Below are 144179 nucleotides of genomic sequence, written 5' to 3'. Positions count from 1 at the left end.
CCATCTGGTCCGCATCCATGGGAAGATGGATAGCACGGCCTACCTGGAGATTTTGGCCAAGAACCTCCGCTCCTCCATCAAGGATCTTAAGATGGGTCGTCATTTCATCTTCCAATAAGACAACGACCCAAAGCACACAGCCAAGAAAACCAAGGCCTGCTTCAAGAGGGGAAAAATCAAGGTGTTGCAGTGGCCTAGTCAGTCTCCTGACCTTAACCCAATTGAAAACTTGTGGAAGGAGCTCAAGATTAAAGTCCACATGAGACACCCAAAGAACCTAGATAACTTGGAGAAGATCTGCATGGAGGAGTGGGCCAAGATAACTCCAGAGACCTGTGCCGGCCTGATCAGGTCTTATAAAAGACGATTATTAGCTGTAATTGCAAACAAGGGTTATTCCACAAAATATTAAACCTAGGGGTTGAATAATAATTGACCCACACTTTTATGTTGAAAATTTATTTAAATTTAACTGAGCAACATAACTTGTTGGCTTGTAAGATTTATGCATCTGTTAATAAATCCTGCTCTTGTTTGAAGTTTGCAGGCTCTAACTTATTTGCATCTTATCAAACCTGCTAAATCTGCAGGGGGTTGAATACTACTTGTAGGCACTGTATCTCAGTAATGCCCCTGATATACTTGTACATTGTAATGAAATCACCCCATAGCCTTTGTTTCCAAAATAACCAAACACTTGCTAACCTGTCCTCCTATTGCCGTCCTTCCATTCCTTTAACCCCTTCAGCCCCGTGGCAATTTCCGTTTTTGCGTTTTTGTTTTTTGCTCCCCTTCTTCCGAGAGCCGTAACTTTTTTATTTTTCCCTCAATCTTGCCATATGAGGGCTTGTTTTTTGCGAGACAAGTTGTACTTTTAAATTAAACCATAAGTTTTACCATACGGTGTACTGGAAAACAGCAAAAAAATTCCAAATGTGGAAAAATTGCAAAAAAAAAGTGTGATGGCACAATAGTTTTTGGGATGTTTTATTCACTGTGTTCACTATATGGTAAAACTGATGTGTGGGAATGATGCCTGAGGTCGGTGCGAGTTTGTAGACACCAAACATGTATAGGTTTACTTGTATCTAAGGGGTTAAAAAAAATTCACAAGTTCGTCCAATAGAAGTGGCGCACGTTTTGCGCCATTTTCCGAAACGCGTAGCATTCTTATTTTTTGGGATCTATGGCTCAGTAACTGCTTATTTTTTGCGTCTCGAGCTGACGTTTCTAATGGTACCATTTTTGCGCAGATGCTACGCTTTGATCGCTTGTTATTGCATTTTGCGTAAAACTTGCGGCGAACATAAAACGTAATTTTGGCGTTTGGAATTTTTTTGCCACTACGCTGTTTACCAATTAGATTAATTGATTTTATATTTTGATAGATCGGGCATTTCTGAACACGGCGATACCAAATATGTGTATATTTATTTATTTTTTAACCCTTTAATTTTCAATGGGGGGAAAGGGTGGTGATTTGAACTTTTAGGTTTTTTTTATTATTATTTTACTAGTCCCCATAGGGGGCTATAGCGATCAGCAATCCGATTGCTGATCGCTATCTGCTGATCACAGCTATACAGCAGAAAACAGCAGAAATAGTCACTTTCTTTTTCCCTCTGCTCCCGGCCGAGGAAAAACAAAACTGAAACTTCGTAGCTGCAGGCGTCATCACATGACCCTGTGCTACGATGGCAACCACCGATAGTCACGTGATCACGCACGTGACTTCCGGTGGGGGCAGCGGTAAGTAAAAAACATGGCCGCGCGCATTTAGATCTTGCTGCCAGACTTTGGCAGCAAGATTTAAGGGGTTAATGGCCGCGGGTGGAAGCGATTCCACCCGCAGCTAGCAGGCACACATGTCAGCTGTTGAAAACAGCTGATATGTGTGCCGACCGCCGCTGCCTGCCCGCGGCAGGGGGCGGGGCTTAACGGGACACGCTCCATGACGGATATATCCGTCCATGGTAATGAAGGGGTTAATGGTCGCTCTTCTCTGCACCCGCTCTAGTTCAGTTATGTCCTCCTCATTCACTGGAGCCCGAAATTGTGCAGAATATTGTAAGTGTGGCCGAACTAGTGACTTGTATAGAGGCAAAACTGTTCTTGTCCGGAGCATCTGTGCCTCATTCACTGCATCCTATTATGTTATCTGCCTTGGCAGCAGCTTCCTGGCACTGGTTGGTTTTCTCGTCCAGCCACGTCTTTTTTAGTGTCAATTTTCTACAGTATTTTTGAGACAGTTTAAAAACATTGCAGTCTAAGAGTCAGACGAAAAAATCTGAGAAGCTAAAACCCTGCAAACATACAAAAAACCCAACAGGCGAATACTTATAAAATAGTCACGTGCCATACATGTGGAGTAAAACCCACTTCTCAATATTATTGAATCAAGAATCTTAATTTCGGTTCCCGCAGCCCAAAACCATGAATTGTCTTCTTCTTCATGTCATACATGTTAGTGTTATTTCTGCGGCCAGTGATCGGATATAAAGTCTCCAATAATTATATTACTATACAGGATTCGTTATGAAGTTACATCGTCATCTTCTCCCCATTCAGGTCCCTACAATATCGGATCCTCTCAGTGGAGATCTTCTATATAAGAGAATTCTCCTGATTGCCCCATCAAGGATGGATATGGACAGGGACAAGATGGCGGAGAGGATATTACACCTCACCCTAGAGATCCTCTTCCGGCTTACTGGAGAGGTGAGAGATTCTGATGACGTCACATTACATCATTCTTATCTATGGGAATAACAGATGGACAGAACTGGAGAGGTGAGGACTCTGGAAATGTCTGGAGTGAGATTTCTTACTGTGTCTCTCCATAACCAGGATTACACAGTAGTGAAGAAGACCTCTAGTGAGCGCTGTCAGGCCCCGGTGTCTGAGGGATGGGGAATACCCCTGAGCCCAATCACGGGGCCTCCACCTCACCCCTCGATACATGAGGACATCAATGACCATAAGATCCTAGAACTCACCTACAAGATGATTGAGCTGCTGACTGGAGAGGTGACACTGCTGGGAATGCTGGGACATTATACAGTAACGCTATGAAGGGATCGGGGGTGACGGTATCATTGTATGTGTCAGGTTCCTATAAGGTGTCAGGACGTCACCGTCTATTTCTCCATGGAGGAGTGGGAGTATTTAGAAGGACACAAAGATCTGTACAAGGACGTCATGATGGAGGATCCCCAGCCCCTCACATCACCAGGTAATACAGGACTAAATACACACGGCCTATAATTATCTGTATGTAAGGAATGAATTCAGTCCCTGTATGTGTCTCCTCCAGGTCTATCCAGTAAGAGGACAACACCAGAGAGATGTCCCCGTCCTCTTCTCCCACAGGACTGTAACCAAGAAGATCCCGATGTTCCTCAGGACCATCAGGTAGATGGAGAGAAGGAGCCATGAAATCTCCCTATGATGTGTAGACGGCTGTGAAGGTCTTGTGCTCAGTCTTGTTTTAACCTCCAGTATTATATGTGTTATACTTGTGTAATGAGAGCGGTGGAGATGGCAGGATTAGAGCTGATCATAGATGGGACTTCTCCATCTGTCTGTGACTTTTACAATATTTGTTTCAGGGGGAAGATCTGACCCATATTAATACTACAGAGACATATGTGAGGGGTGATGAGCGGAGTAAAGAGGAGATTCCTACATATGACCGCCCAGGTGAGTAGTGACCACTAAATGCAGAGAAGTCACAGATTCTTCTAAGTCACCGGCTGTGGCTGCTTTATCAGGGTTGTAGTACGGCCATATCAAATGGTCACCATTCTGCTGCTAGACCACCACATGCTCCTCCACCCAAAAGTATCTTCATTATTTTGGGCATTGGACGCCCTTCTGTTGGAGTGAGATCTGTATCAGCCAGATCTTACAGGTAGGATCCATCCTATCCCCTGAAATAGAAGATGTTGACTCTTCAACCCGCTTTACATGTTACAATATATATTACGATGTGTCGGCGGGGTCACGTCGCAAGTGACGCACATCCGGCATCGTAAGTTACATTGTAGCGTGTAACAGCTACGTGCGATTGCGATTGAAAGGTAAAACGTTCATCGCATGCACGTCGTTCAATTCCTAAAAATTGAACGTCAGGTTGTTCATCGTACCCGGGGCAGCACACATCGCTGTGTGTGACACTCCGGGAACGATGAACAGCAGCTTACCTGCGTCCCGCGGCTCCCGGCCGGCTATGCGGAAGGAAGAAGGTGGGCGGGATGTTTACGTCCCGCTCATCTCCGCTTCTATTGGCCGGCTGCCGCGTGATGTCGCTGTGACGCCGAACGTCCCTCCCACTCCAGGAAATGGATGTTCGCCGCCCACATCGAGGTCGTATGGACGGGTAAGTACGTGTGACGGGAAATAATCGTTTGTGCGACACGTTCAACAAATTGAACGTGCCGCACATAATGATGGGGGCGGTTACGATCACATACGACATCGTATGCTTAATCGTAACGTGTAAAGCAGGCTTTAGCTGCCCAGATTTCTAATCTGCAAAGAAAAATCTAATTAGTATGGTGGACCCCTAAGAGAAAGCGGAGGGTAATTATGCTGATGACGTCCTAGATTCTTAGTTTGGTGCCGTGTTCACCAGGTGAATAAAGATTGATTGCTCTCAGTGGGAGAAACAGAATAATAATCTTGTAGTTGATGAAGAGTCCTCAGTATCTGGAAAGCTTGCTTTGTAACATCATTTATTTTATTTTTGTTCTTCATTAATAAGTATCATAACTACAAGATTCTTATTCTTTCTCCACTGAGAGCAATGAATCCATCTTCCTAGAATCTCGGCCTCTTATTGATGGATCTTCCTTCTCTCCCTTCTGATGAATGTGCTGATAGGGGCGTTTATATCCAGAGTTTGGCACAGGGTAACTGTAACATATGAGGGAGGTTAGAATTACCCCACAGTGGGTACATGGAGGCCGGGCAGCCCACCCACAGGATTTCCAAGATATAATTAGAAAAAAAAGGAAAGTAATAACACACAAAGATCTGATATTTTTACCTTGAAGAGCCTGAAAGATATTTTCTCTGAATTCTACAAATGTCCATTATATAAGAACTTGTGCTGGAGCCGTCCATTGTGGAGTCCGAGAGGCAGAAAGTTAATGTCTAATATTTCTTCAAGAAACTCATCTGACAGAAGATATTGGCCCCTACAATAGTTTGGATTGCCGAGAGCCCCCGAGCCACATACTGTAATTACTCCAGATGTGTCACCTCTAGTTACTAAATCACTGACGGTGAAGGCTGTCGGGGGGAGGGCGGTCATTTTAGTAGATGTGTTATTGTCTATAGTCACAGTTTCTCTATAGTAGTTAGTACCAAAGCCGCTCTTATTTCATGGCTTTCCACTGCAGCCAGTTTTCTGCTCCTCTCCAGGCCCCATTTCTCCAATCTGACATCTGTCACTTTACATGATAACACCTTTGTAATGCTGAATCTGTTCCCAGTGTTTCTGAGACCTTTTTTCTGTGGCGTATTCTACTTTCTTAGCTGTAATGTAAGGTTGATGTGTTTTCCATTTATTTAAAAAAATATAAAAACTGAAATTCGACAAAACATTTAAAGAATTAAAAGTGGTCAAATACCACAACATACAGTCAGTAAATAGCATTTACTGTTTTCTTCTTTAGTGTAAATGACTACTTTTGACTCCACAGACAGTCTCAGTAAATTAGCAAGAAGTGGATGATGTAGACTGAAAATTGTATTAATGGCATTTTAGTGCAGAATATACAGTACCCATCTCTTGCTCCACGAGACACGCAATCTGTAAATTTTTATGTGGTTTCTTGCAATGCCAAACATGTAGATACTAACAGTGTTTGAGCCACTACAAGGCTGAGAAACATCGAGGACATTTGTCTTTGGGATTTTGCTGTATTGGATGATGAAGCCATATCTCTTTATAATCAAGAGTCTTTCAGCTACCACAATTGTGGAACCCTCCATTACTCCACTGACAAAGTAGCAGTTTGGTATAATTTTGGCCAACAAAACACTATCTAATGGCTTATTATTCCAGTATAGAGGAGGCAAAATGAACAAAGAGGGTTGAACATCATGGTCTACTGGTAGATTCTGCAGGTCCGGCAGACACAGCTGGTACAGATAGATAGATGCAGCAGGTACAGCTGGCACAGCGGATAATAGGTTCCATACATGTTTGTGTACCGCCCCGGTGTTGGTCGGGCTGCTTGGTTCCAGGATCAGGGGGGGGTCTCCGGACCCGGTTTGGCGGACACTTGAATCTTTTTTTAAAAGTGGGATATTTACAGGGGAAGAGTTTGTGACGCCATCTGTGGGTTGCGGTAATGGGAGTACCGCCGCTGCTGTGGGGAGCACTGGGGCAGATGGAGTTAAGGAGCCAGTTGTTAGTCCCTCCACAGGTAGGGATGGCCCCGGGCTCAGGGTTGTTGGTACGATAGGGAGGACAGGGTGCAGGGTCAGAGTGCTCACTGTGATTGCTGTGGTGTTGGATGAGGATTATAAAGCAGACGCACACACTGTAGTAAACCAAGGTCTCTGTGTACCACTGCCGCTGCGGGGAGCCCGTCCAGGTAATACTCCTACCGGTGTCACTTGATAGTCCGGACCCTGCCTCCGTGCACAATTTTAGTTGTCTGTTGTGGCCCTTTGGCTTGAAGCTGTCAGGGCCCTCGTCCCTATGTGTAGTGGAGCTGTGCTCTTGCTGGCTGGCACGTAGGATTTCAGTAAATTGCTTTGTCTGGAAAGCCCTATCCCTCTGGTTGTGCTGATGCCTTCAATCTCTGAGCTCTTAGAAAAGTTCATAAAGACACTCTCCCTCCAGGTTAATTATCAGGTCGTTGAATCTGTTCCTGACTTAGGGTCCTGTACCCCGTTGTGCTCGGTACCGTTCCGTTTATTGTACTCTCTGATGCCGACAGTCCTTCACGACTATGTCCGTCGCACCCTTTTTCCAATGTCACTGCTACCGGTCCCCGACTCTTGGGGACCACTGCCTGCGACCCAACCTTGGTCTCGCTCCCCGGGAGCTACTACTCCCCAGCTCCTCACTCTTTGAGGGCTCTCACTGAACTCCCTCTCTTCTTGCTCCCCTGGAGCACACACTCTGTCTCCTCCCACCAGTCTGCCTGACCCCTACGTGAGTGGCCCTTTTCCAGCTAGACCAACCCACTGGTGTGTCTGACAGGTCATGATGTGAGATGTGATTTGGAATTTGTGGTGCTAGTGGATGTGACACTAGTTTTCAGGTACCTGGAACCATGGGAGGTGGGCCCTGCACCAGAAAAGAGAAGGTGCAGTTCCCTGCAGCACCCTGATATAGTCATAGGCACTACATTTGCACAGACAGCATACAACTCAGAAAGTTTAATGGGACCTGACAACTACCGTGTTTTTCCAAAAATAAGACACTGTCTTATATTTTTTTGCTCCCCAAAAAAGAACTAGGGCTTATTTTTGGAGGAGGTCTTATTCTTGGAGAAACAAGGTTGGGGGTAAGTTTACCCCCCAAAAAAGCAGACGCCCACTTCCCAGGAGACTCATACTCACCAGACCAGGACGTCTGCGTGGTTCCAAGGTCCTCCTGTGATCTCCGGTGGGTGCTGCACGCCGTCCTACCCTGCTGCTAGCTGACACACATAGCAGATCGCTGACACACACAGCAGATCGCTGACACACACAGCAGATCGCTGACACACACAGCAGATCGCTGACACACACAGCAGATCGCTGACACACACAGCAGATCGCTGGCACACACAGCAGATCGCTGGCACACACAGCAGATCGCTGGCACACACAGCAGATCGCTGGCACACACAGCAGATCGCTGGCACACACAGCAGATCGCTGGCACACACAGCAGATCGCTGGCACACACAGCAGATCGCTGGCACACACACACACAGCAGATCGCAGATATTCACAGCCGATCGCAGGCACACGCAGCCGATCGCAGGCACACGCAGCCGATCGCAGGCACACGCAGCCGATCGCAGGCACACGCAGCCGATCGCAGGCACACACACAGCCGATTGCAGACACAGCAGATCTCACACACACACACACACACACACACACACACACTCACATCACATCCAGCACTTACGGCAGCAGGGAATGAGACAAGTCACGTGTCCCGCCGCAGGTCCTGTTCAGTGCGCTCCACTGCACTGCCTCCCAGGATTCTCCCGGCGAGAAGAGATCGGTGTCGCTGGATGAGGTGAGTGTGTATGCGATCCGATGTGTGTGTGTGTGTGCGATCCGATGTTTGTGTGTGTGTGTGATTTGATGTTTGCGTGTGATCCAATGTTTGTGTGTGCGATCTGCTTATGTGTGCGATTTGACTGTGTGTGCGATCCGATGTGCTCAGGCACCTATCATAGAGGGAGGATAAATTCAAAAACGGAAATAGAGATCCATATTTTATAAATGCATATCTACCAAACCAAACATATTAACTCTACATTAGACCTGCATCTTAGTACAAGTATAATCAAAGAAGCAAGATAAATCCAAAAATTGATTACATCTTTATTAACATGATACAAAAAACATCATAAATTTATCACATAATCAGAGATGGGTATCAAAACACACACAGTTAAAAAATAATCCCTTAAAAACAGAAAAAATCCTGGAGCAGTGTGGTTATTAGCTATTTCATAAGGGTGGTCAGAAGAGAGAATAATGCAATCAATTAAATATACCAAACATGATACTACAAACTGACAATCTGGCAGTTTTAAAGGCGAACTTATTCACCCATAATGGTGTTTCAATTTTAAAGTGACGATGCCTTAGAGGTACATGATATACAGGAGCATCACTGCAACCTTACACATATATACATAAAATAGTATGGCACAATGTTATTATAGAATTCCCCATATATGCAAAATGCCCACATTCAATTCAATGTACCCCCATATATGATCATATAACCCTGTAGAGCAAGGGAGAGAAGGGGAACATCAGAGCATCAGGCTGCCAGAAGACAATTTGAAAAGTTGGAGACCACTACCTGAAGAACCACACTGCCCAGCACCTCTACGCGCGTTTCACACTCGCTTCGTCAGGAGGTGCTGTGACAGGGGAATGGTCACCATTATATAGCGTTAGATTCACCTGAGGCCTATTAGTGGTGCGCACCGCTTGGCGGCGGCCATGCCGCCCACTCCAGCTGGCGTCCCGGAAGGTACGATGCACATGCGCGCTAAACGCTTCACTCATTGGGCGCCAACCGGAGGGGAGGGACAGAAACCAGCACACAGAGTGCGCACAGGCATCAGCGCGTCCAGCGCCATCTTAGGTGAGGGCAGCAGTACTGGCAACCCACCATAAACGGGAAAGTTTATGAAAAATATATACAGTACCAATGATCTGAGACAACGACATTATTGTGCACATAAGAAAATACACAGATTGGGTACAAATCAATCATTATTTCAATTCAGTTAAATCCATACAGGAAAACAAAGAGGATATGGCAATATAGCACATAAGGGTTCCAAGGGACACCCATTCACCCATATAGGTTATAAAAAAAAAACATTAATTATCCCAAGATAAGATTGTGCGCCACATAGCCATAACCAGATAATGCATATGAACCAAATCCAAGTATATTATCATACAAAAATACATATTACAATACAACAGTTTAATTAATTCATTCAGGTACAATTCCCTCATAGATGTAGAGCACATATTCACATATGGTAGTTTTCTTTGTCGCTCCATTGGGAGACCCAGACAATTGGGTGTATAGCTTCTGCCTCTGGAGGCCACACAAAGTATTACACATAAAAAAGTGTAACCCCCTCCCCTCTCCCTATACACCCTCCCGTGGATCACGGGCTCCTCAGTTTTATGCTTTGTGTGGAAGGAGGCACACATCCACTCATGAATTCTCAGACTTAGTTATGTCGGTTGGAAGAAAGGAGGACCCCCACGGGGTCCCCGGCATGTTCCCTTCTCACCCCACTATGTTGGCGGTGTTGCTAAGGTTGAGGTACCCATTGCGGGTACAGACGCTGGAGCCACATGCCGTCTCCTTCACCATCCCTTATGCGGCTCTGGGAGAAGTGGGATCCTGAGCGGTCTTCCATTTACCGGGACCGTGCTCCATCCGCAGCCCCTGAGGGAACCTGCCGGACCGGAGCCTCTTCAACCCCAGGGACCGGGCCCTGCAACTTAAAGGTACTCTGTGTCCCCGTAGGGGATCGTGCAGAGAGCGCACCTTCTTCCCGGAAGCCGCGGTAGTTGTAAAACTGAGGAGGCCGGTGGACTTCCGCGCCGACCGTGCCTGCTTGTCAGGCGCGGCCTCAAATTTAGTCCCCGGCTTCACCGCGGCCTAGTCGCAAAAATCCCGCCCCCGGGCCTGCCTGTCAGGGGTAAGGGCGGGTTCTCCGACATGACGTCGGATGTGAGGGCTGGAGCATCCTGCATGTCTTCCTCCCCCCTCACTGTCCACTGTGGGGACCCCAGATTCCCGCTCTTTGCTGGCGCCTCCCTCGGCCCCACTCCTCCCCTGAGAGCTCCGGCGGCCATTTTCTGGCATTCTGCCGGTGGATGCTTCTCAGTGAACACAGCTCAGCAGCTCCGGGGGATCCAAGGCAGGGAATCTGGAGGACACACTCTGCTCGTTAGCGGTCGGTAAGCCACACCGGTCACCCGGTGCTGGCCCCCCTGGGGTGCCGGAATAGATACATATATATATATATAATATATATATATAATAGATATATATATCTGTTCGGTCAGTCCGTATACTTTTTTCCCCATATACCCTCAGTGGTCACTCTCCTAGGAGACAACAGCATGTCGTCCACAAGGAGCAAAGCTGCTAAGGCACAGGTTTTTTTCGCGGCCTGTACCTCTTGTGGGGCTATGTTGCCTGTGGCATCCACGTACCCTCACTGTGAGCAGTGCTCGACTCCTGCCACGCTTGCTCAGCCGGAGCCTCGGGCACTGGTGGACCCCTCGGCTCAGGGAGACCCCCCTGATCCCCCTGAGCAGGCTGCAGGGACAGAGTCACCGGTGTTGGCCTCTTTCGCTGAGAAACTCTCTGTCTCTTTCTCAATCCATGGCACAGTCTTTGGACAAATGGTCTTCTAGGCTCCTGGAGGCATTGCAGTCCAGACCGGACCCTTCACAGGCCCCGGCTCCTGTTAGCTTGTCTCCTCCAGGCCCCTCTCGGTCCGCGCCGCAGCGCGCTCCCAGGTTGGCCCCTAGGTCTCAGGCGGAGGACTCCTGCCCGGACCGCAGTCCCAGACCGGCTAAGCGGTCTCGCTGGGACTCTTCCCCGTCTTCCTCACGCTGCTCGGAGGATTCTCAGGAAGACGAGGCGGATGTGGGAGCTCAGGGCTCTGACCCTGACTTCGCCCTTAACCTTGATACACCTGAGGGGGATGCCTTAGTAAATGATCTTATTTCATCCATCAACCAGGTGTTGGATCTCTCTCCCCCGCCTCCTCCCGTGGAGGAGTCGGCTTCTCAGCAGGAGAAACACCAGTTTCGGTTCCCCAAGCGTACACGCAATACGTTTTTTGATCACTCTAACTTCAGGGATGCTGTCCAGAAACCCAGAGCGGTCCCGGACAAGCGCTTTGCTAAACGGCATACTGACACGCGTTATCCCTTTCCATCTGAAGTTGTTAAGGGCTGGACTCACTCTCCCAAGGTGGATCCTCCAGTCTCCAAATTGGCTGCTAGGTCCGTTGTGTCTGTTGCAGATGGCTCATCCCTGAAGGATGCCACTGACAGACAGACAGAGCTCTTGGTGAAGTCCATCTATGAGGCCACGGGCGCGTCTTTCGCCCCGGCCTTTGCCGCCGTGTGGGCTCTCCAAGCGATCTCGGCTTGTCTGGGTGAGATTAATGCTGTCACACGGAATTCTGCTCCGCATGTTGCGTCTTTGACCTCCCAGGCATCTGTCTTTTCGTCCTACGCCATGAACGTCGTCCTGGACTCCACTAGCCGTACGGCTGTAGCATCTGCTAACTCCGTGGCAGTCCGCAGGGCCATGTGGCTGCGCGAATGGAAAGCAGACTCTGCTTCCAAAAGGTTCTTAACTGGTCTGCCTTTTTCTGGCGACCGTTTATTTGGCGAACGATTGGATGAGATTATTAAGGAATCCAAGGGAAAGGAATCCTCCTTACCCCAGTCCAGAACTAAGAAGCCTCAGCAACGTAAAATACAATCAAGGTCTCGGTCCTTTCGTCCCTCCGCCAAGCCCCAATCCTCCTCGTCCAACAGGCCGGAGAAAGGCCAGAGGAACTTCTATGCGTGGCGGTCCAAGTCACGCCCCCAAAAGGTCGCAGGAGGCACTGCCTCCAAGACGGCCTCCTCATGACTCTCGGCCTCCCCTAACCGCATCCTCGGTCGGTGGCAGGCTCTCCCGCTTTGGAGACGCCTGGTGGCCACATGTTCAAGACCGATGGGTGAGAGACATTCTGTCTCAGGGTTACAGGATAGAGTTCAGCTCGCGTCCTGCGGCTCGTTTCTTCAGAACCTCCCCGCCCCCCGCTCAGGCCGACGCACTTTTTCAGGCAGTGGACGCTCTAAGGACAGAAGGTGTTGTGATCCCCGTTCCCCTTCAGGAACGTGGTCGCGGCTTTTACTCCAACTTGTTCGTAGTGCCAAAAAAGGACGGGTCATTCCGTCCCGTTCTGGACCTCAAGCTACTCAACAGACATGTGAGAACCAGACGGTTTCGGATGGAATCTCTCCGCTCGGTCATCGCCTCGTTGTCACAAGGAGACTTCCTGGCATCGATCGACATCAAGGATGCTTATCTCCATGTGCCGATCGCACCCGAACATCAACGTTTCCTACGTTTCGCCATCGGGGACGAACACCTTCAGTTCGTCGCATTGCCCTTTGGCCTGGCGACAGCCCCACGGGTTTTCACCAAGGTCATGGCGTCCGTCGTGGCGGTCCTCCACTCTCAGGGCCACTCGGTGATCCCCTACTTAGACGATCTCCTAGTAAGGGCCCCTTCTCGGGTGGCGTGTCAACAAAGCTTTACCGTCGCTCTGGCGACTCTCCAGCAGTTCGGGTGGATCATCAACTTCCCGAAATCCAAGTTGACCCCAACCCAATCACTGACTTACCTCGGGATGGAGTTTCACACACAGCCAGCGTTAGTCAAGCTACCGCGGGACAAACAGCTTTCGCTGCAGGCAGGGGTGCAATCACTTCTTCGGAGTCAGTCACACCCCTTAAGGCGCCTCATGCACTTCCTGGGGAAGATGGTGGCAGCTATGGAGGCAGTGCCGTTTGCACAATTTCATCCATGGCCACTCCAATGGGATATTCTTCGCAAATGGGACAAGAGTGCGGCTTCCCTCGACAAGAACGTCTCTTTCCCTTGCGACCAAAACATCTCTTCAGTGGTGGCTCCTACCCACATCTCTGTCGGGGGGGAAGATAATTCCTACCCCCAACTTGGGCTGTGGTCACCACGGACGCGAGCCTGTCAGGTTGGGGAGCGGTGTTTCTCCACCACAGGGCTCAAGGAACCTGGACTCCGATAGAATCGTCCCTTCAGATCAATATTCTGGAGATAAGGGCAGTATATCTAGCCCTATTGGCTTTCCATCGGTGGCTGGAGGGCAGGCAGATCCGTATCCAGTCGGATAACGTCACTGCCGTCGCCTACATCAATCACCAAGGCGGCACTCGCAGTCGTCTAGCCTTCCAGGAAGTCCGGCGGATTCTGCAGTGGGTGGAAGACACAGGCTCCACCATCTCCGCAGTTCACATCCCGGGCGTAGAAAACTGGGAAGCAGATTTTCTCAGTCGTCAGGGCATGGATGCGGGGGAATGGTCTCTGCACCCAGACGTGTTTCGAGAGATCTGTCACCGCTGGGGAACGCCGGACGTCGATCTCATGGCGTCACGGCACAACAACAAGGTCCCGGCCTTCATGGCACGGTCTCAGGATCACAGAGCTCTGGCGGCGGACGCGTTAGTCCAGGATTGGTCGCAGTTCCGACTGCCGTATGTATTTCCCCCTCTGGCAATGCTGCCCAGAGTACTACGCAAGATCAGGTCCGACTGCCGTCGCGCCATTCTCGTCGCTCCAGACTGGCCGAGGCGGTCGTGGTATCCGGATCTGTGGCATCTCACGGTGGGTCAACCGTGGGCACTTCCAGACCGCCCAGACTTGCTGTCACAAGGCCCGTTTTTTCCATCTGAATTCTGTGGCCCTCAACCTGACTGTGTGGCCATTGAGTCCTGGCTCCTAGCGTCTTCAGGGTTATCTCAGGATGTCATTGCCACCATGAGACAGGCCAGGAAGCCAACATCCGCCAAGATCTATTATAGGTCTTGGCAAATCTTCCTGTCCTGGTGCGCTGATAACGGTTTTTCTCCATGGCCGTTGGCCTTACCCACTTTTCTTTCATTCCTCCAATCTGGAATGGACAAGGGTTTGTCCCTCGGCTCTATCAAGGGCCAAGTGTCGGCGCTCTCCGTGTTTTTTCAAAAGCGTCTAGCCAGGCTCCCGCAGGTCCGCACGTTCCTGCAGGGGGTCTGCCACATAGTCACACCTTACAAACGTCCGTTGGAACCTTGGCACCTTAACAGGGTCCTGATGGCTCTTCAAAAGCCGCCTTTTGAGCCGCTGCGGGATGTCTCTCTCTCCCGTCTTTCGCAGAAGGTGGCCTTCTTGGTGGCAGTCACGTCACTTCGGAGAGTGTCTGAGCTTGCAGCGCTGTCATGCAAAGCTCCCTTCCTGCTTTTTCACCAGGATAAGGTGGTTCTGCGTCCTGTCCCGGAATTTCTCCCTAAGGTGGTATCCCCTTTTCATCTAAATCAGGATATCTCCTTGCCTTCCTTTTGCCCTAATCCAATTCACCAGTGTGAAAAGGATTTGCACTCTTTGGATCTAGTGAGAGCACTCCGGTTCTACCTGTCTCGCACGGCGCCCCTGCGCCGTTCAGATGCGCTCTTTGTCCTTGTCGCTGGCCAGCGTAAGGGCTCTCAGGCCTCCAAGTCAACCTTGGCTCGGTGGATCAAGGAACCGATTCTCGAGGCCTACCGTTCTTCTGGGCTTCCACTTCCTTCAGGGTTGAAAGCCCATTCTACCAGAGCCGTAGGTGCGTCCTGGGCTTTGCGGCACCGGGCGACGGCTCAGCAGGTGTGTCAGGCAGCTACGTGGTCTAGTCTGCACACTTTCACGAAGCACTATCAAGTGCATACCTATGCTTCGGCAGACGCCAGTCTAGGTAGGCGAGTCCTTCAGGCGGCGGTTGCCCACCTGTAAGAGGGGGCCGTTTTTCGGCTCTTTCGATTGAGGTATTCTTTTACCCACCCAGGGACTGCTCTTGGACGTCCCAATTGTCTGGGTCTCCCAATGGAGCGACAAAGAAAAAGGGAATTTTGTTTACTTACCGTAAATTCCTTTTCTTCTAGCTCCTATTGGGAGACCCAGCACCCGCCCCTGTGCCCTTTGGGCTAGTTGTTCTTTTGTGTACACATGTTGTTCATGTTGAATTGTTCTTATGGTTCATGGTCTTCAGTTCTCCGAACATCCTTCGGATTGAATTTACCCTAGACCAATTTATAAGTTTTCTCCTTCCTGCTTTTGCACCAAAACTGAGGAGCCCGTGATCCACGGGAGGGTGTATAGGCAGAGGGGAGGGGTTACACTTTTTTATGTGTAATACTTTGTGTGGCCTCCAGAGGCAGAAGCTATACACCCAATTGTCTGGGTCTCCCAATAGGAGCTAGAAGAAAAGGAATTTACGGTAAGTAAACAAAATTCCCTTTTTTCTTAAACGGCTGCTCCCACCAAACGATGTACAAAATAGGACAACATAAAATAAAAATAAAAAATTAAAATAATGACCATAAAAATCAAACAGAGAGTGAAGAATTGGTGGGGGCCACTCAGGCCAAGGGCTCAAATAGCAGATAACGTGCAGAACATGAATTAGTCAAGAGAACGTACAACAAACGCACGAGGACATAGATCAAAATTCAATTAGTATTTTAAAGGGAAGATGATCACAGGAAAGGCTTAAAAGACACCAGATCATTCAAACCCTGTGGTTTCACAGGTTCCAGCATGGTGATCCACTTTACCTCCTTCTGGTCCAAAACCCTCCTGTGATCACCTCCCCTTGTACCAAAATAAACTCTATCCCTCTAAACTTGAGGAGGCGCCAGTTACAGCTATGTTTTTCCCTAAAATGTTTAGGTATATTGTTAAGGGCCTCAAAGTCTTCTGGTTTCTCAACCTTTGCCGTTTTTTTTATATCCCTAATGTGATAAGGACCCCAACCCTAAATTCCCAGGAGATCAATCCTACATATATAAGTCCACAAGGACACTTTGCCCAGTAGACTACAAAAGTTGTCCTACAATTGATGTTATGCACAATTTTTTAGGACTTAGTATTGGAGGAATCAAGCAAATTGATAAAGCAGCGAGTCTCGGAGACGTAATTATTATGGGGGACTTTAACTATCCTGATATAAATTAGGTTACAGAAACTTTGCAGTTCCAGCAAAGGAAATAGATTTTTGATAACAATGAAAGATAATTACCTTTCACAAATGGTACAGGACCCCACAAGAGGGGGAGCACTACTAGACCTTGTACTAACCAATAGGCCAGACCGCATATCAAATATACAAGTTGGGGGTTACTTGGGGAATAGTAATCACAAAATAATAAGTTTTCATGTATTCTTTAGTAAGATGTCTAGTAGAGGGGCTACAAGGACACTAAACTTCAGGAAAGCAAATTTTAAATGGTTGAGAGATGATCTTAGTGCAATAAACTGGAATGATGTACTAAGTAATAAAAGTACACAAAGCAAATGGGAGACATTTATGAGCATCCTGAATAGGGCTTGTGCAGAAAATATACCCTATGGGAACAAACATGCTAGAAATAGGAGGAAACCCCTATGGCTAAATAGAGCTGTAAGGGAAGTATTAAAAGAAAAACAGAAAGCCTTAAAAGAATTAAAGAGGGTAGGTAGTGATGAGGCATTATATAATTATAGAAAATTTAAATAAAATATGTAAAAAGCAAATTAAGTTAACTAAGTTTGAGACAGAGAGACTCATTGCGAGAGAAAGTAAAAATAATCCTAAAATATTTTTTAACTACATGAACAGTAAAAAAGTGAAAAGCGATAGTGTTGGCCCCCTTAAAAATAGTCTTGGTGGAGGGGGATGAGGGTAAAGCCAACCTGCTGAATGACTTTTTTTCTACGGTTTTTATACAAGAAAATGCCATGGCAGATGACATGACCAGTGATACCATAAATTCACCCTTGAATATTACCTGCTTAACCCAGCAGGAAGTACGCCGCCGCCTCAAAATCACTAAGGTTGACAAATCTCCGGGCCCGGATGGCATGCACCCCAGAGTACTACAGGAATTGAGTTCTGTGATAGATAGACCATTATTTTTAATCTTCACAGATTCCTTAATAACAGGGTCGGTACCGCAGGACTGGCGCATAGCAAATGTGGTGCCAATATTCAAAAAGGGGACAAAAACTGAGCCGGGAAATTATAGGCCGGTAAGTTTAACCTCTACGGTTGGTAAAATCCTTGAGGGTTTCTTGAGAGATGCTATACTGGAGTATCTCAAGAAAAATAACCTTATGACAGAGTATCAACATGGGGTTTTCAGGGATCGATCCTGTCAAACTAATTTGATCAGCTTCTATGAAGTGGTAAGTTCAAGCCTGGACCAGGGAAATGCAGTGGATGTTGTGTATATGGACTTTTCAAAAGCTTTTGATACGGTGCCACACAAAAGGTTGGTACATAAAATGAGAATAATGGGGATAGGGGAAAATATGTGTAACTGGGTTAAAAACTGTCTCAGTGATAGGAAACAAAGGGTGGTTATTAACCCCTTCACGACCGGCCGATTTTTCGCTTTCCGTATTTTTTTTTCGCTATTCTTTTTCTGAGAGACGTAACTTTTTTTATTTTTCAGTCAATATGGTCATGTGAGGGCTCATTTTTTGCGGAACGAGCTATACTTTTAAATGAAACCATCAGTTTTACCATATAGTGTACTGGAAAATGGAAAAAAAATTCCAAATGCAGAAAAATTGCAAAAAAAGTGCGATAGCACTATGGTTTCTGAGATTTTTTATTCACTGTGTTCACTATATGGTAAAACTGATGTGTGGGTGTGATGCCTCAGGTCAGTGCGAGTTCGTAGACACCAAACATGTATAGGTTTACTTTTTTATATAAGGGGTTAAAAAAAATCGGAAGTTTGTCCGAAAAAAGTGGCGCACGTTTTACGCCATATTCCGTGACCCGTAGCGTTCTCATTTTTCGGGATCTATGGCTCAGTGACTGCTTATTTTTTGCGTCTCGAGCTGACGTTTTTAACGGTACCATTTTTGCGCAGATGCTACGTTTTGATCGCCTCTTATTGCATTTTGCGCAAAAGTAGTGGCGACAAAAAAACGTTTTGGCGTTTGGAATTTTTTTGCCGCTACGCCGTATACTGATCAGATTAATTGATTTTATATTTTGATAGATCGGGCGTTTCTGAACGCAGCGATACCAAATGTGTGTATTTTTTATTTTTTTAACCCTTTAATTTTCAATGGGGCGAATGGGGGGTGATTTCAACTTTTAGGTTTTTTTGTTTGTTTTTTTTAATTTTTTAAAACTTTTTTTAACTTTTATTTTTATTTTACTAGTCCCCCTAGGGGGCTATTGCGATCAGCAATCCGATCGCTCTGCACTATCTGCTGATCATAGCTACCTAGCTGTAAACAGCAGATACGCTCACTGTCTTTTTCACTGTGCAGCGGGCACAGCGAAAGTGAAAGCAAGTCATGTGTAGTACAGGGGTCATCACATGACCCTGTGCTACCATGACAACTATCGGAAGTCACGTGATCGCGTCACGTGACTTCCGGTATCGGGCGGTAAGTATAAAAGTTTTACCACGATCGCGCTTATAATGGCGCTGTCACATATTGACAGCGCCATATAAGGGGTTAAACGGCACGAGCAGATAACGATTCTGCTCGTGCCTAGCAGGCACACATCTCAGCTGTGAAAATCAGCTGAGATGTGTGCCGATCGCAGCATGCTGCTGCAAGCAGACCGCGGACAGTAACGTTATGACCGCTAGGACGTAATTTTACTGCCCACGGTCGTTAAGGGGTTAATGGTACGTACTCGGACTGGGTCTCAGTTCATAGTGGAAGCAAGAATGCCTGCGGAGACACCATCACGTTTCTCAACGCTGGCAGGAAACTAGCCAGGTCTTTCACCGGGAAGGAACAACCACGACTGTCTGTGGATGGATACCATGTTTGGCATAGGTGGTCTCCTTGACTGGAGACTGCCCTTCCCGTGGTTGTTCCTTCCCGGTGAAAGACCTGGCTAGTTTCCTGCCAGCGTTGAGAAACGTGATGGTGTCTCCGCAGGCATTCTTGCTTTGAATATTTCCCAGGGGGCATTGCTCTAGAATCACTGCGTTGAGAAACACGTGATGGTGTCTCCGCAGTAGTGGATGTTGATCTCCCTAAGGTCAACCATCCTTGCTCACATAGTCTTTTACTAGGCAATGTCCCACTAGCCAGATTCCTACTCCACACTGATGAGGGGCAAATACCCCGAAACGGCTGTCTGTGGATGGATACCATGTTTGGCATAGGTGGTCTCCTTGACTGGAGACTGCCCTTCCCGTGGTTGTTCCTTCCCGGTGAAAGACCTGGCTAGTTTCCTGCCAGCGTTGAGAAACGTGATGGTGTCTCCGCAGGCATTCTTGCTTTGAATATTTCCCAGGGGGCATTGCTCTAGAATCACTGCGTTGAGAAACACGTGATGGTGTCTCCGCAGTGGTGGATGTTGATCTCCCTAAGGTCAACCATCCTTGCTCACTCAGTTCATAGTGGGGTACCACAGGGGTCAGTATTGGGCCCGCTTCTTTTCAACATATTTATAAATGACCTTGTTGGGGGCATGCGGAGTAGAATTTCAATATTTGCAGATGATACTAAACTCTGCAGGGTAATCAATACAGAGGAGGATAATTTTATATTACAGGGAGATTTATGTAAATTGGAGGATTGGGCTGAGAAGTGGCAATTGAAGTTTAATGTAGATATATGTAAGGTCATGCACTTGGGTAGAGGAAATAATATTTATGATTATGTACTTAATTGTAGAACACTGGGTAAAACAGACACAGAAAAAGACTTGGGTGTATGGGTGGATGGTAAACTTCACTTTAGTGGACAGTGTCAGGCAACTGCTGCCAGGGCTAATAAAATAATGGGATGTATTAAAAGAGGTATAAGTGTTCATGAAAAAAATATAGTTCTACCTCTGTACAAGTCACTAGTGCGACCGCACTTAGAATACTGTGTACAATTCTGGTCACCGATATATAAGAAGGACATAGCTGAACTGGAGAGGGTGCAGAGAAGAGCGACCAAGATTATTAGAGGAATGGGTGGGCTGCAATACGAAGACAGGTTATTAAACTTGGGGTTATTTAGTTTGGAAAAACGAAGGCTTAGGGGGGATCTAATCACAATGTATAAACATATGAGGGGACAGTACAGAGACCTTTCCAAAGATCTTTTTACACCTAGGCCTGCGACTGGAACACGGGGGCATCCGCTACATCTTGAGGAAAGAAGGTTTAATCATAATCACAGACGAGGATTCTTTACTGTACGAGCAGTGAGACTATGGAACTCTCTGCCGCATGATGTTGTAATGAGTGATTCACTACTAACATTTAGGCAGAGCCTGGACGCCTTTCTTGAAAAATTTAATATTACCAGTTATGTATATTAGATTTTATGACGGTGTTGATCCAGGGAACTAGTCTGACTGCCGTATGTGGAGTCAGGAAGGAATTTTTTTTCCCCATTGGAGCTTGTTTGCCACATTGATTTTTGTTTTGCCTTCCTCTGGATCAACATGTTAGGCTACGGGTTGAACTAGATGCACTTAGGCGGGCTTTGCACATTACGACATCGCAAGCCGATGCAATGTCGAGTGTGATAGTCCCCGCCCCCGTCGCAGCTGCGATATCCTCGTGATAGCTGCCGTAGCGAATATTATCGCTACGGCAGCTTCACATGGACTCACCTGTCCTGGGATGTCGCTCTGGCCGGCGACCCGCCTCCTTATTAAGGGGGTGGATCGTACGGCGTCACTGCGACGGCAGGCGGCCAGGAGGGGCGGAGATGAGCGGGATGAAAACATCCCACCCACCTTCTCCCTTCCGCATATCCTACGGGAGCCGCGGTGACACCGGTAGGAGATATTCCTCGCTCCTGCGGCTTCACACACAGTGATGTGTGCTGCCGCAGGAGCGAGGAACAACATCGGACCATCGCGTCAGCGTAATTATGGATTACGCCGACGCTACACCGATGATACGATTACGACGCTTTTGCGCTCGTTAATCGTATCATCTAGGCTTTACACACTACGATGTCGCCTGCGATGCCGGAAGTGCGTCACTTTCAATTTGACCCCAACGACATCGCACCTGCGATGTCGTAGTGTGCAAAGTACCCCTTAGAGTTTCCCTTCAACCTTAAAAACTATGAAACTATGAAACCTTTCCATTTGGGAACAAGCCCCACAGTCTCCAAAAGAATATGAACCCCATCTGGGTCCTTTTGACACACCCAGAAACGTAGAGGGGGGTGGGACATGGTGACTTCTCACTATCATGTCCCTAAGGGTCCTTGACCTTTGTGGTGTTATTGATGGTTTATCCGAATTGACTTTTGCTAGATCACCATCAGATAGGAGTATCGGCCAATAGCGTGCAACAACTTCATTCATTTTCCTCCACTGAGAATGATAGGCCGTAATAAATCTGACTTGATTATCCTATTTTTTGATGTTAGATTTAAGCAAGTTATCCGTCGGTGTATTTCTTGCCCTCTCATAGCCAGATAGGTTGATTCAATCACTATAGTGGCGGGACTTAAACCGTCTCTTAAGATCCCTCGCCTGCCCCTCAAATAACTCAATGTCTGACCATACCCTGCGGGCTCTTAAAAACTGACCTGTTGGTATAGAATTTATAACTTGTGGTGGATGAGATGATTTTGCACTAAGAAGGGAGTTTACAGCTGTTCCTTTTCTAACGATATCCGTCACAACGGAACCATCCGCTCCCTTCTTTATTCTGATGTCCAGAAACTCTGTTGAGTCAGTGCTGTAATAAGTTAGTTTTATATTAGAATCATTTACATTCAATGAGCACATAAACCCAGTGGCGTAACTAGAGTTGGATGGGCCCCGGTGCAAAGTTCAGACCTGCTCCCCCCCTCCACATACACCGACACTTGGGGTAGGGGATAATGACACTGACACTTGGGGTACAGGATAATGACGCTGACACTTGGCTCTCGCCCACAGCACCCTGAAATCCCTCTATCAGCACCCAGCTTTCCCATATCAGAGCATGAGAAAGCTGAGTGCTGAGAGATGTATAGCAGAGCATGGGAAAGCTGGGTGCTGAGGGAAAGAGCCTTTTTCACTCAGCACAAAACGTTCCTATCCCCTGATTGTATCTTTGTCCCCCTTGTATAAAGTTCTCTAAATACAATAATGGCCCCCGCAAAGCCCTCCATACAATATAAAGGGTCCCACATAACCCTTCATATTAGAATGCAGCTCCATAGTCCTCCATCTATTATAATGCATTTCCCATAGTTCTCCATGTATTATAATTCATCCCATAGTACTCCATATATTATCCTGCACCACATAGTCCTCCGTGTTTTATAATGCACCCCCATAGTCCATGTATAAGGTAGGCTCCATAGTCCTCCATATATTATAATGTATCCCCCATAGACCTATATGTATTATAACGCAACCCCATAAAACTTCACATTGTATTATGCAGCCCCATACTCCTCCATGTATAATGCACCCCTTTATTCCACGTAAAAGGTGTCCTTCATTTTGTATTATGCAGCCCTATAGACCTCCATGTATAATGCAGCCCTATAGACCTCCAGTATAATGCAGCCTCATAGACCTCTATGTATAATACACCCCTATAGTCCATGTATAAGGTGTCCTTCATGTTTATTATGCAGCCCCCCCAGGCCTCCACATATGATAATGCAGCCAACCTCTCCAGGCCTCCATGTATAATATACCAGCTAGCCTCCCCAGGCCTCCATGTATAATATAGCAGCCAGCCTCTCCAGGCCTCCATGTATAATATACCAGCTAGCCTTCCCAGGCCTCCATGTATAATATAGCAGCCAGCCTCTCAAGGCCTCCATGTATAATAATGCAGCCAGCCTCTCTCGATGTATACTAATGCAGCCAGCCTCTCCAGGCCTCCATGTATACTAATGCAGCCAGCCTCTCCAGTCCTCCATGTATAATGTAGCAGCCAGCCTCTCCAGGCCTCCATGTATACTAATGCAGCCAGCCTCTCCAGGCCTCCATGTATACTAATGCAGCCTGCCTCTCCAGGCCTCCATGTATACTAATGCAGCCAGCCTCTCCAGGCCTCCATGTATACTAATGCAGACAGCCTCTCCAGGCCTCCATGTATACTAATGCAGCCAGCCTCTCCAGGCCTCCATGTATACTAATGCAGCCAGCCTCTCCAGGCCTCCATGTATACTAATGCAGCCAGCCTCTCCAGGCCTCCATGTATACTAAAAGAAAATAGGACCTAGCATCACCAATTAAACAGGTGCTCTGGGAAAAACCGTAGACAAGAAAAAATATGAACCCCGGCACACTGTATGGTATCCCACGAGAGAAACGGACACAAGTTCAATAATCTTGATCTATTTTTTCTTTTATTGTGAGAAAAAAATTCACATAGTAGAAAGTCCACCTCAAGACAACGTTTCGGCTTTCAAGCCTTCATCTGGTCGGACAATCTGACTTTAATACATTTTACATGTGGAAAAAATATACAGAGAAAAAAATATATGAAAATCATAAAGGACATACAGAATGTGAAAAACAACATTAATAATACATACGACCTAATTTTCATGTGTAAAAACAAGGCATAGAGATCAATATCACATTGAATAGAGTAATTCTAGATACTTATCGATGAGGGATTAGAAAACCGTCTGTGAAAATTATTATGCTATATGGAGTCTAGAATTAGGGGGATAAGATGCTCACCCATCTACGCCAGCATCCAATTAGACAAAGATGATGAAAATTTGATGAAAATTTGAAAAAGGGTGTTGGCCTATGAGAAAAGGGAAAGAAAGGAAAGGGGAACACAATAAGGGATCACGTCTTGGTGTGATCTTGGGTTTAACATAGGAGAAGGAGAGGAGGGAGGGGGAGGAGGAAAAAAGAGGAAGGAAGTAGGAGGGAGATCCGAGCCTACCTGCAAAGAACAGAATCTACTGCACATAAATCGCTGTGAGGATTATGAAATATGTAGGGTGATCCTATGAATGACATAAAATAGATCAGTGAAAATCCGTGGTACAGCAATTTATGTAAAAGACGGTAATTCTATCTGGACCAATGAACATACCTGCGGACAGGGTTATGGCCAAGGCCCTGATAACGGGTATGAGGACCCAGTGGTCAATGTGTCTGACTTTGACTATAATGGACTCTAGAAGAAAAATGTATATAGTAAAGAAGTGGTTACAAATCGATGTATACCATCAGAGAAAGGTAAGGTACGTGGGAGCATATATACTACAAAAGGGCCTCACCAGGCGCAGTAGTATGTTGATGTGAATGCAGGTGGTATAATATAATAGTATTTCGGGTATTATCTCTGTAAGGGAAATGAAAATTAAGATTGATATAATGGTGTATGGAAACACTGGCCATAGTGGATAATCAGGAGGACATACCTGTGGATCAAATGTTTGCTACAAACGTAGTGACGGGTATAGGAACCCCTTGGTGGGATGTATCAAACTCAAGTCATTTTTAGGATCTGAAAGGAAAGTATATAAGTGTTGAATAAGATCTGTCGTCTAGAAGAAAAATAAGGCATGTTAAGGCACACGTACCATTAAGTAACGTCACCAGGTGTAGCAGTCAGTTAATGTCAGCACAGATGATGCAGTAATGCTCCAGGTGTTATCACTACATTGGAAACAAGGGTATAGTTAGGATGAAATAATTAGGTTGCTGGTAATACCAAGTAATGAGATTTACCTCAATGCGAGCTGTACTATAGTGAGGGATTAGTATGTGTTCCTGGTAATAATAGGGCCAGGTTCAGTCTGTAATTAGAGATGGAATATAGTAAAATAGGTATCCTCTCACATAGGGGGTTAATAGTGAAATATTACCATAATACAGGGGAGACTGGGTTGAATTTCAGGATCTGGATGTAGGAGCCTCGGATATAAGGTATCTGAGCAGGGTGGCCTTGCAAGGTAGGGAGAAATAGAGAGAAGGAAAAAACACATGAACGAACAAAGATAAGGTCACGAAATAGGGATGCCAGAGTGTCCGGGCGAGCCACTTACCCTCCTTGTGTGGGTGATCATGCAATCTGTGCGTCTCGTGCTGTGAGCGCTGCAGCGTCTGGGTTTAAATGGACGGTGCGGTCAGGGGCGTAACTTCCGGTGGTTAGAGGGCGAAAGTGATGCGTGTCGGCGTGAGCCGCACGCCGCGCATGCGCAGACAGCAAGGACGTTTGTTATGCAGCGGATCATGGGAGCGGCGCGTCATATCCGGTATTTGGAATACAAGGAAGAATGGGCGGTGGAACGCATACCGCGCATGCCTATTGGATTCGATATACTCCAGTGAGAAAAGGTGCTGGGTAAAGTGCTGTGCCGCTCCAATATGATGGGATACAATCGCCGGTATCTCAAGTGAGGTGGGGCACTGGTAGAAAATAGTGGTGGTGCCTATGGACGGGACGAATAATTCTGTGAACAAAATGAAAAAGGAATTAGGGTTTTATCTAATGTACAATAACACATACCAAAAACGGGTTCATCAAATCAGCATAACGTAAGGACTATAGATCTCCAAGAGGGAGATCCCAGTAACACACGTCTACACAGCACAAGGCCGTATCATAACATATCTGAATAAGGTAATTAAGTGGAAAACCATTGCAGAAATTTTTAGAGACCTGATTCATAATATAAGGACTATAAATCTCTAAGAGGGAGATCCTTGTAACACACGTCTACACAGCACAAGGCCGTGTCATAACATATCTAAATAAGATAATTCGGTGGAACACCATTGCAGAAATGTTTAGAGACCTGATTCATATTTTCTATTGAGCCCATGGGGTTCCATGGTGCCCAAGGTATGTATCCATCTCGCTTCTAATTCCAGGAGGCGCTTAATTCTATTGCCCCCTCTGCGATTCATACAGACCTGATCAATTACTTGATACCTAAGTTGAGAGACATTATGTGCCGCTATTTGAAAGTGATGGGGGATGGGTAGTAAAGTACGTCCGCAACGAATGTCGGATTTATGTTTGTTTATGCGGTCTCGGACATGTTGGGTGGTCTCCCCAACATATCCGAGACCGCACGGACATTTGATGAAGTAGATCACGTATGAACTATCACACGTGAAAAAACTCTTGATGTGAAAAACTTTACCGGTTCGAGGATGTGTAAATGTGTTACCTCTGGTAACGTTGGAACATTGCGCGCAGCTCAGGCACGGGAAGGTCCCGAACTGAGGATTACCAATGAACCGTTGCCGGGAAGAGGTTATGGCGGAACCTATGTCCGCTCGAATGAGCTTGTTTTTCAAATTTGGAGATCTTTTGTAACAGATCAGTGGTGGATTATGAAATTCCTTGATGTGAGGATAAGACATTCCTAAAAGTGGCCAATGTTTGAGAATAATGTTCTTGAGTAGAGGAGAGAAAGGATGATAAGTATTTATGAAATAAATACGATTCTTAGTGTCATCTGCTTTCACTGAGGATGTTGTGGTTTTCTCAGCTATTTCCTGGGGATACCCCCTCTGGATAAACTTGCCACTCATCTCTTGGTGTCTGCTGATTCTGGTCTCATTATCACTAACCAATCTATCCACTCTTGTGTGTTGTGAAATGGGTAGAGACCGCTTGGTATGTCTTGGATGATTACTGGTGTAGTGGAGAAGACTATTACGGTCTGTGGGCTTGATGTAAATGTCGGTGGACAGTAGGCCTGTGATGTCTTTGATGACTAAACAGTCCAGGAAATTGATCCTGTAGGGATCATGATGTATAGAGAATGATAGACCCGGTAAGAAACTGTTGATATCCATATGAAAGGTAAGTAAAGACTCAAGATCACCATTCCAAATCATAAATATATCATCTATATAGCGACGCCATAGGAGTGCGTGCTGAATGATGAGTGGGTGGTTATGTACATATTTTTCCTCAAAACGCGTCATGAATATGTTAGCGTAGGGGGGTGCAACATTAGAGCCCATTGCAGTCCCCCTACGCTGGACATAAAATTGATCCTGGAACAGAAAGTAATTCTGCTCCAAGATGATGGTAAGCATATCGATGCAGAAAGATCTGTTATCAGCTGGTAGGGTGGTATACTGTTCCAAAAACCATTTAACTGCCGAGAGTCCTGTGTCATGGTCTATACTGGTGTATAGACTATTGACGTCCATTGTTACCAAAAGGGATAATGGTGGTATCCGGTTTAAGTCTGTAAGGATTTCAAGGAAATGGGAAGTGTCTTTGATATATGATTGAGTGAGTGGAATGAAAGGGGATAGGATTCTCTCAATAGTCTTGGCCACCGGTGAAAAAACGGAATCAGTGGAGGCTACGATAGGTCTCCCGGGTGGGTGAGTGAGGTGTTTATGAATTTTAGGGAGAGTATAAAACACAGGAGTGACGGGGTGTGGATTATGGAGATAGTCTCTGAGTTTCTGATCAATGGTACCTGAATCATAATAACGTTTTGCGACAGATGTAATTAGTGAAGCAATTCTGAGAGTGGGGTCACTGCCAATGGGTTCATACGTCAAATGGTCTGACAACTGTCCCTGTATCTCAGAAATGTAATACGCCCGATCAAGGATGACGATAGCGCCACCCTTGTCGGCCGGTTTAATGACGATGGAAGAATTATTTTGAAGAGAGTTCACCCTACATATTTCATAATCTTCACAGCGATTTATGTGCAGTAGATTCTGTTCTTTGCAGGTAGGCTCGGATCTCCCTCCTACTTCCTTCCTCTTTTTTCCTCCTCCCCCTCCCTCCTCTCCTTCTCCTATGTTAAACCCAAGATCACACCAAGACGTGATCCCTTATTGTGTTCCCCTTTCCTTTCTTTCCCTTTTCTCATAGGCCAACACCCTTTTTCAAATTTTCATCAAATTTTCATCATCTTTGTCTAATTGGATGCTGGCGTAGATGGGTGAGCATCTTATCCCCCTAATTCTAGACTCCATATAGCATAATAATTTTCACAGACGGTTTTCTAATCCCTCATCGATAAGTATCTAGAATTACTCTATTCAATGTGATATTGATCTCTATGCCTTGTTTTTACACATGAAAATTAGGTCGTATGTATTATTAATGTTGTTTTTCACATTCTGTATGTCCTTTATGATTTTCATATATTTTTTTCTCTGTATATTTTTTCCACATGTAAAATGTATTAAAGTCAGATTGTCCGACCAGATGAAGGCTTGAAAGCCGAAACGTTGTCTTGAGGTGGACTTTCTACTATGTGAATTTTTTTCTCACAATAAAAGAAAAAATAGATCAAGATTATTGAACTTGTGTCCGTTTCTCTCGTGGGATACCATACAGTGTGCCGGGGTTCATATTTTTTCTTGTCCATGTATACTAATGCAGCCAGCCTCTCCAGGCCTCCATGTATACTAATGCAGCCAGCCTCTCCAGGCCTCCATGTATACTAATGCAGCCAGCCTCTCCAGGCCTCCATGTATACTAATGCAGCCAGCCTCTCCAGGCCTCCATGTATACTAATGCAGCCAGCCTCTCCAGGCCTCCATGTATACTAATGCAGCCAGCCTCTCCAGGCCTCCATGTATACTAATGCAGCCAGCCTCTCCAGGCCTCCATGTATACTAATGCAGCCAGCCTCTCCAGGCCTCCATGTATACTAATGCAGCCAGCCTCTCCAGGCCTCCATGTATAATGTAGCAGCCAGCCTCTCCAGGCCTCCATGTATAATGTAGCAGCCAGCCTCTCCAGGCCTCCATGTATAATAATGCAGCCAGCCTCTCCAGGCCTCCATGTATAATGTAGCAGCCAGCCTCTCCAGGCCTCCATGTATAATGTAGCAGCCAGCCTCTCCAGGCCTCCATGTATAATAATGCAGCCAGCCTCTCCAGGCCTCCATGTATACTAATGCAGCCAGCCTCTCCAGGCCTCCATGTATAGTAATGCAGCCAGCCTCTCTAGGCCTCCATGTGTAATGTAGCAGCCAGCCTCTCCAGGCCTCCATGTATACTAATGCAGCCAGCCTCTCCAGGCCTCCATGTATAATAATGCAGCCAGCCTCTCCAGGCCTCCATGTATACTAATGCAGCCAGCCTCTCCAGGCCTCCATGTATACTAATGCAGCCAGCCTCTCCAGGCCTCCATGTATACTAATGCAGCCAGCCTCTCCAGGCCTCCATGTATACTAATGCAGCCAGCCTCTCCAGGCCTCCATGTATAATGTAGCAGCCAGCCTCTCCAGGCCTCCATGTATAATGTAGCAGCCAGCCTCTCCAGGCCTCCATGTATACTAATGCAGCCAGCCTCTCCAGGCCTCCATGTATAATGTAGCAGCCAGCCTCTCCAGGCCTCCATGTATAATGTAGCAGCCAGCCTCTCCAGGCCTCCATGTATAATAATGCAGCCAGCCTCTCCAGGCCTCCATGTATACTAATGCAGCCAGCCTCTCCAGGCCTCCATGTATAGTAATGCAGCCAGCCTCTCTAGGCCTCCATGTGTAATGTAGCAGCCAGCCTCTCCAGGCCTCCATGTATACTAATGCAGCCAGCCTCTCCAGGCCTCCATGTATAATAATGCAGCCAGCCTCTCCAGGCCTCCATGTATACTAATGCAGACAGCCTCTCCAGGCCTCCATGTATACTAATGCAGACAGCCTCTCCAGGCCTCCATGTATACTAATGCAGACGGCCTCTCCAGGCCTCCATGTATACTAATGCAGACGGCCTCTCCAGGCCTCCATGTATACTAATGCAGACGGCCTCTCCAGGCCTCCATGTATACTAATGCAGACGGCCTCTCCAGGCCTCCATGTATACTAATGCAGACGGCCTCTCCAGGCCTCCATGTATACTAATGCAGACGGCCTCTCCAGGCCTCCATGTATACTAATGCAGACGGCCTCTCCAGGCCTCCATGTATACTAATGCAGACGGCTTCTCCAGGCCTCCATGTATACTAATGCAGACGGCCTCTCCAGGCCTCCATGTATACTAATGCAGACGGCCTCTCCAGGCCTCCATGTATACTAATGCAGACGGCCTCTCCAGGCCTCCATGTATACTAATGCAGACGGCCTCTCCAGGCCTCCATGTAAACTAATGCAGACAGCCTCTCCAGGCCTCCATGTATACTAATGCAGACAGCCTCTCCAGGCCTCCATGTATAATGAGCCTCCTCAGGCCTCTGGCCACCGTGTATTCACTAATTTATATATATATATATATATATAAGTACTCACCCTTTCTCTTCCTGCTCTGTCTTCACATCTCCTCATGGCACTGCTTCTCGTCCTCACTGCTCCCCTCATTCCCCAGCCGCTGCTCGTCCTCACTGCTCCCCTCATTCCCCAGCCGCTGTTGTGTCCTGACCGCCCTCCTCTTCCACCGCTGCTCGTCTTCCCCCCTTCTCGTTCTCCCGGTGCTCCGGTCGGCATCCTCCCGTCCTGCGCTCTGTGCGCTCTGCACACTGAGTACAGCAGTCGCACAGGAGTGACGTCACCGTGCAGGCACAGGGGGGGAGGGGAATGATAATGCATAGAGTGCCGCCGGCAGCTCTATGCTTCAACATTACTGTGCGCGGTGACGGGGGAGGGGGCCCCGCTGCCGCCGCTGACACCAGGCAGGGGGGGCCGATGTCGGCGGTAGCCGGTCATGTAGCCGCCACGTGGTTTGTGACAGATCAGCGCAGCTCCTCCCTCACTGACAGGAGCTGGCTGCTGAACTTCCGGGCGGCCGCCGGGCCCCTAAGCTCCCGGGCCTGGTTGCAATGACGACCGCGGTAGTTACGCCCCTGCATAAACCCCTTTAGCTCCTCCTGCCCACCCTGCCAAACGCATCATCTATATACTTTACCCACAACAAGACTGAACCATTATCACTGTCAGGATATTGAATGGAGCGCTCCCAATAGCCCAAGAAGAGGCACGCATGCGAGGGCGCACAAGACGCCCCTATGGCAGTGCCCCTCTCCTGGAGATAGTAGCGCCCCTTAAACAGGAAGAAGTTGTGGGTGAGGATAAATTTCAGCAGGGTGAGCAGGAGAGAAACAAGATCACTATCCAGAGAGGTAGTGCCCAAATAGAATTCAACAGCCCTTAACCCATCAGAGTGTGCAATAGAGGTATATAATGATTTTACATCAGCAGTCATCATTATAAGATCATCATCCAGATGTAAAGCGATTAGCGCGCATGCGCATCATACCTTCCGGGACGCCAGCTGAAGTGGGCGGCATGGCCGCCGCCATGCAGTGCATGCCACTAATGGGCCTCAGGTGAGTCTAGCGCTATATAATGGTGACCATTCCCCTGTCACAGCACCTCCTGACGAAGCGAGTGTGAAACACGCGTAGAGGTGCTGAGCAGTGTGGTTCTTCAGGTAGAGGTCTCTAACTTTTCAAATTGTCTTCTGGCAGCCTGATGTTCCCCTTCTCTTGGCTGCTCTGCAGGATTGATGATGATGATATATGGAGGTATATTGAATTGAATGTGGGCATTTTGCATATATGGGGAATTCTATAATAACATTGTGCCATACTATTTTATGTATATATGTGTAAGGTTGCAGTGATGCTCCTGTATATCATGTACCTCTAAGGCATCGTCACTTTAAAATTGAAACCCCATTATGGGTGAATAAGTTCGCCTTTAAAACTGCCAGATTGTCAGTTTGTAGTATCATGTTTGGTATATTTAATTGATTGCATTATTCTCTCTTCTGACCACCCTTATGAAATAGCTAATAACCACACTGCTCCAGGATTTTTTCTGTTTTTAAGGGGTTATTTTTTAACTGTGTGTGTTTTGATACCCATCTCTGATTATGTGATAAATTTATGATGTTTTTTGTATCATGTTAATAAAGATGTAATTAGTTTTTGGATTTATTTTGCTTCTTTGATATACTTGTACTAAGATGCAGGTCTAATGTAGGTTTAACATAGAGGGAGGATGCCTTAACTATCTGGTGCCTCTCAGCCCTAGGCTAAGATGCTGTTCCAGGTTATGGTACGCTAGCCCTTTAAGAATACATCTGTGCAAACTCACAGGAGACCTGCTTGGTGTGCGCAAGCCCTGGGAGATGGAAACCATTATAAGCGGCCAGGATAGTAAGTGTGCCGGTGTCTCTACCTAGGAAAGGGGGCAGGACAGTAAGGGGATGCTGGTTACGGTGTTACAAGCTATTTTATAAATTATATCCTTAAATTTGTATATATTATTAAAAATTATTTTTATTCTTGGCAGATGACTACACCAGGAGATTAGAGGCACAACTGACATCTTCAGTTTTTAAATCAGATGACCCTAATATGCCACAAGATATAACTGAAGCAAATCCCACTATTCAATATCCCTTCACAGCAAAGATCTATCATCTGATTCTTTTAAACAAGTCTTACCTTTTGATTCATCACATACTATTAACAGAAACAAAAGAGGCATTAAAAATCAAAATGCTCATATTTCAAAGAAGCCATTTTCAACTTCAGAATATCGAAAAATCCATAAAAAAATGCACACAGGGGAGAAACAATTTTCTTCAGACTCTGTTAGTTACCAGAGAAATCACATAGGGGAGAAGGCATATTCATGTTCAGAATGTGGGAAATGTTTTAACAAAAAATCAGAGCTTGTTATACACCAGAGAATTCACACGGGGGAGAAGCCATATTCATGTTCAGAATGTAGTAAATGTTTTGCACATAAATCACATTTAGTTACACATATGAAAATTCACACTGGAGACAAGCCATATTCATGTTTAGAATGTGGGAAACATTTTACACAAAAAGCAAATCTTGTTATACACCAGAGAACTCACACAGGGGAGAAGCCATTCTCATGTTCAGAATGTGGGAAATGTTTTGCATTTAAAACATATCTTGTTATACACCAGAGAATTCACACAGGGGAGAAGCCATTCTCATGTTCAGAATGTGGGAAATGTTGTGCATTTAAAACAAATCTTGTTATACACCAGAGAATTCACACAGGGGCAAAGCCATTCTCATGTTCAGAATGTGGGAAATATTTTAACTATAAATCCGATCTTGTTAAACACCAGAGAACTCACACTGGGGAGAAGCCATATTCATGTTCAGAATGTGAGAAATGTTTTGCATTTAAAACATGTCTTGTTAAACACCAGAGAATTCACATGGGGGAGAAGCCATTCTCATGTTCAGAATAAGGGAAACGTTTTATTCAAAAATCAGATCTTGTTGTGCATCAAAGATGTCACATTGGGGAGAAGCCATTTTCATGTTCAGAATGTGGGAAATGTTTTAACAAAAAACCTGATCTTGCTAGACACCAGAGAACTCACACGGGGGAGAAGCCATATTCATGTTCAGAATGTGGGAAATGTTTTAACAATAAATCAGTTCTTGTTACACACCAGAGAACTCACACTGGGGAGAAGCCATATTCATGTTCAGAATGTGGGAAATGTTTTGCACACAAATCACTTTTTGTTATACATCAAAGAACTCACACAGGAGAGAAGCCATTCTCATGTTCAGAATGTGGGAAATGTTTTGCACAGAAATCAAATTTTGTTACACATCAAAGAACTCACACGGGGGAGAAGCCTTATTCATGTTCAGAATGTGGGAAATGTTTTAACAAAAAACCTGATCTTGTTACACACCAGAGAACTCACACGGGGGAGAAGCCATATTCATGTTCAGAATGTGGGAAATGTTTTAGAACAAAAACTAATGTTGTTATGCACCAGAGAACTCACACAGGGGAGAAGCCTTTTTCATGTTTAGAATGTGGGAAATGTTTTGTACAGAAATCATATCTTGTTATACACCAGAGAACTCACACAGGGGAGAAGCCATTCTCATGTTTAGAATGTGGGAAATGTTTTGCATCTAAAACATGTGTTGTTAAACACGAGATAATTCACACGGGGGAGAAGCCATATTCATGTTCAGAATGTGGGAAATGTTTTAACAAAAAATCTAATCTTTCTAAACACCAAAGAATTCACACAAGGGAGAAACCCTTGACATGTTTAGAATGAGGTAAATATTTTACACACAAAGGTGATCTTTTTAAACATCACAAAACTCACAAGGGCAGAAGCCATTATCATACCTAGAAGATGACAAATGTGTTACTTAAATTTTAATTTGATGACCACTAAGAAAATTCACATGAGAAGAAACTATATATTTGACAAACTGAACAAGAAAACACAAGAGATAGTGTAAAAAAAAAAAGCAAGTGAACTAGAAAGGGAAAGCTTGCTAGAAGTTACATTAGTATTATAATATATACAGTTACTAATAGATGTCTGTTTTCTAAAAATCAAAGTAATATTCCATGTACATTGAACATTTCACATTGTTATATATTCACTATATGGACAAGAGTATTGTAACCCTCCCCCAAAAATACCCAACATTCCTCCTCCCTCTTCTTGTTTCAAAGATTATACCATATTGCTCAGGTATCTACCATAGAGGGAGGATGCCTTAACTATCTAGTGCCTCTCAGCCCTTGGCTGAGATGTTATTCCAGGTTAGGGCATGCTGGCCCTTTAAGAATCCTTTTTGCTTGTACTGTATATCGCAGCGTTTTGGACGCAGCTGAAATATGCTGCACCCAAAACGCTGCCAACAGTGATCATTGTCACACAGCCTAATAAGAGGGAAGTGAGGAAAGGTGAGGAGAATGGGTTTTTTGGTGTATTACTAAAGGATGGGCACAATAGTACAGGGTACAAGGATGAGCACAATACTACAAGGATGAGCACAAGGATGGACACAATACTACAAGGATGGGTACAATGCTACAGGACACAAGGATGTACACAATACTACAGGACACAAGGATGTACACAATACTACAAGGATGGGCACAATACTACAAGGATGGGAACAATACAGGGCGTAAGGATGGGCACAATACTACAAGGATGGGCACAAGGATGAGCACAATACTACTGGGCAAAAGGATGGACACAATTCTACTGGGCACAAGTATTGGCACAATACTACAAGGATTGGGGACATTACTACAGGGCACAAGGATGGGCACAATACTATAGGGCACAAGATTGGATACAATACTACAGGGCACAAGGATGGATGGAATACTACAGGGCACAAGAATGGACAATACTATAGGGCACAAGGATGATCACAATACTAAAGGGCACAAGGATGGACAATACTATTGGGTACAAAACTTCAGGGCATAAGGATGGGCACAATACTATAGGGCACAAGGATGAGCACATTACTACAGGGCACAAGGATGGACACAATACTACAGGGCACAAAAATAATCAATACTACAGGGCACAAGGATGGGCACAATACTACAAGGATGGGGGACATTACTAAAAGATGTTAGCTAAGATTACTGTATGATGTTGTTAATTGTAAAACAATATTACAAGAAGGGGATAAAATGTAAAAAAAAAACAACAAAATAGAGCACAAATTTTTTTTGGCATTAAAATGTTTTTTTATATATAAACTTAACTAAACAAAAAAGTGCTGGTTTGTCATGTCATAAGAAACAAGCAAAATGTTAAAAAAAGTGATCCAAAGGTGTATAGACAAAAACATGGAATAATTAAAAATGTCACTTTGACCTGCAAAGTATGCGTCCCCTCTCATTTTTTTTTTCTATGAGTTTGAGACCCCTGCTCTAAGGGGGCTTTGATTATAAATACTTACTAAATTGTCCCAATAACCTGTCACTCAAAACATTTTTTCCAATAAAGTCTGAGTATCTAAACTAATGTTCTTCATTTCTTCTTCCTTCATTTCTTTTTGCTGGAGCAGAGGTCGCCCAACCTGTTCCCTCATTATGGCAGTAAATGTCTTGGATACAATACTCTTATTACTGCAATTTCTCACTAACAAAGCTTTAACTGTTTGTTAATTGTTCCAAAAGTATTACCATTATTCCTCTGTAAGGCCTGACGTAACAATTTAACCCTATACTCTTGGCCTTTTTAACACAATATGAACTCCTCGTTCTTTTCCTTCCTTTCCTCGGCTATTTACTTCTCCACACGAGGTCCTTGATTACATTTTCTATTATTTTAAATACTTTTTTAAATTCCAAATTTAGCTTTGAGCACACAACAAAAATGGGGAAAAGAAGTATTCTTTTCCTTTCGTCACGACAGCACCCACGAGAGAGGGATCCGCCCCCTTCAGGACAGGAAACCTACAGATAAAAAGGGGCGGTCCCCCTCCCTCATCAGTTGGTTTCCTGTCCTGCAGGGATCGGAACCTACAGTTCCTGGGTCCAGTTGAGTCCGTGCGGTCTCCAAGGGAACGGCGGAGCTCAGGATCCGGAAGCACGGTCGGTGGAGCTCCCCTCGTGGACTCCGTCCTCCGGTGCACCTCGTCTCTTTCTCCTGGTCCGGCTTTGCCTCCAGGGATATGACGCCTGCAGCAGAGCGTGCTTCTACCGGTACGTGTGCGCGGCGGGGGAGGCCCTGCCGCGTCAGCGCACGCTCCCTGCTGCAGTGACCCGGAAGTATGCAGGAGCGCTTCCGGGGGAGCGGCCGGGAAGGTTCCTGGTGAAGCCCGTGGTCCCCTCCATCCTGGCCGGACGCTGCGGTGCTGGTGAGTTGCTATGGCGGTCGGGCCGGAGCCTCTCCCTGACGCGTGCCTGCGTCTTCACCGCTGCACGGCGTGTGCACGCGGGAAGGGGTGTCCTGGGCCTGCCGCGTCCGCGTTCTGTCTCCGCGACGGTGGCCCGGCTGTGCTCCTGCTTCTGCGGATCGGGGGGGCTCGGCTGTGGATCTCTGCCAGCCCTTCCCCCTGCCCTTCTGTCCGGGGTTAGTCCCCTTCTGGGACGGTCCCTCTGCCGTCAGCGTCCCTCATGCTGTGCTGTGGCAGGCATCCTGGTGGTGTCTGCACTGGGGTGTGCGCTGGGGTGCCCTCTTGGTCTGTGCTCGGTGGCCTCTGTGCCCTCCTGCCTCTGAGCTCCTGGGCCCCTGTGGACTCCTGGCCCCTGTGGCCTGGCCTCGGTGGAACCTGGCCCCTGTGGCCTTCTGGCCCCTGTGGACTCCTGGCCTCTGTGGCCTCTGGGCCTCTGTGGACTCCTGGCCCCTGTGGACTCCTGGCCTCTGTGTCCTCCTGGCTTCTGTGTCCTCCTGGCCTCTGTGGCCTCCGGGCCGCTTGCCTTCTGTGGCCTCCGGGCCTCTTAGCTTCTGTGGCCTCCGGGCCTCTTGGCTTCTGTGGCCTTCGGGCCTCTTGGCTTCTGTGGCCTCCGGACCCCCTGGCTTCTGTGGTCTCTGGGCCTTTTTGGCTTCTGTGGCCTCTGGGCTTCTGTGGCTTCTGGGCCTCTTGGCTTCTGTGGCTTCGGGGCCTCTTGGCTTCTGTGCCCTCTGGGCCTCTTGGCTTCTGTGGCCTCTGGGCTTCTGTGGCCTCTGGCCTCCTGGCTTCCTGGCTTCTGTGGCCTCCTGGCTTCTGTGGCCTATGGGCCTCCTTGCTTCTGTGGCCTCTGGGCCTCCGGGCTTCTGTGGCCTCTGTGCCGGTTGGCCTCTGTGCCTGTTGGCCTCTGTGCCTGTTGGCCTCTGTGCCTGTTGGCCTCTGTGCCGCTTGACCTCTGTGCCGCTTGACCTCTGTGCCGCTTGACCTCTGTGCCGCTTGACCTCTGTGCCGCTTGGCCTCTGCCGCTTGGCCTCTGTGCCGCTTGGCCTCTGTGCCGCTTGGCCTCGGTACATCCGGGCTTCTGTGCTTCGGGGCCTCGGTCCTCTGTGCCTCGGGGCCTCGGTCCTCTGTGCCTCCTGGCCTCGTGCTTCTTGGCCTCGTGCTTCTTGGTCTCGTGCTTCCTGGCCTCGTGCTTCTTGGCCTCGTGCTCCGGGCCTCGTGATTCCTGGCCTTGTGCTTCTTGGCCTCGTGCTTCTTGGCCTCGTGCTCCGGGCCTCGTGATTCCTGGCCTTGTGCTTCCTGGCCTCGTGCCTCTGTCCCTCTGTGCCTCCGGGCCTGGGGCCTCTGTGTCTCCTGGCCTCGGGCCTCTGTGCCTCCTGGCCTCGGGCCTCTGTGCCTCCTGGCCTTGGGCTTCTCTCCCTCCTGGCCTTGGTGCCTCCTGGCCTCGGTGCCTCCTGCCTCGGTGCCTCCTGGCCTCGGGCCTCTGTGCCTTGTGCTTCATGGCCGCGTGCCTCTGTTGCCTCCTGGTCTCTTGTCTCCGGCCTCTGTGCTTCCGGGTCTTGTGCTTCCTGGCCTCTGTGCTTCCGGGCCTCCTGGCCTCTGTGCTTCCTTGCCTCCGGCCTTCCTGGTCTCTGGGCCTCCTGGCCTTTGTGGCCTCTGTGGCTTCTTGACCTCTGTGGCTTCCTGGCCTCTGGACCTCCCGGCCTTGGGCCTCCGGGCCCTGTGCCTCTGTGCCTCCTGCTTCTGTGCCTCCTGGCCTCAGGCCTCTGTGCCTCCTGCCCTCTGTGTTTCCTGGCCTCCTGCCCTCTGTGTTTCCTGGCCTCCTGCCCTCTGTGCCTTCTGCCCTCTGTGCCTCTTGGCCTCTGTACCGCTTGGCCTCTGTGTCTCTTGGCCTCTGTGCCTCTAGGCCTCTGCGTCTCCTGCAGCTGGGCCTCTGGGCCTCTGGGCCTCTTGGCCTCCTGGCCTCTTGGCCTCTGGCCGTCTGGGCCTCTGGGCTTCTGTGCCTCTGGGCTTCTGTGCGTCTGGCCCTCTGTGCCTCTGGCCCTCTGTGCCTCTGGCCCTCTGTGCCTCTGGGCCTCTGTGCCTCTGGGCCTCTGTGCCTCTGGGCCTCTGTGCCTCTGGGCCTCTTGGCCTCTGGGCCTCTTGGCCTTTGGACCGCGGGGGCCTGTGTTCTGGTCTTCCGCCTCTGCCGCCTTGCGCCTCCTTGGCCTTGTGCCGGGCCTGGCGCCTTGGGCTTCTTGCTTCGCTTCTGGTGTTCCTTGCTGCTCCCATCTGGCCCTGCCGTCCCTGGTTCTCTCTCCTGAGTGCCGTGCTTGTTCGGGCGCCCCTAGGTTCTTCCGTCCCGGCCAGCCCTCCTGTCACGGAGTCCCTTCCTTCCCCCCGCGTCACAGGACTCCCCTTGCCGGTGTGTTTTTTGTCGGGGCGTTGCTGCCTTCCCGTCCTTGCTGCGTTGTAGGCCGCCAGTCCGCACCCAACCTTGTGGTCGGCTGTGGATGCTCATCCTGCCCTCCCTTCCTCCCTCCTCATCTGCTGTCTTCCGTTGTCCTCTGTTCTGCCATTCTCCTGTCAGGAAGGGTTATGGGTCTCTCGGTCGGTCCCCTCCGGGTGACTTTCTGCCCTGGGCGCCCTGTTTACATCCCGTCTTGCGGGTTCTGAGGGGTTGTGCGCTTCCTTCCGGCTGGGGGCCGCTGCCAGCCGGTCCGTCTACCGGCTCTCCTCCCTGGGGTCTTGCTCTGGGGTTGGGCGCCCTACCCTTTGCGCCCTTCTAGCCCCTCTCTGTCATGTGCTCTTTCTCCCTTCCTTCTTTTCGCGTCCTTGATTGGGGGGGCGCTGTCCCCACCCCCCCTTCTGGGTCGCTCGGCGGCCCCTTGGCGGCTGGATGGGTCTTTTGTTTTTTGTCTTTCAGGGTTCCGGCTGTGCTCCTCTGGTGTCGTGCTGTCCCTTGCCCCGATGGCTGTGGACTACTGTTTCCCTCGCGTCTGTGGTCCAGCCTGTTCTCCTGTCCTCCTCGGTGACGGATCGTTCTCCTGCGAGGTGGCCTCCTACTTGGTGACTGTGGCGGATGTCTCCTCGACGGTTTTGTAAGGCTGTGACCTGGTCTTCTTCCACTTTTCCGGGCTCTGCCGGCTGGCCTTTGGTTCTTCCACTAACCTTCCGTTTGGCAGCTTGGCTCTTCCCGTGGTTATCCCGCCCTTAGTGTGTCTTCTCTCTAAGTCTCTCGTGGGTGCTGTCGTGACGAAAGGAAAAGACTATATTACGTACCGGTAATGGGATTTTCCTGAGTCCACGACAGCACCCTTTACACCCCTGCCCTTTCTTTGTTTGTTTTTTCTCACGCTTCGGTGTCCTGGGATTGGTCTGTGTTATTTCCTAATTCTTTGGCGGTTCCTCTCCCGGTCTCTGCAACCAACTGATGAGGGAGGGGGACCGCCCCTTTTTATCTGTAGGTTTCCTGTCCTGAAGGGGGCGGATCCCTCTCTCGTGGGTGCTGTCGTGGACTCAGGAAAATCCCATTACCGGTACGTAATATAGTCTTTTTTTCCTATTTAGATCATTCTATTTTTTTTTTAAGAGAAATGATAATAAAATGCCCCTCCCCCTCCCCTTCCACCTTTTCCCAATCCGGAATGCTGGTGTAGGTTTATCTATACAGAGACGTCATGTACAGAAATATTAGGGCTACAGCGACATCACATATGTTATACAGAAGAGTAGTGCTGTCTCCATAGTTCTTTATACATTGACTTATAGATCAGACAAGCTCCTCATATTTAGGCAGTTTCTATTTTACTCAATCCATCTAAATGTTATCAATTTATGTGTAAGAAACAATAATCGTCCTACCGCAGATTTCCCACTTGTTTCCAGTGTCAGTTCTTCTATATTCCCTTATGTAAAAACTTGGTGTCTCCGACCAAACCTGCTGATTAGGATTTTACAATCGTAATAACTTTACTCCAAAAAAGTATTTATACTCCGCAGCCTGTGTATAAGATCTGCAGCTTCCGCTCAGCACTTCCCACCTTTGTCCTCTGTACGTATGGCCGACCTTGTGGAGGAACAGAGGGTCATATATCTCTTATAGATGATTTATAGATCTGACAGTCTACAATGTCCACTGGGGATACAGATCTAAGCTTTTCAGGGATCCTTGTGTGTCAGTAACGACCAAATGTTCCTTTCCCATTTACACATAATAGCAGGAGCATAATTTTCCGCATATTTCGATAGCGGCACTTGATAAAATCCAGAAATTTCGCCAGACGTTCTCCATGAATTAGATATTGGGCTCAACATCAAGTCTGACCGCAGTCCAAGTTCTTTAAGCAAGAGTTTGATGGGCCCCGATGCAAAGTTTGTACCTCGCACCCCCAACCATACACCAACACTTGGGGTATGGGATAATAACGCTGACATTCGGGGTACAGGATAGTGTGGCTGATACTGGGCTCTTTTCCTTCAGCACCCAGGTTTCCCATGATCTGAAATTCCTTTTTTATCAGCACCCAGCTTTCCTATGTTCTGATATCTTGTCCTCAGCATCCACCTTCCCCATGCTCTGCTATACATTTTGCCTCAGTACCCAGCTTTCCCATATCAGAGCATGGGAAACCTGGGTGCTGAGGGAAAGAGCCTCAAAACCTCATCCCATGCTTGTATCTTTGTCCTCCCTCGTATATAGCACTCCAAGTACTATAATAGCCCCCCACATACCATTCCATATAGTATAATGGGTCCCACATAATCCTTCATATATTTGAATGCACCCCATAGTCCTCCATATGTTATACTGCACCCCATAGTCCCCCAGATATTATAATGCAGCCCCCATAGTCCCCCATGTATTATAATGCATCCCATAGTCCTTCATGTATCATACTGCACCCCATAGTCCTCCATATGTTATACTGCACCACACAGTCCTCCATGTATTATAATTCACCCTGCTGTTTTCCATATGTTATGATGCAGCCCCTATAGTGCTCGATATATTATAATCCTGTAGACTGTGAGCCCTCGCGGGCAGGGTCCTCTCTCCTCCTATACCAGTCTCTCTTGTACTGTTAATGATTGTTGTACGTATACCCTCTTTTACTTGTAAAGCGCCATGGAATAAATGGCGCTATAATAATAAATAATAATAATAATAATCCTGTAGACTGTGAGCCCTTGCAGGCAGGGTCCTCTCTCCTCCTATACCAGTCTGTCTTGTACTGTTAATGATTGTTGTACGTATACCCTCTTTCACTTGTAAAGCGCCATGGAATAAATGGCGCTATAATAATAAATAATAATAATAATAATAATGCAGCCCCCATAGAGCTTCATATTGTATTCTGCAGCCCACATACAATTTAATGCACACACCTAGTCCTCCATATATTATAATGCAGCTCCATAGTCCTGAATGTTTTATAATGCACCCCATAGTCCTTCATTTTGTAGTATGCAGCCCCCGTACCATTTAATGCACTCCATAGGCCTCCATGTATTATAATGCACATTCATAGGCCTCCATATATTATAATGCAGCCCCATAGTCCTTCATATTATATTATGCAGCCCTCATACTATTTAATGCACCCCATATACCTCCATGTGTTATAATGCATCCCCAAAGTATATATAAGGTGTCTTTCATATTGTATTATACAGTCCTCATACCATTTAATGCACCCCCATAGGCCTCCATATATTATAATGCACCCCCCAAAGTATGCATAATTTGTCTTTTGATACTGTATTATGCAGCCCCCATACCGTTTAATGCACCCCCATAGCCCTTTGGCCACCGTATACTCACTGATTAAAAAAAAAAATAATAAATAATAATAAACAAATCCTCCAGGGGCGGACGCGGACACGGAGAGCAAAGAGCCCCTGTGTAAGAATTGACCATGCCCCCCCTCCCGAACCCCTCCCAAACCCCTCCCTCTGCCTCTTGGGGTTTTCCAATTTACCATTTTAAGTTTTGTTGTGCTCATCATCTTGCACTTGGAAAAAATAATAAAATGAGAGTTACTCATTCTCACCTGGTCCAGTGATGTCTCTCTGCTGCTCCGTCTATGTTTACAGGCTGCAGTAATAATGTCACACATGACCACTTTAGATAATCACAGGGCTCCGCAACTGACACCATCTACCTCGGCGTGACGGCTGAGCTCAGTGATTGGCTCCAGCAGTCACATGTTTTAGTCATCACATCACAGCTGCAAACATAGACCAGAGCAGCCGCAAAGAGGAATTGCTGGTTCAGAGGAGGATAAATACACAGTCATGCACGCACACATATACAGACACACACATATACACATTATTTATGCACAGAAGTACATATACTATACATACACATACTATTTATGCACAGAGATATCTACTGTATGCACACATGCACCTTCACTTATATATACATTCACATACATATATAGACAGACACATGCACAATTATATACAGTACAAGCAACATAGGTATGTATGTAAAAGCAAATAGCCAGACCCAATCAGTATATACTCACATCTCTGTTTCTTCACAAGTTGCTGATGACCTGTCTGACGTATCAATAAAGGTGAACCATGGTCTAATAGAGCGCTAACGAGGCCACAAAATCGTTTAGTAAGTTTTGTTTTATCAAAGCCACAACGCGTTTCGATATACACAATATCTTCGTCAGGTGGATATAAAAAACGAAGCGTGGAGAGTATCATTTAAAGGGGCAGGTGTAACATCATTGGCCAGTGATAAGGATAACTGTGGAAAAAAAAGGCGCAAAATAGGGTCTTACCCGGTATGACACGTGGGGGCAAGTGTGGGTTAGTACACTCACCTGAAGGGGTTGTGCAAGTCACAACCCCTATGAAGGCACGTAGTAACTGTGGAAGGCAGCAGTCCCGCAGTATAGATGTAGTATTATACTATTAAGTCTTTCTTTGTACTTTGTCCTGATGATGAGGACGGATATGTCCTCGAAACGCGTAGACCTGTGAAAAAATAAATAAAGAAAGAATTTACTGACAAGCATCTGGACTCTTTGTGGTCTGGCGCGGATTTTGAAACCTGCTTTCTTCTCTACCTTTTTGGAATACATCATTGGCCAGTGACATTCCAAACCGTTAACCCTTGGTGTGTCACACTGAAGACTCTAACATTTGTGTTATGGAAACAGTTTAAAAGTTTTATATAAGGAGAACAAGATTAAAAGAAAAACCGTCAATATTGGTATTAATATAATCATAAAATTATACTCATATTAAAATTATATATATATACACCTTCTTATCTTAAAATTTTTAATTTTTTTTTTTTTTAGTATACAGAAACATAAGAACAAAAGATTAATAAAAATTCAAAGTGGAAGAGATATATAAAAGGATAAAATTAAAACCGGTATATATGGAGTAAGGGTATATTCAGAGAAAAATCAATATATGTGAAATAGTATATGCAGAGGAAAAAATGAAATTCATTTATTTTGATAATACCTAATGGTGAATTCGAGTGATCACCACACATTAAAACCAAATAGACTGGTCAGCACAATAGGTGCTGTGATTCCCTTGGAAAAAATGAGGAAAAAATCTTTCAATATTTAACCACATTTTCAATTGTCAAATTAAGGCCCTCAGGGTTTTTTCCTCTGAATATACTCCTATTTCACATATACTGATTATTCTCTGAATATACCCTTACTCCATATATACCGGTTTTAATTTTATCCTTTTATATATCTCTTCCACTGTGAATTTTTATTAAAAAATAAAAATTTTAAGATAAGAAGGTATGTGTGTGTATATATATATATATATATATATAATTTTAATATGAGTATAATTTTATGATTATATTAATACCAATATTGATGTTTTTTCTTTTAATCTTGCTCTCATTATATATAACTTTTAAACTATTTCCATAACACAAATGTTAGAGTTTTCAGTGTAACACACCAAGGGTTAACGGTTTGGAATGTCGCTGGCCAATGATATTACACCTGCCCCTTTAAATGATACTCTCCACACTTCGTTTTTTATATCCACATGACGAAGATATTGTGTATATCGAAACGCGTTGTGGCTTTGATAAAACAAATAAAACTTACTAAATGATTTTGTGGCCTCCTTAGCGCTCTATTAGACCATGGTTCACCTTTATTGATACCTATTTCCCTCTTTGGGGGTCCATGGCAAGAGCTGCTTGAACGGAGGCTTCATCAAAACCAGGACCTTTTGGACGCCTATTCCCTCCACTAACCCGCGGCTGGATCAGGCTTACAGGAATCTGTCTCCCTGGAAGGATCTCAAGGATTTCACGGATAATCCTCCTGACAGCGGAATAATACACTCCTGTCTAACACCGTGGTTGTGCGAGGGCTGCACAACCACTCCAGGTGAGCAGTTTTAATTACCGGTCTCACAGTTACTCCTGTCCTGAGACTCTTCACATGCGCTCCCTGTTTTTACTTTTTATTCAGACCCCTGTCTGACAGGGACGTAGCGGCCGTGTGGTACGCTACAGAACAGCTCAACCACAGAGAGGAACCGGCTGGTTCTCTGCAGGCCGGGCCCCTAACCCTGCGGGCCCGGTCACAATGGCGACCTCTGCGATTGCGGTAATTACTCCCCTGTCTTTAATTGTATTTTGTGTATTAAAATCTAGTTACTGGATGAGACCTGAATATATCGATAACAACATCTATGAGGAGGTTAAATTCTTCTAATTGCTGAAACGAGCAGAAATCATTATTGGACAATAGGCGGCTGATTCTCGTAATACCTGATGAAATCCATTTCTCACCCATCTAGATGTAGGAATTCAGGAAGGGTCTGATTGTTCCCCACAGATGTATAAAAAGTGCGGCCTTTATCTCCTCAGGGTTTTATTTTACATCACAATTACACACAATTTCTATCACACAATGATTTTTTCTTTACACTTTTGTAACGACCATTGCAGGTTCAAGTCTCCAAAGGAAAAGGAGGCAGAATAAATATCTCAGAAGGTATAAATATATGGAATACAAATATATCATACAAAGGTTAGCGTGTAACACAAGGTCTGTATGAAGAAGAGATGGGGACAGGCAAACATCAGAGTAATAATATCTACCATGGGACAAAGCTATATAGACCCATCATAATATGCACATATATACACCCAGAATAAATGAAGGAAAGGTAGAAGCATAGTGCAATATATACAGCAGTAATAGGATGCAAGTTATGGAGACATATATGTGTATAAGTATCCACTAAGTATTAGGGGCCCTTTGCACACTACGACATCGCAGGTGCGATATCGGTGGGGTCAAGTCGAGAAGTGACGCACATCCGGCGTCGCTCTCGACATCATAGTGTGTAAATCATTTTAACTACGATTACCGGGCGCAAAAGCGTCGTTATCGTATGATCGGTGTAGTGTCGGTCATTTTCGTTATTTTGGCTGCAGCGACGGTACGATGTTGTTCCTCGTTGCTGCGGCAGCACACATCACTGTGTATGAAGTCGCAGGAGCGAGGAACATCTCCTACCTGCGTCCTGTCTGCAATGCGGAAGGAAAGAGGTGGGCGGGATTTTTACGTTCCGCTCATCTCCACCCCTCCGCTTCTATTGGCCGCCTGCCATGTGACGTCGCTTTGACGCCACACGACCCGCCCCCTTAGGAAGGAGGCGGGTCGCCGGCCAGAGCGACGTCGCAGAGCAGGTAAGTGCATGTGAAGCTGCCGTAGCGATAATATTCGCTACGGCAGCAATCACAAGATATCGCAGCTGCGACGGGGGCGGGGACTATTGCGCTCGGCATAGCAGCATCGGCTTGCGATGTCGTAGTGTGCAAAGGGCCCCTAAAAGTATGTATAGAGTATCCAGGAGGAATAGAGAGGAACATACAATATACTAATGTAAAGAGTACATAGAAGAAGATATAACCATACATTGCACCAAAGAACATGGACAGATCCAGTTCTTATTTTCTAAAAAAATATTTGCCGGTATGCATCTCTGGGTGGGAGGGGGGGTGCTGTCATGCGCCACCGGCCGGTGCCAGTGGAGAGAGTGGACGATCATGTGAGCACAAGTGAGAGATTTGTTTACTTCTGGCCACATTTGGGTTTGATGTGTCCAGCCTCAGTCAATTCATTTTCATTGAGCATGTCTGTTCAGCACGTGACCACATGTATGTAAATCGCATACTTGCAGCTTCGTAACCTCCCACTCTCACTGCCGGCACCAGAGAATTCTGACAGCATGCAGTGTGCGCACTGTGTGAACTCAGAAGGCTGCAGTCACAGAGTGATACATGGAGTGACTGCAGACTCATCACAAATTTGAACACCTTTAATGCTCCTAACAACATAAATAAAAACATAGTAACCCTTAACTTGTCAGACAGCACAAGACTTTATTAAAAAGATTGTCCACTACTTTAACATTAATGACCTTTCCTTAGGATAGGTCACCAATGTCTGACTGGTCAGGGTCCGGCACCTCTCAACCCCGCCAATTCCCTACTCTAGGTGTCGGTGGTGGCAGGTGGCCAGAAGTGCTCAGTTCTGCTCTGTCTTCTGATAGTGGCAGCAGTCTCCTATTAAAATCAATGAGGCGGATGTGCAGTACCCGGCCGCGGACACCATCAGAGGACAGAGCAGATCCAGAAATAAGCATTTCCGGCCACCTGCACCATAATCAGCTGATCAGTGGGGGTTCCATTGCGTTCACATAAGAAGCAATGCGCAAGTGGGACCAAGGCCTAATGATAAGACATTGTCAGTATCACAAATAAATATTTACATTCAGGTACCTTATAGATGATGTTATCTCTAGTCATTTCTTTCTATTCTTCATCTTGTCCTGACGCCATGATTACTTTTCACATTCACATCTCGTCTCTGCAGATGTCCATCTTCTCCGGTCTTCTGCAACACATCCCAACACGATGCCCCTAAAAGTAGCAGAATGATTATAATACTTTTACTTAATAATATCTGCCTTACACTGTGCCCCAGAATAAATAATGGCCCCTCACAGTATTCTCTGCACAAAATATGATCCACACTGTCCCTCTTATGATACATGCCCTCCATATTGCCTCTCTTTCCAAACTGAGCCTACTGTTTACAGTGTCCTTTACACTGTGTCCCCTTATACTGCCCAGTCTTTATACTGTGCCTTCATCACACTCCCCCTCCTTGCTATAACCTCACACTGTCCTCCCATTCTTCCCCCTCTCCATACCACCCCCCTCCACTACCCAGTCTTTATTCTGTGCCCCTCACATTATTCTCACTCCTTACTGTCTCCTCACTACCTCCTGTGTGTCCATATACTTTTCCACCTCACTCCCCATCCTGCCCACTTGCTCCTCATACCATGTCACTCTTTATTCTGTGTCTTCAAAAATTCTTTCCAGTTCGCTCCACATCCTCTCTGTCCCCATGCATCACCCCTCATCCTCTGTCCCCATGCATCACGCCTCATACTCTCTGTCCCCATGCATCACCCCTCATCCTCTCTCTCCCCATGCATGAACCCTCATCCTCTCTCTCACCATGCATGAAACCTCATCCTCTCTCTCCCCATACTGTGTCCAAAGATACTTCCCCATCCCCATTCTCTCTTCCCACCATACTCTGTCCACAGTTCTCTCCCCCACCCCCTCATACTGTGTATATAGATATTGCCCCCTCCCCACCCTCTGTCCCCCCAAAGTGTGTCCACAGATGGTTCCCCACCCTCTGTCCCCCCCATAGTGTGTCCACAGATAGTTCCCTCCCCAACCCTCTCTCCCCCATTCTGTTTCATAAATACTCCCCTCTCACTCCATAATGTTCCTCCTCCATGTCTTCACCTCCACAGTGGATCACTTATCAGCGTTTCTCTGCCGCCTCCGCGCTGCAGCGCTGGCTTCCGGGTCAGCAGTGTGATTAGCTGACCTGATCACATGAAAGCCGTCTCTGACCCGGAAGTCAGCTCCGGCATCACCGCTCCAATTGTCCTCATGTCTGCCAGATACAAGGACAATTGAGCAGTGGGAGCCGCTGAAGATTCTATGAGTGCGGCTGACAGCGTGACAGCTGCGCTCAGAGAATAGCGGCTCCCACCCAGGCAAACTTCCACACCGCCGCATCAGGCAGCCCGACAGCGCCACGCTTCCTTCTAGATACGCCTCTGGCTTGTGCCTCCGCTCCACACATGGCACTGCACTATATGGGGTCATAGTAATAATCCCTATAGTGCAGAGTAGAAAGGCAATTTCCAGCACAATCTGTACGGTAATAAATCCAAAAGTTTATTCCAGGGATTAAAATTTATGCAGGATCCATTTTAAAGCCGACATGTTTCGGGCAAGGTGCATCCTTACTCATAGCAGACCAGAAAATGGAAGGAATTCATTTATACAGTGTTTCCACCCATATCCTGTCCACCACCATTAACTTGAGAATGGCGGCAGCTATAGGCATAGAAGTGGTGTCTAGGTATAGTAAAGTAGCGCTACGCAATTAAACCACCTATAACGCTACCTGGTGGAAAACAACGTAGTTAGCATTTTTATTTTGAAAACGGAACGAGATAGAGAAAAAAAGTGATTTACAAAATTGTAGGGCATCAATTTAATACGAATCGACACCATGCATACAGAAATGCTATGATTAGAACGTGTAAAACTCACAAGGCTGCGGACGTGAAGCGATACCTCATGGAGACCTTCCTACAAGTCATTGGGTATGGTGACTGCGTGGAGTAGTCTCCACGCTCACCTGACCTGACCCCATTGGACTTATGTCACGGGGTCCTTCTCCCATATCACACAATCAACAGAGCGAGAGATGGCCGTACAATCCAAAGAGCATTTATTCCAAGGAAATCAAAATGGTCCATAAGATAATCCACCATATAGAGGTAAAATAGTGCAGCAACATAAATATAGTCCGGTAAGCGATAAATAAATGTCCAGTTTCTCTCTGAGAATCCACAGCTTCCCTCAGAGGTTCAATCTTCTTCCTTCTCTCTTGAGGTTCCACACAGACTAACTAATCTCCCAGGTAAGCAAAGGGTCCACAGTAGGTGGATCTCCCGCCCCCTCCCCCAACTTAGGAACAAAAGGCTGGCAGGGGAGGAATTAAACCTGCAAATGGGACAATGTACACATAAGCAGTACAAATAAGACAGTGAACCACGCCCAAACATTAACCCACACAAAATGGTACATGACCCACAATATCCCACCATCACAACCTGTCCCTCATTTTTAATAAGTGAGTATGCCATGAGGTCTACACAGACCTCTGGCCATCTCACTTAAGTCCATGTTGCTCAGCTGTGAATAGTCTCTTGTATAGCGGTAGGGTTGGAAGGACAAGCTTCCCTTTGTGTCCTCCTTCACTCAAACTGTGTTTCCTGTACCCACAAATCGACATTGTAGATCTCCCACATCATTTCCTACGAGAATATCTGCAGGCAGGCCGCTCATCACTCCAACCACATATTGCTTGATCCCAAAGCCAAAGTCCCGCAAAGGGTCCACAGTAGGTGGATCTCCCGCCCCCTCCCCCAACTTAGGAACAAAAGGCTGGCAGGGGAGGAATTAAACCTGCAAATGGGACAATGTACACATAGGCAGTACAAATAAGACAGTGAACAACTCCCAAACATTAACCCACACAAAATGGTACAGGACCCACAATATCCCACCATCACACTTGTTTCTGTGAGGTCACATCAAACAGCAGGTGTATGTGTGTCGCCCAGGGATAGGGGGTACTCAGAGCCGGGCGAATGGGGTCGCTTCCTAGAGGTATCACGGTGGCGTGACCCGGTCTGTGATCCCAGGCTCCACAACAAAAGGGGAATATATAAAGGGGGATTGTCTGTGACGCTATCCGTGGGTTGCGGTGATGAGATGGTGGCACCGCCGCTGCCTCTGGGGACCGTGCCCGGGACTGATGGTGTGGGGCAGCAAGGTGGGATCCCCTCCACGGGTAGGGAAGTTGTAGTTTCGGGGCCCAATTGGGAGTTGTGGTGGTGGCAGGGATTGCAGGGAGAAGGAAACTCACAGTTCGGTTGTCTTGGTGTTGGATTAAGCTAGGCTGATGTGTGGTCAGAAAACAGAGTCCTTTGTAAACCAACTTACCAAATGGCCGGTCACCGTTAGCGGGTGTCTTCGGGTCCCACACCCAGATGTGCAGCCAGGGGCCCTTCCTTCCATACTCTGTCTCTCTCTTGTCTGGACTAGTCCGTTTGAATGGCCTCCAGATTGGGTCCCTCTCCCGGCACCAGCTGGCTACAACTTTGTCCCGGTCGCCTCAGGTTCCCCCGCTACCGGATCTCCGTCGCCTGTGGCCCTCACAGCCACCTAGTCCAGTAGTCCAGGGCTCCAACCCCGGCTACCACTTTCTCCCGGGAGCTGCAAGCCTCCCCTGTCAGCTTTCCACTGACTACAGCACAACTGAACTAAATTCTGCTCTGTCACTTCCTTAACTCCCCTCGCCCCCTCCCTTTTTCTTGGGAGGGGGTGAGTAGGGCCTGATTGGCTGCTGTACATCTGTGTGGGGATTGTGTAGTGCCAATGAGGATTAACTCTTTCTGTGACTACCTGGTTTTACCAGGGCGTCACACATGCGACCCCTCCACCAACATTGCAGGACCTACGACGACATATCACAGATGCTTGTGCAAACGTGTCACCTACCATATTGCACAACATGCAGCAAAATACAGTATGCTGTCCAGAGTCCAGATGTGCATTGCAGCTGACGGTGGCCACTTTGAGCATCAAAGTTAAATGAGCGCCATATGCGGGACTAGCATTCAATATTTTGGAGGGGAATTAATGGGTTTCATATCATAGCATTTCTGAATGCAAGGTGTCGATTCGTATTGAATTGATGATGCCCTACAACTTTGCAATTAACTTTTTTTCCTCTATCTCGCTCCGTTTTTGAGATAAAAATGCTAACTCCGTTGTTTTCCACCAGGTGGTGCTATAGGTGGTTTCATGGTTTCATTGCGTAGCGCATGGCTACTTTACTATAGCTAGACACCACTGTTATGCATATAGCTGCCAGCGTTCTCAAGTTAATGGCGGTGGACACACTGTATACAAATATATTAAGTGTCAAAAAAGCACAAACGGCGGTCAGAAAAAAGGGAATAGCACCCCCCATCATCAGAAAATCTCTGGGATTTCAGCTGAAACCCTGGAATTCATGATTCCAGCCAGTTTTTCCGGTCCCCGGTCACATGATCACTGGTACACACCGTGTAACCGTGATGACGTGACAGTAAATGGCGGTGCAGGTAAAAAATGATTTATCTCCCACCTGGCATGATCACACATCTCAGATGGGAGATAGATCTCCTCCTCCGGTCCCCCAGTGTCGCCAAAGTGCCCCCCCAACCCCCACCCCCTCCCGATAATCCAAGATGGCGGCACGCATTCTAGCACGCTTGCCGCATTCACCCTCTTCCTCTGATTTCTGTCCCATGTGCCATTACACATGCGACAGAAAACTCCTTCCTGGGTCCAGCTATGTCACGCCCTATAACCTCCTCGGTGTTCCGTGGCGTTCCCGATACCTGGCGCAGCATTGATCCCTCCTCCTTCTCAATGGACACTGGCTGCATGCGCAGAGAGCGGCTGTCACCTCAGCTTCCTGCTTTCAGAAACGCTGTGCTGGCAGCATGCGCACTACTGCTGTGGACCAGGGGAGAGTGGGTGCAGTATCTTTGCACCCACATTCCCCACATGGAGGGTCTGCCCTTCAAGAAAATGGGGGATACGTTCCCTGAGCGTACCGCCCCATTCTGGAAGGTTTAGCGTTGTCATGGAACCCCCTTATTGGATTACTGTGGACCGTTTTTTTTTCCTTTACAATAAATTGGTGAAAAAGGGAATGTTTTGGGGAGTATTTTTTCAAATAAATTTTTTTTCGGCTTTTTTTATTATTATTACTGACAGTTCGATGTCAGGTATATGATAGATACCGTGATGTCACTAACTGCTGGTTTTGATGCCAGTTGACATTACACAGCTGGTGCCACGAGATGAGCCGTGACGAAGCGCCAGGATTGGCGCATCTAATGGATGCGCCACTTCTGGGGTGGCTGCGGCCTGCTATTTTTAGGCTAGGAAGGGCCAATAACTATGGACTTTCCCACCTTGAGAATACTGGACCACAGCTGTCTGCTTTACCTTGGCTGGTGATTCAATTTGGTGGGACCCCATGGTTTTTTTTTATTAGTTATTTATAAATAATTATAAAAAAGAGCCTGGGACAACACTAAGGTGGTATTATACTCCACAAAAACTTAATACATTCTTCCCCAAGGTCTCAGATCGTTGTTGTGACGGACTGTGGAGGTAGGGGTTCACTACTGCATATATTATGGGATTGTCCAAAGATACACCCAATCTGGACATCGATGTTTAATCTTTTGTCCTCAGTTATGGGAAAGGAGATTCACCCCTCACCGGCATTAGCGTTATTGCTGTTAAATACTCATGCGAACCTACCTAAAAATAGAGCATTAATAGCACATTTTGTCACAACGACCAAACTAGCTATAACGAGACACTGGAAGAGCTCAACATTACCAACATTAGATGACATAAAAGCAGACATAAATTCTACTTGCTCTTTTGAAAAAATGTTTGCATACACAAACAACTTGATCCCCTCATATCTTCAGATTTGGGGTCCCTGGCTTGACAATCCGCTGAATCTGATATCGATTTAGAAGTCCGCAGGGCATAGGTTTTCGTAGGTCACAGGAATGCTGCTCTTCTTTTTCTCTTCTTTTCTTTCTATTTTCCTTTCTTTACTTGTCTTCTACTCCTATTGTTTAGTTGTTTCATGTTATTGAAAAATTGTTTACATGATCAACCATGTAATGGCGAGATGGGAATATTACTTTTGCTTTATGGTTGTAAACTTAAAACTTTCTTGAATAAAAATTGCATTGTTTAAAAAAAAAAAGAGCCTGGGATGCTCTCCAAATTGGATCACCAATCAAGGTGAAGCTGCCAGCTGTGGTTTGTTATCTACAGCTGTCTGCTTTACCCTAACTGGCTATCAAAAATGGGGGGACCCCACATCGTTTTTTATTATTTATTTTAAGGGCTAAATAAAAGGCTAGGCACCCTTTAGTGCCATATGAAAGTCACTAAAGGGTGCCAACTTACAATATGCAGGGGGTGGGACATTATATATGTGTTTGACGTCTGTCTGTCTATCCATCCAACCTAACTTTTTAGGCTGCGTGCCCGCGATTAGGGTTTCAAGCATTTTGGATGCTGTGTTTTCGCTGCGTCCAGCTGTACAGTACAAGCGCAGTGGAAGGATTTTTAGAAATCTCCTACCCACTGTGCCTATTTTCTCCACAGCATAAACTGACATCCGGCGCTGCAGAATGTCATTATTGTACCCCAGGGGCCCTGCAAATGCGACATGGTACCTGCAATCTATTTCAGCTTTTCCAAAATTCACATGGTGCTCCTTCCATTCCAAGCCCGCCCGTTTGTCCAAACAGAGGTTTTTGGCCACATATGGGGTATCCCTGTGCTCATAAGAAATTGTATAACAAACTGTGGTGTCAACTTTTTGGTGTTTCCTCTTGAAAAAGTGAGAAATTTGGTGCTAAAGCAACAGTTTTGTGAAAAAAATGAAAATTTTCAATAGGACGACCTAAGGTTATCAAATTCTATGAAGTACCTGTGGGTTCAAATTGCTCACTATACCACTGGATAAAATTCCTGAGGGGTCTAGTTTCCAGAATGGCGTCACTTGTTGGGGAGCTCCACTGTTTAGGCACTTCAGGAGCTTTCCAAACGTGACATGGTGTTTGATAATGATTCTAGACAATTTTGCAGTCAAATGGAGCTCCTTCCCTTCCAAGCCCTGCCATGCACTTAAACAGTTGATTTCCAGCACATAGGAGATATCGGGAAACTCAGGAGGGGTCTAATTGCTAAACTGGGGTCACTTGTGGGGGGGGGTTCTGCTGTCTTGGTACATTACGGGTCCTACAAATTAAACATGGTACCCGCAATATTTTTTAGCTAAATTTGCTTTCCAAAATTCAAATATTGCTCCTTCTGTGTCACGCCCTCCCATTTGTCCAAACGGAGGTTTCTGACTACATGTGGGGTATCACCGCGCTCATAAGAAAGTGGGTAACAAAATGTGAAAAATTTGGTGCTAAATAACATTTTTGGGGAAAAAAATGAAAATTTTCAATATAATGGCCTAATGTTACCAAATTCTGTGAAGTACCTGTGGGTTCAAAATGCTCACTATACCCCTAGAAAAAAATCCTTGAGGGATCTAGTTTCCAAAATGAGGTCACTTATGGGGGGTTTCTGCTGTTTAGGTTCCTTAGGGGATCTGGAAATGGAACATGGTACCCACAATCTATTTCAGCCAAATTCGTGTTCTAAAATTCAAATATTGCTCCTTCTGTTCCGGCTCCTCCCATTTTCCCAAACAGAGGTTTCTGACCACATGTGAGGTATCACCACACTCAGGAGAAACCGAGGAACACATTTTGGGGTCCGTTTTGTTGTATTATTTTTTCTAAAAGGGAATACATTGGGACTAGAGCAACATTTTTAGATAAAATATATATTTTCATTCCACATTGCTTTAGTTCCTGTGAGGCACCTGAAGGGTTAATACATTTCTTGGATGTAGTTTTGAGCACTTTGAGGGGTGCGGTTTTTAGAATGGTGTCACTTTTGCATATTTTCTGTCATCTAGATCTCTCAAAGCCACTTCAAATGTGATGTGGTCCCTAAAAAAGACTAAATGACTTACCGGTAATGGCATTTTCCAGAGTCCACGACAGCACCCACGAGAGAGAGGGATCCGCCCCCTTCAGGACAGGAAACCTACAGATAAAAAGGGGCGGTCCCCCTCCCCCATCAGTTGGTTGCAGAGAACGTGAGAGGAACCGCCATGGATTAGTAAACAATTAAAGAAAACACCAAGGACACCGAAGGGTGTAAAGAAAAAAAAGGAGGGTAGGGGTGTAAAGGGTGCTGTCGTGGACTCTGGAAAATCCCATTACCGGTAAGTAATTTAGTCTTTTCTTTTCGCCACGACAGCACCCACGAGAGACTTAGAGAGAATATACACCCAGGGAGGGACAACCGTTTGAAGAAACGATCTACCGAATGCAAGGTCAGAGGAAGAAGAGAGGTCCAGCCGGTAGTGTTTGTAAAAGGTAGAAGGAGAGGACCAGGTCGCAGCCTTACAAATACTGTAAATGGAGACATCCGCCATGGCAGCCCAAGAGGAGGCCATTGCCCTAGTAGAGTGAGCCTGTACAGGGGAAGGCAGAGATTCTTGCTTCACCGTATATGCCATGGAAATAGCATCTCTCATCCATCGGGCTAAAGTATGCTTCGTCACCTGGCGACCTCGCCTGGAACCCTGAAAGGCAATAAACAAAGCCCTATCCTGTCTCCAAGGGGCTGTCCTAGCGATATAGGTGAGAACGGTTTCCCTGATGTCTAGGGTGTGAAAACGACTTTCTTCCGGTGTGGCAGGGGCCGGAAAGAATGAAGGGAGGATGATCTCTTGACTGTGGTGAAACTGGGACGCCACCTTAGGTAAATAAGCCGGATCTGTCTTGAGAACGATCCGATCCGGAAATATTCTAAGGAAGGGAGGATGTACAGACAGGGCCTGAAGGTCGCTAACACGCCGGGCAGAAGTAAGGGTGACTAAGAGGCAGGTCTTTAGGGATAGGAATTTATCGGACGCTGAGGAGAGGGGCTCGAAGGGTGCAAGGGTCAGGGCATCCAGAACCAGAGTAAGATCCCAGGGAGGTGTGCTGGTTATATGGACCGGCTGGTTGCGGTCACATGCTTTAATGAAACGTATGACCCACCGATAACCTGCAATATTGGAATTGTAGAGGGCGCCCAGGGCAGAAACATGAACCTTGAGGGTACTGACCGAGAGACCCATATCTCGTCCAGACTGGAGAAACTCCAGAATAGAGGAGATCGGGACCACAGCAGGTGAGGAACCAGGAAAGGAGGCAAGGAAGAGTTTCCATATCCGACCATACTGTCGGGTGGTGACCGGTTTTCTACTCTGCAGCAGGGTATCGATAAGACAACTGGAAAAAACGTGAGATGCTAGTAACGCCCTTTCAAATTCCATGCCGTCAAGTGGAGTCCCTTGACGTAGGGATGAAGGAAAGGACCCTGTGACAGGAGGTCTGGCCGGGACGGGAGAACCCAGGGGTCTGTGACGACATGTGACTCAGGAAGGAGAACCAGGGACGTCTGGGCCAGAAGGGAGTTATAAGGATTATCCGAGCCCGTTCGTCCCTGATCTTCCGGAGGACCGCAGGCAGGAGAATCAGAGGAGGAAAGGCATAGGCTAGACTGTACTGCCAAGCGACCTGAAGGGCATCGAGGACCGTCGGCCGATCTGTCCTGTTCAGGGACCCAAATTGTTTCAACTGTCTGTTGTCTCTGGTAGCAAATAAGTCTATAACCGGTAGACCCCAGCACTGGACTATCTGAGTGAAAACCTCCAGATGTAAAACCCATTCCCCTTGACGGGAGAGTGTGACGGCTGAGAAAGTCTGCCTTCACGTTGTCCACCCCCCGGATGTGCACGGCAGAGAGGGACAAAAGATGCGTTTCGGCGAGTTCCAGGACTTGAACCGCCGTCTTCATGAGGGAACATGACCGCGTCCCCCCTTGATTGATGTAGGCGACCACTGTCCGATTGTCCGTACAGAGCCGTACATCGGTGCCCCTGAGGAGGGGAAAGAAGGACATCAGGGCTCGACTGACCGCCATGAGTTCTTTCAGGTTGGAGGAGGCTCTCGTCTCCTGACCGGACCGGAGATCTTGGGCCATAGAGTCCCCCAAGTGAGCCCCACACCCCCAGGGGCTGGCGTTGGTCGTGATGAGACTGGTGGGGTGAACATGCCACTCCTTCCCACAGGTCAGGTTCGTATCCGACAGCCACTAGTTGAGGGAAGCACGGGTGGCGTTTGTCAAGGTCAGAGGACAATCGAGCGACCCGTGATGGGACCTCGCAGCCGCCAGGACCTCCCACTGTAGTTGTCTGGTGTGAAGCTGGGCCCACTGTACAGCGGGGATACAGGAAGTCAGTGACCCTAGCAGAGACATGGCAGTCTGGAGAGAAAGTGAGCTGTGACTTTGCACGTTGTCATGATGTATTTTACCTTCTCACTGTATTTGCTGTAATACTATGTCTTGGGATGTAAGTAACCATACCTTCCCCCCCCATCTCCTGTGTCTCTGGGCCCATAATGCAATTATCTCTTGTCCACACAGCCAGGGGAACTTCTCATTGTTTCGTAAGCAGTGGATAACGCCAACTACACAAACCTGTAGACATCTCGGAGCCAACCTTCTAGAATCTTCTAGTGGGCCCAACCATTGCATAGACCCCTACCCTTGAGGGGCGGGCCCACGAGCTCAGACAATTCACTCCTGTTTCTAAATGCAGTTGGGAGCTGAGTTTTGAAGAGGAAGGGAGCGAGATCTGATTCTGCGGACAGATCTCGCCGTCCACTGGATTGTGTGGGATTTCTGGGACTCTGAAGAGGACTATTTCGTCGTGATCTGGCACTTTGGATTATCGGGAGGTGCCCCCGAATCTGTTTTATTTGGACTTGTCGTGTGCTGTTCCTGTATTCCTGTTAGTAAACCTGTTGGATCATCCTCGGCCTGTTGTCTCTCTTTGCTCTGATGTACACCCCGTCACAACGTGACGTATGACCATCTGAATCTTCGCCACTTTGTCTGGCGGAAGAAAACAACACTGTCATCGGGAATCCAGGAGCATGCCTAGGAAAGACTGAAAGGTGGAAGGCGTGAGTCTAGACTTCTGCAGATACAATAGCCACCCAAGACGTCCCAGGGTCGATACAGCATGACTGAGGCGGAGTGAACATTGCACTGCCGTGCTACTTACAACCAGCAGGTCATCTAAATATGGGACGATGAAGGTCTGGTGTTCACGAAGGTGAGCCGTGACCTCAGCAATGACCTTGGTGAAAACAAGCGTGGCGAGGGAAACGCCGAAGGGCATGGCCGTGAATTGAAAATGGTGAACGGAGTTGTGAATCACAAGTGCCACACGGAGGTATTGCTGATAATGTCGGTGGACCGGGATGTGGTAATACGCATCTTTCAGATCGAGGACCTCCATGTAACAATCGGGAAAGAGCAGTTTCATAGTGGACAGGAGGGATTCCATTTTGAACGGCCGGTATTTCAGGAAGAGGTTTAGTTTCTTCAGATTAATAATGGTCCTGAAGGACCCATCCGGTTTGGGGACCAAGGAACTAGAACCCTTGGCCTCTCTGATGTAACGGAACTGGCATCAGGACCTGCTTATCCACGAGAGTGAGAACTTCTGACACCAATGCGTGATGTTATGCCGCCGATCTCCTGGTGGGTGTAACGCAAAAAAATGGAGGAGGGAGGGACGTGAATTCCAGTCGGAGACCCTGCGAGAGTAGGTCCAGAATAAAAGAGCTAGAAGTGATGGACTGCCATACGTCCCCGAAAAAACGGAGTCTGCCTCCAACTGGAAAAACCTTATTACTGTTTGGGGTACTTCCGACGGAAGGAAGGGTTGCCAAACAGGGCTCCCTTGGACCCTGAAGCGGGATTGTCAGACCTGTCCCTGCGGTCTGGCCTGGTGGGCTAGAAGCGGCGTTTGCGAAATGGGTGCCTAGAGGGAGGAGGAAACGCGTTAGGGGACCCTTTTTTACTATTTCCAGCCTTGGTGAGGATGTCATCCAGCTGGGGCTCAAACAGGAACTCACCCTGACAGGGAAGTGCACACAGCCTAGATTTTGAGGAAGTGTCCCCCTTCCACGATTTTAGCCAGAGGGCTCTCCGGGCCGCATTAGAGGACCCTGCTGACCGGACCGCCAGACGGACAGAATCGGCTGACGAGTCCGCCAGGTAATTACCCGCATCCTTGAGCAGAGGAAGAGATTAAATGATTTTATCCTGTTTCTCCAGGTGGTCTAGCCAGACTGAAAGGGACCTGTCTGTGCATGTGGCAGAAATGGCTGGTTTCAGTGCCCCTGCAGAGGCCTCCCAGGTTTTCCGCAGGAAGGCATCTGATTTGCGGTCCAGAGGATCTCTCAGGAATTCCACATCCTCAAAGGGGAGTGCAGACTTCTTTGAAGATTTCGCCATGGCTACATTCACCTTCGGTACTTTGCACCATTGTGAGAGGTCCTCGTCATCAAAGGGATATCGCCGTTTTGAAGAAGATGGAAGGAACCCATGTTGATCTTGCTTCTGCCATTCCTTACGCACAAGGGATTTAAGGGCCTCATTCACAGGGAAGGATTTCCGCTTCTTCTGAGTGAGACCAGCGAACAGGGTATGATACGCAGACTTGGGGGTTTTCTCTTCTGCTATTCCCATGGTCGAGCGAACGGCTTTTACTAAGCCGTCCATTCCGTCCAAGGAAAAGCATGCTTTCCCCGCCTCGTCAGAAGAAGACGATGAAGAAGAAGCTGAAGAGGAGTCACTGTGGCTACAGTCCGACTCAGACAACAGGGGAGAATCAGGCTGTTGACGAGCTTTCTTGTGCTTCTTAGACCCCTGAAGGGACTTAAGAGAGGCCTGAATCTCCGAGCGGAACAGTTCCCGTAGATCCGGAGGGGGTGTAGTTGAAGCCGGAGCTTCCCCTCGAATAGCCTGGATGCAGGGCCCACAAAGGCGCTGTTTGTAATCTTTTGAGAGGGGACAGGCGCACAGGGGGCATTCTTTATTATTCAATTTAGCAGCGCATTTCCTAGGGGCCTAGAACAGAACCGGAAGGGAACATCAGTATGGGGGGACATTCACGTAGTTCACTCACCCATACCAGGAAAAGAAGGATACCGGCTTTGGAGGTGGAGACGAGGACTTTGTCAGGCGACCCTTAGAGGATGCAGAGTCGGTGCGGTCCTCCTTCCTCTTGCGAGCTGCAGAACCTCTGGAGTCGCTGGAGTCCTTGTGTCCAGTATCCCTGGACAGAGAAGGGTCCCGGGATGGAGAGGTGCGAGGGCTTCCCATTATGGAGAGGGCTGGAGCACCCTCCTGCAGGCTCCGCTCTACGTTTTGTAGTGTCCATGCTCCAGTCACCTCCTCCTCCTCCCCTCCCCGGAAGGGCTCCTGTGCACTTCCGGGTACCGCAGCGGGGACGAGCTCTGATGCGGCAGGCCCCTGACACGCCCCCTCCTGCACGCACACGCCATGCGACCCGGAAGTTGCAGGCACATGGCACAGAGAGGGCCTCCGGCCCCACCACGCGCAGCGGCTCCTGCCAGAGCCCGCATTCTCAGTCAGGAGGGAGGGGTCCACGGGCTTCTCCAGGGCACCTTCCCCGGTCCGTTACCCCCGGAAGTGTTCCTTTGCACTTCCGGGTCACTGCAGTGCAGAACGTGCGCTGACGCGGCAGGCCCCGGACACGCCCCCCCCCGTGCGCACACACCATGCAACCCGGAAGAAGCAGGCACATGACACAGGGAGAGCCTCCGACCCCACCACGTACAGCATACTCACCAGCGCTTTCCTGCAGGCGTCATTTCCCTGGCGGCAAGCCGGACCGAGCGAAAGAGGACGAGTTGCACCAGGAGGATGGAGTCCACGAGGGGAGCTCCACCGACCGTGCTTCTGGATCCTGAGCTCCGCCGTTCTCCCGGAACCCGCACGGACGCTACTGGACCCAGGTACTGTAGGTTCCGATCCGTTCACGACAGGAAACCAACTGATGGGGGAGGGGGACCGCTCCTTTTTATCTGTAGGTTTCCTGTCCTGAAGGGGGCGGATCCCTCTCTCTCGTGGGTGCTGTCGTGGCGAAAGGAAAAAATGGTTTTGTAAATTTTGTTGAAAAAATGGGAAATTGCTGATGAACTTTGAACCCTTTTAACTTCCTAACCCCAAAACATTTTGTTTCAAACAATGCGCTGAAGTAAAGTAACATGTGGAAAATGTAAACTATTATTCGAGATATTTATTAACTATTTTGTGTGACATAACTCTCTGGTTTAAAGGCATAAAAATTAAAAGTTTGAAAATTGCTAAATTTTCGTCAAATTTTCGATTTTTTTCACAAATAAACACAAAATATATCATCCCAAATTTATAATTGTCTTGAACTACAATATGTCACAAAAAACAGTCTCAGAATCACCGGGATCTGCTGAAGCATTCCAGAGTTATAACCTGTGAAAGTAACACTGGTCAGAATTGCAAAAAAATGGCCTGGGGATTAAGTACAAAATTGGCTTCGTCCTTAAGAGGTTAATGCAATATCTACATAGGTGTATAGAGGCCCATTTCCAACAACCACTACTCCAGTGTTCTAATGGTACATTGTGTTTGCTAACTGTGTTAGAAGGCTAATTGACGTTTAGAAATCCCTTGAAACCCTTGTGCAAGTATGTTAGCACAGCTGAAAACAGTTTTGCTGATTAGAGAAGCTATAAAACTGACCTTTCTTTGAGCTAGTTGAGAATCTGTGTTTCAATAATTTTTATTATTTGCTAGGCAAAGTAAAGTATGGAACAACAGTTGTGAGAATTTCTGAATAAGAATTTGTTAATCCATATAGTATAACATTTGAACTAAGCATGAAGATTAACAATACCTTGGAGGGGGGGAGGAAAGATAGGGTGGAAAAATTAAGGAAAAGGTTTTTTATTTGGGGAACAAGGGAACAGGGAAGGAGAAGTGGGAAGGAGAAAGGATAAGGAAGAACAATCACCTACTAATTACAGTGCATAAGTTTCTCAAATAAGTATCTAATTAATATTGGTGATTTAACCTTATTATAAATAACAGGAAATAACTGTAAACTAATCTAGGTATAATATTGAAAGAAAAGAGAGAAAGAAATAGAACAAAAAAAGAGAGAAGGAAATAAAAAAAAAAGAAACACCAGGGGAGGAGGGAAGGGAATGGATGTATGTAAGGGGTGGGAGGGAGGTATGTCTGGAGAGGAGGTAGAGCTGGTACATAATCAATATTTTCTATGGATTATTGCTTTTTATAAAGAGATTCCAGCTATTCCACCTTCTATGGTATGAAGGGAACAAGTTATTGATTATCGCATGCCGTTTCTCATAATCATGATGGATAGATACCAGATAAATTACATCAGAGATGTTGGGAACATGTTCTGTTTTCCATTTGGACAAAATGAGTTGCTTAGTTGTTAGAAAGATGTGAATCACAACTGAGATATGTGAGAAACTTATATCTTGTAGGTCTAGTGATAACAAAGCCATCTGAGGTAAGAGTTTTATTTTAGAGTGAGTGATCTCATTTATTAGTTTTGAAACTTCTTCCCAGAGAGCTTTAACCTTCGGGCATTCCCATAGGATATGGAGTAGGGTGCCTTTTTTATTACAATTCCGCCAACACAAAGCTGACTGTCCTGCATTTATTCTGTTTAGTTTAGAGGGCGTAAAGTACCATTTTGTTACTACTTCATAATAGGATTCATGCAAGACAGCAGAGGAGACTGAGGAGTATGTAATTTTTAGGCTTGACTGACAGTTTTCTACTGAGAAACTCTTTTGGAGGTCTTTTCCCCACGACAACATATAGCTTTGGGTAACTGGGTCCATATCATCATTTATGGCATCATACAGTGCTGGCCAAAAGTATTGGCACCCCTGCAATTCTGTCAGATAATACTCAGTTTCTTCTTTAAAATGATTGCAATCACAAATTCTTTGGTATTATTATCTTCATTTCATTTGTCTTCAATGAAAAGAAAAAAAAATTGTCATAAAGCCAAATTGGATATAATTCCACACCAAACATAAAAAGGGGGTGGACAAAAGTGTTGGCACTGTTTGAAAAATCATGTGATGCTTCTCTAATTTGTGTAATTAACAGCACCTGTAACTTACCTGTGGCACCTAACAGGTGTTGGCAATAACTAAATCACACTTGCAGCCAGTTGACATGGATTAAAGTTGACTCAACTGCTGTCCTGTGTCCTTGTGTGTACCACATTGAGCATAGAGAAAAGAAAGAAGACCAAAGATCTGTCTGAGGACTTGAGAATCCAAATTGTGAGGAAGCATGAGCAATCTCAAGGCTACAAGTCCATCTCCAAAGACCTGACAGTTCTTGTGTCTACGGTGCGCAGTGTCATCAAGAAGTTTAAAGCCCATGGCACTGTGACTAACCTCCCTAGATGTGGAAGGAAAAGAAAAATTGATGAGAGATTTCAACGCAAGATTGTGCGGATGGTGGATAAAGAACCTCGACTAACATCCAAACAAGTTCAAGCTGCCCTGCAGTCCGAGGGTACAACAGTGTCAACCCGTACTATCTGTCGGTGTCTGAATGAAAAGGGACTGTATGGTAGGATACCCAGGGAAAAGCCATCAACATAGAGTTTACAGGAAAAAAAAGAGGCATTCAAAGAAAAGAACACGGTCCCTACAGTCAAACATGGCGGAGGTTCCCTGATGTTTTGGGGTTGCTTTGATGCCTCTGGCAATGGACTGCTTGACCGTGTGCATGGCATTATGAAGTCTGAAAACTACCAACAAATTTTGCAGCATAATGTAGGGCCCAGTGTGAAAGCTGAGTCTTCCTCAAAGGTCATGGGTCTTCCAGCAGGACAATGACCCAAAGCACACTTCAAAAATCACTAGAAAATGGTTTGATAGAAAGCACTGGAGACTACTAAAGTGGCCAGCAATGAGTCTAGACCTGAATCCCATAGAACACCTGTGGAGAGATCTCAAAATGGCAGTTTGGAGAAGGCACCTTCAAATCTCAGGGACCTGGAGCAGTTTGCCAAAGAAGAATGGTCTAAAATTCCAGCAGAGCATTGTAAGAAACTCATTGATGGTTACCAGAAGCGGTTGTTCACAGTTATTTTGGCTAAAGGTTGTGCAACAAAGTATTAGGCTAAGGGTGCCAATACTTTTCTATGGCCCATTTTTGGAGTTTTTTGTGATATGATCAATGATTTTATTTTTGTTTCATTCTCTTTTGTGTTTTTTCATTGCAAGCAAAATAAATGAAGATAATAATAACAAAGAATTTGTGATTGCAATCATTTTCAAGAAGAAACTGAGTATTATCTGACAGAATTGCAGGGGTGCCAATACTTTTGTCCAGCACTGTAAATGTTTTTAGTTTTCCAGATGGTGTTCTTGTTGGTATTGCAGATAAGAAGGCATACGGTTTCAGGGATAGAGATATTGATGGCTAAAAATTTGTGAAGGGAAGTTCTTAGGGAAATGAGTAGCGTAAAATCTGAGTCATTAATTTTATGTCTTATCTTTAAATCTAAGAAAGGGATGTAATCGTGGCCAGTATGTATATCACCTATACATCTGAGGCCTAAGTCATGCCAATTGGAGGGAATGTTTTCTTTAGAAATATGTGCGACACAAAGCTTCTCATAGCCAGATCAGACACCCCATACTTTGCAATGACGAGGGGCAAGCACCCCGAAACACCGTGTCTGCAAATTGGGATTCTGATCTGGCATATATATCCTAAGTTATATTGAAAGGATTGTTAAAAATCCACATTTAACTTTTAGGATCACTACTTCCAATAGGTGGCGCTGCGCTAGAGTTTGTCTCCTGTCCTGGAGAGAAAATTTGAATATTTTGCAGAGGAGCATGGCAGCTATAAGTCCCCTTACTAGCATCCAGTCAGACTGGCTTGCAAAGTCTCCATAAGGAGAATAGTGTTCCCCCGTGGTCCCACAAAGCTTCTCATAGCCAGATCAGACAACCCATACTTTGCACTGACGAGGGGCAAGCACCCCGAAACACCGTGTCTGCAAATTGGGATTCTGATCTGGCATATATATCCTAAGTTATATTGAAAGGATTGTTAAAAATCCACATTTATCTTTTAGGATCGCTACTTCTAATAGGTGGCGCTGCGCTAGAGTTTGTCTCCTGTCCTGGAGAGAAAATTTGAAATATGTGCGAGTAATTTTAGTGGATAATTTTTAATTTGTTGGAATGTCGGGGTTTTTGTTTTTTTCTGCACACATTTTTCCATTCCAATATGGTAGAAGCCAAAGTGGAGAACTTAGGTAGGGGTAGTTTAGGATTGAGAATATAAAGTAAAATGAGTGATTTGAGGGAAGAATAATTGTTTGCTGCAAGTTCAAGATCTACCCAAGGTAAATAATGGTTGTTCTGTAGCCAATTAAGGCTCTGTTTAATGATAGTAGTCTTGTAATAGCATTCTAAATTCGGCAGACTATACCCTCCACTCGTTTTTCGCTTCATTAGGATGGATTTGGATACTCTAGGCCTCTTGTGATCTCAGACAAAGCCATTTAGAATGTTTTGGAGTTTGTTTAGACATAGCGGGGGTATAGTGAGTGGAATAGCTCAAAAAAGTAGAGTATCTTAGGTAGAATGATCATTTTATAGGATAGTAATCTGCCAAGCCATGTAATATTTTTTTTGAACAGGGAGGCTGTTTCTTTACTTGTAATTTCTAGGAGGTTTTCCATATTTAATTTCACTAAAGTATGTAGGTTGTTTGTTATTTGAATTCCCAGATATATTATTGAGTTCTCTGCCCAGGAAAAAGATGACAATTTTTTTATGGTTTGGATGGTTGAGTGATTAAGGAAAAATAGGAGAATTTTTGATTTATCCATGTTTAGTTTGTAATAGGGAGCAATGGAGAATTCATGGAGTATAGATTGAGCGTTTTGGATGGAGTTTACAGGATCAGACAATGAGAGAATTACATCATCCGCAAAAAGGCCTATCTTATGGTGATAATTCTTTGTTTTAATGCCCCGAATGTCCGAATTTTCTCTGATTAAAACCGCCATGGGTTCGATGGCTAATACAAAAAGAAGCGGTGACAAGGGGCAACCCTGCCTTGTACCATTTGTAATTTCAAATGGTTGTGATAAGTGATTATTTGCGAATACCCTGGCTGAGGGACATGCATAGAGGGCCATGATGGATTTTATAATTTGGTTTGTGAAGCCGAATCTAGATAGGGTGGATTCAAGGTATTGCCAGCTTACCCTATCGAAGGCCTTTTCTGCATCGAGTGCAATCAGTAAAAAGGGTTTTTTCTTAGTATTAATATGTGAGATGAGGTTTAACACTCTCCTAACACCATCTGAGGTTTGACGTCCTTCGATGAAGCCCATCTCATCAAAATTGATAAGTTTTGGAAGGATTGCTTTAAGCCTAGTGGCAATTGCTTTAGCATAAATTTTTATGTTAGTATTTATGAGTGATATAGGTTTATAGTTCTTGACCAGATCAGTATCTTTTGTTTTAGGGATCACTATGAAAACCGCTTCAAGCATCTCTTTCGGGAAGGAACCCATCAGAGATGCGTTACTGAAGACCTCAACCAGATGAGGTGTCAAGATTGAGGAAAAAGCCTTATAATATTCACCACTGAAGCCATCTGGGCCTGGGGCTTTTCCATTTTTTAGACCAGAAATTATTTTTAATATCTCTGGTTCTGAAAAGGGTACGCTTAGTGTTTCCAATTGGGAATGGGACAATTGCGGGAGGTTGACTTTGTTTAAAAATCCTTTAATTATGGCTTCAGTGGGTTGAGGGGTCAGAGGATCATTTTTCAAATTATAAATTTTTATGTAAAACTCGGCAAATGAGTCAACTATGTCTCTTGGGTGTATGGCTAGGGAACCATCTGTCTTTTTTATTTGGTGAATACGTTTTTTGATTCTCATTTGTTTGATTCTTTTGGCCATGAGGGAGGTAGGTTTATTAATTAGGGAGTAGAAATTAGCATTCATGTTGTTAGTGAATTGTTCATACTCTTTAAGAATGTGGGCTTTTAAATCTAATCTAAGTCATAGGATTTCCTTATGGAGTTCAGGGGATGGAGTTGGTAATTCTTGTTGTATTATTTCTTTTCCTCTAATGTCTGATTGTATCTTTTCAAGTTTTTTCTTTTGTAGTTTTTTATGGGTCGCTGCTAGCTGGATTAAGTTACCTCTTAAAACGGCTTTATGCGCGTTCCAAAGAATAAACGGTGAGATATCTTCGGTGATATTTTCCTTAAAATAGATTTCAATTGTCTTTTGGATTTGTTTATTATATTTAGGGGAGTTGATTAAATAGGAATTATTTTTCCATAGGGGTCTGCTCTGAGTTGGGAAGCCTAATGCCAATTCGCAGAGGATAGGGGAATGGTCTGAAAATGTTTGTTGGTTTATTTCGATCTTTTTAAATTTAGATATCGATAGTGAATTGGTTAGTGCCAGATCGATATGTGAATAGGTGTGGTAGATGTCTGAATAGTAAGAATATTCCTGTGAGGAGTTATTTAGACATCTAAATATGTCAAAATATTCCTGATTAATCAGCCATTGTTTCAGGGTATGTCTATAAGTTCTAATAGGAGCCTTCATGTCCAGGAATTTGTCAGGAATCAAATTGAAATCTCCCAGGAAATCAGGTCTCCACGTTGATTTTCATGGATATCACAACATACCATGTTTAGAAATCTAATCTGGCCCCAATTGGGTGCATGCAGATTAACAATTGTACAAGGACAATTGTTTATAAGGCATGATATGATGATGATATATCGTCCTTTATTGTCCTTTGTTTCTGATACTAGTTCAAAAGAAATCGAGTTTCTAAACATAATAATCACACCAGTTTTTTTCCTTTCATTGAGAGAGCTAAAAATATGGGGAAAGTTTTTGTGTTCAAATTTGGGATGATTTTTACTAGCCAATTTGGTTTCCTGTAGGCAAACAACATCTGCATTGAAGTTTCTTACCTCTTTCCAGAGTTGGAACCTCCTTCCAGGTGAGTTCAGACCTCTCACATTGTATGATAAAAATTTGATGGACATAGTGGTTTATTGATAAAAAAAAGGGTCACGGGCGAATATTTAAAAGTTTAGGAGAAGAAGGAAATTTTTGAAGGCAAAAAAGTAAAGGGAGAGACTGAAGGTTAGGATGGGGGAAAAGACGAAGAAAGAGAGAAAAGAGAGGGAGAAAAAAAAACCCTACTAAAGTAATTTCCTTATTATTAATTCTAACTAATTCCTAATTAATTAACCAACAAACTAACTAATAAAGTAACTATGATATTATAGGTTAAACTTTAAAGCAATGTGTACCAGTGAATACAAGTTATTAAGCATTATATTACTAGTATTCTAATGTATAGCAGAAAAAATAAAGAGATAATCTGAAACCAAATTAAACAAATATAAATGCTATACCGAAAGAAAACAGTTAGCTCTCCTGGAGGAATTATAGTCCCAGATTACCAACTTGGGAAACAATGTATTCCTCCTCTTGGGGCAAAAGTTTGTGACTAGACACGGAAAGTTCCAGACACGGTCCTCCGTATCTAGCTGAAGATTTTGAAGAGTACAGCAGAAGTCAATTGTTGGTCAAACTCTCATCCTGAATAAGTAATGTAAGGGAATGAAAAAGTTTTAAAGTCTGTAAGTAATTTATCCTGAAACGACAAAAAACCTTTTACTTGATATTTATAATCCAATGGAGACATAGTTGTGCCATTATCTTGGGTGAAGTCTGATGACATAAATTCATGTTTTAGTTTTTGAGTCCGGTCCCAGATCAAAATTTTTATTTAATAAAGAAACATATCTTAAGCCATCCTTCGGAGTTGCCAGGGGAATCAATTTATCATTGTTCCATACCAATAATTTGGTGGGGAAGCCCCAACGGTAATTGATCCCCCAGTCTTGTAGTTGTTTTCTCGTTTGGGAAAAAGCCTTCCTTGCAGAAACAGTGTCTTTAGAAAGGTCTATGAAGATCTTGATGTTTTTATATGGGTCTGGTAATGTTTTATTATTTCTCATGAATTTCAAGAGGAGTTCTTTGGTGCGATAGAAGTGGAACTTTAGAATGGTATCTCTCGGTAAATCTGTTGTCAGGTTTCGGCGATGCGGTAGTCGATGTGTCCGATCTATGGTAATGTCAAGATCTGTAAGAGAAGGCAATGCCTTTGTGAGAATATTTTTGACATATTTTTCCAAGTCTCTAGCAGGTATGGATTCTGGGATGCCTCTTAGCTTCATATTGTTCCTGCGATTTCTGTCCTCAAGATCTGCTAATTTTCTCTTTAAAGCAGTTAGTTGGTCTTGTTGATCATTATGTTCTCTAACAAGGGTGGTGGTTGTTTCTTCAATTTTAATAATCTTCCTCTCATTGGTCTCCATTTTTTTGTTCAAGGAGTCAAAAGTTTCCTGGATTTTTATCGTTTGCTTTTCAAAGGCCTCATTAATATTAAGATTGATGCTTTTGACGAGGTTATTTAAAAACAATTCCATATCAAATTTGTTGGAGCTTTGCCAATTTTCCTTAACCATGAGAACCTTCGGATCGATGGATGGCATATCAGCAACAGTATGATCAAATCTAGGTCTGTGTCTGTCTGGACTTGAGAGATCTGAATCCTTACTGACTCCGTCAATAGGACTTGAAGGGGTGGATTGAAACATATCTCTGTTTTCCTGTTTGTTTAGACTTTTACGTTTATTGGTGCCTTGACTTGTGTCCGTATCAGAAAATTCCGGCAGGCCATCTTGTCCGTAGTTAAATCTGTTTAAAATTGCAGGTTAGAAAGCCATGGAACCCATAGGGTGGAGGGGCGACATGACTAGAGGGAAGGGAAGGAGTGATGGGGTTAATGGAAACAGGAATGGTTTGTTTATAAGGCAGAATAGAGGGATTGGTGGGTAGGAGGAGTTCCCTGGAGGAAGAGGTGGGACAGTTGAGGGGTGTAAGTAAAGGACCTTGACTTACCCCCCCTCTCTCTTGACTTCCGGATATGGAACGATCTGACTGGAGAGGTTCCTATAAGGTGTCAGGACGTCACCTTCTATTTCTCCATGGAGGAGTGGGAGTATTTAGAAGGACACAAAGATCTGTACAAGGACGTCATGATGGAGGTTCCCCAGCCCCTCACATCACCAGACTTCCGGATATGGAACGATCCGGACGTGCGACAGGATGGCTGCTATCCGGGACCAGCGGATTCATCATGGCAGTGCACGGGCCCCTGGCAGCGCGGTCCCACGTCTTGGCTGCTGGGGGTTAACCTGTTGGCACTTTCCCCTCGCTCCCCTGTCAGCTGCGGGCGGCGTCCCCCCCCCTCCCTCATCTCTCAGGTACTGGCCGTGTGCGGGGGGAGCGAGGAGGAGATGCGAGAGCCCCTTCGGGGACCCTCCGCGGTAGTGACGTGGGGCAGGGCAGTACTTAGCTGCTGCTCCGGCCGCGGGAGGAATCTCCGTCCGGGCCGCGGCAACCGGGAAGGGGGCGTGGCTAGTCTGCGGCCTACTTCCGGTCCGAGACGCGGCCTGGATTGCTGGATGCGGCGGCTCCCGGACGGGGAGAGCGCCCGGCTGTGACAGAGGCCAGCTTTACCCCTCGCGGACGGCGGGGGGGGCCGCGGAGCTGCAGCCAGTGGTGGGTCCGGCACCAGGGCAGGCGGGCCTGGTGCGACGGGTGCCCAGGAGGCGGCGGTGAGTGGGGTGACAGCAGGGGCCCTGCAGTTTCTGCTTGGTCACCCAGATCAGGGTGCAGCTCCCGGCCGCGGCGGTCTCCCCCAGGAGGGGGAGGGCCCAGCGGACAGAGGCTTTCACGGGCCCAGGAGGGCTGGATGCGGCGGCTCCTGGCCAGGAGAGCGCCCGGCGAGGACGGAGGCCAGCGTTATCCCCCCCCCGCGAGTGGAGGGGGGGGGCCGGGGGGCTGCAGCCAGCAGGGGGTCCGGCACCAGGGCAGGCGAGCCTGGTGCGACGGATGCCCGGGAGGCGTCGGTACGTGGGGGTGACGACGGGGGCCCTGCGGTCCCTGCCTGGTCACCCAGAGCAGGCGTGCAGCTCCCGGCAGCGGCGGTCTCCCCCAGGGGGGGGAGGGCCCGGCGGACGGATGCCTTCTGGGCCCAGGAGGGCAGAAGGCTGGCGGCTCTGGATGGGAGTCTGCTGGCAGCGGGTCGGGCCACAGGTACCCCCCCGTCCTTGCAGGCAGCGGGGGGGGGTCGGGCCAGAAGATGAGGCCCGCGCTGGCAGCCCGTGGGACGGGACGGTTTCCGGGGTTGTCGCCGCGGGACAGAAGATGGAGCTTGGAGGATGGTGCCCACGCGGCGTACCAGGAGGACGGCCGTGGTGGTGGCAGCGCTTCGGCGGCGTCTGCGTTACATGAGCCAGAGGCGGTTGGCTCCAGCGAGGAGGAGGAGGAAGCAGCGACGGAAGAATCAGATGTCCGGATGGCGTGACTTTTATTCCAGGATACGCCGGGTCGCAGTCGGGTGAGACGGCCGTGGATTCGGCAGGGTTGGGGCGCAGTTGGTGGGGGGGCGGCTGCGGACACGGCAGCGCCGAGTGGGTTTTTGTGTTTTGATCAGGCATGGGGTATTTTACTGCAGTGGTATATACGGTTGTGGAGAGTGCGCATGCACCGCCGGGGGCATGGACGGGATCGGTGGTTAGTGGGCGCAGGTGCGGCAAGCAGAGTGAGGGCGCATGAGGCGGCAGGGGAGCATTTTCGGGCAGAGGCGGCAAGGGCTGTGACAGAGTGAGTGGTGAGGAAAGAAGAGGGGGTGAGGTGGTGCGTCTGGATGACAGTGGCCAAGTGTGAGAGGTATGGGTACTTCGAAGGCCCGTTGGGGGGGGGCTCACCTGCTGGAGGATGTGAGGGTTAAGATTTGAATGGGGGAAAGTGTAGAAATAATTTCGCTGCTCCCCCTGGAACAGTGGCACCTGGATTAGGTTAAGCCAAGTGATTCCGGGAAGGATAAGTAGAGGGGGGGGGAGCGCCGGTGGAGGCTCACCCCTCGTACATTTGCAACGTGGCTGCGGGCATTTGCGTTTTTGGCAAGGGTATCAGGGGAAGGAATTGGGTAATTGGTTCGGCATGGTTTGATTATATGGATCCATTTGGGGTGGCGTGTTAGGTCATATGGCGGTTTAGTCTGGCTTCAGTACGCCGAGTAATTTCAGCAAGGGAAGGTGTTGCGTGCCGGTATGCGGTAGGATCATACGGGCACATCCTTAGGGCTGCAGTGGATGGCGGCTCCTAGTCAGCCCCTTTTGGGGGGCAGTTGGCGGTTCGGGGCTTGGAACCCCGGCGACACGGACAATGAGGGTTGTTTGGGGGGCATAGAATGATGGGTGGTGCAGATTTGGCGCGGACGGTTGTCTTAAGCATAAGTGTTGGGTGGTGGTAAAGATCATAGTAATTCTGTGTCTTTCTATTTGTATTGGTGGATCTTCGCCTCCTTATTGGAAGTTTGTGCTGGGCTAGGGGACGCCTGGTGGTTGTCGGTGGAAATAGGGGTCAGGAAGTGGCTTTGGGCAGGATGGGTGGGCCATTCGGGGCCCTCCTTGTCATGATTGGGTTTCTCTGTTGGGGGGGCAGTGCCGGAAAGGAGCCGTATGTATGTATGTATATATATATGTGTGTGTATATATATATATATATATATATATATATATATATATATATATATATATATATATATATATATATATATATATGTATATGTGTGTGTGTGTGTATATATATATATATATATGTATATATATATATATGTATATATATATAATATTTCGGCTTGTTCAAAACGTATCTTATCTGGAGGAGTCATCGGTGTATGCCTGCTTGGCTCCAGAATTGTCGGCGGTTTATTATGTGTCGTTTGACAGAGGGTGGGATTTGGTAAAGGCGGTGAGCCGTGGAGCATTGATGGCAAAGGCGGTTTTGGAGGTGGCATTAGGTTGTTACTGGTCTACCCTGCTAGCTAGCAGTTCGGGTGCTGCGGGGGGGAGGGGAGTTATTATTATGTTGATCGGTGGGGGCTAATGGGTTTTGTCCCATTTTATGTTCCTTTGGAGGCGGTTATTCCTTGGTGGAGTGTTTGGTGCGTGGTGTGTCCAAGCTTACACCTCTCATTCATTATAGGTTGATTCTCTTTCCATCGGGTTGGCGGGTTGATGATTCGTTTGGGTTGATTGTTTCATTGCAGATGGTGGTGGATACTCTTTTTTTTTTTTTGGGCCGGTTGGCGCAGGCGAAGACTGAGGGTCCAACGCCTGTGATACGGTTTGTGGGGGATAAAGTTTGATGTTATGGTCAGAGAGGTAGGCTTCGTGGGTAATGGGGTGGTCCTATGGGCTGTGATAGAGGCAGTTAGGCCAGCTAAGACGGTGTGGTTTCAGGCGGTGCAGTCTTTGCTGGGGCGGTCGAACCACGGGTGCAGAGTTACGCCGCTGGGGCGAGTGTCTGCTGGACGGCTGGCGATGGCTGCGCCGAGGGTGCAGCCATCGGATCATTTGTGTGGGTCACGAGGGAGATCAATGATGATCTGATGGTGTAGGAGGTTTTTTGTTTTTCTTACGGCGATTTAGTGGCCGCGGATTCTGGCTGGGTAAGGTGGTACCTGATGGAACGTGGCTGTGGTACTCGGTTGCAGCGGGTCCAGTTGTTTTCGGGTTGGGCATCGTGGGTAGCACTTCCAATCGGTGGTAGGGGTCGAGTTGTGGAGGTTGGTAGTTTTTTCCGAAAGGAAGGTGTGCTGTCATTCTGACTATCAGTTGGTGGAGAATTAGATTAATAGTTGGGCCAAGGGTGGCGTACTTGTGGCAGTTGGTTTCTCAATTGTATGCGTTTTTAAAAAAAAAAAAAAAAATTTTATGCGTGGTGCAACCAGTACTGGGGGTTCGCCAAGGGTATAGCAGCTGCTTTGTTTCCTTCCAGTTCTGCAGGTTTCAGGAGTTGAGGCCGGGTAGCAGACGAGGTGGGCACGGTGTGTCCGGAGGGCTTGTGGAGTCTGGTGTGGCTGTGTTGGGGAGCGGCTCGGAGCTCAGTGACTGAGGTTATTTGGTGCTGATATCTAGAAGTGTGGGGGGCGCGGATAACGTGGTTTGGGGCCATGTGTGAGGAAAGCCTGGTGGAGTATTTGGTGGCGGCGTTGGCAGTGGTGAGTAACGGTTTTCAGGTTGCTAGGCCGGCGTCGGCAGTGGAGCAGAGGGTGGCGGCTGTGGCTGTCTTGTTGAGGATTAGATGTGGAGAGATGTTTTCACAGGATCTTAGTGCGCGGCAGGCCTTGAAGGGGTTTTGTCGTACAGGTGTGAGGGAGCGGGACACAAGGGTCCGTCTCCGTTGTTTTGTGGCAGCGTTTGGTGAGTGTTTTGTGGTTGCTATGTTCATCTGAGCACGAGCGGGTTTTGTTTCCTCTTGTCCACAATGGTTCGTGTTAGCCTTTTGGGGGGCTTTGAGATTGTGGGGTTGGTCAGCCCATCTACGGTTAAGAGCGGAGGTTGAATGTTGGAGGATGTGTCCGCGGTGGTGCAGTGGGTTGAGCGCCGGCTTCGTCGCTCACCGAATCAGGTTAGGCGGATGGTGAAGGTTGGTGTTGTTGTATGCAGTCCCGGGTGCGGAATTATGTTCTGAGGACGCCCAGGGTTATTGTTGTGTCACGTTAGTTAAGGTACCATTTTGTGGCAGTGCTGCAGACTTGATTGCAAGTGGCGGGGGTGGGCGCCCGGAATACTACGGGTCGTATTCCTTCTGGATTGGGCTGCCACGGAGGCCCCTCGGTGGTCTCAGAAAAGGGGTTGTGAAAAGTATTGGGAGGTGGGAGTCCTCCCGTTTGTCGGCGTTACGTTTGGCCTCAGTTGTTATCGGGTTAAGGCCAATGGGGGCGTTTGAGTAATTTTGGGAGTGGAATGGGTTGGTGTAACAGGTTGGTGTTATCTGTGGGTTTATAACCTCTGGGTTTTGTGGTGAGGGTGTGCCTCATTTGGATATTTGGGCATTCGTTGGTTCTCGGGGCCTCGGGGGTCTGAGGCTCGCCCGAATTTTGCCAGTTGGGTCTGGATGGGTCGATGGTACTGGTCCAGTAAGTGGGAGGCAGCGATTTGGTACCTCGAGAAGTTATTTATGAATGTTTAAAAAAAAAAAAATTGTTGTTGGTTTGTTGCATTGTGGAAGACATACCCGGGCTTAAGCGTGGGGTAGTTTTGATAGTGTGACCAGGTTGGAATGGCGTGGGGCTCGTGCGGTAGGCAGTATCAATCGAGCCTTATTGGGGGCGGCGCCAAAGTTGGTGACGCTGAACTGGTGGTTTTGGAGATGCGATGGGGGTGTATCTTAACGTTATTGGTGCTGTTTTGTGGACGCTGTGATTGCGTGGAGGTGTGGTACAAGCTTTTGGTGTGTGGCGGGTCCAGGCCACGTAAGGAGTCACGTGCCCTGTCCTGTGGCGGGGGGTAGGTCTGGTCCAGAGGCGGTTGAAGGCAATGGTAACTGGACAGAGAGACACCATCTTGGTATGGTGGCTCCAGGTTCCGGGATGTTGCAGGCACGGGGTTCTGCAAAGTTGGGGGGTTAATCCGTAGGTGATTAATACCTCATCTCTGGGTCGGTGTGTTGCGGCCAGGGATACTGGAGTGAGAAGTGGTTCCTGGACTGGGCCTACCCAGGGTTGTATATTTTCTGTATTGGTTACTGTGTTACCTATTGTTATTTGTTGGGGTCGCCCGTTGGACGGCGCCCCCTTGTGTTAGTATGTAAATAATAGGTAATAAAGGCTGCTGTGGCCAATTTTAAACCAAGTCACATGCAGTCCGTGTATTATTTACAGATGGTAATGGTGGGTAACACACACAGCACGACTGGAGAATCCTTTCTCAATGGTCAAGAAAGCCATGGAACCCATAGGGTGGAGGGGCGACATGACTAGAGGGAAGGGAAGGAGTGATGGGGTTAATGGAAACAGGAATGGTTTGTTTATAAGGCAGAATAGAGGGATTGGTGGGTAGGAGGAGTTCCCTGGAGGAAGAGGTGGGACAGTTGAGGGGTGTAAGTAAAGGACCTTGACTTACCCCCCTCTCTCTTGACTTCCGGATATGGAACGATCCCCGCCCACCCTCCCTTGTGTTTAATACCGAGGGGAATTTTGTCTGGGTTGTTTCTTTGTCACAGCAGCGGGGGGTAGGTCTGGTCCAGAGGCGGTTGAAGGCAATGGTAACTGGACAGAGAGACACCATCTTGGTATGGTGGCTCCAGGTTCCGGGATGTTGCAGGCACGGGGTTCTGCAAAGTTGGGGGGTTAATCCGTAGGTGATTAATACCTCATCTCTGGGTCGGTGTGTTGCGGCCAGGGATACTGGAGTGAGAAGTGGTTCCTGGACTGGGCCTACCCAGGGTTGTATATTTACTGTATTGGTTACTGTGTTACCTATTGTTATTTGTTGGGGTCGCCCGTTGGACGGCGCCCCCTTGTGTTAGTATGTAAATAATAGGTAATAAAGGCTGCTGTGGCCAATTTTAAACCAAGTCACATGCAGTCCGTGTATTATTTACAGATGGTAATGGTGGGTAACACACACAGCACGACTGGAGAATCCTTTCTCAATGGTCATGATATATGATGTTTCCTTATTGTCGGTAAGGTATGAATTTGTCGTGGAAGCCTGACAGCTTTGGTGGTAAGTGTCTAAGCATTCTTTTGCAGGTATTTTGCTTGTAGTGTGCTTAGCGAAAGCGACATCTTTTGCCAAAACAGCTTTGTCAGTTTTGAGGTTTAGTCTGTTGGTTTCAGTTTTCCCCACTTTATTTCCTTGTAATTTGTCTTTATTTTGATTTGTTCGGCTGGATGAGTTGGAGGTTGATGTATTATAGTTCTTGAGTCTGGCACCTTTCTCCATGTTGTGGGTATATATGATTTATAACAGGGTACTGACTACTTAAGCTAGCAATGTGCTCCGTATGTGTTTATAACAACGTCGCCAAGTCAGTGGCGGCTTGCAGCGCCTCTTCTTAATAACCGGGTGTGCTGTTTAGTAGTTAATAAAGTAGCAAACAGGCTAGGAAGACCCGGGGGTCTTAGGACAGGATTTCTAGGAGGTTCAGTGACGTATCCAATATATTTGTAGACAGGCACAGTGCACTTAAAAGTCTTTGTTATACGTGTAAGGCTCTGTGCCCATGTGTGCGCATTGCATGCAGTTATGCTGCATTCTGCACCGCAGCGTAACTGCATGCGTCCCAGTACAATCTTATGAAGATTGTGCATAATCCATGTTCACGTAACGTTTTAGAACACAGCGATTAGCATGCTACAAAATCGCTGGGTTCTAAAAAGCAACATGTCACTTCTTTCGTGCGCTTTGGATGCAGCCCCCGCTCTGTGTATGGGAGAGGTTACATCCAGAGCGCATGAAATCGGCTTTTGATTACGCAGTGTTTCTGCAGCAATTTGAAGTGCACATGTGCTGTTCAAATCACTGCAGAAATTTCTGCAGGGACAACGCAACGTGAGCACATAGCCTTAATGGGATCCAGTGAGTCTTGTTGGTTACTATGACAACAGTAATTGAGGGCTCCTTTTCCTTATCTCTCTTAGGAGAGGAGACAATGGTTAACTGTTAAAACATAAATGAGTTTGGTGAACACTTTCTTTGTTCAGTAGATTAGTGGTGTAAGCAGTGTGCAACAGCTGGTTATCAGTTTCCCTGAAGTTTAGATAAGATGCACGCAGCTAGATGTCCGCAGAGCAGAAGCTCGTACCTACTGCCGTTAATGGCGTACTTGATAATAGTATATCGCTAACTAAGAAACAGTGTCTCTGAACGGGGCACTAAGGAGGTAGACTTTTATTTAATGAGTGTAACAGCGGCAACTGCAGCTCCAGGACTCAAATACAGACTGGGGGGGCTTACATCAGAGGCAGTATCAGCGGATCCATCAGGACAAATCGCTGTACAGATCCCTGTATGTAGGAGATCATGGTGATAGCTGAATTGGGTGGAAGAGGCTCTCCTATATTAATTTAAGAGTTACTGGAGACCGGGTCGGATAATGGACATAGCGAGATGTGTGATATGGCCCGGGGTTCTGCAGTGGGAACGCAGGAGATTCACTCACATACTGCCAGGTTTAGCCCTGAATATCTCTGGTGTGCCAGCATCAAAATCTACGGTAATGGTATCAAAATGTTCCTTAGGTCTTCTAATTTCTTGTCATCAGGTTGGTAAATGAATCCATCAGCATTATATTTATTAAAAATCCGTAGCTTGTAGGATGACAGTTGGACCTCGGTTAAGCTGCATCTCACATCATCAGCGTCTCCACGACCCCCTCTACATTATGCTTTAAATCTTGTTGCCAGTATTTGATAAGTCGATTGTCTCGCCGGTATTTGAAATACGGTGGGCGATCCTCTGATGTATCTGTATATATATATATATATATATATATAGGTTCTTTCCTCTGTAGTAGACTGTTGATTTTTCCTTGATGTCCTGATGAAGGAGACAGAGTTCTCTGAAATGTATCGACCTGAATAAAGATAAAAAGATGAAATAATCAACATCTGATTTTCTGGTGATAGCGCGGCATACACCCGATCTCTCCCCCGTTATGTCTGAATTCTTTTCCAGGGCTGCGGCTGTCGCCATCTTTTATGTGCGTTTAGCAGTTGTAACCGACACAACCCTTATAGGTGAATGAAATTACTTTGGCTTATCTGTTACCTTACCTGGTAAGACTCTATTCTGCGCTTCTATCTAACAGGATTTCCTGCGTACACTGTGAGGTTCAGGCACAGATTGAGTGAGTCGCGTGATGAGCGGTGAATGAACTCCGGTGAGGTCACTGAAGTCACCTGAGGTGAAGTTACCGGCGGTCACAAGTGGAGGACCATGGGAACCTCCAGCTGTGGCCGCGGCTAACCTGAGTGATGTCACCACTGATCGCTGCTCAGTCTCTGCCTGAACCTCATAGAAAGCAGTCATGTGCCATGATCACGTGCTGTAACTACATGTAGCAGAGCTTGAATCATTTTCGGACCTCGTGTGGATTATATCGAACCTGCATGGGTAGTTTGGGGACTAAAAAAGTGGTAAAAGAGGGTATCCACTACATACACATTTTTTACACACGGCTCCGCTACATACACGTCATGCACACACGGCTCCACTACATACACGTCATGCACACACGGCTCCGTTACATACACAGCTCCGCTACGTGAACATCGTACACACAGCACTGTTCTGAACACATCGTACACATGCGGCTCTGCTCCATATACGTTGAACACACATTTTCAGCTACTTGTGATACAAGATCGATCAGGTCCAAACATTTTCCTTCTAAAGTCGCTCAACAAATCTTCTCCTCACCCGAACTTATCAATAAAGAATTCAATTTAGCAAAGATTGAAATGAGTGTGAAGGGGTCACATACATACGCAACAGGGGTCACATACATACAGTGGTTTATAACCGTCCACTGGCACCACGCCTAGTCTGCACGCCAATATAGGACTACACTGAGGAGCTGATCATGTGACCCCTGACTCCTCCCCTCCATGTGACATCATCACAGGTCCTCTAAGCACAGAGCAGCCATATATCTAGTGTGCGGCTCTGCAGGTGGAGGTGTGTGGAGATTCCCCATTACTGGGCTCAGGTGGTATTAACCCCTTCAGCTCTGAGACTTTCTTGGAGTTTTTCTCTCGTTTATTTCTATGAATCATGAGGTTTTTGTTCCTTTTCCTCTGATAGATACAGACGCCCCAACTATGAGAGGCCGGAAGTGAGGAAACCCGTCTGCCCTCAGTCCTCGGCCCCTTTCTGCCCTCAGTCCTCGACCCCTTTCTGCCCACGGTCCTCTGCACCTTTCTGTCCTCAGTCCTTGGCCCCTTTCTGCCCTCGATCCTCGGCCCCTTTCTGCCCTCAGTCCTCGGACCCTTTCTGCCCCCCACAGTATAATGTTCCCCCAGAATGTTCTCATCATATGTTTCACCTTATTTTCTCCAGTAATTGTATTATTACTGCGGATTCTTTATGATGTTACATCGTCATCTTCTCCCCATTCAGGTCCCTACAATATCGGCTCCTCTCAGTGGAGATCTTCTATATAAGAGAATTCTCCTGATTGCCCCGTGAAGGATGGATATGGACAGGGACAAGATGGCGGAGAGGATACTACACCTCACCCTAGAGATCCTCTTCCGGCTTACTGGAGAGGTGAGAGATTCTGATGACGTCACATTACATCATTCTTATCTATGGGAATAACAGATGGACAGAACTAGAGAGGTGAGGACTCTGGAAATGTCTGGAGTGAGATTTATTACTGTGTCTCTCCATAACCAGGATTACACAGTAGTGAAGAAGACCTCTAGTGAGCGCTGTCAGGCCCCTGTGTCTGAGGGATGGGGAAGACCCCTGAGCCCAATCACGAGGCCTCCACCTCACCCCCCGATACATGAGGACATCAATGACCAGAAGATCCTAGAACTCACCTACAAGATGATTGAGCTGCTGACTGGAGAGGTGACACTGCTGGGAATGCTGGGACATTATACAGTAACGCTATGAAGGGATCGGGGGTGACGGTATCATTGTATGTGTCAGGTTCCTATAAGGTGTCAGGACGTCACCGTCTATTTCTCCATGGAGGAGTGGGAGTTTTTAGAAGGACACAAAGATCTTTACAAGGACGTCATGATGGAGGTTCCCCGGCCCGTCACATCACCAGGTAATAGGACTAAATACACACGGCCTATAATTATTTGTATGTAAGGAATGAATTCAGTCCCTGTATGTGTCTCCTCCAGGTCTATCCAGTAAGAGGACAACACCAGAGAGATGTCCCCGTCCTCTTCTCCCACAGGACTGTAAACAAGAAGATCCCGATGTTCCTCAGGATCATCAGGTAGATGGAGAGAAGGTGCCATGAAATCCCCCTATGATGTGTAGACGGCTGTGAAGGTCTTGTGCTCATTCTTGTTTTATCCACCAGTATTATATGTGTTATACTTGTGTAATGAGAGCGGTGGAGATGGCAGGATTAGGAGAGATAAGAGCTTTGAGGATTCCTTTTAGTTCTCGTTCACACTACTGTATTTTCAGTGCTGTCCATAAAATAACACAACGTCTCGCCCTCAGACCATTGTTATTGGATGTGGCAGTGCAGATGGGGATTTTCTTTCTCACTGACAGAATCTGCGTGTGAGAATAATCCCAGCATCCTCTAGTGCCTTCCGTAAATCGGATGAGACTCGTCCATTCAGGTCTGTGTCTGCACAAACCATCAGATTCCCACCAGCTCCGCCATACAGCAGACATTGTGTTACGGATACATTGCAGTTCTGTAATGTAGGAAGCTGTAAATGGTCTTGTAAATTATTAATAGCGGCTGTAAATACCGGATTGTATATGGATGACACATAAGAAAAGACTTGTCCTAGTTTTCTGGATGAAGCTGTGATGATTCTTTATCCGGCCGTGTGATCCTGGCATTAGAGGCCGTTACATCCCGGGAAGAGAGGATTTATCTACAAAGTGTAAAATCTTTCACTTCCCTGAATATTTCTGCCTCCGGTCACATCCCGTCTGCCGGTATAACGGGCTCCGCACCACAAAACTCACATCCACCTCATCAATTGTGTTTTTTTCTAAGTCACTTTTTTTGTGTTCTCGTATTAATGTTTTTTTGTTACAAATTCTTCAGAATGGAGCAAGTGGATGATGAATTTTGCGTACAATAGAAACGCTTTGTATTTTTCCCTGTGACCTGTGTTTTTGACTTTTTAGTGCAAAATGTCTCGTGTTCCTAAATGGCTGCAAGTTTGCACCAAAGTATTTGCTATACATAAAATATCTCGGGTGTGGACTGAAGAACATTTTTGACAAAATTTCATTGTTTTTTGAAAGTAGACATACCGTTCCTTGAAAAACTATTTTCGCGGGCGGAGGAGGGGACGCTGCGCTCTCCCACTGCTCGGGTCCGGCTGCTACTGCCGTTGCTCGGTGGCTCGAGCGATGGGCCGGATCCCGGGGACTCGAGCGGCGCTCCCCGAGTGAAAAAGGGTGGTTTGGTTTTGGGAATATTGTCCGTGACGCCACCCACGGTTGTGGTGATTGTGTGGACACCACCGCTGCTCTGGACGGGGATCCCGGGAGCAGTGACAGGGAGCAGCTTTGGTTGTTAATTCTCCCCTCCGTGGGTAGGGAGGTTGGTTGTCCCGGGGCCCGGTGATGGGGTAGGGATTGATGGCAGGCGGGTTGCGGGGCCTGATGAGGTGCAGGGTCACAGGGGCAGCGCTGTGCCGCACGGCACGGAGGTACTCACTCAGCCCAATGATGATGACACAGTTCACGGTAAAACAAGCGGCTGGATGAACGGGTCCCTCGGACGGCTGCGGTGTCTCCCGACAGGTTAGTGGTGACTGCCTTTCCCTGCACCTAGATACGGTTGTTGGTTCCAATGGGTTCCCACTGGTAACCCGCTCTCCGGCTTGGATATGGGCCGGAGGAGCCCCTTTTGCCCGCAGGCGCTGAGAAACGGTTGCCTTGGCGGTGGCGGTGTCTCTCTCACTAGGTTGGACTGTTGCCTTCTGTCGGGACTTGACTGTTTGGAAACCCAGGAGGTCCCCTTCACTAACGGATTCGGCAAATTCACGGCGACTCCTAGCCTTGCCGGGGTCCGAAAAGCCCCTGCCACTGGTGCTGGCTTCTCTTTGCGTACCGGTCCGGTACCGCCGGGCCACCACCCGTCCACGGTCCTTATGGTAGACTCCAATCGGCCACTCCTGCAGACGGTCACCACCGTCTGCCAACCTTGCTGTCTCGCCCGGGCCACACACCCGGACGCCGTCAGTCAGTTGCTCTCCTACTACACTTTCCTCCTTCCACTGTCACTGTCCAAAACTGAACTCTCCTCTCTCCTCTCGAAAACTGAACTGGTTGTTTTCCCGCCTCCAGGACTGTGAACTCCTCGGTGGGCGGGACCAACCGCCTGGCCCACCCCCTGGTGTGATCATCAGCACCTGGAGGAGGGCAACAAAGGTTTTGTCTGACCTTGATGTGCCTGCTGGGAGTGTGGGGTGTTGTGGTGTTGTTCTCTGTGGCCCCTGGCTTGTCCAGGGCGACACACTATGCACACCCGATGAACATTTCCATGTATTTTTATATTACAGCCACAAATAAGTGGATTTTATTGAGTTTTATGTGATACCAACATAAAGTAGCAAATATTTGTGAGTATAAAGGAAATTATACACGGATTTCTAAACATTTTAAGTAATGTAACTATGAAAATTGTGATATGCATTAGTATTTAGCCCCCTGAGTGAATACTTTGCAGGACAAATCTTTCACTGCAATTGCTGCTGCCAGTCTCTAGGGGTATGTGTCTACCAGCTTTGCACATCTAAAGGTGACATTTTTGCCCTTTCTACTTTATAAAACAGCTGTATCTCTGATAAATTGGAAGAAGGCGTCTGTGAAGCAATTTTCAATTCTTATGTTTTGCTTTTAAAAATGTTCAAATTTGTGGAGTTTATGACTTATAGATTCTCCCCCTGAGCTCTGGATCTCTCCTGCTTTTCCATTGACCATATGCATTTTGGCTGCTTCTCTATAATTAGTGCTCTCCTTGCTTGGGATGTTGGTTCAGGTGGACGGCCATGTCTTTCTCGTTTTGCAGTTGTGCTATATGTGACAACTCAGCATCTGGAGATTTGTGTGAGTGGTGAACTGTTCTTAATTAGGCCAGACATATCGTGCCTTTGATTGCAAAATCAAGAGGAGTTAGCCATTGTTTCATGTCAGACTGACCAGAGCCCTATTGTCTGTTAAATATTGATTGCCTCAGCTTCTTTGACTATGTCAATTAGAGGAATATATGATGCAGTCAGATTGAACTGAACCAATGAGAGAACAGCCATCTCCCACCAATCCTGTAAGATACAATACTCTGAAATGAGAACTGAGGGGTATGAAAAGGGCGTTGCTTCTCTTTCCACATTAATTTTGCAGGACTTCAGCCTAAAATCTGCATTTTTAGCTGGAGGATCACAGATCTGCTTCACTGCTCAATGCTGAGTCCACAATTGTGCCTGGAGAACCCAGGTGAGGACAATTCAGTTGTCTGGCTACATATCTTGCTGTGCTCATTCAGCTTTCTAAGCTTGCCGCTATCTCCTCTCAGTGGGTGCTCATCAAAAGCGAAGTGCTGTTGGCTGTGATAGTTGGCCCAGGAAGCCCCGAAGTCGCAAAGTTTCTAATCCCTTGCGAGCCAACGGATGGGTGAGACTCTGTCACTTGTACCATCTTGAGGTCTTGCTGGAAATGTACGATATGTGTTTGCCTGTTGGTGAACCAGTAACGTCTTACCAAGGTGTGGTTCCCTCACCCTGTGTTGTCTGAGTAGTGTTCTGCCCACAAAAAATGAGTGCAAGCGTTCAGTGGGATGAGCCCTGGTCTGGGCGGTCTTTCTGAAGACAACCAGGCCAGCGGACGACCCTACCAACTGTCCCTTGTGTCTCCACACTATACTGCTGACATTTTTGGATGATGGTTTTATGTGATATGTGCTTACTGAGATGTTCAGAGCTTTGGCTATTTTTTTTTATAACTGAAGCCAGCTTTACTCTTCTCTACAACTTTATCCCTGACCTGTCTGGTGGGTTCCTTGGTTTTCAAGATGCTGTTTGATTCCTAATGTTCTGAAATAAAACTTGTGAAACCTTCAAAAAACAGCTGTAGTTATACTGAAAATAAATGATACTGGCGACTCAATTTACTAATTATGTGACTTCTGGAAGCAATTGGTCACTCTGACATCATACTACAAGGGACTGAATACAAATGCTCATCACAATATTAAGATTTATATTTTGAAATAATTAGATTTTTTTCTATCATTTCCTTTACAGTTCACAAATACTTGTTACTTAATGCTGGTATATCACATAAAACCATAATAAAATACATTTACGTTTGTGGGAGTAATGTAAAAATAAGTGGAAAGTTCCGGGGGTGTGAATACCTTTTTCAAGGGTCAAAAATCATTCATGACTCTAAAAATATCAGACTTGTTCCCTGGATCAATGTCCCATCACAAACGCCTTGAATTTTTGAGTCTATCAACAATTATCACATCATGTGTCAGAGAATTCCATATTCTCACTGCTCTTACAGTAGATAATCCCCATCTGTGATTATGATTGAACCTCCTTGTCATCATTGCAGGCCTCAGTTGTAAAAAGCTCATTAGAAATATCTCAGTAATGCCCCTGATATACTTGTACATTGTAATAAAATCGCCCCGTAGCCTTTGTGTTTCCAAAATGAATAACCCCAAGCTTGCTAACCTGTCCTCCTATTGCAGACCTTCCTTTCCTTTAATAGTCGCTCTTCTCTGCGCCCGCTCTAGTTCAGTTACGTCGTCCTCATTCACTGGAGCCCGAAATTGTGCAGAATATTGTAAGTGTGGCCGAACTAGTGACTTGTATAGAGGCAAAACTGTTCTTATATAGAGCATCTGTGCCTCGTTCACTGCATCCTATTATATTATCTGCCCTGGCAGAAGCTTCCTGGCACTGGTTGGTTGTCTCGTCCACCCACACACCCACGTCTTTTGTATGCAGTAATTTTGTGTATATTAAAAAAAAAAAAAAAAATCAGTGAGAATCAGACAAAAAAATCTGGAAACCTAAAAACCTGCAAACATACAAAAAAAACCTCAAAAACAAGCAAACAGATTAATATTATAGAATAGTCACGTGCCATACATGTGGAAGAAAAGCCGCTTCCTAATATTATTGGATTGAGGTTCTTCATTTCGGTTAATGCAGCCCCAAAACCATGCATTGTCTTCTTCATGCCATACATGTTAGTGTTATTTCTGCAGCCAGTAGATATAAAGTCTCCAGTAATTATATTACTGTACAGGATTCTTTATGATGTCACATCATCATCTTCTCCCCATTCAGGTCCCTACAATATCGGATCCTCTCAGTGGAGATCTTTTATATAAGAGAATTCTCCTGATTGACCCATCAAGGATGGATATGGACAGGGACAAGATGGCGGAGAGGATATTACACCTCACCCTAGAGATCCTCTTCCGGCTTACTGGAGAGGTGAGAGATTCTGATGACGTCACATTACATCATTCTTATCTATGGGAATAACAGATGGACAGAACTGGAGAGGTGAGGACTCTGGAAATGTCTGGAGTGAGATTTATTACTGTGTCTCTCCATAACCAGGATTACACAGTAGTGAAGAAGACCTCTAGTGAGCGCTGTCAGGCCCCTGTGTCTGAGGGATGGGGAAGATCCCTGAGCCCAATCACGGGGCCTCCACCTCACCCCCCGATACGTGAGGACATCAATGACCAGAAGATCCTAGAACTCACCTACAAGATGATTGAGCTGCTGACTGGAGAGGTGACACTGCTGGGAATGCTGGGGCATTATACAGTAACGCTATGAAGGGATCGGGGATGACGGTATCATTGTATGTGTCAGGTTCCTATAAGGTGTCAGGACGTCACCGTCTATTTCTCCATGGAGGAGTGGGAGTATTTAGAAGGACACAAAGATCTGTACAAGGACGTCATGATGGAGGTTCCCCAGCCCCTCACATCACCAGGTAATAGACAGGACTAAATACACACGGCCTAATTATCTGTATGTAAGGAATGAATTCAGTCCCTGTATGTGTCTCCTCCAGCTCTATCCAGTAAGAGGACAACACCAGAGAGATGTCCCCGTCCTCTTCTCCCACAGGACTGTAAACAAGAAGATCTTGATGTTCCTCAGGATCATCAGGTAGATGGAGAGAAGGAGCCATGGAATCTCCCTATGATGTGTAGACGGCTGTGAAGGTCTTGTGCTCAGTCTTGTTTTATCCTCCAGTATTATATGTGTTATACTTGTGTAATGAGAGCGGTGGAGATGGCAGGATTAGAGCTGATCATAGATGGGACTTCTCCATCTGTCTGTGACTTTTACAATATTTGTTTCAGGGGGAAGATCTGCCCCATATTAATACTACAGAGACATATGTGAGGGGTGATGAGCGGAGTAAAGAGGAGATTCCTACAGATAACCGCCCAGGTGAGTAGTGACCACTAAATGCAGAGAAGTCACAGATTCTTCTCAGTCACCGGCTGCTACGATGTGGGACTAAAAGGAATGAAAATAACTTATCCTAAAAATAAGGTGAAAGAGGTTTCCGTACATCCTAGACACGGAGAATGTGCAGTTTATAGTGGAATGTTCACATGTTCCATATTATTTATACTGGTGATTCATTGATTTCTTGTATATTATTGGATTAGAGCACTTATGTGCAGGTATAGTCTAAAATAAGACACATGTACAGAACCTCTAGATGCAGAGTGGTGCCGGACAGCCCCTTTAAAATATAAGGGTTTATTAGAATCGGTGTGGAAAAATGTTGCTGTATACAGGCCAGATACAGAGGCGGCCATCCACACCCTACCCCCCCTCCCCTGACAGTTTTCCTGCACATGTTCTACTATTTGGTTACATAAGATGGTTGCCTAGATCTCTTGTACAGAGTATAGCAGCATTTTTCTGCACCTGATTGTCAGGCCAAGATCGAAGAAGAGCACTAAAGTAGTTGCCCTGAAATGGCAATGGATTTAACAGGAGAGTAATGCTTATATTATAATAATAATCTTTATTTCTATAACGCTAACATATTCATATTTACAGTTCAATGGTTCATATACAAACAATCATAAGTAGTTAAGCCCCTCCCTCTAAAGGGTAAGCCCAGGTCCCCCTGTGATCCAGTGTGTTCACTACTCCCATTTGCTGCCTCTATATTGGCCACAAGCGTTACAGCAATGACTGGCACAGAGCGAAAGCGTCTGAGCAGTGATTAGCTAGTAGTAACGATTACCCTGGCGTCAGCATTAAAAATTCATTGGAGAAGGGAAAGTCTAGTGAGGGGGGAGGCCAATTAATAGAGAATTACAGTAATCAAGGCGGGAGTGGGTCAGGGCCACAGTGAGTTGTTTCCATAGTGAGAAAGCGGCGGATTCTAGAGATGTTTTTCAGGTGCAAGCTGTCACGGGTTGATAGGGGAACACAGGGAAGCTCATACTGGCCCTAGGGTGAGCGTAGGGGCTCAGCCTTAACATCTGGAGGTACCCTTGTTGGTAGGGAGGTCCAGGCCTCCAACCGAGGCCATAACTCCTGTCCTTGTCTCTGATGTTAAGACCCCCCTCCACAACCCATCACCCAGGGGAAAGGGACAAGAACCAAAGTAAACACCCCACTAAGAAATATGATAAACAGGGGTAACAACTACTCGTACACATGGGAACCACACACAAAGGAGCCACTAAAACTGCATGAGGGAAATAAACAGAAAAGGGGGGGAATGAAACACACTACTGGGGAACATCCGTACCATTTAACCAGCACACCTAGAAATTCTGCAGCCCGCAACACAACTCTCAGAGAGAGGAAGGAAAATAACAGCTCCTTCCACCTCCTGGCCAAGGTTCCAAATGGTGAAAATAACCTGCACCCTCTGGTAGAAGTTGAGGGTATTTATAGGGCCTGGGCTTGGTCCCAACCGGAAACACCTGTCCAGGAGTCAGGAGCTGCTGGAAGGTAAACTGACATTAACCCTCTCCTCCCCAAAGGAAAGGGAATCCATTTAATAAACTGAGTCCCACAAGAAAAAGTGAGACTCAGAACCTGTCACAAAAATCTGCAACAGAGGAAAGTTCGTGACACAAGCGACAAGAGTCACCGAGAGTTTGTGTATAAGAGGTGAAGGGAACATCGGTGTCAAACATAACACCCAGGCAGCCAGCATACGGCCTTGGCGTTATCATGGTGCTGCACACAGAAAGGGAGATGTCAGGATTAGGTAGGTTAGTAGACGAAGGGAGTAGAAGTTCAGTTTTGGATAGGTTACGTTTCAGACAGAGAGCAGACATGATGTTAGAGACTGCAGACAGACAGTCACTGGTGTTCTGTAGTACAGCGGGGGTGAGGTCAGGGAATGAGGTGTATAGCTGTGAATATTCATTTATTACATACTTCCACTTTTTTAACAACATGATAAAACCACTTTACAAATGTACTTTTCTAGTTTTACACTTTCTGCAAAGTCAGAGATTCTTCATACATAATTGTACTGCTCCTCCATTCTGCAGTAAAATGCATGTGGCTGTTAGGGATTGTGCCAGACAGACCCCTCTAATAGGACTGACAGACAGGCTCATTTATGATTCTCCACTAAAGGCCCTGTCACACACACAGATAAATCTTTGGCAGATCTGTGGTTGCAGTGAAATCATGGCCATATTGTTCCATTTGTACACAGCCAGAAACCTGGCACTGATTGTCCACAATTTCACTGCAACCACAGATCTGCCACAGATTTATCTGTGTCTGTGACAGGGCCTTAAGAGTCTTACTACAAAATAGTTGTGACCGACGCTCTGAGACATGAACCTAGGAAGATGCTGACTTCAACACTGAATTGGGAAACTGCTTGAGCCAATCCTGGTGGCCTGATATCATTCTCTAGTGGTCCTTGCTCCGTGGTCTTCAGTTAGAATGTGAACTGTGTTGTCACCATTACCTTAGTGAATAATGAAATTTTGCAACATGACTTGCAATTTTAATGGACTTTGGCTATAGTTAAAAAATAAACTATACATTATTGAAAAAGTATTAACAGTGTTATTCTTAACAGGTGACTGTATTAGGAGATCAGAGGGGCTTCTGACTTCTTCAGACATTGATCATCAATCATATGATCTTGGTGTGCTACAAGACACATATGAAGAACATTGCGTTATCCCAGCTGTATCCTCAACACTTCAGAGCAAAGATCTACCATCTGATACTATTAAACAGGTCTTATCTTCTGATTCATCACTGGCTATTAAGGAAAAGAAAAGTCACAGAAGAGATGTTAGAATTACCATAGGAACGAAGACATTTTCATGTTCAGAGTGTGGGAAGTGTTTTAATTGTCAATCAAACCTTGTTGTACAGAAGAGAACTCACACAGGTGAGAAGCCATATCCATGTCCAGAATGTGGGAAATGTTTTGGAAAAAAATCAAAACTTTTAACACATCAGATAACTCACACAGGACATAAGCCATTTTCATGTCCAGAATGTGGGAAATGTTTTACAACTAAATCAACTCTTGTTACACATCAGAGAATTCACACAGGGGAAAAGCCATATTCATGTTCAGAATGTGGGAAAGATTTTATTCGGCTATCAGGTCTTCGTTTCCACCAGAGAAGTCACACAGATGTGAAGCCATATTCATGTTCAGAATGTGGGAAATGTTTTGCACATAAATCACATCTTGTTGAACATCAGAGAACTCACACTGGAGATAAGCCATATCCATGTCCAGAATGTGGGAAATGTTTTGGAAAAAAATCAAATCTTGTTACACATCAGATAACTCACACAGGACATAAGCCATTTTCATGTCCAGAATGTGGGAAATGTTTTACAACTAAATCAACTTTTGTTACACATCAGAGAATTCACACAGGGGAAAAGCCATACTCATGTTCAGAATGTGGGAAAGATTTTACTCGGCTATCAGGGCTTCGTTTCCACCAGAGAATTCACACAGATGTGAAGCCATATTCATGTTCAGAATGTGGTAAATGTTTTGGAGAAAAATCAACTTTTGTTACACATCAGAGAACTCACACAGGAGATAAACCATTTTTATGTCCAGAATGTGGGAAATGTTTTGGAGAAAAATCAACTTTTGTTACACATCAGAGAACTCACACAGGAGATAAACCATTTTTATGTCCAGAATGTGGGAAATGTTTTACAGCTCAATCACATCTTGTTAGACATCAGAGAACTCACACAGGGGAGAAGCCATTTTCATGTTTAAAATGTGGGAAATGTTTTACAACTAAATCACATCTTGTTACACATCAAAGAAATCACACAGGGGAGAAGCCATATTCATGTTCAGAGTGTGAGAAAAATTTTACTCGGATATCAGGTCTTCGTTTCCACCAGAGAATTCACACAGATGTGAAGCCATATTCATGTTCACAATGTGGGAAATGTTTTACAGATAGATCAACTCTTGTTACACATCAGAGAATTCACACAGGGGAGAAGCCTTTTCCATGTCCAGAATGTAAGAAATGTTTTAGATTTAAATCAAATCTTGTTACACATCAGAGATCTCACACAGGGGAGAAGCCATTTTCATGTTTAGAATGTGGGAAATGTTTTGCAGATAAATCATATCTTATTACACATCAGAGAATTCACACAGGGGAAAAGCCTTTTTCATGTCCAGAATGTGGGAAATGTTTTACAATTAAATCAAATCTTGATACACATCAGAGAATTCACACAGGGGAAAAGCCGTTTTCATGTTCAAAATGCGCTAAAAGTTTTGTGTGTAAATCACATTTGATTAAACATCAAAAAAATCACATAGGGAAGAAGCCATATTTTTGTTGAGAATGTGAGAAATTCTTTTCTTTCAAAACATCTCATGTTAAATATTAAAGAGCTCACATAGGTGACAAGTAATTTTCATACCCAGAAAGTGGGAAATGTTTTATTTATTAAATGTTTATTCTTTTTATCAAAAATTAAGAATTTAAGTGACTTTTTTTCCCACAAAAAATGTAAGAGCCAAAAAACTTAAAAAATAGCATTTTTTTGGTATTGTACAGTCATTTTTATTATGATTTTCAAAAGTTTAACAGGGAAGAATAAAGTTAAAATCAAAACCATAGATTACATAGCTTGGGGGAGGTAGGGAGTGAAAGAGGGATGCTAAAAAGTAATAGCAAGTTTTAATAGAAATAGAAAAGAGGGAGGGAAGGGAAAGTACAGGAAAAAATTAACCCTTCAACCCCTTCATCCCAGGCAATTTTTCGTTTTTGTTTTTTCCTCACCTTCTTCCGAGAGCCTTAACTTTATTTTTCCGGCTTTTTGCCATTTGAGGGCTTTTTTTTTTGTAGGACGAGTTATGATTTTGAATTAAATCATTAGTTTTACCATATAGTGTACTGGAAAACAGGAAAAAAATTCCAAGTGAGGTGAAATTGCAAAAACAGTATTTTGGGGATATTTTATTCAGGGTTCATTTTATGGTAAAACTGATGCCTCATGTCGTTATGAGTTCGTGGATACTAAACATGTATACTTTTTATTTTTATCTAAGGAGTTAACAAAAATTCTGAAGTTTGTCCTAATAAAAAGAATTTCGCTTTTGACGCCATTTTCTGAGACCCATAGCGTTCTCATTTCTTAGGATCTGGGGCTCAGTGATGGCTTATTTTTTGCATCATGAGCTGACATTTTTAATTTCACTATTTTTCTGTAGTTGCTAAGTTTTGATCACCTGTTATTGCATTTTTAAACAATATTGAAGTGACCAAAAAACTTAACTTTGGCGTTTGGAATTTTTTTTTCTCGCCACGCCGTGTATAGATCAGATAAATGGATTTTATATTTTGATAAGGCATTTCTGAAGGCGGCAATACCAAATGTATATTTTTTTATTGTTTTTAACTGATTTATTTTCAATGTGGCTAATGAGAGATGATTTGAACTTTTTTTTTTATTTTTTTTTATTTTTCATATTTTTAAACTTTTTTTCCTTTTTAATAGTCTCCCTAGGGGACTTATCACTGCACGCTGCGAGCACTTGTTCACAGCGATGTTGCTATGATCAGCAGAAATGATGAGCAGAAATGCAGCATTCCTGTCAGTGCCGGTGGTCTGTGGTCCCAGGATGGGAGTTATGGTAGCGTCAGGCGTCATCAGCTGACCATGCTCTACCATGTTAATACCAAGGCACCCTGTGATCACGTTACGGGGCGCCGATGGCGGCGGGGAACAGCGCGATCCCCATCGTGGCCATTTAAATTGTGCTGTCAGCGCAATCTAAAGGGTTAACAGGTGCGGGTGGATCAGATCAGTAGAGATGTGTGAGGATTACCACGGGCTTGCCACCGGAGACTACGGTAACCAGGGGGAGGCAACAAAGGGCGTACAAGTACGTCCTTGGTCGTAAAGTGGTTTAGAAAAAAGGGAGGATAGTACAAGCGCTATATATACTTGCATTGTCGCTTATTTATTTTTTAGTCTACGATAAGCCTAATGCTTAGTCCAAGGTTAATGTTGTTTTTAATCTGTATGTTCCTAAATGAAAATAAAATTCCATAAAATGTTGCTTAGTCCTTAAAAACTTTCTGGATTTTTCTTCTTTCATCTTTTAAGGCAGGAGGCATCTTTGTAATTCTATGACGTCACCTTGTTTCTCTGAAAGGGGGAGTTTGTTATTGGATAGGGCATGGGTCCCCAATTCCAGTCCTCAAGGGCCGCCAACAGTGCATGTTTTCAGGATTTCCTTAGTATTGCACATGTGATAATTTAATCACCTGCACAGTTGATGATTCCAACACCCAAGCAATGCTAAGGAAATCCTGAAAACATGCACTGTTGGCGGCCCTCGAGGACTGGAGTTGGGGAACCCTGAGATAGGGCTTCCCCTGATGGTTCTTGGAATGATCTTTTCTTTCATGATGCAGGTGCATCTCAATAAATTAGAATATTATAAAGTTAATTTATTTCAGTAATTCTATGCAAAAAGAGAAATGCATATATTATATAGTCATTACACACAGAAGGCTCTATTTCAAGTGTTAATTTCTGTTAATGTTGATGTTTATGGCTTACAGCCAATGAAAACCCAACAATCATCTCAGAAAATTAGAATAATTGCCACAAAATACATTCAAATGCTTCCACACACAGATGCTCAAGACCAAAAAGATTAAATGACCGAGCTTTAGGCAATTTGGCATTTGGCCAAAAGGTAATAGCACAACCATATGGGTGGAGGGGTGGCAAAGCCTCGGCCTCTTTTTCCGAGATAATGTCTCCGAAGTCCTTCAAGTATTCTGGAAGACCCTCCAGACTTGCGGAGAAAACGTACAGATTTGAGACACCCTTTATGACAATCAGGACTAGGGATGGGCAAACCCGAACTGTAAAGTTCGGGGTCCGTACCGAACACATGGCGTTCGTGCACACGACCCCAAACACGAGCTTTCTGGGACAACCGTGTCACAGTTCGTGTCCAGGGGCTGTTAAAAAAAAAGCATGTTATTAAAAAAACATTCTGATCATACTTAAAGGTCTCGCGACACGTCCTGCAGACTTGTCTCCCGGCATTTCTGCTTCTGCGTCCGTCCGATCAATGCCGTTTCCCCTGGTAAGCACCTCTGGTTAAAAGGACCTGCCGTGACCGTGATGTCATTCCCATGTGACCAGTCATGTGAATGCTGTATTACCTCATTGGCTACAGACTGGTCACGTGAGTATGACGTCATCAAAAGTCCTGGTGCGCCGTGATGCGATGACAATCTCCCGACGGCAGCGGGTCAGCTGCATGTACGTATTTCCATGCAGCTGAAGCGCTCCTGTCCTGAGAGTGGGGTGATGCAAAGCGAGATGTAAGTACAATCATCCCCATCACTGTCAGCCTGCTACATCGCTCTGTCTAGAGCGATGTAGCAGACCTCACGTGGCTCTCTGTGTTTCTCATTATGTATAGACACTGTCTGTGCACAGTGAAGAAGCCGAGTTGGCATTGCGCTTTTCTTCTCACTGTATATAGCCTGTGTGCAGAGTGATGAAGCAGAGTTGACATCGCTGTCTCAGTGGATTACGTCGGACTAAGGATTTTTTTTTATAATAAAGGTGGAGGCTCTAAATGTTTTTTTTGTTTTTTTTCTAATGAAAAAAATATCTGTGTTGTGTTTTTTTACTGTTTCCTAGAAATTCATGGTGGCCATGTCTAATTTGGCGTGACACCATGAATTTTCGGGCTTAGTACCATCTGAAAATACCAAGCTGGTATTAACCCCTTTATTACCCAGCGTACCACAGTCATCACGGCCGCTGGACGAGCTGGGTAAAGCGCCTGGAAATGGCGCTAAGAAACAATGCGCCATTTCAAGGGGCGGCTGCGGGCTGTCGAGAATCCCAACCCCCAGCTGCCAGGCTTTACCTGATTGGTGATCAAAATATGGCGGCAGCCCATGCATTTTTTTAAATTATTTTTTTTAAATAAAAAAAAAAAAATTAATGGGTTTCCCTGTATTTTGATTGCCAGCCAAGGTAAATTGGGTAGATGGGGGTGGCAGCTTTATCTGTGCTGAGAATCAAAAATACGGCGGAGCGAAACATCATTTTTTTTAATGATTTATTTATTTTTACAGTACTGTGATGTCAGGCAATCAAAATACAGGGCAGCCCATTTTTTTTTGTTATTTAAATAAATAATTTAAAAAAATATGCGTGGGCTTCTGCTGCAGTTTCTATTGCTACCTAAGGGTAATCCAAGCAGCTACTGGCTGCTATCCCCCACTGCTTGGTGTTACCTTCACTGGCAATGGGAAATCCAGGGAAGCTTTTTTTTTTGTCAAAAAACTAAAAAAAAATGGCGTGGGCTTTACCATATTTTTGTATGCTAGCCAGGTACAACAGGCAGGTATCGGCTGCCCCCAACCCCCAGATCCCTATTTGTACCCAGCTGGGAACCAAAAATATGGGGAAGCCCTTTTTTTAATTATTTCATGAATTTCATGAAATCATTAAAAACAAACAGACCCAATTTTTGTGTCCAGCCAGGTACAACTAGGCAGCTGGGAATTTGAAAACGCAGCGCAGTTTGGCCCAAGCTTTCTGCCCCCCCCCCCCGCTGTGAATTGCAGTCCACAGCCGCCTGTTATGATTCAGTGACCGAGGAGGACCAGGAAAAGGACAAAAACTCGGACACCCAAAAAATAACCAGAGTGGCTGGAACCTTAACAGACTGCAGACCTAATACTGACACACAACTAGAAGTAGCCGTGGGGTGTGCCTACCATGACCTAGTCGCCTCGACACAGCCTGAGAACTAAATATTCTGACAGAGAGAAACATTAGAAAAGCTAATCTGCCTTGGAGCAGTCCCCAAAGATATAGATAACCCTCCACATGTAAAGACTATGGTGATATAAGAAAACACAATATGTAGCTAGAGAACAGATTCAGCAAAGATGAGGCCCAAACTATCTGCATAGGAAAGGATAGAAAAGAGCACTGACTGCAGCCGTAAAAACCCTAGTAAATACCAGCACGCCTGATATGGTAAGAATCCTGAGCCTACACAGGCTCTTCGCCAATATATCAGTACTCTGATGTTACTGGGATCCAAGAAAAACACAAATATAGAGGAGGGACTGAATTTTGTTGCATAGCAGAACATGGGGCAAGGTACACAGATACTCCCAGCAGGGAATAATCCAACTCCACCAAAAACTCCACACACGCAAAAACAACAAGAAAGTGAAAATAATAAGCATAGGTACAATAACCAACTTATCTGAGAGGAGTTCTGGTAGACACAGAGAAAAGGGCTAGTTTCAGAATGTCCTTAGCACACAGGAGATACATTGAGTACCGGCAAGGAACAGGAGGAAACTACTTAGTTATATAGGCCCAATCCAAATAGCCTGATTGCCAATCCTCCTTAGCTGTCTGGTTTCCATTCAGCAAGTCAACTGCACTACCAGCACTGACCACAAGAGGGAGCCCCAAACTAGAATCTAATTGAAAAGTATTCACAACAGCCGCCCCAAAAAATGGCGCTTTCATAGAAGTGCCATCTTCTGGGGCTGTATCCAACTTTTCCAGCGGTCCTGGTGCCGAGTGGCACGCTGGGTAATAAGGGGTTAATACCAGATTTGTTTTACTAGCTAGTATTAAGCCAGAGATTCTTAATGTCAGGCCAAGTTTGACCTGGCCATTAAGAATCTCCAATAAAGAGTTAAAAAAAGACACCACACAGAGAATAAAATACTTTATTAGAAATAACTACACAGACACACTGAGGGACTCCATGTTTTTTACTCCCTTTCACCCCTCCACGATCCTGGTCTTCTGTCTTCTCCTTCAACCCATGCAGCTCTGCTATATCAGGCAGCACAGGGGAGGAAGAACGCTGCCTCTCCTCTGTGCTGTGTAATCACTCAATGAGTGAGCAGAGACTGCGGGTTGGTAACCGGTGACGTCACCGCTGCCATTGTTGCCATAGTAACCTGATGGGTAAGTTACTATAGCAACAGTGATCTCCGATCATCTGATTCCTAGCGCCGCTATTCATCACCGGCTGTGGCAGCCAATCCCTGCAATGTGGGCTGACTCTGTAAAAAGCGCCGACATGCAGGGACGGGGAGCTGAGCATGTGCCCGAGCATGTCGCCGATACACGGCAGTCGCCGAGTATACCGAGTACTGAGATACTTGGGCAAGCATCGCGTACCGGCGACATGCACTGACAGGACCTATCATGACTAGTGATGAGCCACCACCCAAGTGTTCAGGTTCGTTTCCTCGAACTGCGGGTGTGTTCGTCGAACATTCATCGAACACTTTCGAACACCATTGAAAACAATGACAGGCAAACACAAACACATACAAACACATAGAAAACACCTTCTAAGGTGTCCAAAAGGTGACAAACTACTCAGAAGACACAACAAACACATGGAAAAGTGACAAGTACATATACTCATGCGAAAAGAAAAGAGCTGGATGAGTAAAAGGAGGAGGAGACACATATAGGCATGTCATGCCCTTCTAAAATCATGTAAAACACAGCAAGAGGACTCCAACAAGAGTCTCCATTTTTTTCCAAAAATTTGGGCACAGACACCACTTAAGTGGCATCAATTGTCCCACAGTTGCAAACTTAAAATGGTTATGTTCATAAAGCACATTCAAAAATCCACAAGCTTTTAGTCTCCCCAGGATGATACAGGGGTAGAAAAGTCGTTGCGGATCAATGACCTGTTCATGTTGATGAACGTTAGTCTGTCCACATGGTCACTGGACAGACGTGTGCGCTTATCTGTCAGCACACCACCAGGCACACTGAACACACGTTCCGAGAGAACGCTGGCTGCAGGACACGACAAGATCTCCAAGGCGTAAGTGGCGAGCTTAGGCCATTTGTCCATATTGGAAGCCCAAAATAAGCAAGGCTCAAGTTGCACAGTCATGGCATCTATGGTCACTTGGAGATACTCCTGTGAGATTGACTCTGTGCACAACTGGTGTTTAGTGGAAAACCCGATCTAAGATTGTGTAACAGCTTCTGCTGATACTCCTGCATACGTGCGTCCTTTTGTATGGCAGGAATTATTTTGCCAAATTTTGACTTGTACCGGGGATCTAAGAGTGTGGCAACCCAGTAGTCAACATTACTTAGAATTCTGACAATCCGAGGGTCATGTTGTAGATAGTGCAGCAAGAAGGCGCTCATGTGTCTTGCGCATCCAGGATGACCAAGTCCTTGTTGTGTTGGTGGCGGCGAGGTGAGAATCATGTTTCCTTCCTCTGCCCTCTCCCCCCAACCTTGCACAACAAAAATGTGATCTAGGTCTCCTTCATCTGCTGAGTCTTCCATGTCCATCGCCAGTTCGTCCTCCATTTCTTCCTGGGCTCCTGCACCTTCCTCAACAGTTTGGCTGCTACCATGCGCCCTTGTTAATCTTTCTTCCCCACCGTCCCATGCCTGCCGCCTTGATGCTGCTGACCGTCTGGACCTTGGAGATCTTGTTATCCCTTCTGCATATGACTCCCCCTCTACTTCCTCCCCTTCCTCTTGTCCCACCACCTGACTCCGAATACTGTTTAGAGTGTGCTCCAGCATGTAGATGACTGGAATAGTCTTGCTGATAATGGCATCGTCAGCGCTAAACATCTTTGTCGCCATGTCAAAACTGTGCAGAAGGGTGCTTAGGTCCTTGATCTGAGACCACTCCAGCAGCGTGATCTGCCCCACCTCTGGATCTCGTTGGCCCAGGCTATACGTCATAACGTATTGCACCAAGGCTCGGCGGTGCTGCCACAGTCGCTGAAACATGTGCACAATCGAATTCCAGCGTGTCGGCACATCGCATTTCAGCCGGTGAACTGGCAGGCCTAAAGACTTCTAGAGCGATGCAAGTCGTTGAGCTTCGGGGTGTGAACGGCGGAAGTGAGCACATAGCGACCGTGCCCTACGCAGAAGCCCATGTAGGCCGGGATAGTGGGTTAAAAATTGCTGGACAGGCAGGTTCAACATATGAACCATACAAGGCACGTGTGTCACATTGCCCCGGGGAAGGGCTGCACCCAGGTTTGCAGCATTGTCGCACACGGCCTTCCCTGGCTGCAGGTTGAGTGGAGACAACACTCGGTCTCCAGAGCTGACCACAAGTCGTCAGCTGTGTGACTCACATTTCCCAGACATTTCAAAGTAAAGGCCGCCTGAAGCCGTTGAGCTCTGCTGCCAGCATAGTAAGGAGGTGTGCGGGATTCCTTGTGCGCAGTTACAATGCAGGTGGCCTTACCAGACAGACTTGGGGTGGAGGTGGAGGACCGAGATGAGGTTGAGGAGGCAGAAGCAGTGGAGGAACTTCTACATAAAGAGGATTGATGCACAACTCGTGGGGACGGCAAGACTTGTACAGCAGACCCTTCTCCGTCTCTCACCATAGTTACCCAGTGCCCAGTCAGCGACATGTAACGCCCCTGTCCATGCTTACTGGTCCAAGTATCTGTGGTGAAATGCACGCTGTCACACACAGACTTTCTCAAGGAAGCGGTTATGTTGTGTGCAACATGCTGGTTTAGCGCAGGCACACCTTTCTTGGAGAAGTAGTGACGACTGGGCATCTGATACTGGGGCACTGGGACGTACATAAGTTCTCGAAAATCCTCTGTGTCCACCAGGCGGAAAGACAGCATTTCTGTAGCCAACAGCTTGCAGATGCTGAAATTCAACCTCTTGGCTTTGTCATGGCTAGGAGGAAATGGTCTTTTACTTGTCCACATCTGAGGGACCGAGGGCTGGCTGCTGTGCTGAGACGGCGTTGAGTAGGGTGTCCCTGGTAAACTGCTGGTCTGTGAGGAAGGTGCAAGCGGAGACATAATGCCTTCATCCAAAGGTGGTGCTCTCGATGTCTGAGAGAGATCAACACCAGCAGCTGTTTCCACTTCCAAAACAACTGATGACCTGCCATTCACACTGCCTGTTGCGGGTAAAGAGGTAGAAGGTCTACGTCCAAAAGCATGTGTGACTGCTGTCCCCACAGTCACAGAGGATCAAGAGCACGCGGATGCACTTGATGGGGAAGACGGTGGTTGGCCCGCCCTGCTAGGCCGCATTGTAGCACAGTGAGCTTCCCACTGCGACTTATGCTTCATATCCATGTGATGGTTCATGGATGAAGTACTCAACTAGTGAGTTTTTGGCCTCTACTAGAGATTGGTGACAAATCTCACAGATGACATGAGTTGTGTGATCCTTTGCGATGTCAAAAAGGCTCAGGCTAGACAAGGCTTGGAGCCCATGCGACCTGCAGAGCCACCCCGACTTCTGCTCAGAGACAGAGTTGTGGCTGAGGATGCAGTTGTTGACGTGCTTCCAGTACTCCGTCTCTGTCGAGGAAGGCGCAACCTAACCTCGTCGTCAGTAGCATCCTCCTCCACCTCGTCTGCTGACCTCATCGACTGGCTGACTCTGAGTTGTCAAAACCATATAATTTGTATCTAGAATAGAGGATATACTACCATATAACCATGAAAAACCTCTAAAAAAACAATTTTATTAAATATTCAGTAAAATACTCCCAATCTAAAAACTTTGGGGTCATACCCAGTAGTTCAACACTAGACAAAAAGTCGTGATTGTGAACAGTGTATAAGGTCCTAAAAATAGGGCTGTAGGCCAAGGGCGTGCGCCCCCCGTTCGTGATTTTTAGGGGGTATCGCAATATGGGATGGAGGGACCTAGTATTCCCTAATGTTTATCCCTACCTGGCAACGGAGGTGAATACACCTTAAAGTTTTTGGGTGCCCCCGTTCCTCGGTGGCTAGCCCTAAATGCCCCTGTCACTATTCCTGGCCTATAACCACTACCAGTGCATTGTATTGGGGTGATTAAGTGGTCATGCGTCAAAAGTCCTATGTCAAGACCTTATATAAATCAAACACAGATCTTGTACATCACCAGTATTCCAGTTATATAGTTTCAAACACTATCCGCCCTCAATCATTAATTCAGCTAGTACATCATATTGTTGAGGGAGATATCAAAGGAGTTTCTGGGGAGATGAAAAAAGGTCTTGACAGAAGGTATGATAGGCCCAACTGTCATAGTACAGTTAGATCCAGAAATATTTGGACAGTGACACAAGTTTTGTTATTTTAGCTGTTTACAAAAACATGTTCAGAAATACAATTATATATATAATATGGGCTGAAAGTGCACACTCCCAGCTGCAATATGAGAGTTTTCACATCCAAATCGGAGAAAGGGTTTAGGAATCATAGCTCTGTAATGCATAGCCTCCTCTTTTTCAAGGGACCAAAAGTAATTGGACAAGGAACTCTAAGGGCTGCAATTAACTCTGAAGGCGTCTCCCTCGTTAACCTGTAATCAATGAAGTAGTTAAAAGGTCTGGGGTTGATTACAGGTGTGTGGTTTTGCATTTGGAAGCTGTTGCTGTGACCAGACAACATGCGGTCTAAGGAACTCTCAATTGAGGTGAAGCAGAACATCCTGAGGCTGAAAAAAAAGAAAAAATCCATCAGAGAGATAGCAGACATGCTTGGAGTAGCAAAATCAACAGTCGGGTACATTCTGAGAAAAAAGGAATTGACTGGTGAGCTTGGGAACTCAAAAAGGCCTGGGCGTCCACGGATGACAACAGTGGTGGATAATCGCCGCATAAAGAGAAGACTCCATGAAAGTAAATACAAAGGGTTCACATCTAGATGCAAACCATTCATCAATTCCAAAAATAGACAGGCCAGAGTTAAATTTGCTGAAAAACACCTCATGAAGCCAGCTCAGTTCTGGAAAAGTATTCTATGGACAGATGAGACCAAGATCAACCTGTACCAGAATGATGGGAAGAAAAAAGTTTGGAGAAGAAAGGGAACGGCACATGATCCAAGGCACACCACATCCTCTGTAAAACATGGTGGAGGCAACATGCTGGCATGGGCATGCATGGCTTTCAATGGCACTGGGTCACTTGTGTTTATTGATGACATAGCAGCAGACAAGAGTAGCCGGATGAATTCTGAAGTGTACCGGGATATACTTTCAGCCCAGAATCAGCCAAATGCCGCAAAGTTGATCGGACGGCACTTTATAGTACAGATGGACAATGACCCCAAGCATACAGCCAAAGCTACCCAGGAGTTCATGAGTGCAAAAAAGTGGAACATTCTGCAATGGCCAAGTCAATCACCAGATCTTAACCCAATTGAGCATGCATTTCACTTGCTCAAATCCAGACTTAAGACGGAAAGACCCACAAACAAGCAAGACCTGAAGGCTGCGGCTGTAAAGGCCTGGCAAAGCATTAAGAAGGAGGAAACCCAGCGTTTGGTGATGTCCATGGGTTCCAGACTTAAGGCAGTGATTGCCTCCAAAGGATTCGCAACAAAATATTGAAAATAATTTTTTTTTGGGGTTTGGTTTATTTGTCCAATTACTTTTGACCTCCTAAAATGTGGAGTGTTTGTAAAGAAATGTGTACAATTCCTACAATTTCTATCAGATATTTTTGTTCAAACCTTCAAATTAAACGTTACAATCTGCACTTGAATTCTGTTGTAGAGGTTTCATTTCAAATCCAATGTGGTGGCATGCAGAGCCCAACTCGCGAAAATTGTGTCACTGTCCAAATATTTCTGGACCTAACTGTACTTATCTTGCCAGGACTGTTATTACTCCCATTGCTCCCGACGCGTTTCTCCCCAATATAGCGGGGTTCATCAGGGGAGATGTGAATTGCAAGTTGTCACTATCCAAATTAGGCCATCAATCTATAATTGAAAATATCATTTTTTAGGAAATGTATCACATTTCATCATCCCATGACCCATCCATCCTGAATTGCACATACCTCATGCTTCCATATGTCCTTCCTATAATTAGGTCGTTTTCAGTTACCCTGTGGGGGTCCAGCTGCTGTCCTGGATTACCCAGTCACGTGCTGATTGTAATGGTGAAAATCTCCTCCCAGATCAACAATGCATCATAAGGGAGGGTCTGAAAACAGTGAGTGGTTGGAATAGCAGTGTTTCACTGTGGCACTGACTACTTAATAGTGTGGTGCGCCTGCTTCCTGAGTATCTTTAAAGGGATTAAAGATCCCAGCCCCCTTAGAAATGGCCTATCCTGAATCCTTACAGATTCAGGGATTCCCGCCTCCTATTGTGGGCAGTATCTCATATGCCTAGTATTTGGCAGGGCTTCCTTCATTAAGCTGGATGATGTCATCCTAAACTGTCATCTCAGTGGAGCACTGCACTCCACCCCTCATTATCATACAATGATGGTATCAGCACTTGTAAATTTGTTTATCCAGTTCAGCCAACTTGATGACTAATACCTTCTGAGCGGTGAACCACATGGAGCACAGCGTGCACTCCACATGTTTGGCTGGGCCAAAGTGGGCAGAACTGGACCTGGGAGTCTGAGTGACCTCCTCAACCATTACCCAGACTTAGTTGTTTTTTGATGGCTTGTTAGCAGATGGACAAACCGGACAGTCCTTCCTCCAGTTTCCAGGATGGCCACAATAAAAGCAAAGCTTGTTGTCATGGTGACGTTTCCTCTCTTTTTCATCCAGACTGGCTGCTCCCATTGCCATAGGTTCAGCAGCAGATGAAAGAATCAGTCTTAAGCGAGAAAAATGACATCCCGAAGGGTCCCCCGTCTTTCACGAAGTCTTTGTTCAATGCGGACGGCCTGTGTCATAGCCTTATCCAAAGAACTGGGAAGAGGGTGAAGGGCCAAAGCGTCCTTGAGGGAATCTGACAGTCCCTTCCAGAACTGACACCTAAGCGCGGAATTGTTTCACTGCACCTCAGCGGACCATTGCCGAAATTCTGAGCAATACAGCTCAGCAGTGCGGGACTCTGAAGAAGACTCATGATTCTGTACACAGTTCGGTTCGTCATAAATTACCCCCAGGGAGTCAAAGAAATGGTCCACAGAAAACCTTTCAGGAGCAGTGGGAGGTAACGAGAATGCCAATGTCTGGGGGCCCCTCTAAGCAAGGACATGATGGTCCCCACCCGCTGAGCCTCATTCCAAGAAGAATGTGGACGACGTGTAAAAAGGAACCTACAACTGTCCCTAAAAGTCCGAAACGTTTTTTTTTTTCCCCAGAAAATTTATCGGAAAGCATGACTGTGGGTTCTGGAGTACTAAGTGAAACGTCAGTGATGTTGGACTGTCCCATAGCCTGCTGTGCAGATGCTCCCTGAAAGGACCTGACAATGGACGAGACCTCTCAATGTAACCGATTATGAGAGGCTGCCAAAGAAGCAGCCAAATCCTGGACAACATGGTTGAGATAGGTTACTTGTTCACACAGGGTACTGAGCGTGTCCATAATGGGGAAAAAAAATGTTTACGGCCAGTTATACTGTAATGAACCAGCAGGGGGAGTTGAAACACCAGGAAAATGCTAGGTAGGGATTCCCCACTAGATGGCACTATACTTAACAAATCAGCAGGGGGAGCAGAATCACCAGGAGAATGCTGACAGCAATCCTCCACTAGAGGGCACAAGTCTCCCCAGTGGAAGAAGTGCAAGGTCGTATGGGCCAGAGTCAGAACCAGGAGGTCTATGAGGTACCAGGGGCCAAACAGAGACAGAGTCTAGGGAGAGCCGAGAGAGAACGTCAAAGACCGGGGCAGCGCGGAAACACAGTTAATAAACAAGCCGAAGTCGGGAGCCGAGAGAGCAAGTAGTAGCAGGGAGTACAGGAAGACGGAACAACAGGAGAGGGAGGAAGGAGTCAGAGAGGAACGGAGGCGGTCAGGATGTAAAGCAGTGGGGATGGAAAGTCAGGACGGGAGGCAGGGAGAAAGTACACAGTCAGGACAAGAGACGGGGGGAGCAGACACAGTCGGGACGTGAGGCAGGGAGGACCAATGTAGTCAGGATGGGAGACAGGATCATAACTTACAGGGACCAGCGGTACACTGCAGAGCAAAATTATAACTGGCATCGCATAAATGGAAATGCCCTGAAGATAAAGGTGTCATGATCATGGGAACGAGGCACGGAAGGGGGGCCCCTCCTCGCTGCCACACTCCAGGAAACACTGACAGCCGGGGTCATGAAATGTGTACGGGAAAATGGCAAAAAAATTCCAAGTGAGAAAAAAATTGGAAAAAAAGTGCGACTGCCTGTTTTTGGGATATTTTGTTCACTGTGTTCACTATATGGTAAAACTGATGTGGTTGGTAGGAGTTCGTAGACACCAAACATGTATAGGTTTACTTTTAACTAAGGGGTTAAAAAAAAGTTCACAAGTTTGTCCAAAAAAATGGTGCACTTTTTGCGCTATTTTCCGTGATCGAACATTCTCATTTTTTGAGATCTATGGCTCAGTGATGGCTTTATTTTTTAACAGTACCATTTTAGATGCTACGTTTTGATCGGCTGTTATTGGATGTAGCGCAAAATATGCAGCGACCAAAAATCGTAATTTTGACGTTTGGATTTTTTTGCCGCTACGCCCTTTACCGATCAGATTAATTGATTTTATATTTTGATAGATCAGGCATTTCTGAACGCGGCAATACCTAACATGTGTATATTTTCCACGTGAACACATCACGTGACTTCCGATAGCGCCGGGTAAGTGATTATTTACCGCAGCCGGCATGTACAGCGTGCTGTGACATTTTCACAGTGCACTGTAAGGGGTTAATAGGCACAAGTGGCTAGCGAATCCAGTCGTGCCTTATAGCCGCACGTCAGCTGTACAAATCAGCTGACATGTGCAGAGATCGCAGCTGGCAGGGATTAACCTGACACGATCCATGACGTACCAAGTACATAGAGAATCTATGGGGTAATGTCAAGAGGAAGATGAGAGACACCACCAGACCCAACAATATAGACGAGCTGAAGGCTGCTATCAAAGCAACCTGGGCTTCCATAACACCTCAGCAGTGCTACAGGCTGATGGCCTCCATGCCACGCCGCATTGATGCTGCACTTCATGAAAAAGTAACCCGACCAAGTATTGAGTGCATTTACTGTACAGACTTTTCCGTAGGCGCCAACATTTCTGAGTTTAAAATAATTTTTTCAGTTTGTCTTATAAAATATTCAAATTTTCTGAGATAATGACTTTTAGATTTTCATCATCAACATTACCAGAAATAAACACTTGAAATAGATAAATTTGTTTATAACTACTCTATATAATACAATGTGTACAGAATTATTAGGCAAATTGTATTTTAGAGGATTTTTTTTATTATTGATCAACAACTATGTTCTCAATCAATCCAAAAGACTCATACATATCAAAGCTTAATATTTTTGGAAGTTGGAGTGGGTTTTTTTAGATTTGGCTATCTTAGGAGGATATCTGTTTGTGCAGGTAACTATTATTGAGCAGAATTATTAGGCAACTTAATAAAAACCAAATATATTCCCATCTCACTTGTTTATTTTCACCAGGTAAACCAATATAACTGCACAAAATTTAGAAATAAACATTTCTGACATGCAAAAACAAAACCCCCAAAAATTAGTGACCAATATAGCCACCTTTCTTTATGATGACACTCAACAGCATACCATCCATAGATTCTGTCAGTTGCTTGATCTGTTTACGATCAACATTGCGCGCAGCAGCCACCACAGCCTCCAGACAGTGTTCCGAGAGGTGTACTGTTTTCCCTCCCTGTAGATCTCACATTTTATGAGGGACCATAGGTTCTCTATGGGGATCAGATCAGGTAAACAAGGGGGCCATGTCATTATTTTTTCATCTTTTAGACCTTTACTGGCCAGCCATGCTGTGGAGTAGTTGGATGCATGTGATGGAGCATTGTCCTGCATGAAAAGAATGTTTTTCTTGAACGATAGCGACTTCTTCCTGTACCACTGCTTGAAGAAGTTGTCTTCCAGAAACTGGCAATAGGTCTGGGAGTTGAGCTTCACTCCATCCTCAACCCGAAAAGGTCCCACAAGTTCATCTTTGATGATACCGGCCCATACCACTTCCCCACCTCCACCTTGCTGGCCTCTGAGTCGGAGTGGAGCTCTCTGCCCTTAACTGATCCAGCCTCTGGCCCATCAAGAGTCACTCTCATTTCATCAGTCCATAAAACCTTTGAAAAATCACTCTTAAGATGTTTCTTCGCCCAGTCTTGACATTTTATCTTAAGTTTCTTATTCAAAGGTGATCATTTTTCAGCCTTCCTTACCTTGGCCATGTCCCTGAGTATGGCACACCTTGTGCTTTTTGATACTCCAGTAACGTTGCAGCTCTGAAATATGGCCAAACTGGTGGCAAATTGCATCTTGGCAGCTTCACGCTTGATTTTCCTCAATTCATGGGCAGTTATTTTGCACCTTTTTTGCCCAACATGCTTCTTGCGACCTTGTTGGCTATTTGCCTTGAAACGCTTGATTGTTCGGTGATCACGCTTCAAAAGTTTGGCAATTTCAAGACTGCTGCATCCCTCTACAAGACATCTCACAATTTTGAACTTTTCAGAGCCCGTCAAATCTCTCTTCTGACCCATTTTGCCACAGGAAAGGAAGTTGCCAAATAATTAAGCACACCTTATATAGGGTGTTGATGTCATTACACCACACCACTCCTCATTACAGAGATGCACATCACCTGATTTACTTAACTGATAGTTGGCTCTCAAGACTATACAGCTTGGAGTAGAACAACATGTATAAAAAGTATCATGTGATCAAAATACTCATTTGCCTAATAATTCTGCACACAGTGTATGTGTATTGGGGAATAGAGAAGGGGGTCATTTCCCAATGATGATGAGAAAACTACTAAACTTAGTGGAAAGTGATTATAAACTCGATCACATCAGATGTTCACACAACGAAGGAATGGATTGTAGATGGAAACAGTAATATGAACATGTTAACATGTTTATTATTGTAGTACAGAGAAGTTACAGACATTGGTCAGACATGGAAATTGTGTGCTTAAAGTAACAAATGAATGGCAGATCGCTGAGATTGGGAGTTAGGAAGAAGGTAGAGAAATGTTAGGTATTTTCGGAGGAGGGGTGCAATACTCTTCTCCATTTAGTGAATATATAAATATATAACAATGTGAAATACTCAATGCACATGGAATATTGGTTTTTATTTGATTTTCAGAAAACAGATGCCTATTAGTATATATATATATATATATATATATATATATATATATATATATATATATATATATATTGTGAGGTAGCGTGGTCGGCTGCGCAGCAGAAGACACGGGATCCAGGCATTAAGGTTCACAGCACACGGTTTAATGTCCAAACAAAAGTCCACAACAATATACATGTGCCTCTCCAGCAGAGAACTCAGGGAGTTCTGTTCACTCCCTCACACCCGGCACGCCTGCCCTTGTTCCTGTTTTCATTTAACCCTTCCTTCAGCCTGTAGGGAAACAGCATTAACCCTAGAGTGGATTTACTTTCTATCATGGAGTGAGCACAACCGGGGCGAGACATACCGGCCGTCATAGATAACCCCGGTCACAGTCTCACATACCCCCCCCCTCAGTTCAAGCGTGCGGGGTTGAACTCCCGCCATCAAACACGGGCCGCGGGACAAGGCATCGGCGTTGCCCTGCAACCCACCGGCCCTATGTTCAACCGTAAACCGGAAGTTCTGCAGAGAAAGGAACCACCGGGTAACCCGGGCATTCCGTTCCTTGGCGGACCTCATCCAGACCAGTGGAGAGTGATCCGTCACCAAGCGAAACTGCCGTCCCAGCAGGTAATAGCGTAGGGACTCCAAGGCCCACTTGATCGCCAGGCACTCCTTCTCCACTACGCTATAATTCCGCTCGGGAGGGGTGAGCTTCCTACTTAAGAAGGTGACGGGGTGTTCCTCCCCCTGAACCACCTGAGACAGCACTGCCCCCAGGCCGACCTCTGAGGCGTCAGTCTGTACTATGAACTCCTTCCAGAAATCAGGGTTGACAAGAACGGGCTGTCCGCACAGGACCCCCTTCAGGGCCCGGAAGGAGTCCTCGGCCTGCGGAGTCCAGCGCACCATGACGGACTTCTTGCCTTTGAGAAGGTCCGTCAAGGGGGCTGATAGTCCCGCAAAATCCTTTACAAACCTCCTGTAGTACCCCACGATACCCAGGAAGGCCCTAACCTGCTTCGTGGTCAGGGGTCTAGGCCACTTCTGGATCGCCTCAACCTTGTTAATTTGGGGCTTAATCACTCCTTGGTCTATCACGTAGCCCAAGTAGCGGGCTTCCGTGAGTCCCAACGCACATTTCTTGGGATTGGCTGTCAATCCGGCTGTTCGAAGCGCGTCCACCACCGCTTGTACCTGTTCCAAGTGGGTCTGCCAATCGGAGCTGTAAATAATGATGTCATCAAGGTACGCTGATGCATACGCCTGGTGGGGTTCCAGCACTAAGTCCATCAACCTCTGGAACGTGGCCGGAGCGCCATGTAACCCAAAAGGCAAGACAACATAGTGGAAGAGACCCTCCGGCGTAACAAAAGCGGTTTTCTCCTTGGCGGACTCCGTCAGTGGCACCTGCCAGTACCCCTTGGTCAGGTCGAGCGTGGTAAAATATCGCGCCTGTCCCAGCCTATCAATCAGCTCATCCACCCGGGGCATGGGGTAGAGATCGAACTTGGATATTTCGTTCAATCTCCTAAAGTCATTGCAGAACCTTAAGGAGCCATCGGGTTTTGGTATTAGGACAATCGGACTAGCCCATTCACTCCAGGATTTTTCGATGACCCCCAGGCGTAACATTGTCTTTACTTCCTCCGATATGGCTTGTCGTCGAGCCTACGGTACCCGGTATGACTTCAGGCGTACCTTCAGGTGGGGCTCGGTGACAATATCATGTCGTATCAGACTGGTCCTACCGGGCAGCTCGGAGAAGACATCGGGGTTCTGCTGAACCAACCGTCTGGCCTCTCGCCTCTGAGTCTTGGTGAGGGCTTCTCCAATCCTTACTTCTGGTTCGTCCTCTCCGGAGGTCGCTGGAGCCGGAGGTGAACGACCCGAAGAGGAGGGAGATGGGGAAAACCGCTTTCCCGTTCCTGCCAAGGTTTTAATAGGTTGACATGGTATATTTGTTCTGGTTTCCGCCTACCGGGCTGCAATACTTTATAGTTAACCACCCCGACTCTTTCCTTTATCTCGTAGGGGCCTTGCCACTGAGCCAGGAATTTACTCTCCGCCGTGGGGATTAATACCAACACCCGATCCCCGGGTTTAAAGGTCCGCACGGTGGCTTGTCTATTGTAGCGGCCGCTTTGCGCGGCCTGAGCCTCCTGTAAATGCTCCTTCACAATTGGCATGACCGCGCTTATGCGGTTCTGCATACCCAAAATGTGTTCAATCACACTTTTATGGGGGGTGGGCTCTTGCTCCCATGTGTCCTTTGCCAGGTCCAACAATCCCCGGGGATGTCACCCGTATAACAATTCAAAAGGCGAAAACCCCGTGGATGCCTGTGGCACCTCACGGATGGCAAACATCAAATAGGGAAGCATCATATCCCAGTCTTTCCCGTCTTTTGAAATCACCCTTTTGAGCATGGTTTTCAGGGTTTTATTGAAACGCTCGACTAAACCGTCCGTTTGAGGATGATACACAGACGTACGCAACTGCTTGATCTGGAGTAGCCGGCATAGCTCTTTGGTCACTTTAGACATGAATGGGGTCCCCTGATCCGTAAGGATCTCCTTGGGCAACCCCACCCGGCAGAACACAGCAAACAACTCCCGAGCTATAAGCTTTGCTGCAGTATGTCTGAGAGGTATCGCCTCGGGATACCGGGTGGCATAGTCAACGATCACTAGGATGTGTTGGTGCCCTCGAGCGGACTTTACGAGGGGCCCCACCAGATCCATCCCTATCCGTTCAAAAGGGACTTCTATAATGGGTAACGGTACCAACGGACTGCGAAAATGGGTCAGGGGTGCGGTAAGCTGACATTCCGGGCAGGTTTCGCAGAACCGTTTTACCTCCCCAAAGACCCCGGGCCAATAGAACCTTTGCAATATTCGCTCCTGCGTTTTCTTGACCCCTAGGTGGCCACTCATCAGGTGTTTATGAGCCAAGTCGAGGACCCGCCGGCGATACGGCTGGGGCACCACCAACTGCTCTACCCCCACGCCCCGTATTTCATCTACCCGGTAGAGTAAATCTTGCTTAAGAGCGAAATGGGGGTACCTTACCTGGGCACCGGGCAGCTGTGCCACCCCGTCAACTACTGTCACCCGACTCCGGGCATGTATTAACGTAGGGTCCTGGAGTTGGGCTGTCCCAAACGTATCCGGGGACGCCTCCAACTCCGGGATGGGCTCGACCATCTCAGCCTCTCCTGCCAATACCTCTAGGGGTGACCTATCGGGTTCACACTCTGTCCCTATCATGGTGACCCCTACGGCAGGCGTCCCGGATTCAGGATTGTAGGGCTCAGGTCCCGGACTGACCAATATCTGAGGGGACTTAGGGGGTCCCCTCCATAAAGTCCAAAAATAGGGCAGATCCCTTCCTAGGATCACGTCATAAGGAAGAGTGTTAAGAAGTCCCACCTCATGTTGCACCTGACCGCAAGGTGCTGTGATGGTGACAATCCCCGTGGGATAGTCTCGGCGGTCCCCATGTATGCAATCCACCCCCACGGTACGTCCTGTGGCCTTTACTTTAGCCCTCAAGGTGGATCGCACAAGGGTCACTAAGCTTCCGGAATCCAACAATCCTGTAACCGGACATCCATTCACCTGTATTTGGCACAAGTGGGGCTCCGTCTCTGGGGAGACCAGGTCAGCGGTACACACCACCTGAGCATACATTGAACCCCGCCGGGTAACCCCACAATCCATGGGCTCCGTGGTGAGTGGACACTGGGCTTCCATATGTCCCACCCGCTGGCACCGCCAACATCTAATAGGGAAGGAAACCCCCTTGACGGGTTGTCGTTTAGGGTACAGAACCTTCCGGACCTCAGGAACGGCGGGCGCGGCCTCAGACGGGACGGTAGGGGACTCCTGCACCGTTGTCAGCGGTGGGTCCTTGGCCCTAGGCTTGGAGGGGCCGGACCGACGGGCGGTACGCAAAGTCTCAGTGTCCCGTATTAAGTCCTGCGTAGCCACATGCCGCTCTACCAGGGACACTAATTGGTCGAGGGTACTCGGGTCACCCTGTCCTACCCACCGTTGAACGGTGACGGGTAAAGTGCGCACAAAACGATCAACTACTACCCTTTCCACCATTTGCGCCGGGCTCAGAGTATCAGGCTGCAACCACTTTTTTACAAGATGCAACAAGTCATAGGCCTGGGAGCGTACGGGTTTGGCTTCCTCATAGAACCACTGATTTACCCGCTGAGCCCGTACATAGGTATTCACCCCCAACCGAGCCAGTATTTCGGCTTTCAGGGTCACATAGTCAATGGCGTCCTCGGTACAGAGGTCCAGGTACGCTTTTTGGGGTTCCCCCGTCAGATAGGGCGACAATACCTCAGCCCACTGGGGGGTCGGCAGCTTTTCCCGCTCGGCCACCCGCTCAAACACCGCCAGGAACGCTTCCACATCATCCCCCGTGGTCATCTTTTGCAACGCTTGTCTCACCGCTTTCCGGACGCTGCCGTCGTCACCCGGTCCCGGGGTTGTTGCTGCCGGTCCGGCACGGATCGACTTGGCCAGGAGAACCATCTGTTCTTGGTGCCTTTTTTCCTGCACTTGCAAGGATTGCTGCTGACGTTCCAACGCCCGGAGCAGGTGTGCATTGGTCTGTTGCTGCTGTTCATTAGCCTGTTGTTGCTGTGCATTAGCCTGAGCCAGCTGCTTTAGTATGTCCTCCATGGCGTCACCGGGTTTTGGCTGTAGTATAGCCGCTCGAATCCAGGACATGTGCTACCGGGTCACCAGGGATGGATGCTACACCTCACCGGGCTGGCATGCCCGCATTCTCCACCATATGTGAGGTAGCGTGGTCGGCTGCGCAGCAGAAGACACGGGATCCAGGCATTAAGGTTCACAGCACACGGTTTAATGTCCAAACAAAAGTCCACAACAATATACATGTGCCTCTCCAGCAGAGAACTCAGGGAGTTCTGTTCACTCCCTCACACCCGGCACGCCTGCCCTTGTTCCTGTTTCCATTTAACCCTTCCTTCAGCCTGTAGGGAAACAGCATTAACCCTAGAGTGGATTTACTTTCTATCATGGAGTGAGCACAACCGGGGCGAGACATACCGGCCGTCATAGATAACCCCGGTCACAGTCTCACAATATGTATATTTATTTATTTTCAATTCAATTAACTTCTAACGTGCTTTTCCTTTCTTGTTTACTTACTTGCCTTTGCTTTGACTGTCTCTCTTGCCTTTTCTTGTTCAGTTTGTGATATGGTTTTCCCCCATGTGAATTATTCTTACTGGTCAACAATTATAATTTAAGTAAAACATTTCTCACCTTCTAGGTATGATAATGGATTCCACCTTTGTAAATTTTGTGATGTTTAAAAAAGATGACATTTGTGTGTTAAATATTTCCCTCATTCTAAACATGTCAAGGGTTTCTCCTCTGTATGAATTATTTGGTGTTTAGCATGACTTAAATAATCTGCAAAACATGTCCCACATTCTAAACATGAAAAGGGTTTTGTTCCTGTGTGAATTCTCTGGTGTTTAACAAGATGTGATTTATGGGCAAAACATATCCCACATTCTGAACAGGAAAAAGCTTCTCCCCTGTGTGAGTGCTCTGATGTATAACAAGATATGATTTATCTGCAAAACATCTCCCGCATTCTGAACATGAAAAAGGCTTCTCCCCTGTGTGAGCTCTCTGGTGTCTAACAAGAATTGATTTATCTATAAAACATCTTCCACATTCTGAACATAAAAAAGGCTTCTCCCCTGTGTGAGTTCTTTGGTGTGTAACAAGATATGATTTTTTGTTAAAACATTTCTTACATTCTGAACATGAATATGGCTTCTCCCCCGTGTGAGTTCTCTGATGTGTAACAAAATGTGATTTATGTGCAAAACATCTCCCACATTCTGAACATGAAAAAGGCTTCTCCCCTGTGTGACTTCTGTAATGTGTAACAAGATATGATTTTTTGTTAAAACATTTCCCACATTCTGAACATGAAAATGGCTTCTCCCCTGTGTGAGTTTTTCGGTAACTAACAGACTCTGAAGAAAATATTTTCTCCTTTGTGTGACATTTCTTTTTCTTAATAGTCTGTGATGAATCTGAAGGTAACACTTGTTTAAAAGTATCAGATGATAGACCTTTGCTGTTAAGGGATGATGGTATATCTGGAATAGTGGCATTTACTTCAGTTATATCTTGTGTGGTTTCAAGGTATTCTGATTTAAAAATCGAAGGTATCAGTTGTGCCTCTAATCTCCTGGTACAGTCACCTGCCAAGAATAAAAATTATTTTTAATAATATATTCAAATGTAAGGATGGAATTTATAAAATAGCTTGTAAAGCTGTTACCGGTGTCCCCTCACATTCTTGCGTCCCCGGATGGGACACTGGCACACTTACCATCTTGGCTGCCCAATGGTGGCTTCTGTGTCCATGGTCCCTATCGCCATCTCCCGAGGCATGTACTTACCACGCAGAACTCCTGGGAATGCGCATAGGGATGCATCTATTCTTAAAGGGCCAACGTGCCTTAACCTGGAAGAGCCTCTCAAATTATGGCTGAGAGGCACTAGGTATTTAAGGCATCCTCTCCCTGTGGAGACGTGCTAGTTGTCAAACTCCATTCCATTTGCTGAGTCTTATGCCGTGTGTGCTAACATGTGTCTGTATCCTAGTATCCGCTGTGCCCACTGTACCTGCTGCATCTATCTATGCCAGCTGTGTCTACCATACCTGCTGCATCTATCTATACCAGCTGTGCCTGCCGCATCTGCTGCACCTGTCGTATCAGCCGTATCCATTGCACCTGCTTACACCAGCGTTCAATCTGCACCTGACCACACCAGTGACTGTCAGTATCCAATCCCCGACACCTGGGGTCAGCTGTCGCAGTACCGGGACTCCATGGAATAGCACCTGGCAGCAACCTTCCAGTGCAAGCCTATCCTCACGATCAGAGGCTCTAGTGAAGCCGAGGTAGTCGCTTAGTTATGCCCCTCCTGGTTGTGCCAGTCCTGGGGCCCAGAGGGCCCGCTCCCACTTGCACCAGCAAACATAACAGTTTGCCCAGGCTATGGATCCTGCTGGCTTCAGAACTCCTCAACTTGCAGGTATACAGCAAAAGATGGTCCATCAACAGGAGCAACAAGACCAGATCCTGACCACCTTACAGTCAGTGGACACCCACTTGCAAGCCTTGACACCACAGTCTCCACCTGATTCTGTCCCAGCTGTAGTCCCCATCCCTTCAGTATATCCAGCTCCAATCTTTAGCCCTCGTCTGTCTGCGCCTCTGAGGTTTTTCGGCGACCCCAAGCAATGCAATTCATAAATCAATGCTCCTTGCACTTTGAACTTTGGTCTCATCAGTTCATTTTGGACCCGGCCAAAGTGGCTTTTATGATGTCACACTTGACTGGCGAGTTCCTTGCTTAGAACAATCCAATATGGGAAAGAAGTGATCCTGTTGTCTTAGACCTGCAAACCTTCCAGGGGGTGTTCCGCAAGGTATTCAATGAATCGGGTCAAGATTCCTCTTTAGCATCTTCGCACCTTAGACTTTGCCAGGGCATTCTCACCGTAGGCCACTATACCATCCGTTTCCACACCTTGACCTCCAAACTAGGCTGGAATAATGAGGCTGCATTCTGGGAGGGTCTGTCCAGAAGATTAAAGGATAAACTGGCCGGCTGAGATGTGCATTCTTCTTTGGACGATTTGGTATCTCTGGCTATTTACATCAATATCCGGTTCCAAAAATGCTCCACAGAGGTGAACTGTGAGAGGAGATCGTTGCGACTGGCTCCTACCATTCAGAGACCCCCCATGCTGTGATCTGCATTTCCCACTGCTTCCCCTTAACACATGGAGGTAGATAGTGTAAATCTGGCAAAGCCTCTTCCGGTGGACCATCGCACCACAGAGGGATGCTTTTACTGATCCTACTCACCTGATCCATTTCAGTCTTTTGAAGCAAGGAAACCTCCAAGCCTAGCGTCCGTAGAAGAGGCTACCCTAGGTAAGAGCAAGTCCTCTCCGTCCTTATCCATTTCTGTATCCTGTGGCAGCTCCTGATTCAATGAGTTGGACTGCCCTATCTGGACGCCGGATCAGCCGGAAACTTCATACAAGAGGCCATTGTGGTTCAGTGACAGATTCCCATCCAACAACTTCAAGCTCCCATAGCAGTGTTGTCTGTGGATGGAAAACATCTGTCCAAGGCTATCCTGTTTGTCTCCAAGCAAGTTGAGCTCTAGGTGGGAATGCTGCACTCAGAAAAGATCATCTTTTACTTGCTTCTAGGGCTGTTGCGCCGACTGCCACTGGGTCTAACCTAGCTTCAGATCAACAAGCCTGTCTTTGACAGGAGATCCGCAAAGGTGTTCAGATGGGGTCAGTTCCATTTGTCCCTCAAATCTTCTGGGTCTACACACTGGGCCTACGTGGATATCTACGACAAGAAGGAGGATGAAACTCTACCTCCACATAGGGCAATCATATGGCCTATCGACTTACTTCCTGGTTCTTCACTTCCCTGCCGCTGTAGCTATTCTATGTCCTAGGTGGAGACCCAATCCATGTCTGAGTAAATCAAGGAGAATCTGGCAAGGGGATTTATCCAGAAGTCCTCCTCAACGGCCAGAGCTGGGTTCTTCTTTGTAAAGAAAAAGGATGATTCACTGCAACCCTGCATAGATTACAGAGGTCTCAACCAAATTATGGTCAAGGATAAGTATCAACTGATGCTTATACCGGAATTGCTCGAACATCTCCGAGGTTCCAGGATCTTCTCTAAGCTTGACCTCCGTGGTGCATACAACTATGTTCGTGTGACAAATGGAAGACTGCCTTTCATACCAGTGACGGCCACTATGAGTATCGGGTAATACCATTAGAGCTCTGGTGATTTATCAGGAATTTGTGAACGATATCTTCTGAGATCTGCTCTAGTCATGCATAGACATGTACTTGGACTATATTCTTTTCTCTCCCGATTTGTCAATGCACAGAAGGAGTTTTTGCAAGGTTCTACAAAGGCTGAGGAGAATAGTTTATATGCCAAATTCGAGAAGTACCTTATTGAAAGGAATTCCCTTCCCTTCCTGGGATACATAATCTCTGACAACGGTTTGAAGATAGATCCAGAGAGGTTGGCGACGGTTCTGAAGTGGTCTTGTCCTGATTGAGTGAAGGTTATTCAGCGGTTCCTGGGTTTTGCCAATTATTACTGCAAATTCATTTGGCAATTCTTGTCACTGATTCTCTCTATTATGGCCCTAACAAGCAAATCCCAAGATGTGGGCTTCTGAAGCAGAGAGTACATTTATTGCCCTCAAGCAGGCCTTCTCATCGGCTCCAGCACTGCAAAGGCCGGAGATTAACAGAAAGTTCTTTGAAGTGGATGCTTCATCCTCCAAGGCCAGTGTGATGCTCACGCAGAAGTTGGCTTCCGGTAGGAGGGTAACTTGCTGTTTCTTCTCCAAGTCCTTCTCTACTCCTGAGTGTAACTACTTGATTGGTGACTGAGAAATGTTTGTGATTAAGATGGCTCTGGAGGTGTTGTGATACATACTGGCAGGAGCGGTGCATCCCGTTGTCATCTGCACGAACCACAAAAACTTGGCTTACATGGATGTCAGCTCAGAGGCTGAATCTGCGCTAAGCCCGATGCTTGCTGTTCTTCGACCATTTTGACTTTGCTCTACATTTCTGGCTGGCTGAAAAGAACGTCAAGGCGCATGCAATCCAGATCCTTTCTGTTGGCCGACCATTAGGAAGAATCTGAACATATTATTGAGCGTTTCAAAATGCTCACAGTAGCTCTAGTAAGCATGTATCAGGTACCACATGGAAAGACGTTCATGGTGGAGGTGGACAGAAAGCATGTGCTGCAATATTGTCACTCCTCTAAGCTGGCTAGTTACATTAGTTAGCGGAAAACTCTGCTCATCCGGCGGCACTACTGGTGGCCAACGCTGCGTAAAGATAGTGAAAATTGTCTCAGCCTGTCCCTCGTGTGCTTGCAATAAGACCCCTAAGAAGCTTCCAACTAGATCACTACTACCTCTACCTGGCTGGCCTCTCCTTGGCAACACAGATCTATGAACTTTATCATCGACCTGCCGGTGTCCTCGGTTACTCTGTCACCTGGGTAGTAGTTGACAGATTCTCTAAAATGACCCACTTAACTCCATTATCAGGTCTTCCTTCTGCTCCTGTGCTCACCGAGCAATTCATCTAGCACATCTTCCACCTGCATGGCCTTATTTTCCATTGTGTCTGATAGGAGTCCAATTCACATCTCAGTCTGGAGTGCTCCCTATATGCTGCAGGATGTCACCTTGGACTTCTCATCGGCCTACTATCCGCAGTCTAACAACCAAGTGGAGCGGGTCAACCAGGTCCTGACAAATTTCCTGTGGCACTTAGTCAACAAACACCACAGTAATTGGGTCAAACTTCTACGATGGGTGAAGTTCTCCTATAATAATCATGCGAGTCCTCCGCTAACTCTTCAGTCCTCATAGTATGTTTTCATCAGCCTAAAATCCCTTTCCCTGTGGTAATCACCTCCAGCAACCCTGCGGCCGATGTTCTTGTCAAGGGGTTGTCCGAAGACTCGGCAGAGACAAAGGCCTCCCTTAAGCAGTCCTCCATCAGGATGAAAATGCATGTAGATAAAAGAAGCCAGGTTCATCCTATGTTTGGTCCTAGAGACAAGTTCGGGCACTGTTTTAGATATGTCCACTTCAAGACAACTTCCTACAGATTTGGTTCCTGCTTTATTGATCCTTTTGAGGTGCTTTGCCTCTTTGCAGATGCCAAACTCCTTCCATGTGTCTTTCCTCAAGCCTGTCATCCTGTGTCACTACTTAAAAAATCCTAGTACCCTGTCTTCACCGGTCAGTGTGGAAAACGTCTTTGAGGCAAAAGACATCCTTGTCATGAAAAAGGTGAAATATAAAACCCTCATTTTGGTTGTTTGGGTTGGGTTTGGTCCTGAGGGCAGGTCATTGGAGCCCAAGGAGAAGAATATCAATGCCCCTCTTTTTCTAAAGAGATTCCTTTCAGACCTAAAAAATGTGGTGGTGTAAAGTGGGAGTGGCTACTGTAACGCTGTTCCCAGTTTCCCTGCAGTATCCTGCCACCTGTCCCTGGCAGGGCCGAAAGCACACTCAACCTTCTGGCCGTACAGCGATAGATTCCGCGTCCTCGGTCCCTGTCACAGTCTCCCAGGGCCTGCAAACATCATGGGAGTATGCTCCGAGTGCAGGTGAGCGCACACCTATTCTTAATGGACCAGCATGCCTTTGGCTGAGAGGCACTAGGTAGTTAAGACATCCTCCACCTATGGGAGGTGCCTGGGTAACGTGGTATATCCTTAGAGATGCGTTGCTAGTTGTCAGGTCCCGTTCTGTTTGCTGAGTCTTATGCTGTGTGTGCGAACACGTGTCTGTAAAATGATTGATTGTTCTCAGTGAGAGAAACAAAATTATAATCTTGTTGTGATACCTTTTAATGGCTAACTAAAATAAAATAAAATGATGTTACAAAGCAAGCTTTCGAGACATCTCAGGTCTCTTCCTCAGGCATGGTAACATCATTTTATTTTATTTTAGTTAGCTATTAAAAGGTATCACAGCAAAATTATAGTTTACCATGCCTGAGGAAGAGACCTGAGATATCTCGAAAGCTTGCTTTGTACCATATTTTATTTTATTTTAGTTAGCCATTAAAAGGTATCACAACAAGATTATAATTTTGTTTCTCTCACTGAGAACAATCAATCATTTTACAACTGGCTAACACGGTACCAAAACCTTTTCTCTTGTATCCTACACCGTGTGCAGAATTATTAGGCAAGTTGTATTTTAGAGGATTTTTTTATTATTGATCAACAACTATGTTCTCAATCAACCCAAAAGACTCATAAATATTAAAGCTTAATATTTTTGGAAGTTGGAGTGGATTTTTTTTAGATTTGGCTATCTTATGAAGATATCTGTTTGTGCAGGTAACTATTACTGTGCAGAATTATTAGGCAACTTAATAAAAACCAAATATATTCCCATGTCAATTGTTTATTTTCACCAGGTAAACCAATATAACTGCACAAAATTTAGAAATAAACATTTCTGACATGCAAAAACAAACCCCCAAAAAATTAGTGACCAATATTGCCATCTTTCTTTATGATGACACTCAACAGCCTACCATCCATAGATTCTGTCAGTTGCTTGATCTGTTTACGACCAACATTGCGTGCAGCAGCCACCACAGCCTCCCAGACACTGTTCTGAGAGGTGTACTGTTTTCCCTCCCTGTAGATCTTACATTTTATGAGACCATAGGTTCTCTATGGGGTTCAGATCAGGTGAAAAAGAGGCAATGTCATTATTTTTTCATCTTTTAGACCTTTACTGGCCAGCCACGCTGTGGAGTACTTGGATGCATGTGATGGAGCATTGTCCTGCATGAAAATCATCTTTGTCTTGAACGATTTTGTCCTGCATGAAAATCATCCTTGTCTTGAATGATACCGACTTCTTCCTGTACCACTGCTTGAAGACGTTGTCTTTCAGAAACTGGCAGTAGGTCTGGGAGTTGAGCTTCACTCCCTCCTCAACCCAAAAAGGTCCCACAAGTTCATCTTTGATAATACCAGCCCATACCAGTACCCCACCTCCATCTTGCTGGCCTCTGAGTCGGAGTGGAGCTCTCTGACCTTTACCGATCAAGCCTCTGGCCCATCCATCTGGACCATCAAGAGTCACTCTCATTTCATCAGTCCATAAAACCTTTGAAAAATCAGTCTTAAGATATTTCTTGGCCCAGTCTTGATGTTTTATCTTATGTTTCTTGTTCAAAGGTGGTCATTTTTCAGCCTTCCTTACCTTCACCATGTCCCTGAGTATGGCACACCTTGTGCTTTTTGATACTCCAGTAACGCTGCAGCTCTGAAATATGGCGAAACTTGTGACAAATTGCATCTTGGCAGCTTCGTGCTTGATTTTCCTCAATTCATGGGCAGTTATTTTGCGCCTTTTTTGCCCAACACGCTTCTTGCGACCTTGTTGGCTATTTGCCGTGAAACGCTTGATTGTTCTGTGATCACGCTTCAAAAGTTTGGCAATTTGAAGACTGCTGCATCCCTCTGCAAGACAGCTCACAATTATGGACTTTTCACAGCCCGTCAAATCTCTCTTCTGACCCATTTTGCCAAAGGAAAGGAAGTTGCCCAATAATTAGGCACACCTTATATAGGGTGTTGATGTCATTACAACACACCCCTCCTCATTACAGAGATGCACTTCACCTGATTTACTTAATTGGTTGTTGGCTCTCAAACCTATACAGCTTGGACTAGGACAATATGTATAAAAAGTATCATGTGATCAAAATGCTCATTTGCGTAATAGGTCTGCACACAGTGTAGTATGCACTGTGCCCGGTGGACCTGCTTCATCTATTTATACCAGATTTGCCTGCCAAACCTGCAGTGACTGTCAGTATCATTTCCCCGAACCCTGGGGCCAGCTGTCACAGTACATTGACTCCTTGGAGTAACACCTGGAAACTACCTTCTAGCACAAGCCTATCCTCACCATCAAAGGCTCTAGTGAAGACGAGGAAGTCGCTTAGTTATGCCCCTCAGAGACCTCAGAACAGGAACCAGTAGACCATGATGTTCAACCCTCTTTGTTGATTTTCCCTCTTGTATATGTGAATAATAAGCCATCAAATAAAGTTTTGAAGGCTAAAATTATACCAAACTCTTACTCCATCAGTGGATAAATGGAGGGTTTCCACAATGGTTGTAGCCGAGACTCTTGATTATAAGGAGATCAGGCTTCTGTAGAGTCAAAATAGTCATTTACACTAAAGCAGAATACGGTAAATGCTATTTACTGACTATATGTTGTGGAATCACTATTTGTTTTAAGAGCATTCAAATGCAATGTTTGATCCCTTCTAATTCTTTTAAATGTTTGGAGAATCTCAGTTTTTTTTTGTTTTTTTGTAAAGGGAACCTATCACCAGCTTTTACCTTTATAACCTGCGGCCACCACCAGTGAGCCCTTATATACAGCATTCTAGAACACTGTATATAAGAGCCCAGGCCACTCTGCAGAACATAAAAAAAGACCTTTATTATACTCACCTTGGGGGTAGTGGAGTCCAATGGGCGTTGCTGCTCTTGTCCGATGCCCGCTCCATCTTGTGCGATTGCTGTCTTCCTTGCCAGCTCCATGTGGATGACACGTCCTATTTCAGCCACACAGAGGCCTCCATGTGAATGAATTTGATCTGTCCTGCTGAAGGCAGATCAATCTATTGTAGTGCGCATGGAAGACTTTGTGTTGATGTACTAGGATGCGTCATCGACACAAAGCTGGGATGGAGGACTGCAATCGCACAAGATGGAGGAGGCGCCGGACCGAGAGCAGCGATGTCAATTGCACCCGACCGTCCTCTAGGTGCATATAATGAAGGTCTTTTTTACATTCTGCAGAGCGGCCTGAGCTGTTATATACAGTATTCTAGAATGCTGTATATAAGGGCTCATTGGTTCTGGCCACAGGTTATAAGGGAAAAATCTGGTGAGAAGTTCCCTTTAAATAAAAGGAAAACATCAACTTAACAATACAACTAACAAAGTAGAATATGCCACTGAAAAAAAAAATAATCTCAGAAACAGTGGGATCAGATTAAGCATTACAAAGGTGTTACCATGTAAAGTGACAGATGCCAGATTGGAGAAATGGGGCCTGGATAGGAGCAGAAAACCGGCTGCAGTGGAAAGTCATGAAATAAGAGCGGCTTTGGTACTAACTACTATAGAGAAAACTGTGACTATAGACAATAACACATCTACTAAAATGACCGCCCTCCACCCCGACAGCCTTCACCGTCAGTGATTTAGCAACTAGACGTGACACATCTGGAGTAATTACAGTATGTGGCTCGGGGGCTCTCGGCAATCCAAACTATTGTAGGGGCCAATATCTTCTGTCAGATGAGTTTCTTGAAGAAATATTAGACATTTACTTTCTGTCTCTCGGACAAGTATCTTTTTAATTTCTAATTAAATTTTGGAAATCCTGTGTGTGGGCTGCCCGGCCTCTATGTACCCACTGTGGGGTAATTCTAACCTCCCTCATATGTTACAGTTACCCTGTGCCGAAATTTGGATAAAAGCGCCCTTATCAGCACATTCATCAGAAGGGAGAGAAGGAAGATCCATCAATAAGATGCAGATTCTAGGAAGATGCAGTCATTGCTCTCAGTGGAGAAACAATAAGAATCTTGTAGTTATGATACTTATTAATGGAGAACAAAAATAAAATAAACGATGTTACAAAGCAAGCTTTCCAGACTACTGAGGTCTCTTCATCAGCTACAAGATTATTATTTTGTTTCTCCCACTGAGAGCAATCAATCTTTATTCACCTGGAGAACACGGCACCAAACTAAGAATCTAGGAGGTCACCAGCATCATTACCCTCCGCTTTCTCTTAGGGGTCCACCATACAGATTAGATTCTTCTTCCCATGATTTTCTAAGTTGTCTGCACATTCTATGTACGCTGTCATTTGGGTTTGCAGATTAAAAATTTTGGGCAGCTAAGGGTCAATATCTTCTAATTTCAGTGGATAAGGTGGATCCTAACTGAAACATTTGGCTGATACAAATCTCACTCCAACAGAAGGGCGTCCAATGCCCAAAATAATGGGGACAGTTTTGGGTGGAGGAGCATGTGGGGGTCTAGCAGGAGAATGGTGACCATTTGATAAGGCCGGACTACAACCCTGATAAAGCAGCCACAGCCGGTGACTGAGAAGAATCTGTGACTTCTCTGCATTTAGTGGTCACTACTCACCTGGGCGGTTATCTGTAGAAATCTCCTCTTTACTCCGCTCATCACCCCTCACATAAGTCTCTGTAGTATTAATATGGGGCAGATCTTCCCCCTGAAACAAATATTGTAAAAGTCACAGTCAAATGGAGAAGTCCCATCTATGATCAGCTCTAATCCTGCCATCTCCACCGCTCTCATTACACAAGTATAACACATATAATACTGGAGGATAAAACAAGACTGAGCACAAGACCTCCACAGCCGTCTACACATCATAGGGAGATTTTATGGCACCTTCTCTCCATCTACCTGATGATGCTGAGGAACATCGGGATCTTCTTGGTTACAGTCCTGTGGGAGAAGAGGACGGGGACATCTCTCTGGTGTTGTCCTCTTACTGGATAGAACTGGAGGAGACACATACAGGGGCTGAATTCATTCCTTACATACAGATAATTATAGGCCGTGTGTATTTAGTCCTGTCTATTACCTGGTGATGTGAGGGGCTGGGGAACCTCCATCATGACGTCCTTGTACAGATCTTTGTGTCCTTCTAAATACTCCCACTCCTCCATGGAGAAATAGACGGTGACGTCCTGACACCTTATAGGAACCTGACACATACAATGATACCGTCACCCCCGATCCCTTCATAGCGTTACTGTATAATGTCCCAGCATTCCCAGCAGTGTCACCTCTCCAGTCAGCAGCTCAATCATCTTGTAGGTGAGTTCTAGGATCTTCTGGTCATTGATGTCCTCATGTATCGGGGGGTGAGGTGGAGGCCCCGTGATTGGGCTCAGGGGTCTTCCCCATCCCTCAGACACAGGGGCCTGACAGCGGTCACTAGAGGTCTTCTTCACTACTGTGTAATCCTGATTATGGAGAGACACAGTAATAAATCTCACTCCAGACATTTCCAGAGTCCTCACCTCTCCAGTTCTGTCCATCTGTTATTGCCATAGATAAGAATGATGTAATGTGACGTCATCAGAATCTCTCACCTCTCCAGTAAGCCGGAAGAGGATCTCTAGGGTGAGGTGTAATATCCTCTCCGCCATCTTGTCCCTGTCCATATCCATCCTTCACGGGGCAATCAGGAGAATTCTCTTCTATAGAAGATCTCCACTGAGAGGATCCGATATTGTAGGGACCTGAATGGGGAGAAGATGACGATGTAACATCATAACGAATCCGCTGTAATAATACAATTACTGGAGAGAATAAGGGGAAACATATAATGAGAGCATTCTGGGGGAACATTATACTGTGTGGAGGGCAGAAAGGGGCCGAGGACTGAGGGCAGAAAAGGGCCGAGGACCGAGGGCAGAAAGGGGCCGAGGACCGAGGGCAGAAAGGGGCCGAGGACTGAGGGCAGAAAGGGGCGAAAACCGAGGGCAGAAAGGGGCCGAGGACTGAGGGCAGAAAGGGGTGAGGACTGAGGGCAGACGGTTTCCTCACTTCCGGCCTCTCATAGTTGGGGCGTCTGTATCTATCAGAGGAAAAGGAACAAAAACCTGCTTAGAAATCACCAAGAGAAAAACACCAAGAAAGTCTCAGAGCTGAAGGGGTTAATGCCGCCTGCCCCAGTAATGGGGAATCTCCACACACCTCCACCTGCAGAGCCGCACACTAGATATATAATACCCTGCACCTACCTCCACCTGCAGAGCCGCACACTAGATATATAATACCCTGCACCTACCTCCACCTGCAGAGCCGCACACTAGATATATAATACCCTGCACCTACCTCCTCCTGCAGAGCCGCACACTAGATATATAATACCCTGCACCTACCTCCACCTGCAGAGCCGCACACTAGATATATAATACCCTGCACCTACCTCCACCTGCAGAGCCGCACACTAGATATATAATACCCTGCACCTACCTCCACCTGCAGAGCCGCACACTAGATATATAATACCCTGCACCTACCTCCACCTGCAGAGCCGCACACTAGATATATAATACCCTGCACCTACCTCCTCCTGCAGAGCCGCACACTAGATATATAATACCCTGCACCTACCTCCACCTGCAGAGCCGCACACTAGATATATAATACCCTGCACCTACCTCCACCTGCAGAGCCGCACACTAGATATATAATACCCTGCACCTACCTCCACCTGCAGAGCCGCACACTAGATATATAATACCCTGCACCTACCTCCACCTGCAGAGCCGCACACTAGATATACAATACCCTGCACCTACCTCCTCCTGCAGAGCCGCACACTAGATATACAATACCCTGCACCTACCTCCTCCTGCAGAGCCGCACACTAGATATACAATACCCTGCACCTACCTCCTCCTGCAGAGCCGCACACTAGATATATAATACCCTGCACCTACCTCCACCTGCAGAGCCGCACACTAGATATACAATACCCTGCACCTACCTCCTCCTGCAGAGCCGCACACTAGATATACAATACCCTGCACCTACCTCCACCTGCAGAGCCGCACACTAGATATACAATACCCTGCACCTACCTCCTCCTGCAGAGCCGCACACTAGATATATAATACCCTGCACCTACCTCCACCTGCAGAGCCGCACACTAGATATATAATACCCTGCACCTACCTCCACCTGCAGAGCCGCACACTAGATATATAATACCCTGCACCTACCTCCACCTGCAGAGCCGCACACTAGATATATAATACCCTGCACCTACCTCCACCTGCAGAGCCGCACACTATATATATAATACCCTGCACCTACCTCCTCCTGCAGAGCCGCACACTAGATATATAATACCCTGCACCTACCTCCACCTGCAGAGCCGCACACTAGATATATAATACCCTGCACCTACCTCCACCTGCAGAGCCGCACACTAGATATATAATACCCCGCACCTACCTCCACCTGCAGAGCCGCACACTAGATATATAATACCCCGCACCTACCTCCACCTGCAGAGCAGCACACTAGATATATAATACCCCGCACCTACCTCCTCCTGCAGAGCCGCACACTAGATATATAATACCCCGCACCTACCTCCACCTGCAGAGCCGCACACTAGATATATAATACCCCGCACCTACCTCCACCTGCAGAGCCGCACACTAGATATATAATACCCCGCACCTACCTCCACCTGCAGAGCCGCACACTAGATATATAATACCCCGCACCTACCTCCACCTGCAGAGCCGCACACTAGATATATAATACCCCGCACCTACCTCCACCTGCAGAGCCGCACACTAGATATATAATACCCCGCACCTACCTCCACCTGCAGAGCCGCACACTAGATATATAATACCCCGCACCTACCTCCACCTGCAGAGCCGCACACTAGATATATAATACCCTGCACCTACCTCCACCTGCAGAGCAGCACACTAGATATATAATACCCTGCACCTACCTCCTCCTGCAGAGCCGCACACTAGATATATAATACCCTGCACCTACCTCCACCTGCAGAGCAGCACACTAGATATATAATACCCTGCACCTACCTCCACCTGCAGAGCAGCACACTAGATATATAATACCCTGCACCTACCTCCACCTGCAGAGCCGCACACTAGATATATAATACCCTGCACCTACCTCCACCTGCAGAGCCGCACACTAGATATATAATACCCTGCACCTACCTCCACCTGCAGAGCCGCACACTAGATATATAATAACCTGCACCTACCTCCACCTGCAGAGCCGCACACTAGATATATAATAACCTGCACCTACCTCCACCTGCAGAGCCGCACACTAGATATATAATACCCTGCACCTACCTCCACCTGCAGAGCAGCACACTAGATATATAATACCCTGCACCTACCTCCACCTGCAGAGCCGCACACTAGATATATAATACCCTGCACCTACCTCCTCCTGCAGAGCCGCACACTAGATATATAATACCCTGCACCTACCTCCACCTGCAGAGCAGCACACTAGATATATAATACCCTGCACCTACCTCCTCCTGCAGAGCCGCACACTAGATATATAATACCCTGCACCTACCTCCACCTGCAGAGCCGCACACTAGATATATAATAACCTGCACCTACCTCCACCTGCAGAGCCGCACACTAGATATATAATACCCTGCACCTACCTCCACCTGCAGAGCCGCACACTAGATATATAATACCCTGCACCTACCTCCACCTGCAGAGCCGCACACTAGATATATGGCTGCTCTGTGCTTACAGGACCTGTGATGATGTCACATGGAGGGGAGGAGTCAGGGGTCACATGATCAGCTCCTCAGTGTATGCAGGGCTCTGCTGTGCTGGGTGTCATGGTGCTGGGTGAGGGGAGGTTATGTCAGGGGGTCACAGTGAGGTAATGGAGGCTGTATGTAGACAGGACACATCCTGGAAGCCGTGGACGGACATGGAGCAGATATCCTGGAAATCCAGGGATGACAATCAAAAAGGACACAAGAGTGTATGTGCAAACAAGATTCTTTATTAGGTGAAGGATACACGCAATAGCAATATAAGATAGAATAAAAACAACTACCACTGAATCAAGGGGGGCATACAATGTGACAATAGGTGGTATAGTACATATTTAATACCAGTAACCGTGGGAGAGGTGAACAAATAATAATATTGGGTTGGATATACCAACATAAACATAATAACGCAGAGTTCACAGTCCCAAATAGCCGTGGGAGAGGTGGGGTTTTAGATGCAGGTGGTCAAAAAATACCAGGTACAATATAGACTAAAAAATAGTCGTGGATAAGAGGTATATAATTGAGTGAACCCGCTCTCAAAATAGCCGTGGGAGAGGTGTAGTATTATTTTGTTCACAAACACTTCTCTTTAATGGCCCAAAGTATATAACATGATAGTCAGGAGGGCCCTAAAAGACAGTGTCAAGAGGCATAAAGTGCAAGTGCATGGAGATGGTAAAAAATCCCAAAACCAATGAGAGGATGGTAAAAATACACCCACAAATAAAAACAGGCTGCTAGCTGCAAGTGAGGATATTGTTCACATGATGCACATACCCAAGAGGACAAGGGATCGCCACCGACACGCGTTTCGCGGGAGTGTTGTTGCTTCTGCAAGGAGGAAACCCTACTGACAATGTAGACCTGCTGGGTATAAATATCCTAGTGGTTGATTATCATCACTATCTGATGTTAGAATGCCGGACAGGAAGTATGTAATGACTCCATTCAACCAGCCCATCAATGATCTGATAGGCTGGTAACCCATAGTGGGCGTTCTCTAGTGGAATAGCTATTCCATGTGACTAGAGTTTAATGAGAAGTAATATCATCCTCAAAACTAGTGCATTTCTCACTAAATATATAGGGTCAAGGAAATCCCCCCCATCACTACACAGTGTGATGACACGCACCGTGTAAGGTGATCAACGTATACAGCCCACTCCAGTATGGAGGCGTGTGTGGCAATGGAAACACCGATAATAATATGGGGGACGTAGAAGGACGTAGAAGGGGATGGTATCAATAAAATATAACACACGGAGTGACAACCTCAAGGACGTGTCTCCGTGTGTAACAGCAGACCTCACAATAATGGGATGTAATGAATGATTTCACAACAGCTGCTTGTACATACTAGACATTCTGTAACGTGCATATAAGAGGGGAACTAGGGTAAGGAATGATTGCAAAACAGCAGACCAGTCCCATCACTCAATGTGATACCCCATGGAAAACTGGCACATCACCCCCAGTACGCGTAACTAGGGGGCGATGCACAGGCACCAAAGGTGAATCACCAGAGTTCAAGGGACATCATGCAAGCAGGGAATAACTAAATGGCCCATAACAAGCAAAGGAAAATCTCCGTAATATACATTCCAATAGTGAATACCTAAGTACAAGATATGGCCACAGTCATCCCAAAATAGGGAATAACAAAGTTATTAGTTCAAGTCCATCCTACAAAAGAGAGAGGTCGACAGCTCCTATCCTATTTTTTGTAGAGTCATTACCTTCTCTTTTGGGTCCCCCATGCATTATCCTTTCCTCCTCTTTACCATCTGGTCTTTTATGTTTGTTTTTATATTTTTAATTTTATGTTTTTAGTTTCGTCTACCTCTAATCAACGATTTGTATCTGGCATGTATATCTGGTCTGTTTTGCCTATTGTATACCTTATACTGTATTATCTATCTACTCCATTAGGATCATGTTTTCGACCCTTATGATCCCTTATTGATCCTCTGGACATGACTCCTCTACCTATGGTTCCTCACCATCTCATCCATCGAGATCACCAACCCTGGGAATCATGGACGTTTTTGCATTGGACTTCTTCATTCTTTTGGTCGACCCATGTATACACCTTTGATATGTATTAGTTGCGTTATTTTATTTATTTTTGTGCGGAGGATAGGAGCTGTCGACCTCTCTCCTTTGTAGGATGGACTTGAACTAATAACTTTGTTATTCCCTATTTTGGGATGACTGTGGCCATATCTTGTACTTAGGTATTAACTATTGGAATGTATATTACGGAGATTTCCCTTTGCTTGTTATGGGCCCATTTAGTTATTCCCTGCTTGCATGACGTCCCTTGAACTCTGGTGATTCACCTTTGGTGCCTGTGCATCGCCCCCTAGTTACGCATGCTGGGGGTGATGTGCCGGTTTTCCATGGGGTATCACATTGAGTGATGGGACTGGTCTGCTGTTTTGCAATCATTCCTTACCCTAGTTCCCCTCTTATATGCACGTTACAGAATGTCTAGTATGTACAAGCAGCTGTTGTGAAATCACTCATTACATCCCATTATTGTGAGGTCTGCTGTTACACACGGAGACACGGTCCTTGAGGTTGTCACTCCGTGTGTTATATTTTATTGATACCATCCCCTTCTACGTCCCCCATATTATTTTTTTTAATCAAAACATTTTTTATTAGGTTTCAAATTTTTCACTATACAGAATGGAACATAACATAAGGGGTATAATTCAAGTTTGCAGCCAAATGGTGTCTACCGTAGAAATACAGGGTACATTCGATTCAATTAGCAGTAATATGAACATTCAAACTAAATACATGACAAGGGAATCCCTGTTGTGATATTTCCCAAATTAGATGAGTCACCATCCTATATTCCCCAGGTAGGGAAATTCTTAACTATGAGAGAAGTGCGAACAATGAGGAAAGAGAGAAAAAGAGAAAAGAAAAGAAAGAATAGAGAGGGGCAAAAAGACAAACGGGGCACCACACTTCACATTACTTCAGAATATGACGATAAAGGGGAGAAGAGAAGAACGCTTCCCAGTGAAACCCTGTCTTAGCGACAATGTCCTTTTCCTGCTGGGAACCTGCAATCAGCGACTCCATACGGTGAATCAAAGATACCTCAGTGAACCATTCTTCCAGGGTCGGGGGATCCATGGCTCGCCAGCGTCTAGGTATCACTGTTTTTGCGGCCTGCAATAGGTGTCTGAGCAGCGATTTTTTGTATTTGGACGTGGACAAGGGAAACATATAAAGCAAGATAGCTTCCGGGGATGGGGGGACTGCAATCCCTGTTACTTCCAAAACTACCTTAAGTACCCCACTCCAGAAAGGAGACAGGGTTGAGCATGACCACCAAATATGCGACATCGTTCCTGCTTCTGCTCCACACCACCAGCACGTGTCCGGTACCCCTGGGAACCATTTGTTTATAGTGACAGGGACCCTATACCACCTCGATACTATCTTGTAGCTTGTCTCTTGTGATTTAGATGCTATAACTGATCGATGTGAGAGAGAGAAACATTTGTCCCACTGGGTTTTCGTAAAGGTTTTGTGCAATTCTGACTCCCACGCTTTACAATATGGGGGAAGAGAGAGGAAATCCTTTTCAGAGAGCATTTTGTAGATGACTGAGGTTGCATGTGGTATAACCGGCTGTGACAGGCATAATGACTCAAAGGTTGACAGGGGGCGTATTAACGTCTTTTTATCAGGAATGGACGCGAAAAAATGCTGGAGCTGAGTGTATTCATATTCGTGGGGTGGGGGGGGGTGTCTCCCAGGATCGTGTCGAGTGGTAGTAAAACCCCATCGGGGGCCACATGGTGTAGACGTAGAGGGCGAGCTTTGGGGTAGCCTAGAAACGTTGCAGAGGTATAGCCCGGGCCAAACTTAGGGTTTCCCGATATGGGAAACAAGGGGCCATTTCTGTCCAACAGCAGATTTTTCATAGAGGGGACATTCAAGGATTTTAGTGTATTAGCTGTTGTATAGGAGATGTCTGGGTTATTTGAGAGTGGAGAGGGGTGTAGCCACGGCATAACTCCAACCGCGCTCTGACATAGATCCGTTGCCATGCGTACCCATATTTTTGAGGAGTAGTTATGGACAAGGTCCAAGACACGTGCATGTGCAGCCGCTAGGTAGTATCGGCGACAATCTGGCAAGCCTGTCCCGCCCGCCTCTTTAGAACGAATTAATGTTTCCCAACGCAGTCTTGGGTGTTTCGATGCCCAAACGAAGTTCCTAAATTGTTGTCGTATGCCCACCCAAAAAGAAGCAGGAATATAAGAGGGAATTGTGTGCAAAAGGTATAGTAACCTGGGGAGGATAGTCATTTTCAGTATATTGATGCGTCCAAACCAGGAGAAACTCTTCTTTTCCCATGTAGTTAGGTTGGTGTCAAGTCTGGCTAAAAATGGCTGGAAGTTCAAAGAGAACAGTCTAGAAAGATCCGAGGGTACACGAATACCCAGGTAAGTAATGGTATTGCCTGGAGGCCATTTGAACGGGTAATGCTTCTTCAAGTCATTAACCGTTTCATTAGGGAGGGATATATTAAGGGCTTCCGATTTGTCCATATTGATCTTGAAGTTAGCTGAAAAAGAGGGACCTAGGCCAATGTGCGTGAGTGTTTGGGAAAGGGATGACCATGAGATTCTATCGAAAGCCTTTTCGGCGTCAAGGGACAGAATCATCATTGGTATTTTACGTGTCGTAGTATGATGTATGATGTCTATAGTCTTCAGGGTGTTGTCCCTTGCTTCCCTACCCGGTACAAAGCCCACCTGGTCGGGGTGGATTAGGGACGGGAGCAGCGGACCCAGCCTGTTTGCCATTAGTTTTGTAAAAAATTTTTAGGTCAATGTTAAGTAGAGAGTTTGGGCGGTAGCTCTTGCACATATGTGGGTCTTTTCCCGGTTTAGGAATCACGGTAACGTGTGCTGCTGTGGATTGAGAGGGAAACGGACATGTAGCAGAAATTGAGTTAAATGCTACCAGCATTAACGGACCTAAGAGGTCAGCATATGCTTTGTAAAATTTCCCCGTGAATCCGTCTGGGCCCGGGCTCTTGTTACCAGGAAGGTCTTTTATTACTCCCTGCAACTCCGTGAGGTCAAAAAGTGCTTCCAACTCAGTCGCCAATTCTGAACCCAGGGAGTTAAAAGGGGATGTAATGGGGGGTGGGGGGTTGGCCGGGTTGGGGAGATTATACAGTTTTGAATAGTATGTACGGAAAGTTTCCGAGATCACAAGCGTAGTGTGGACCATGAAATCTTTGGGATTCTTGATACAGGGAACGAAGTTCTGAGTGCACTGTGAGCGTAAAGCTCTAGCAAGCATCCTCCCGGGTTTGTTACCAAACTCATAAAAACGGCTGCGTCCCACCTAGAGATATCATCTGTATGATTCGTCTAACAACTTCTTTACCTCCAACCTTGCTTTGAGGAGATCTCTAAGCGTTTCTGTGGAAAGCGCATTTTTATGAGCTAATTCTAGTTTGGTAACGGCTTGGAGAGCGGTACTTAGGGTCTGGGCTTTAATCTTTTTCAGACGAGAGCCATGTTTAATAAAGACCCCTCTCAGGACGCATTTAAGGGCTTCCCATTTGAAAATAGGAGGAGTGATCTGAGAGGAAGTGTCGTATAGAATCCTGAATATCCGACACACACATAGGGTCAGAAAGCAAGCTCTCATTGAGGCGCCATGGTCTCACCACTTTAGAGAGGGAGGGAATCATAAGGGAGCAATAGATTGGGGTGTGGTCAGACCACAGTATGTTACCAATAGAGGTTGAGGACACCCAGGGGAGAGCTGAATGTTAGACCATGATATAGTCGATCCTACTATAAGAATCATGCGGTGGAGAATAAAAAGTGTAATCTCTAACAGCAGGGTGTTGCAACCTTCAGGAGTCACATAATTGTAGTTTGAGCAGGGCTTTCTTAGCGTACTTGATGGCTCTGTATGATAAATGTGACTTTTTCTTTGAATTGTCTAGTACCGGGTCTAGGGTGAGGTTGAGATCTGCACACAGGATTATTGTGCCCTGTATCAAGGGGGAGGCGAGGTCCACCAAATTTGCAATGAAGTTGGCCTGGTCCTGGTTAGGGGCATAGACATTTAAGAGAGTTAGTATTTGGCCTTCGATTGATAAAGAGAGGATGATATATCTGGCATCTTTATCTATCGTACATCTAACAATTTGGTGGGGGAGGGATTTGTGTATGCAATGGCCACTCCTTTAGATTTGTTGTTAGGGTTATTGGCAAAGTGCCAACTAGTGTAGTGTTTGTGTTTGATGTTAGGTGTGTTATTTTCTTTGAAGTGAGTCTCCTGAAAACAGATTATCTGTACCTTTTGCCGGTGAAAGTGTTGTAGGATTTGCGTCCGCTTTTCCGGGGTATTCAGGCCTTTGGTGTTAAGGGAAGCAATTCTCAACTCTGTCATTTTGTCTGAGCGTCGGATTTATTCGGGTGTATGAGGAGAGTCGTGCGGTGCCGGGAAAGAAATGAGAGACAAAAGATTAAAGCTTTTAAAGGATACAAAGAACAAGAGATTCAGAGCAAGCTAGGAATGAGAGGTATAGCCTCTGTTCAAAAATACGAACTAAGAAGGTACTAACGTAAAACCGGAGCTTGTGCAACCTTGATAGGCCGGACAGAGGCTCGCACCCTATGTGGGGCGGAGTCTGGTCAAGCAAGTAGCAAGGCCGCACAGGAGCCTGTAAAACACTATAAGCAATTCAAATGTAAAACATAACATAACCTATCATCCACCGGCTAATTATAGTAGTATGCATTCTGTGGGCAAGAGGAGGTTATTGCTTTGGGTATATCTCTGACTCTACTCTTCAATACATGAGATAGTTAAGCAAGTCACACCTATCCCGCTATTGTTGGATACTTGTCATGAGTCTGGTACACCTCAAAGAGGTATAACCTTTTACAGTATTTGTTATTGCATATGGGCCTCCATGTCGTTTTTTCCACCCTCCCTCCACCCAGTCCCCCCGATCAGTTTGAGCGGGCGAGCCAACAGGAGCAGCGTCTCTCAATGCGACAACGACAGCATCAGTCCGTTGTATATGAACATTATGAAGGGGTACGGCGACCCGCAGTCGGTCCTCTTTTTTCGCCTCCTTTCACCCTTTCTCTAGGAGGGGGGCCCATTGGGGGACCCAAGGCACCGGGAGGTCTCCCCACCAAGCTTACTCCAGTCTCCACTATCGACATCCATTCGGGCAGCTGAATACTGGGTAACCCCAGGTTAGATAAGAAGCCTGGCAAATCCCCAGGTGCTCGTATGGTATAGGTCTGGGAGCCTTTCCTGACCGATAGGGAGAAGGGGAACCCCCACCTGAAGGGGATCTCCTTTTCTTGTAAGATGTTGAGCAAGGGTTTGAGAGCCGTTCTCTGAGCCAATGTGTAGTGAGATAAGTCCGGCATAATTCGAATATGGTGACCTTGATAGGAGAGTGGTTGTTTTTTACGTGCAGCTTGTAGAATCATTTCTTTGAGCTGGAAGAAATGAACCTGGCAAATTATGTCTCTTTGTTGGGGATTATTTGGGTCTGGAGGCCGGAGAGCTCTATGGGCCCTATCCATTTCGATGAATGTCCCAGGTGGGCGTCGCAGCAGACCGTTAAAGATGGAAGTCAGAGTGGCTGGTATGTCTGCAATGGAAATGGATTCTGGTACGCCCCTAACACGCAAATTGTTCCTCCTATTTCTATTTTCAAGATCGTCTAGATTCGATTGGAGGTTCTGTATTTGGGAAGAGTGACGGGTAACTGTTTCCGTCAGTAATTGTATAGTTTTAGCTGAAGAGTCTCGTGACTGAGTTTGGGAGTCCACCTTTGATGAGAGTTCTGTGAGGTCAGAGCGGAACTGTGCAAACTCCTGTTTGCATTGAGAAACAATCTGAGCGGTCAAATTAGTTATATCTTGTTTTGTGGGCATTGAGTGTAGTAATATACGGAGGTCCGCTAGGGTAGCCGGTCTGTCCTCACCCCGGGATGTATGGCTGGACACCTCAACATCAGTAGTGCTTCGGTGGTCACGCTTGGCAGAAGGTGAGATACCTCTTATTGCGTTCACGGGGGCACTTTGTTGGTCTGAGGGTGCCGCTGCCGGTGTTTTCTCCCACAGCAGTGTCTCTGTCTGTTTCCCTATCTCACCCTCTCCTCTATCTCTCGGTGAGGCGGATGACCCTGAGGAGCCCGTGGACCGTTGGGTTGGAGAGTCTACTGACATTAAATATGAGGGGTCCGACCACAGTCCCTGTGTCAAGGGTTCATGGGGTGGTGCCCCAGGTTCCTCAATCATCATATCAGGCATCAGTGCAGCTGAGACTATAGCTGCCTTGCTTACACTCTGATCTGCTGCTGGGCGCCGGACAGAGAGGGACAGCAACCCTCCTCACGCCCCTTCCCCCACCTGGGACCCGTCCTGTCGCTTACCAGGCGGGGGGGGAGGGGCGCCCGTGGAAGCACTCCCGTCTCCCCGCGGTTGCACAGCCACCCACTCCGCCCCAGATAAGGCCGCAGGAGCGGTGAGTGTGCCCTGCGTTTCCAGGCAGCCCACTGCGTCGTGGGCGAGAGAAGCGCCGCCATCCCTCCCCCCTGCGCCTCACCTCCTGCAACGTCGCCGTGTCCTGCTGCTCCTCCTCATCCTCCAGCCTGCGTGTGTGATCCTCCGACTGTCGGGTGCCGTCCCGCACCCGGGGATCTCCCAGCAGGCCTCCGCTTGTGGCTTCTGTCGGCTGGGGCACGGGTGCCGGCGGGTCCACTTCCATGTCGCCCTGTGGGGAGCCGCCATCTTGGGACGCTGAGGCCCCGCTGTCCTCCGCTCCTGCAGGCCCCTGTGGAGGGATCTCCCGGTCGTGAGGGATCTGTGGTCCTCCATGTATCAGGGGCTGCGGGTGGATCTGACTCTCGGTCCCAGCAGTCATAGTATTCATCTTCTACAGGACATGTGGAGGGTCCATTGCAAGCTTTACTGGCGAGAAGGCCGGGGATTCTCGGTGAGAAGGGCCTGGGCGAGTCAGGAGCACAGCAATATCCCCCTTAGAGGTCGGGGGTTGGGAGGAGGCTCGTGCTCTGGTTTTCCTGGTGGATTTGCCCATGATATAAGCTGGATGCCGGTGGATTTTCGTTCAGTGTACCAGGAGCTCCAGAATGTGCAACCTCACCCCTCCATGGTCAGCCACGCCCCCCCGTCCCCCATATTATTATCGGTGTTTCCATTGCCACACACGCCTCCATACTGGAGTGGGCTGTATACTTTGATCACCTTACACGGCGCGTGTCATCACACTGTGTAGTGTTGGGCGGGATTTCCGGTGGTGTTCCTATTCGCTGTGTCCCTGGCTCTCTTTAGCCTATGGCTGGGTTGGGGCGCGTGGTCGTCATGATTACGCGTCCATGGCGTCACATGCTCGTTCCCAGTCTGGCTGGAGGGCGGGACATACGGATCCTTGGAACTTCCTGGATCCCCGTGTATTACACCGTCCCTTTATCTTAATAACGTTTGGCATTTTTTCATTCAGAGGATCTTTAGTTATATGTGCGCACATCCTTGACCCTATATATTTAGTGAGAAATGCACTAGTTTTGAGGATGATATTACTTCTCATTAAACTCTAGTCACATGGAATAGCTATTCAACTAGAGAACGCCCACTATGGGTTACCAGCCTATCAGATCATTGATGGGCTGGTTGAATGGAGTCATTACATACTTCCTGTCCGGCGTTCTAATATCTGATGGTGATGATAATCACTTGGTGATGATAATCAACTACTTCCCTTTAGATGAATGTAATCAACCACTAGGATATTTATACCCACCAGGTCTACATTGTCAGTAGGATTTCCTCCTTGAAGAAGCAACAACACTCCCGCGAAACGCGCGTCGGTGGCGATTCCTTGTCCTCTCGGGTATGTGCATCATGTGACCAATATCCTCACTTGCAGCTAGCAGCCTGTTTTTATTTGTGGGTGTATTTTTACCATCCTCTCCTTGGTTTTGGGATTTTTTACCATCTCCATGCACTTGCACTTTATGCCTCTTGACACTATTCTTTTAGGGCCCTCTTGACTATCATGTTATATACTTTGGGCCATTAAAGAGAAGTGTTTGTGAACAAAATAATACTACACCTCTCCCATGGCTATTTTGAGAGCGGGTTCACTCAATTATATACCTCTTATCCACGACTATGTTTTAGTCTATATTGTACCTGGTATTTTTTGACCACCTGCATCTAAAACCCCACCTCTCCCACAGCTATTTGGGACTGTGAACTCTGCGTTATTATGTTTATGTTGGCATATTCAACGCAATATTATTATTTGTTCACCTCTCCCACGGCTACTGGTATTAAATATGTACTATACCACCTATTGTCACATTGTATGCCCCCCTTGATTCAGTGGTAGTTGTTTTTATTCTATCTTATATTGCTGTTGCGTGTATCCTTCACCTAATAAAGAATCTTGTTTGCACATACACTCTTGTGTCCTTTTTGATTGTATTCCATTGCGAGTGGTGCATGTACACCACCAATATACATATGTTGGCGGCGTATTCACCTTCTGGCTCATTTTTTGAGAAAATTCTTTATAAATCCAGGGATGAGCAGTGAAGTCTGAGGGGGCAGTAGCCACAGCTGTTTCTAGATTGTTCCAGAACTATTTACCCCGGCCACAGTAAGCTAGGGTCACTGAGCTTGTGAGGGGCAGTAAAGTCTGAGGGGGCAGGAAAGTCCATAGTTTACACACAATATCATAGTGTGACACAAGAGCATTGTTTTTCTACTTTTATCTGCACTGTTCATCCCCATTTAATAGCAGCTCCATGGACAATGCTACCAGGTGTGTGTCTTGTCAGATGTATGCCTGCTTTGAGCAGCCGTTGGAGGGTGAATATGTCTGCCCAGGTAACTGATCTAAATATACAGCTTACAACACTCAGGAGCATTGCAAACCTGGAGAGGAGTTTAGAGCTCACTGAGCGGCTCTGGCTGGGGCCAGTGATATGGAGGAGGGTGGAGGTGGGCAAAGTCAGGACCCAGAGGTAGGTAGCTGGGTAACAGAAGAAGAGGTAGAGGGAAAAGTGTCAGGGAACCTAGTCCTGATCTGGCACAACCTAGTAAATATGCCTGTGTGGCTGATATTAGGAATGAAGGGCCAGGACTAGGATCACTACAGCAGGACGTTGCTACTAGTAACCAGGAAAACGACTGCTGTAGGAAGGAGGGAAATAGGAGTGCAGCAAAAGCCAAATGGATGGTGGTGGTAGAGGACTATAACTAGGCGGACAGACAAGGTCTTTTGTCATCGAGACCGTGAATGCCGAACAGTGTGTTTTCTGCCGGGTGCTCGGGTTTGGCATATTGTGGATCGGATAGACAGATTGCTGGGTGGGGCTGGGGAAAACCCAGTGGTCATGGTGCACATTGGTACTAATGACAAAGTTAGAGGCAGGTGAAAGGTCCTTAAAAATGATTAGAGGGAACTAAGAGAGAAGCTGAAGTCCCGGACATCCAAGGTGGTGTTTTCAGAAATACTACTAATGCTATGAGCGTCACTAGAAAGACAACGGGAGCTTAGGGAGATAAATACGTGGCTTAGAAATTGGTGCAGGAAGGAAGGGTTTGGGTTCATGGAGAACTGGGCCGACTTCTCAGTCAGCTACAGGCTCTACGGTAGGGACGGGCTGCACCTCAATGGGGAGGGTGCAGCTGTGCTGGGGGAGAAAATGGTCAGAAGAATGCAGGAGCTTTTAAACTAGGATTTGGGGGGAGGAAGGGTAGGGAGGGTAGTGGAGCAAATAAGGGGATAGAGCAGATTGAGACAGTAGGGGGTCAAGGAAGGTTGGGAGGCTGGAACATGCAAGGAAAGTAGGGAGGCAAGGAGTAAGTAATGTGTTAATACTATTAAATGTCTACTGGCAAATGCAAGAAGTCTTGCAAAGAAAATGAATCAATTGGAGACTGATGTCAAACAAGGATTATGATGTGGTGGGCATTACAGAAACCGGATGAGAGCCATGACTGGGTGACAAACGTAGAGGGTTATACTACATTCATGAAAGACAGGAAAGACAAAAAAGGTGGAGGAGTGTGTATATTTATCAAATCTAACCTAAGACCTGTGCTCAATAATGACATTGGGGGGAGCTGCAACAATGTAGAGTCATTTTGGGTAAATGTACATGGGGAGTGGAATAACGGAAAGCTACTAATTTGAGTTTGCTATAAGCCACCTAACATACCTGAACAGATAGTAGGTGAAATGCTGCAACTAATTGAAAAGGCATCAAATAATAATAATAATAATCGGGTCCTTATTATGGGGGATTTCAACTATCCAGACATTCAGTGGGACATAGAATCTTCTGGTTGTGCTAAAAGTTGTAAGTTCTTATCTACAATTCAAGACAATTTCCTCTCTCAGATGGTAGATGAACCGACAAAGGGAGATAATTTGCTAGATCTGGTCCTGTCAAATAGACCAGATATAATTTCAGATCTACAGGTCAGGGAGCACTTGGGCACCAGCGATCATAATATGGTAAGCTTCAAAGTAATATTCAATAGAGCATTTGAAAGGGGAAATGCTAAAACTTTAGGGAATTTTAGGAAAGCTGATTTCAACAAATTAAAGGAAAAGCGTAAGTGTGGTAATAAAATGTCCAGGAATAAAAAGAAACCACTATGGATAAATAAGACAGTACAAAGTATAATAAAACAAAAACAAATAGCGTTCAAAATCTTGAAGGTTGCGAATACAGAAATATAATTTTAGGAGCATAAGGATTTCAATAGGAAATGTAAAAAAGAAATCAAGCAAAATTAGCTACTGAAACAAAAATCGACAAGGGCATTAAAATAAATCCAACATTTTCTATAAATACATTAATGCCAAAAGGAAAACAAAGGATGGTATGTGTTCCTTAAAATATAATAACCAGTTAATTATAGAAGACAAAGAAAAGACTGAAATATTAAACAGTAACTTTTCATCTGTGTTCACCAAGGAACAGACTGTTCCAGGGAGCATTCAACAAGTCAAAAATCAAAGTTCACCACCTGATATTAATTTAACACAAGAAGAAGTATGCCTGCGTCTGAGTAAATTAAATATTGACAAATCCCCTGGGCCAGAATATTGAGGGAATTGAGCTCAGTAATTGACAGACCACTGTATCTCATCTTCTTAGACTCACTTGTACCAGGATTGGTTCCTCAGGATTGGAGGATTGCTGATTTGGTACCGATATTTAAGAAAGATAAGAGGGTGGATCCAGGCATCTGTTACGTCCGGGTGGTGGAAACACTGGACCGTACACCGGGTTCCCTTGGGGAGGCAGCCAGGCCGGTCACCCCGCCAGAGGGTCTTGATGCACGGCAGCCGAAGCACTATTGGTAGCAAGACAGTCCGTAGGGGAGCTGGAAGGTAGATGTCGCTGAGAACATGGAATTCTAGACGGTAGTCCGGGTGACGAGGCTCAGGGTCCGAGGCCGGGTTGTAGGGTCAGGCGGGATCCGGAACCTGCTGAGCGATGGGACGGGTCACCAAACGGAGCCAGGGACTGGAGACTGGCGGAGCTGCAGAGGTGGTGGAACATCCGCCGAAGTCACCGTCAGGGTACTGGCACGGACGTGGTTCGGAGCGGCTGGCGTGACAGGACAGGCTCTGCGAGACAGACAGGGGTTAATACAGGACACAGCAATACGGGGACCTGAACTCCTAGCTTACTAAACACGTAGAACAGGCCCCGCCCACCAGGAAAGAGAATCCTAATATACCCTGTACCTGTCTATGCAATTTCCTGTTTCTAGGTGCTGGCCCTTTAAGAAAGGGTCAATGACCGCGCGCGCGCCCTAATGCGCATGCGCGAGGCCCATGTGCCAGAAGCCAGTCCAGGGAGCGGTGCAGAGGAAGCAGGAGTGCCCGGCTGAGTGTCCCACGTCGCAGAGGAGCGCCGGGAGCGGGGAGCTGGACGCATGGAGGGCGCAGGCGAGGAAGAGGAGGCCGGGACCGGAGTGGTGAGCCAGGGACACCGCCGGGGAGCGGGCCACGGGGACGGGAGAGCGGGGCACAGGGACCGGGAAGCGTGACAGTACCCCCTCCCCCACGCCCCCCTCCCCGCAACCGGGACAGGAAAGCACGAATCAGAGGAGTGCCAACATTCTCCCGGGGCTCCCAGGACCTATCCTCGGGACCATAACCGGCCCAGTCCACCAGGAAGTATTGCCGACCTCGCACGGTCTTCATGGCCACGATATCCCTTACCGCATAGATGTCATCGCCAGCGATGGGAGGAGGAGCAGGACTGGCATCAGAAGGGACCAAGGACGACAGGCTTGAGCAAGGAGACATGGAAGGAGTTGGGTATCCGCATCATGGCCGGGAGCTGCAGCTTGTAGGAGACTGCATTAATCTTGCTGATGACTTTAAACGGCCCGATGTAACGAGGACCCAACTTGTATGATGGTAACTTTAATCGGACATATTTGGATGCAAGCCAGACCAGATCACCTGGGGAGAAACAAGGGGGATCCAGGCGCCTCTTGTCCGCATGTCTCTTCATCCGCAAAGAAGCACGTTCTAGGGAAGACTTGACAGAGTTCCATATAGCTGAGAAGTCCTGGACCAGAGCATTTGCTGCGGGGACATCGGAAGCCGAGGATACTGGCAACGGGACAGAAGGCTGAAGTCCGTAAACGACCTGGAAGGGAGAGCTGGAGGTGGACTCGCTGATGTGTTGGTTGTGGGAGAATTCAGCCCAAGGTAGGAGCGTGGACCAATCGTCATGATGGATGTTGACGTAGTGGCACAGGAAGGAGGTCAGGATCTGATTGACCCGTTCCACTTGGCCATTCGACTGAGGATGGTAGGCCGAAGAAAAGTCCAAGGATACT

At 46.4% G+C, this 144179-nt stretch overlaps 1 protein-coding gene and 1 pseudogene across 1 annotated transcript; one reads left to right on the top strand and one right to left on the bottom strand.

Annotated features, from left to right (window-relative positions):
• Positions 1–31681: 31681 nt before the first annotated feature.
• On the top strand, positions 31682–94079 carry LOC142258772 (uncharacterized; annotated as a pseudogene).
• A 20066-nt stretch (positions 94080–114145) lies between these two features.
• Positions 114146–125613, bottom strand: LOC142258745 (uncharacterized). The gene is made up of 4 exons (XM_075331356.1): positions 125512–125613; positions 125331–125428; positions 125043–125133; positions 114146–115430 (listed from the first exon to the last, which is right to left on the bottom strand). Exons 1-4 carry the CDS (start codon positions 125594–125596, stop codon positions 114643–114645), a joined length of 1062 nt encoding a protein of 353 aa, XP_075187471.1. The 5' UTR covers positions 125597–125613; the 3' UTR covers positions 114146–114642.
• Between the last annotated feature and the right edge of the window lie 18566 nt (positions 125614–144179).

This window comes from Anomaloglossus baeobatrachus, assembly GCF_048569485.1.
Source record: "Anomaloglossus baeobatrachus isolate aAnoBae1 chromosome 5 unlocalized genomic scaffold, aAnoBae1.hap1 SUPER_5_unloc_1, whole genome shotgun sequence".
Lineage (NCBI taxonomy): Eukaryota > Metazoa > Chordata > Amphibia > Anura > Aromobatidae > Anomaloglossus > Anomaloglossus baeobatrachus.
The sequence above is the reverse complement of the archived record's forward strand: the minus strand, read 5'-3'. Positions and strand labels throughout refer to the sequence as shown.

Bases quoted from the DNA above. Each gene is read 5' to 3' on its own strand.
- LOC142258745 (XM_075331356.1), bottom strand. From the start codon at position 125,596: ATGGAGGAGTGGGAGTATTTAGAAGGACACAAAGATCTGTACAAGGAC. The intron at 125,134-125,330 runs GTAGATGGAGAG...TATTTGTTTCAG, and splicing joins ATGTTCCTCAGCATCATCAG to GGGGAAGATCTGCCCCATAT. The intron at 115,431-125,042 runs GTGAGTAGTGAC...TATTCTTGGCAG, and splicing joins TTCTACAGATAACCGCCCAG to GTGACTGTACCAGGAGATTA.